The sequence below is a fragment of the Mobula hypostoma genome, chromosome 2 (genome assembly GCF_963921235.1).
Source record: "Mobula hypostoma chromosome 2, sMobHyp1.1, whole genome shotgun sequence".
In the NCBI taxonomy this organism is placed as follows: domain Eukaryota; kingdom Metazoa; phylum Chordata; class Chondrichthyes; order Myliobatiformes; family Myliobatidae; genus Mobula; species Mobula hypostoma.
This window is the reverse complement of record NC_086098.1, coordinates 228,657,944-228,802,122: the sequence shown is the minus strand read 5'-3', so window position 1 is coordinate 228,802,122 and position 144,179 is coordinate 228,657,944. Positions and strand designations below refer to the sequence as shown.

Here is a 144,179-nt window from a genome sequence, read left to right as displayed (position 1 = left end):
AAGATCAACAAGAGAAAAAAATTAGTCTGGTAGAGCATAAGAATGGCTGGTACGGTTGGCAAGTTACAAAACTAATAACCCAAAGACAAAATCAAATATTACCATGGTAGATGTGAAATTTAAACTTTGTTAATAATCTGGAGTTTAAAATAAAAGTCTTCATTAAGATGATCGTGAAACTATTATGATTCAAAAATTCCATCTGATTAACCAATATCCTTTGGGAAGAGGAAATCTCCCATTGTTACATCTAACTTACAGGTGATTCCAGAGCTACAGAATCATTTGACTTATCTGCAGCTCTGAAATGGTCTGTCAAAACCATAACCACAGTGTTAAAAACCGAAAAATGATAAAACCAGAAAACATGCCCAGCATCAAATGGGGTACAGTTGCTTCCAGCTTGCTCAACCATCTGAAGTTATCTCTGTGAACTTCTGAAGACCACTGACTAACCTGGGAGAGCCATCTCATGGATGAAACGAACAACAGCCTGATCGTAGTCAACAACATCCCAGGTTGTTCCATCATATTCCTGTCTCACAGACAGGACAAACTCCTCAGAGGTGACGTTACATTGGTACACCATTGGAAGGGAGTAGTCCTGGAAGTCCTCAATAAATTCCAAACCCCACAAAACTTTATGAACCAAATCTAATAATTACAAGGAAACACCCTGATTAGTATCAACCATCCTTTCTCAGCTGAAGAATTAGTGTTCCTGCAAGTTGAACATCATCTCAAAGAAGAAGCACAGAACATGTTCTGGATAAAGGACCCCAATAGCCATCACAAGTGGGTCAGCAGCACCAACATGGACACTGCAGGCTGAATCCCAAATAACAGCTTTCCAATGAGGTCTGCAGCAGCTAAAATGTGAATCACTTCTAAACATTTACTTCAAACTGTAAACAACAGGAATTCTGCAGATGCTGGAAATTCAAGCAACACACATCACAGTTGCTGGTGAACGCAGCAGGCCAAGCAGCATCTATAGGAAGAGGCACAGTCGACGTTTCAGGCCGAGACCCTTCGTCAGGGTCACGGGCACGATGTGTGGCACCATCATTGTGCTAAAAGCAGACACAAAGCAGATGTACACCTCAGAACTGGGCATCTGAGTCACCATGGACCAGCAGCAATATCACAACCAGTTAGCTCAAGTCCAAATATATGCTTGCAGTCTAGCATTATAATTAACCCGGGGGATCAAATGCGGTTTAAGGAGACCCGAGGGCAAGCTGGGAGTGACACCAGGGATGCCTAAAAACAAAATGGCAACCAAGTGAACCCACATTAAAGGAATACATTCTTATTAAACAATAAGTAATTGACTGATTAGGTGAGCTCACAATAAACAGAGCAGATAAAAGCTCTATTGTTCTGCTAAGTCTTTTCATGAGTACTGGACAATTAATTAAAGGAATGAAGTAACTTCAAAAACATCCCAATTCTAGGCCCCAGTGCATAACCTCCACATAAATCTATTCTACTGTGTTGGAAATCTATCAGTGCTACTGCACTGCCACCATGTTGAAACACTCCTCAGCATTGACATGTTACCGTCACCAGAAATACTGCAGTGGTCTGACCACCCTTTCTCTAGGACAATTACAGGTGGAGAATAAATGCTGCATTTGTGATATCTACATTCTGAAAATGAAAATTAAAACTACCACCTGCAAATTAAAAGTTAGGAAACTGCATGTTCATTTGTTCGCAGGGGCATCTAAAGAGCTTAAAAAGTTATATTGAAATTCATTGCTATCAATCACCAAAAGCAGCAAGGTCCCATGAACAGAAAATAATTAAATAACAGATAATTTCACTTTGATAAAAGAGAAAGAAATTTAGCTGGAAACTTGGGAACACCACACCATATATTTTTTTTAATGTCTTTTATACCCATTTAAAAACAGACCTTAGTTTAATAAAAAAAAACAAGACTTAGTGCAAAGTCTTTCCTCATTGTGGGACTTGAATCCAAATCACAATAGAGGCAACAATGAACTTCTCTTACCTGAAGATACTTGAATGCTCTTTTGGCAGAAGGTTTGGAATAATCAAAAAGTTTCAGTGTGTAATCCTTTGACCCTGATGCTAGTATCTGTTCTGTGGGGTGGAAAGCAAGGCACGTAACCTCATCCACGTGATCATAAAGCGTGCGAATTACAGGATGATTCTCCATGTTTTGCTGTGCTGTCTCATTCATCATTACCTAATTAAAACAATTAAAATATATTACAAAATTTTCTTATGTAATTAAATAACATGTTTTGCTGTTGTCCATTTCTATATAGTCTGCATGCAGTAATGCATCATGTGAAATTGTGTAATCCAGTATCTATGCACCAAACTATAGGCAATAACTTCTCACGGCTAAATTAAAAAGAAGGCTTCAAAAACTCATTCAGAGTATCAGACCAAATTAGCACTACTTATTTAATTATGAGGGGGACAGAGTGCACATATATATACAAAATATTCTGGTTATACAGGTATATGCACCAACAACAGATGGAACAAATGAGGATATAGATAAATTCTATGAAGAGCTTAAACAAGCAAAGAATGGGTGCAAATCTCAAGATATTGTTATTGTCATGGGAGATCTAAATGCTAAAATAGGACAAGGTGTTGATGGAAATACCATAGGAAAATTTGGACTAGAGGCAAGAAATGGGTAGAATGGTGCAAGATGAATAATCAGGTCATTATCAATACCTACTTTAAAAACCATTCAAGATGCTTGTGGACCTGGCTTGTGGTCCAGGTGATAACACCAGAAATCAAATGAACTTTATTACTATAAACCAAAGATTTAGAAACTCAGTGACTCAATGCAAAACATATCCAGGTGCAGACTGTAATAGTGACCATAACCCAGTAGTATGTCATGTAAAAGTAAAACTTAAAAAACTAAAGCAGCAAAAATCTAAACAATCACCTGACTATTCGCAATTAATGAAAGAAGAAAACTTAAGACAAAAATTTACAATTGAAGTGAGGAATAGATTTCAAAGTCTAGAAATAGAATCTGTTGAAGATGATAGCAATCATGTAGAAATGAAGTTTAACTCTCTAAAGGTTGCCTTGGTAGAATCAGCAAAGTCAGTGATTCCTAAAAAAGAAAAAAGCACAAAGAATAAATGGATGACAGATGAAATCAAAAATCTAATGGAAGAAAGCAAATCCTATAGAATACAAGCCCTTAGATAAAAAGTTAAAAGCTTACGTCAAAAAGCCAAAGAAGAATGGTTAAACTAGGAATGTGAGCAATTAGAAAAAGCTCTGTTCTTCAGGTGGATGTTTGAAAGCAAAGGACGGTACCATTATCATGGAAAAAGATGAGATTACGAACAGATGGACTGAGTATATTCAGGAATCGTTAGAAGACGATCAAGGCAAAAAACCAGAAATTAAGAAGAAAATTGAAGGTCCAAGTAATTTTGAATCTGAAGTTCGTAATGCAATAAATAAATGAAGAAAGGAAAAGCAGCAGGTCCTGATGAATTAGTAATAGAACAAATTATCGCCCTTGAAGATTATGGAATTGAAAAACTTACTGATTTAATCAATGACATTTATGAGACCGGAATAACACCAGAAGAGATGAAAAAAAAAATCAGTATTTATCACTCTTCCTAAGAAACCTGGAGCAATAGAATGTGAATTACATAGGACAAGTTTAATGAGTCATATCACTAAGCTACTTCTAAGAATTTTGTTGACAAGAGCTAAAAGTAAGATACAAGCTGAAATAGGTAAAGAACAAAGTGGTTTTGCGAAAGACAAAGGTACAAGAAACACGATATTGATGTTAAGGATATTATCAGAATGAGCCATTCAAGTGCAAAAAGATTTGTTTGTTTTATCAACTACACAAAAGCATTTGATAAAGTGAAGCACAATAAGCTATTCTAAATATTACAGTAAACTCTAGATCTAAATTCGAAAGTCCTCCACCTAATCAGAAATCCATACTGGGAACAAACTGCCGCTGTAAGAATAGATGGAGAAGTGAGGCAGTTTACGAAAATCAAGAGAGGCATTAGTCAAGGGTGTGTTTTCTCCCCTGATTTAATGTGTACAGTGAAACAATATTACAAAAAATAAGAGACATCTTGGGAATCAAAGTTGGTGGTGAAAACATCAATAATTTCAGATACACAGATGACACTGTGTTAATTGCAAGTACAGAGGAAGAACTACAAAACTTAATTGATATAGTTGTTGAAGAAAGTGCAAAAATGGGTCTATCTATCAATTGCAAAAAGACAGAACGTATGGTGATATCCAAAAAGAAGGAGAATCCTATCTGTAGGCTGAGAATAAACAGGGAAGACATAAAACAAGTACAGAACCTTTGCTACTTATGAAGCTGGGTGACATCAGATGGCAGGTGCGACATGAACATCAAAAGAAGAATAGGGATGGCAAAAGACACTTTTACGAGAATGAAGAGCATACTGACCAACACTAAACTAGTTATGACAACCCGCCTCAAAGTACTGAAATGTTACGTTTATCCAGTTATGTTATATGGCTCAGAATGTTGGACAATATCTAGTAACATGAGGAAACGAATTGAAGCAGCAGCGACGTGGTTTTTGAGGAGGATGCAAAGAATATCATGGACGAAACGAATATCAAATGAGGATGTCATGAACAGAGCAAGCACAAAAAGAGAGATAATGTATGAGATCATGAAAAGGACATGTGATTAGGAAAGAGGAGTTAGAATGCACGGTAATTATGGGAAAGGTTGAAGGGAAGAAAGCAAGAGGAAGGCAAAGACAAATGATAATGGAGAGAGCAGCCAGAGAACTGGAAATGAATACCGATGAATTGATCCATTTGACCCTAAGCAGGAGTGTGTGGACCATGGCAGTCAAAGCTTAAACTAGGCATTGCACCTGATGATGATGATGATGATATTCCGGTTAATTGGAACATATTGGGACCAGTACATTTTGGCCCAATTAAGCAGCTGTCCTAATTAGCCAAAGTTACTTGGAAATAGTTTAAAAAGTGTAAAAAAAAGACAAACTGAGTAACAAATTATGTACCTAAATAAAATACAGAACTAATTAGAACACTACCGATACTACTACAGCACTGTAAAACTGTGTATTAGTTTCTAATAGTTATTAATGGAGGAATTCATCCAGTATACTTTTGATTGACCGTAAATGAACAAAATCAGTACGGACACCTACTGCAGATAATGGACTGGCTTGTTAAAGTGCTTTTAATGATTACATCCTCCAAATCTTGATTTTCATTGTAACATTCAAGATGATTGTTGATACTTTCAAATTCTTCGTAGGTCCTAATCTGTTGAAATAGTGAAATCGTTTCATTTTCACTCCCAGCCATTTCTGGAATCGCCAAGCCTGAATGCTTGAAACCACAGAGAGCAAACCAGTTCTGAATTGTCTGACTGCTTATTTCTCACCAACTGTCAGTGAAAAAAAATCATCGCGATTTGAACACAACTGATGCTATTTAAAACCTGGTCGCTCTAAGCATGGTGTAGCGTCAAAACAACATAAAGTTGCCTGTGACTAAAGCTAGTTACAATCTCTCAATAATTCCTCCTTTAACCCCTCCCACTTCCTTCAAACAAATGATGGGCACTCACACATGGTTCCCAGTTATACCTGTCTTTTTGTCAGCTACATGGAACAGTCTATGTTCCAAGCCTATACTGCTATCACTCCCCAACTTTCTCCATGCGACTTCAACAACTGAATTGGTGTTGCTTCCTGCATCTATGCCAAGCTTGACGACTTCATCAACTATTTCTCTAACTTCCGCCCCGCTCTCAAATTTACCTGATCTATTTCTGACACCTCCCTCCCCTTTCTCAATCTCTCTATCTCTGGAGACAGTTTATCTGCTGATACCTTTTACAAACCCACTGATTCTCACAGCTACCTGCACTATACCTCTTCCCACCCCATCACCTGTAAAAATGCCACCCCCTTCTCTCAATTCCTCCATCTCTGCCGCATCTGCTCTCAGAATAAGGCTTTTCATTCCAGAACTAATCAGATATCCTCCTCCTTCAAACAAAGGAGCTTTCCTTCCTCCAGTATCAACATTGCCCTCACACACATCTCTTCCATTTCACGCATGTCTGCCGTCACCCCATCTAACCTGCTACCCCAATAGGGATAGGGTTCCTCTTGTCCTCACCTACCACCCTGCTAGCCTCCACATGCAGCACATAATTCTCCATAATTTCAGCCATCTCCAATGGAAACCCACCACCTAGCACATCTTTTCCTCCCCTACTTTCCACAGGGATCACTTCCTACATGAATCCCTTGTCTGTTCATCGCTCCCTATTGATCTCCTTCCTGGTGCTTACCCTTGCAAGTGGAACAAGCGCCACACCAGCTCCTACACCTCCTTCCTCACTACCGTTCAGGGCCGCAAACAGATCTTCCAGGTGAGGCAACACTTCACCTGTGAGTCTGTTGGGGGTCATCTACTATACCCAGTGCTCCCAAAGTGGCCTCCTGTAGATCGATGAGAACCAACATAGATTGGGAGGGAACTTTCACCAGCACCTAGGCTCCGTCCACCAGAAAGAGCAGGATCTCCTGGTGGCCACCCAAGTGAATTCTACTTCCCATTCAAACATGTCAGCCCATGGCCTCCTCTACTGCCGCAATGAAGTCACACTCAGGTTGGAGAAAGGACAAGGAAAGGAAATTGCCTTTTAAACTCACAAGAGAGCATAGGCCATCAACTTTTTGCTGTTGGTGTTTCTGTAGCAGGCAATTTCTTTTTTACGAGGTCAAGTTGCTAGCTCGACGCTCAACCCAGCACGGATGGAAAGTGTGCCAGGGGAGCCAACTGGGTTCGAACTCAGGAGCCTTCGCTCCGAAGCCCGGCACTGATGCCACTACGCCACCAGCCGGCTAGGTTGGAGGAGCAACACCTTATATTCCACCTGGGTAACTTCCAACCTGATGGCATGAACATCAACTTCTCAAACTTCCAGTAATTGCGTTCCTGCTCCTTCTCCATTCCCATTTCCCCCTCTCACTGTATCTCCTTACCTGTCCAATATCTCCTTCTAGTGCTCCTCCCCTTCCTTTTCTTCCATAGCTTTCTGTCCTCTCCTATCAGATTCCCCTTCTCCAGCTCTTTATCCCTTTCACCAATTGGTTTCCCAGCTCTTTACTTCAACCCCCCACTTCCCAGTTTCACCTATCACCTACTATCTTGTACTTCTTCCTCTCCTATTCCCACCTTCTTAAATCTTTTCCAGTGCCGATAAAGGCTCTCCGCCTGAAACATTAACTGCTTGCTCTTTTCCAGTACCGATGCTGCCTGGCCTACTGAGTTCCTCCATCATTTTGCATGTGCTATCTTGACTTCTGCAGATTTTTGCTTGCTAGTTAGAATCTGTTGGCAACAGTCTTCTAACCCAATTAAGTGGCATAGTGTCCCGAATAAACAAAGGGAATCCTGACAACTTTTTTGATTGTTAGTTACTGAATATATTTCTTATTGTAATTTTACAGTGTTTTTATGTATTTCACTGTACTGCTACCCCAAAACGAATTTAATGACATATGCCAGTGATAACAGAATTGATTCTGAAGAAAAAAATAATATTGAATTGAAGACTATGAAATAATATTGATTAACAAGAAATTTTTGGGACAATCTTGAATAATGAATGAATCTATCACACTTAATGGAAATTAATTACTTCAGGACAAAATTGTTCTGCACACACTATCCTTGAGTCAGAGTGCCCCCTTCCTGCTTATAAAGTGCAGTACACAAAGTTTCACAATAAAATAACTTTAAATGCTTCTGATACCAAAGATTTTATTGCTTTAAGAGGACATGAGTTCTCGTGAGTTTAAACACAGTATCACCTTCAACATTTCTAATTTTAACTAAAACTACAGAATGCATCAAGACCAATGCTAGAATGCATATATTCTTTAAACAAAAAATCTGAGTGTCAGAAAATTATTCCCATTGTGAAATCATTCAACACATCTAATTTTCAAGTTCAATTAGGATTTGAAACAACTGTTAAAAGAACAAAACCATTCTGTTTTTCTCCTGGCTTGGGAGTCAGTACACCTTCTTTCTTTTCCAATATTTTTATTAATTTACATAAAAGAATACAGAGCACAGGAAAAAAAAATCAATACATTATACTAAATCGCATATAAAGACTCCATACCCTATATTCATACAGGTTAATTAATTCGTAGCATTGAAATATAGTAATTTTATTATAAAAAAAATCTAACCCACTACCAAGACCAAAGCTGATTAGTAAAGAAAAAAAGGGGGGAAAAATCATTAGTCATCTTCTGTGCTTTAACAACAAATCAAAGGTTTTGAAAATAATTCAGAAAAGGTCCCCACTATGTTTGAAAGTCTTGACTAGATTCAGAGATTCAGCATCGAATCTTCTCTAAATTTAAACATGACATCACATCACGTAACCACTGGGCATGAACAGGAGAGGCCGCGTCTTTCCATTTAAGCAAGAGCGTCCTTCTGGCCATAAGAGAAATAAAAGCCAAAATGTGCAAATCAGATGACTCCAAAATAATATCCTTTCCTCCAGCAATACCAAATACAGAGTAGTGGGCACATGGCCAAGCGGTTAAGGCATTCGACTAGCGATCTGAAGGTTGTGAGTTCAAGCCCCAGCCGAGGCAGCGTGTTGTGTCTTTGAGCAAGGCACTGAATCACACAGTGCTCTGCGACGACACTAGTGTCAAGCTGTATGGGTCCTAATGCCCTTCCCTTGGACAACATCAGTGTCGTGGAGAGGGGAGACTTGCAGTATGGGCAACTGCTGATCTTCCATACAACCTTGCCCAGGCCTGCGCCCTGGAGAGTGAAGACTATCCAGGCACAGATCCATGGTCTCGCAAGACTAACAGATGCCATTAACTTTATCCAAATACAGGTTTCCCCCGCCATCCGAAGGTAGAGCGTTCGTATGAAATGGTTCGTAAGCTGGAATATCGTAAAGCAAAGAAGCAGTTACCATTAATTTATATGGGAAAATTTGTGAGTGTTCGCAGACCCAAAAATAACCTACCAAATCATGCCAAATAACACATTAAACCTAAAATAACAGTAACATATAGTAAAAGCAGGAATGATATGATGAATACACAGCCTATATAAAGTAGAAATACTTTTCTACAATCATTGCCTGCACTGTTCTCCATAGTGAAAATCTCACACAAGCGCCGTCGGCAAAAACATGGCGTAAGTGCTCTCGGCAGAAACACTCTCTCCAGTAACCTTTAAGCTATGAAGCTGCCAAATCATACCAAAAAACACCTAAAAATACACAGCCTATATAAAGTAGAAATAATGTATGTACTGTGTAGTATCACTTACGGGAATCGGGAAGACATTGAACACACTGATGATGGTGTGTTAGGCTGAGTCATCGGAGGTTGGGGTGGTGCAGTGGCCCCCACCCGTTGGGCAGCGAACCGATGCCGATCCGTGAAGCATGCAGGGGTACAGCGGTGGCAGGGACACACCCAGCACATTTTTAAGAAAAAAGCCTAAATAAACAAGCTAATTAATTAGGTGCCACCCGGCACGTAAATGTCTGCCCAGATCAGAGGCGACGCAATTGGCAATCGCCTCTGATCTGGGCTGACATTTACGTGCTGGGTGGCACCTAATTAATTAGCTTGTTTATTTCGGCTTTTTTTCTTAAAGATGTGCTGGGTAACTCCCGGCTACCACTGCATTCTTCGCGAATCGGTATCTGTCTACAGCCCGGGGGTTGGGGTGGTGGGACACTGGGATGTCATCTCGTCATCTGTTTCCATCAGGGCAGGCTGGTCATCTTCTTCTATGTCTGCCTGCCTCAATGTCGAAGGTCGAAGTTCGTCGTCTGCTGTGGCTGATGTGGAAGGCTTGCTTGACTGCTTTGCTTTGCGCATTTTTAGATCATACAGTTCTTTGTAAGCACTCAAACCATCCTGCAAGTATGCCCTAAACCGACGTACCCTTTCAAAATTAAAGTCGTACTTTATCATTGCAGCAAAAATCTCACGCAGTTGCTTCACATTCAGTTCCTAGACAACTTCACTTTCGGTCCGTTTGCTACTGCATTCACTTTCGATTGTTATCCTTTCCTCTTCCAATTGCATCAGCTCTTCATCTATCAGTTCTTGGTCATGGGATGCCAAAACCTTTTCAACATCATCTTCGTCAACTTCCACAAGCCAAACTCACTTTGTCCTTGCTTCGTTCACCACGATCGAAACGCTTAATTATGTCTAGTTTTACGTTAAGTGTAACACCCTTATGAGCTCTTTCGGGCTTCTCCGACACCTTAGAACTCATCTTGCTAATGGCTGCTCAATGCAACGTGTTTCAGCAATGCCGTTCCGAATCCGGGGCAGAGCGGCTGCTCGGGGCGCACGCTGCCTTTTATCGTGCGCTGATTTTTTATCGTGCGCTGCCTTTCTTCGTAACAGTGAAAACACCTTCTGAAAGTAAAAACAGGGTACTAATGTAGGTCTTTCGTAACAGTGAGGTTTCGTAAAGCGAACATTCAAAAAGCGGGGGACACCTGTGGTATCCTTTTTATGTGATTCAATAGGGTAAGAAAATTTTCCTTAAATAGACCCTTATAGCTTTTAGTGATTGTTACACCTAAGTAGGTAAATTGGTTTCTTACAATTTTAAAAGGAAGGTTAGAATTTGTTGGTATCAAATTGTTCAAAGGGAAAAGTTCACTTTTATGTAGGTTTAATTTATAACCTGATAACTGGCTAAAAGAGGAGATTAAAGAAAGCACATGGGGTAATGAAGTCTTAACATTAGAAATAAATAGCAGCAGATCATCAGCGTACAGAGAGACTTTATGAATAGTGTCGCTCCTTAAAATACCAGTGATATCATTAGATTCTCGAAAGGCAATAACTAAGGGTTCTAAGGCCAGATTGAAAAGCAAAGGGCTCAACGGACAGCCTTGTCTAGTGCCACGTTGACGCTTAAATGGTTTGGAATTATAAGAGTTAGTGATAACCCTAGCGGAAGGAGCTAAATAAAGTAATTTAATCCATTGAATGAAAACGGGCCCAAAATTGAATTTTTCTAAAGTTTTAAATAAATAATTCCATTCAACTCTGTCGAAAGCTTTCTCAGTATCTAGGGATACCACACATTCCGATATCATGTTAGAAGGAGAATAAATAACATTTAATAACTGGCGAATATTAAAGTGAGAAAATTGATTTTTAATAAATCCAATTTGGTTATCAAAAATGACAGATGGTAAAATATTTTCAATCCTATGGGCCAAAACTTTAGGTAGGATCTTAGTATCAACATTAAGTAAAGAAATTGGTCTATAAGAAGAGCATTCAGTTGGATTCTTATTCTTTTTAAGAATAAGTGAAATAGAAGCCACATAAAAAGACAGAGGGAGTCTGCCCGACTTAAATGAATCTGAAAAAACTGAACATAAATGAGGTATAAGAAGTGAGGAAAAGGTCTTGTAAAATTCTCCAGAAAATCCATCTGGACCCAGAGCTTTCCTCAAAGGTAATGAGCACACAGACTCAACAATTTCCTCAAAAGAAACAGGTTGTTCCAACAACTTTCTGTTATATAATATACGCCTTAAAGGCATCCCATCTGATAAGACTAGAAGTCTCCTCTAACGTATTCTCTTCAAAAAAAAAGTAATTTGTCTCTTCATAAACTTTAAAAAATCTTTATCAGATAACAAAGTTAGATTAAATCACCAAAATCTATTTGTTTGAAGACGACCAGGAAGATTTAAAGATAGAAACAAAGGAGCGTGATCTGAAACAGCAACCTCTTTACAGTCACAGGATCGAACTAATGGAATCATTTGGCTATCAATAAAAAAATAATCAATCCTGGAATATGTATGATGGACATGAGAGAAAAACGAATATTCCTTGTCTACTGGATGAAAAAAAAACTGCAAACATCAATAATACCACATTTCATTAAAAAAGATTTAATAAATACAGCTGATTTATTTGGTATCATTGGTTTAGAAGATGAACGATCTAAAACTGGATCTACGCAACAATTAAAGTCTCCATCCATCACCAATGAGTACAGACTTAGATCTGGCAAAAATGAAAAAAAAAACGCTTAAAGAAATCTGGGTCATCTATATTCGGAGCATACACATCGGCAAATACCATTAATTTGTTGTTCAGTTTCCCTGATACTATAACAAAACGCCCATTAGTATCAGAAATTTCTTTATGTTGAACAAAGGAAACTTTATTATCTATAAGGATCAAAACCCCTCTAGCTTTGGCCTGAAACGAGGAATGGAAATGAGACTCCCTCTATGAATTAAAAAGGCGTGAATTGTCACACTTATATACATGGGTTTCTTGAAGAGAAGCAATTGGTACCTTAAGTTTTTTAAATATAGGCAAATATCTTATTTCTTTTCACGGGGTGATTTAGCCCTTTCAAGTTAAAACTAAGCAAATTAATACTTTGATCCATTTTAAAACTATTTATAAGAAAGGTTAAAGTAGCAATCAGAAAAATGTATATTAAACCCAAATAATAAACCTTGAAATATATTAGCTAAGCAACAGAATTGACTAGATTCCCAAATCAGCTTCAAGAAAAAAACTCCCCATCCCCCTCCCTCCTCCCAAAGACAGAAAATCGGTCAAAGAACCACTATCTATCTCCCCTAAACACATTCCCTTAGAAAGTCTGTTGGAACCGCTTCAAAGAATTCAAGGTTATTTACTGTTCCAACCAAGACTAAATAATATACAGTGAAAAACAAGCTTAGACAGGTTTATCGAACAGAAATAGCAATTATTCATACTGAAAAATATTAAACAGTCATTTTTTAAAATGTGTAGTATTTCTGTGTTGGCAAGGTTTTTAATCTATTATGTATGTACACAGTCATTTTCTTGAGTCTAAAAATTCTTGTGCCTGCTCCTTCATATCAAACTATTTAAATGATCCATCTTCCATCGTAATTCTCAGTCGAGCCGGAGAACAAAGAGAGGGTTTAAAATTTTGGTTGTATAGCTCCGCCATAACTTTTTTTAAACTTAACACGTTCTGCCATAACTTCTGATAAAAAATCTTCAAAAATACAAATCTTTTGATCTTGGTAGTCAACCATACCTTTTCCACGGGCAGCAGGAATCAGACGATCCTTTATTTGAAATTCATGGAAACATATAAAGACTGATCTTGGTTTTGATTTTGAAGTCGATCCGTAGATAGGTGACCTGTGGGCACGATCAATCAAAGGCAGAGACTTTATAATATCAGGGAATAATTCTATCAAAAGGTTTGCAAAGAATTCTTTAGGATTATCTCCTTCCGTTTGCTCTTAAGTCCCAAGATTCGTCAGTTGTTCCTCCTACTTCTGTTTTCCAAATCAATAATCTTCTGTCTCATTATTTTATTGGACTTGGATTCTTTTTCATACAGCTTTTGCAAATCATCCATTCTCTCATCCAGTAAAGTAATAATATCTTCATGTTCCTTTATCTTCTTATCGTGCTTGGTTAGAATTTCTTGAATATCTTCTAGTTTCATACCGATTTGTTTAATTTCAGCGCTGATTTCTTTTCTGAACTGTTGAAACTCCTCAGTAAGCTTTTGAACTGAGCCCATAATAGCTTCCAAAGCTGCTTTAGTAGTCACAGAAATATAATAACCTGTCTAACTGTAGTATTTCAAAAGGTTGGAGAGAAAAGTAAGAAAATTACGAGCACCAGCAGAGAGCTGTTATTTCATCAGCGGCCAGCAGGCAAATTCCAGTACACCTTGAGAAATATTCTAGCCTACTGATTTTCACTCTCGTTAAGTTTCCCTCTTATAGGAAAGGGGCTAGTTCTTGCTGGTATATAGTCATAACTATTTGGTTATAAGAATTTACACAGCTGAATCCGATCTTGCTTTCATTCAAATTTGATGTATGTACTGCCACCTATGTTTAGGGTTACTGAATATTAAGTAGAAATGAAATGCCAACACTTTTCACTCTGATACTGAGATCAAATGTGGATTTTTTTTTTCCACCATTTGCTCAAACTTCAATTAACTAAAGTCAACCCTAGATCTTGTAGCTCTTGAATCAAAATGATACAGCTTACTTAATATTTTCCAGTTAAGTTATTGTAAATGCATAAGGAACATCCTTAAGAATAATCAGTAAGAGCAAGCCATCCTTCTTTACAGTTTGAGATTGGTCTGCATTTTGCTGGAGTAACAAATAGCATTGTTCACCTTTTATTACACTTTGACTGACACAAGCTTATGAATATGTACTTAAATGAGTACAGGTTTCCCCCGCCATCCGAAGGTAGAGTGTTCCTATGAAATGGTTCGTAAACTGGAAGGTCGTAAAGCAAAGAAGCAATTACCATTTATTTATATGGAAAAAATGTGAGCATTCGCAGACCCAAAAATAACCTACCAAATCATGCCAAATAACACATAAAACCTAAAATAACAGTAACATATACTAAAAGCAGGAATGATATGATAAATACCCAGCCTGTATAAAGTAGAATTACTTCTCTACAATTATTGCCTGCACTGTTCTCCATAGCGAAAATCTCACGCAAGCGTTCTCGGCAGAAATACGGCGCAAGCGCTCTCGGCAAAAACACGGCGCAAGTGCTGTCGGCAGAAGCACTCGGCGCAAGCACTCTCGGCAGTAGCACTCTCTCCAGTAACCTTTAAGCTATGATGCTGCCAAATCATACCAAATTACACATAAAAATGCACAGCCTATATTAAGTAGAAATAATGTATGTACAGTGTAGTATCACTTACGGGAATCGGGAAGACATCCAGCACAAGGATGATGGTGTGTTAGGCCAAGTCGGAGGCATTCGCCCCAACCCTCCAGGACACGGACCGATACATTGCCGCGAAGCATGCAGTGGTCCAGTGGTAGCCGGGACACACCCAGCACATCTTTAAGAAAAAAGCCTAAATAAACAAGCTAACTAATTAGGTGCCACCCGGCACGTAAATGTCGGTCCAGATCAGAGGCAACACAATCGGCAATCGCCTCTGATCTGCGCCGACATTTACGTGCCAGGCGGCACCTAATTAATTAGCTTGTTTATTTCGGCTTTTTTTCTTAAAGATGTGCTGGGTGCCACCCGGCTACCGCTGCATTCTCCGCGAATCGGTATCTGTCCGCGGCCCGGGGTTGGGGTGATGGGACACTGAGGTGTCATCTCGTCGTCTGTTTCCATCAGGACAGGCAGGTCATCTTCTTCTATGTCTGCCTGCCTCGATGTCGAAGGTCGAGGTTCGTCGTCTGCTGTGGCTGATTGGAAGGCTTGCTTGACTGCTTAGCCTCGCGCATTTTTCTATCATACAGTTCTTTGTAAGCACTCAAACCATCCTGCAAATATGCCCTAAACCGACGTACCCTTTCAAAATTAAAGTCGAACTTTATCATTGCAGCGAAAATCTCACGCAGTTGCTTCATGTTCAGTTCCTGGACGACTTCACTTTTGGTCCGTTTGCTACTGCATTCGGTTTTGATTGTTATCCTTTCCTCTTCCAATTGCATCAGCTCTTCTCTATCACTTCTTGGTCATGGGATGCCAAAACCTCTTCAACATCATCTTCGTCAACTTCCACAAGCGAAACTCACTTTGTCCTTACTTCGTTCACCACGATCGAAACGCTTAATTGTGTCTAGTTTACGCTAAGTGTAACACCCTTACGAGCTCTTTTAGGCTTTTCCGATACCTTAGAGCTCATCTTGCTAACGGCTGCTCACAGGCACGTGTTTAAGCAATGCCGGCTAGAATGCAGTTCCGGGGGAGGAGCTTGGCTGCTTGGGGCGCGCACTGCCTTTCTCGTAACAGTGAAAACACCTTCTGTTAGCAAAAACAGGGAACTAATGTAGGTCTTTCGTAACAGTGAGGTTTCGAAAAGCGAACGTTTGAAAAGCGGGGGACACCTGTAAACTTCAAAGTTGCTATCAGTAGTTTAGCAAAGATGTTGCAGATTGTAACATTGTAATTAAGGAATAACATGCATCAATTGACACCACCTGAGAACTTCACTTGGCAATAGATATTATGCCAGTTTTGACAAAGTACATTGAGAAAGGATCTAGTTCTTTCCCAGTGTATACAACGAATAAATTTCTCTCGGGCTTCCAGCCGGGTGTAGGTATAGATTATAACCGACGTTTTGATGACAATGCTGCCATCTTCATCTAGCAGAGTTTGTCATTAAAACGGTGATTATAACTAATACCTATACCCAGCTAGAAGCCCGAGAAGTGTTTATTTGTTAAAATACATTCAGCCTGTATGACTAAAGCAGAAGATTTTACTGGAAGAATCTGACCCAAAAAAAACTGTTTGTGAGACATCTAATAGCTGATACAGTGCCTTATAAAAGTATTCATCCTCCAACCTTTGGTTCACATAAATGAGTACTACAACCAGGGATTTTGATCAATTTAACTGAATATTTATTTGTGAACTGCATACTCCCTCCCCCCCCACAAAGTAGAACCCAAAAAAAACAGGGAAAATTGTAAAGCATGAAAAACTAAAAATTCAAAAACTGAATTGTCAGCTGTTCAAAAGTATTCATCCCCCTTTGCTCAGTACTTAGTAGAACCACCTCTCACAGCTATTACAACCAGTTGTTTTATTTTTGATAAGTCTCATGGCTTTGCACAACTTAATGGAGCAAGATTTGCCCATCCCTCCTTGCAAAATTGCTCAAGCTGTGCCAGCTTAGTTGGGGAAAGGCAGTACACAGCAATCTTGAGATTATGCCAGAGATGTTTGATTGCGTTAAGGTCAGGATTCTGACTGGGCCACTCAAGGACACAAGTTTTCTTCATTTGAAGCCACTCCATGGTTGCTCTGGCAGTGCAGTTTGGGCTGTTGTCCTGCTAAAAGACAAACTTCCTCACCGGTTTAAGCTTTCTGGCAAGAGTAGCAAGTTTTTATCCAGGATCTCTCAGTATTGAGCAGACTTCATCTTCCCATCAATCCTGATCAGATTTCCAGTCCCTGCTGCTGAAAAAAAAAACCCCATAGCACGATGCTACCTCCACCATACTTTACAGAAGGGATGATGTTACCTGGTTGATACACGGTATTAAGATTTACACCACACATACTACATAATGTTGAGGTCCAAAAAAATTTCACTTTAGTCTCATCTGACCACAAGACCTTCTTCCACATCTTCACAGCATCTTTTAGGTGATGCTTTGCAAAACCTTTACAGGCAAAGATGTGCTTTTTTTTAAGCCAGGAATTCTTTCCTGCCATTCTTCCATAATAATCCTTTTGTGCAAGGCCTTAGATAGTCGAGCCATGAACTTCATCTCCTGCTGCAGCCACTGACTTCTGCAGCTCACTCAGTGACTGTTGGCATCACAGTAGCCTCTCTTACAAGTGCTATTCATCTGTGGCGACTAAACTGAGGCCTAGGCAGTCTGGCTTTCATTTCGTATTTTTTCTACTTTTTCATGATAGACAGCACTGAGCTCAAAAGCATGCTGCCTGCCTTTGAGATGGTCTTGTATCCTTCCCCAGATTTGTGCTTCTCTATTATTATTTCCCTAACTTGTCTTGAATGCTCTTTTGGCCTCATTTTGGTTTGGTCTGTTGAAAATCACCATACTGTTGGACTTTACAGAGAGAGAGTGTATTTATTCAAGTGATCACCCAATTTTCTACATCAACAAATTGGATGATTTGGTAAGGTAATATACAGTATTGCACCCGAGGAAAGTTTGTGCAGTAATTACAAGGGAATGAATACTTATTCAGCCTCAATTTTTTTTTTAAATTTTAGTAAATTGTAGATATTTTGGAATTTTTCTTTTGATTTGACATGATGCATAATGTTTTATAGATTAGCTCAAAAAAATCCTACTTCAATACATTTTATATTTAGAAAATGAGACAGTAAAATGTGAAAATAGATGTGGGGCGGAATACTTTTTCAAGACACTGTAATAAATGGTTCATTGATTTTGAGATTTCTTAAATTATCAAGTCATTACAATGTGGAAAGACTTATAAAATACCTTTTGATGCATTTTCAATATCTTGTGAACTCAATGACTTCTTGCAATTTTTCAACATTATACAGCTTTGTCTTTGCATATTTAAATTACCCCTTAATTCAAAAATCTATTTTTCCTTAAACTTGTTAAGATCTCAAAAGATTTTATAAATTTCTCAGGACAAATAAACACATGGCTGCTAACTGAGGAACAGCTAAAATATATAATGAAGAGAACCCAGCTCATTAGGTGAAGTTCTAAATCAGTCATCAAATAATAAAGACTTAATCAATAGATTGATGCCGTGAAGGTGCAGGTTAGTATTTGAAACAATTTGCGATAAGTTAGCAGATATCAACTCGCATAATAATTGACATTTTACAAAAGGAACAAAGGGAGTTCCCACTTCTGTTCTCTCTTTAATACACCCTCATGGAAAGTAAAAGTACCTTTTTACATTTTTTTTTGAACGTGGGTGATACTATGCAGCAGCATTAATTTCCCAAAGTATTAATGTCCTCTGTAAACCAAGATCAGCTCAAGTGATGCCCTTAATTATTCAGGAACCTTTCCAGAATCAATATACATTGTTTGCAGTCTGTGCATAAATGCTTTGGAGACAAATGTAAGTGGTTTGATTAGTTAGCTTGCAGACAATACAGAACTTAGTGGATTTCTGGATGGCAAGAAAAGTTGTTTAAACGATACAGGGGAATATAGATCAGCTAGAAATTTGGATGGCAAAGTGCATTTAATCTGAACAAGCACGAGATGGCACACTTTAAGAGATCAATGCATGAGAGAAGTATTTATTAAATGACACAACCACCATGAACATTGATGTACAGAAGAATCTTCAGGTGCAAGTCCACAGCTACCTGAAAGTGACAAAATAAGTGAATAATGGGACTGAAGGGTATATCATGCTTGCCTTCATTGGTCAGAACATCGAATATGAAAGTTTGCAAAACACGTTGCAGCTCTGTAAAACTCTGGCTAGGTCACATTCGGAATATATTGTCCAGTTCTAGTTGTTGCATCATAGGAAGCATCATAGCTTTGAAGAGTGCACAGAAAGTTTTCACCAGGATGTTGCCTAGATTGGACTGTATTTATTACAAGGGTTGGATAAGCTTGAGTTGTTTTCAATGGAGTGTCAAGAGGTTGAGAACAAGACCTAATGGAAATATATAAAATTATGACTCATAGACAGGGTAGATAGTCAAAGTCTTCTTCACCGAGGAGGAGATGGGACTGAGAGGGAAAATACATCAGCCATAATCAAATGGTGGAGCATACTCAATGGGCCGAATTTATGGTCTTACGTCAAATACTAGAGGGCAAGATTTAAGGTGAGAGGGAAAAAGTTTAAATGAGATGTTCAAGACAAGTTTTGATATAACACAGAAAGTGGTAAATGTTTGGAATGTGGTGCCGGGGTTAGGTGGTAGGAACAAATGCAATAGCAACATTTAAGAGACAATTATAGACAGACAAATAAACAGGCAGTAACTAGAGGGATACAGACCAAATGCAGGGAGATAGGACCATGTGGGCACAGACATGATGGGATGGGCTAAAGAGCCTGTTCCATTCCATGTTCTATGATGGTCAGTATGAATAAGGTGAGGAGGAACTCTGGGATCCTGGATGGAGTCCATACAGTTACTTAAAGGTAGCAAGATAAGTAGAAGAGGCGGTTTAAACGCCATGTAGGATGCTCCTTTATTAACTGGGGCAGAGAAAATAAGAGGAAGAATATGTTGGAACTAAATTCAGTGTTTGTCTGGTCACAGATTTCTTATTGTGTACTATTCCTATCACAGAAATGATAAAATTACGCTGAGGATACATAAAAGGTTTACAAGGATGGTACCACCAGGACTGGAAATTTTATCTGTGAGGAAAGATTGAATAGACATTCGCTATTTTCCCTCTTGAACAGAGGAGGCTAATTGGTGACTCAACAAGGGTAAATAAAATTATAACAGAGATACGTGAAATATGAAGTACCAATTTCCCCAAGCTGAAACAACAGGAATTCTGCAGATGCTGGAAATTCAAGCAACACACATCAAAATTGCTGGTGAACGCAGCAGGCCAGGCAGCATCTCTAGGAAGAGGTACAGTTGACGTTTCAGGCCGAGACCCTTCGTCAGGACTAACTGAAGGAAGAGTTAGTAAGAGATTTGAAAGTGGGAGGGGGAGATCCAAAATGATAGGAGAAGACAGGAGGGGGAGGGATAGAGCCAAGAGCTGGACAGGTGATTGGCAAAGGGGATATGAGAGGATCATGGGACAGGAGGTCCGGGGAGAAAGACAAAGGTGGGAGGGGGAACCCAGAGGATGGGCAAGGGGTATAGTCAGAGGGACAGAGGGAGAAAAAGGAGAGTGAGAGAAACAATGTGTGTATAAAAATAAATAACGGATGGGGTACGAGGGGGAGGTGGGGCATTAGCGGAAGTTAGAGAAGTCAATGTTCATGCCATCGGGTTGGAGGCTACCCAGACGGAATATAAGGTGTTGTTCCTTCAACCTGAGTGTGGCTTCATCTTTACAGTAGAGGAGGCCATGGATAGACATGTCAGAATGGGAATGGGATGTGGAATTAAAATGTGTGGCCACTGGGAGATCCTGCTTTCTCTGGCGGACAGAGCGTAGGTGTTCAGCAAAGCGGTCTCCCAGTCTGCGTCGGGTCTCGCCAATATATAGAAGGCCACATCGGGAGCACCGGACGCAGTATATCACCCCAGCCGACTCACAGGTGAAGTGTTGCCTCACCTGGAAGGACTGTCTGGGGCACTGAATGGTGGTAAGGGAGGAAGTGTAAGGGCACGTGTAGCACTTGTTCCGCTTACAAGGATAAGTGCCAGGAAGGATATCAGTGGGGAGGGATGGGGGGGACGAATGGACAAGGGAGTCGCGTAGGGAGTGATCCCTGCGGAAAGCGGGGGGGGGGGGGAGATGTGCTTAGTGGTGGGATCCCGTTGGAGGTGGCAGAAGTTACGGAGAATAATATGTTGGACCCGGAGGCTGGTGGGGTGGTAGGTGAGGACCAGGGGAACCCTATTCCTAGTGGGGTGGCAGGAGGATGGAGTGAGAGCAGATGTACGTGAAATGGGGGAGATGCCTTTGAGAGCAGAGTTGATAGTGGAGGAAGGGAAGCCCCTTTCTTTAAAAAAGGAGGACATCTCCCTCATCCTGGAATGAAAAGCCTCATCCTAAGAGCAGATGCGGCGGAAACGGAGGAATTGCGAGAAGGGGATGCCAAGCTGAAGTGGTTTAAAGAACAGATTTGAACGAACTGATAGAAGGATCAGGACTAGGTAAAATAGGAGTTTGAAATTCACTGCCTGAAAGGGTAATACTAGCAGAAACTATCATCATCGAAGTGCTGGAAGGTACTTTTTTGCCCAATGAGTGCAGATCAATAGTTTATGTGGTTAATATTCTTTGACTGTATAAGATCCATATCCTATACTGATTTCATTATACATTCATAATTAAAGAATGTTACACAGGCTACTCTTTGTCCAAGAATAAAGACCTCTTGGATGAGGAATGTCTGTAAAACAAACATATATACTTTAACAACATTTGAACTTGTGCAAAACAGATATCTACTCTAACCGTGTACCTCAATAGGCATGGCACTCTTTGCTAGCATCCTCTCTGTATCCAGAATCTTGATGGATGCATCAGCAGAACCTGTAGCAATCAGCTGTCCATCTCGGCTGTAGGTGGCAACTCGACATGGCCCTTTGTGTGATGTCACATAGCATGTCTCATACTCAGCAGCCTCCGGGGACATGGTCTGAACATCAGCATCAAATTCCATATCAATACCTGTACCAGGAGCCACTGTATCTGAGCGTCCAATAGCATACTGAACAGTATTGTCATCATTCTCCATTCCTGCGAACAAAAACCGGATTAAAATACAAAAAAATCAATACAAAATCAAACCAAACCAGCCTTCTTCCAGGAGTACAGCAAGATCCACAGCCTGACATCACAATAGCAACAGCAATTTTCATTAATATTACTTGAAAATTTCCAAATCCTTAGAAGACCTAGTCTTTCATTCTCACTCCCACTCAACTCTTTTAAAAAAAACTAGCTATATATAATTTATTGAAAACTATATTTATTGTACAGGATGTATATTGAAGCATTGCAATGCTCCAAGAATGGCTTGAGACACCAATTTGTAAATAGAACTATGATGATATTGCAATGTCAAGCAAGATTAAAATTGTCAAGGATGAGAGCACAAAACAGGTGTTCAGCACCAACTGCCTGCATTTGAGTGGTCTCCCTCTCTTTTCGTTGCAGCCATTGGGTTAAGAGGTGCACGAGTCTTGGGCCACATGCCATCATGTTCAGGAGCAGTTGCTGCCCTGCAGCCATCGGGCTCCTGCATTGGGTTCACTTGACTCAGCGCTGAACTTATTTTCCGCAGCTGTGGACTCACTTTCAGGGAAAACGCAGTACACGCTCCCTGTGTTTTTGTTCACTTTTTTCCCCCCAATTCACACAATTTGATCAAGGCGCTTCAGTGCTGAAATGATTCTGCAGCTGTGGCCTGCAACCATCAGTACAGCGCTGAACTGCTTCTGTGGCTATGACCTGTAGCCATCGGGCTCCTGCAACTGCTTCACTCGCCTCATCACTGACCTAGCTCAGAGGCCATGGACACGCTTGGTTAATGTTCTATGTGTTATTTGTTTACTTTTTTATTGTTTGCACAACTTGTTCTTTTCTTGCACATTGGGTGTTTGATAGTCTCTGTTGTGTAGGTTTTTTTAAAATGGGTTATATTGTGTTTCTTTTTTTGTGACAGCCTCCAAGGTTGTATATAGTATACATACTATGATAATAAATATACTTTGATAATAAATGTACCTTGAACTTTGAAGCATTGAAGTGATCTTAAACTTTAACTGATTCCATAGATGCGATCTAATCTGCTGAGTGTTTCCAGCATTTAATTTTATCTTAAGATTTCCAGCATCAATTGTTATTTTGATTTTTTTTAACCAGATGGCTTGTTAACTCAAAAATCTTGATAGTCTCTCCAAAGTGTTGTTGATTTAAAAAAAATTAAGGTCATAAGCTTCTGCAATGTGAGAAGTTAAGGAAGTGTGACTGAGATGAATATTATAATTAGGCAATAACTTGCATTTGTGCAAAGCCTTTAACACAGGAAAAAAGCCCAGAAGCATTATCAAACAAAATCAAGCCACATAAACAGACATTTTAACAGAAGACCAACAAATTGGTTTGAAGGCTTACGAAGTGAATGACAGAATTACGGCTCAGGTTGTTGAGAATTCTAGAGTTGCAGGAGATTACAGAGGTAGGATGGCATACATCTACAGAAAAAAATACAAGAGGCTAGGCACCTTTATGCCTTTGAAATGTGTTCTACTTACGTTTGCTATTATTTCACTAACTTAACAAGTAGTTGAATCAAATATAGAAAAGGTGTTTCAGACTGACTTCCCCACTCTCATCATAATTTGACAAGCTGCAACATTTAGGTCCAGTAGCCCAGGTTACAAAACCTGATTTGGGATGAGGAGATGGGAAATCGACCACATTGCTTATCAGCTTCCAGAAGTGCATGAGGCTTGGTATTAGCTGTGACAGTATGAGGCTGGATGCCATCTGAAGTACTGTATTAATTCATTTTGGAAGGATTCACATACAGTATAAGCAAAATCATATGGGATGATTGGAGGAAATTGACTAAAAGCACCGTATAAAAATATTGACGAGTCTTTTAAAAATTGAGAAACCCAAGAGGTCAACTAGGAGTTGATGATAAATGCTATTGTTTGTAAGTATCTTTTTCAGTACTGCAACCTTGACTCTCAGGATTCATTAATATTAACCTTATTTATTAAAAGCACTGAAAAACTGCAAAGCTACAGAAAAAAAATGGTTGTCACAGATGTGTATCCTATTAGAAATGAAGCATTCAATATCTTAAGCATCAAACCAAAATGTCGATAATTCCCTTCCTTCCACAAATGCTGTACAAGCAGCTGAGTTCCTTCAGCTGTTTGTTTTCTTTAAACCAAGGTATGTTAGGAAAGAATACTCACAACATAAGTACTTCAAGATGGAAAATGGACTAGTTCAACTGGGAACCAGAGTCCTAAAACTAAAGAATGGATAAAAGTTGGCTATGGAGATCAGTTGGCTATAATAGACTTTGGAGCTTGATAGTGGAAAAACAATAGCTAGCATGTAGGAATGAATGCAGCAACTGCAACAGTCATTGATTCCATCTTTACCATGGGCATACAATCCTCCTACATCTCCATCCTACACCATGATAGACTAAGGATTCAGGGGAGAAGATTTAGGACGGAGATGAGGAGAAACTGTTTTGCCCCAGAGAGTGGTGAATCCATGGAATTCTCTGCCCAGGGAAGCAGTTGAGGCTTCTTAATTAAATATATTTAAGATACAGTTAGATAGATATTTACATAGTAGTGAAATTAAGGGTTATGGGGAAAAGGCAGGTAAATGGAGCTGAGTTTACAGACAGATCAGCCATGATCTTATTGAATGGCGGGGTAAGCTCAATGGGCCGGATGGCCTACTCCTGCTCCTACTTCTTATGTTCTTATGTATGTAAGGACCTTCATTCCTTCTGCAAAAGAGGCCCAAGTAGTTCCACTTCATTAAAATATACTTCCATGTGGCTCAACTTATCTTCACAGTGAATAACTTTGCCTTCAACATCATTAGCTTTTGCCAAATCAAAGGTGTAGTTATGGGAACCACATGGGTCCAAGCTAGAACTTACTTTTTGTGGGATAGTTGGCACAGTCCTTGCTTTAGTTTTTCTCTCTCCCCCACAATACACTGACAATTGTATTACTTTGTTTCCTGCACTCATACAGAACTCAAAAATATCCATTATTTCAATCATTTCAAGGAACAGTAAAGAGTTTAAGGCAGCAAATGGTATGTTAGCCTTCACAGCAGGGGAATCTGAATACAGCTACAATTATACAGGGCCTTAATGAGATAATACTTGGGAGTATTATGTGCAATTTGCTGTCCTTTCCTCAGAAAATATACATTTGTCTTACAGGGAGTACAGCAAAGATTCACCAAGTAGATTTTTGGGAGAGCAGAACTGTTCTACAAGAACACAGAACGTAGAACATTTTAGCACAGTATGGGTCCTTCTAGTCCTGGGCAAGACATAAAACTGCATCCAGGCGCAGGGGTCCACAAGGGCTACGAGGATGATGGAGTGCCTCTTAACCGTCGCTGGTACTCCCAGGTGTCCCTTGGGCAAGGACTAGCACCTGTAAGCTTCCCTTACCGGGGTTACAGTGAAGTCAATCCTCCAGCCTTTGGACAACATTTGGCGAGACTGAATCATTCTGCAATGGGAAAGGAGTCCGCCAAGACTACATCCTTTCTCCACACCTTTTTAACATCTACACTGAGATGATCAAGAGACTGGCAATTCCAGACAACCCTGGCTTTAAAATAGGAGCAAGAACCATCAGTAACTTGAGACAGGCGGATGACACAGCCCTGCTAGCCACAACAGAAGACGACCTACAAACACTACACAATAGTGTTGCAAAAGTCTGCTGAATTTGGATTGCTGATAAATGGACAAAAGACCAAAGTTATGGTGTTAAGCAAAACTGCAATTCAAGCTGACATCTACATCGGAAACGACAAGATCGAACAAGTGTCCTCCTTTATATACCTTGGTGCAGAACTAAATGATACAAACGAATGCAGCAAGGAAATAGGACGAAGGCTAGCAACAGCACGCACAAGCACTAACGAACTCTGGAACATCTGGAAAGACAGATCTATGAGCACAGACACCAAGATACACCTCCTCAAGAGTCTCGTCTGGCCAGTAACCCTATATGGCTGTGAAACATGGACCCTAAAAGCAGCTGATGAAAAGAAGTTGACAGCATTTGAGATGTGGACATACGGACGGATCCTCAGGGTGTCATACATTGAAAGGAGATCCAACGATTTCATCCTAGAAAAGAGTGGCACGAAACCAATACTTCCGGAAACCGTTGTCCAAAGGAAATGCTATTTTGAACACATCTCAAGAACTGATGACACACTGGAATGAACTATGCTTGAAGACAGAGTAGAAGAAAGCCACTCCCGGGGCAGACAGAGGACAACCTGGATCGACAACATCAAGAAGTGGAGCAGCATCACCGCCAGAGATGCAAGAGGTTTGACTGCCGACAGATCAAAGTGGAAGAAAATGGTTGCCGAGGCTCTGGCAGAGCACGGCACATGATGATGATGATGATGATGATGATGATGATGATGATGATGATGATGATGATGGGTCCTTCGGCCCATGATGTTGTACCGACCTATTAACCTACTCAAGATCAACCTAACTCTTCCCTCCTACACAGCCCTCCATTTTTCTATTATCCATATGCCTAAGAGATTCTTAAATGCCCCTAACTACCTTCACTCCAAAAAGAAAACTAATGCTCATATTACATGCTTTCTAATTCAAGCAGTATTGTGATAAATCTCCTCATAGGTATTTAAATATCAGTAATCTAGATTTGCATTCTTTGGAACTCTGAATATAAAATTCAATTAGAAAATGATAAGAAGTTCTAACAGGACTAGACATACTGGATGCGATAACGTTTCGCCACTTTCCCTTCACAAAGTCAAAGTCTCTGGTAATAAGAGACAAGACTTGGGACAGAAATAAGGGGAAATTTCTTCATTCAGAATGCTGAATGTGTGGAATTTGTTACCATAGGACCACAAAGACGAAATCACTGAACATTTTTAATGATAGATAAATATCTAGATACAAAAGCCATCAAAGGTTGTGGGGAGTGCTTAGGGATATAGAATTGAAGCCTAAATTCAACCACTGAATGGTGAAGCAGGCTCAAAGGACCAAATAGCCTTTTCCTGCTCCCATTTTATGTTTCCAAGACTAATTCCTAGAGCGAGTCATCTATCAGCTCTGACGATATTGGTAAGCAGCAAAAAGAAAAAAGTATACACAAGGTACCCACCAAGCTTGGCAAGATGTAGTAGTTGCTCAGAGGGTGAGCAAACTGATGGTGGCTTGATCTCATTGATAAGGTTTGATGCAATGTTCATGTACCCATCATAAAGCAGTTGGCCAATAATAAGTCGGTAAAGGTGTTGTCGATCCTTAAGAGTAACTTTGGGTCGATACATTTCTTGTGTCTCCCTTGCCTGCAATTATCCTAAAAGAACAAAAATAATGAAAAATTATGAAGTTATCAAGAGAGTACATCTGTTTCAAACAGCATATTAGTTTCAGCTTATCTTATACATTCATTTGCATACCAAATCTTCTCTCCAAGGATTCCCTTTTGCTAATACTGTAACTATGGAAGTATGGAACACTGTTTCCTTTAACTCAAAGTAAGTGATTTTTGCAAACCATGGAAAAGAATGAAATTGACCCTGTAAATTAATGGAAAGACTGGAATTCAGCAAATCGTTATTAACATAAAATGCTTTAATGTCAACTCACTCTTTGTTAATACAAATTTTTTTACTGGTGAGCATATGACATATACACAATATTCTAAACATTTAAAGATCATTACGTGTCCTGCCAAAGAACTTCAGCCCAAAATGTCAACTGTACTTTTTTCTATAGATGTTGCCCGACCTGCTAAGTTCCTCCAGCATTTTGTGTGTGTTGCTTGGATTTTCAGCATCTGCAGATTTTCTCTTCTTTGTGAAAGCTCATTACATACTATCTTAAGTATTGAGGGAGAAATGAAATATCAATGAAAAATGATCAGCAGCTTGGATTAACAGACAAGAAGCTAGCTGGAGGAACTTAGCAAGTCAGACAGTAACTATGGAGGGAAATGGATGGTTGCCACTTCAGGTTGAGACCCTTTGCCTGGACCAAGCAACTTGGGAGTTTGCAATTAAATTATAGGATTAATATAACTAAGTTATGAGTCCTGCCAATGGAAAATCTCAGCTGGTTTGGTACCCAATCATCTCAAATAATTACAGGGAGTGCAGCTCCTTTACATGGAATAATTCATCTCATTCAATAAAGTTCCAGATGATAACCCTGCATATATATTTCACCAAATGGAATCTATAATCCATTGTTCTTCTCTTACAACTTAGCTTGAAGAAATTTCCTAGAGTTACATTTTCCATATGGTTCAGATAACCTTTTACATTTATCAACCAGCCATAAAGACCAGCTTTTACATGTATCATTTAATCTTTTTGTGTTTAGTCCTCTCCTGCTTGTGATCAATTTTAAATAGACAAAGCATCCTACTTTTAAAAAGTATTTTCAAAGCAGCAAATCTACAGGGAGGGTGGAGAAGGGGATGTTTCTGACAGGGCAAAACCAGGGTGACTGTGACACTATATAAGCCTTCTCCCTGCAACTACCTTACAGAAAACAAAACTACACAGATGGGACTCAGCCATTAAAACTTGGTCAATCCAGCCAATTACTTGTGCATTGCTCTTACAGCCAATTATTTGTGCATTACTCTTATCTTCAGTGATGGGGGGAATTTGCTAACAATTCCACACTGAACATCTGCTTAGTGGCACTCAGCTGAAACAAAGAAGAAAACGAAACTTCATGGTAACGTTTGACCATATTTAACATCAAGGAACTTCAGCAAAATAAAACAGAAATTGGGAGTAAATGACGGGTAACACCCCTACCAGGACAATTGGGTTAACAGATGCCAGTCACCTCTACCTCACAGCAGTTCTTCAAGGCAACATCCAGGTTAAATCACTTTCAGCTGTTCCACAAATATCCTCCTTAATGAGTTAAGCAATAGTAAATGGGACCTGGTACAAATTCAGATATGTTCAATGTTTTAGTATATCCTGAGTTCAAGGATAATACCAAGATTTTGTCAGAAAATCATTAGAATACGCAAGTCTAGACATAATAAATATATGGTTGAGATTCTTCGTAGTTGATGAGAGATTACAGGGGAGACGCAATTGATGCAATGAAGTTGGCTGACCTCTATTCATGCACATCCTTTAAAATGTGCTATCTAGTCTCAATTGTGCTTCCTTGTTCTTTCTGACAAAATGTTTTAATTTCACATTTCTGTCTCACATCTAATTTGCCACTTGTCTACATATTCTACTAGTGTTTGGAGCATTTTACTATCCTGTTCATCACAATGTTGACATCATCTGCAAAATGGAATTCCACTCTACACACCTACATCCACTTTATTAATGCATTTGCGGAAGTGAAACTAGAGGATTTATACTATGAATGGTAAGAAATTCGGAAGTGTAATGGAACAGAGGGACCTAGAAGAAAGAGTGCATAGTTTGTTGGAAGTGTCATCACAGATAGACTGGAGTGGTGAAAAAGCTTTAACATACTGGCCTTCATCAATCCAGGCATACAGTGTAAGAGTTGGGAGCTTTTACAGTTATACAAATCATCGGTGAGGCCACGCTTGGGAATACTGTGCATAATTTTGGTCACACAGTTAGAAGAAAGACTTGATTAAATTGGAAAGAGTGCAGAAAAGATTTGAGGATGTGGCTAGGACTAAAGGGTCTGCTTTATAGGGAGAGGTTGGCTGAGAGACACAAGGTGAAAAGTAACAGTCTCTTCCTCGGGTTAGGGAGGTCCAAAACTTGGCTAAAGATTTAAAGGGTACTTGACGGGGAACTTTTTCACGCAGATGGTGAGGAGCTTACGGAATGAAATGCCAGAAGAAGTAGTTGAAGCAGGTACAATGTTATCATTTAAGAAGCACTTGGATAGGTAGATGAAAGTGAGAAGCATGGAGAAATATGTGCTGATGCAGAAAACTAAGACTAGCTAGGTAGGCATGTGGTCTCTCGTTGGACCAAAGGGCCTATATCATGCTGTATTGCTCTATGAATCAATTAGAAAAGTTAATAACTGCAGGAAATACAATTTTCTACCATCCCTGTATCAAAATCAATCATCAATCTTTTATCCATGCTGCCATTGACCCAATTATTGCTTAACTTTGATTTTTACTGGCCATTTTTTATATATCAAATAGTCAAATACATTCTGAAAATCTACACAGATGATATGTACTACATTCATCAAGATGTATGCCATCTTGGACAATGTCCCCCATCCACTACATAATGTACTGGTTGGGCACAGGAGTACATTCCGCCAGAGACTCATTCCACTGAGATGCAACACAGAGCGTCATAGGAAGTCATTCCTACCTGTGGCCATCAAACTTTACAACTCCTTCCTTGGAGGGTCAGACACCCTGAGCCAGTAAGCTGGTCCTGGACTTATTTCCTGGCATAATTTACATATTACTATTTAACTATTTATGGTTTTATTATTATTTAATTTATGGTGCAACTGTAACGAAAACCAATTTCCCCCAGGATCAATAAAGTATGACTATGACTTCCTTCCATCAGGTTTCTGCCATTAATAAAGGATTTTGTCATTTGTTCTATTAGAATCTATATTTGTTCTATTAGAATCTATATTTCCTGATATCCAATAGGTCTTCAGCAGCAACAATATAAGCTTAACGGCACAGGAAGATCTCAGGGGGTCAGCCCAAATGCCTGTTTAGCTCAAATTCAGCAACAGCACTGAATGAAACTGTAAAAAACAAACAAGTCCATGGATTTCTTGGTTCAGTTCCTTGTTATATTTGCTGCAAGAACTCTGCCCAAGTTGCACCAATCTGAAGGCAATCTTTGACCAGTGTCACATACTCAGCCAAACCTCAAACTCGGTTAGAGAAGATCAATTGAAGAAATGAGGGCAAAGGCCTCATCCCAACTCCATTGACTGGAATAATCATACACCTCAGATAAACAGCACTTGTCTAAGAAGATTTCATCGTTCAGCTCTCCATGACTATTCGCTTCCACATAGGACCCAAACATAACCAGGTCTAACAACAGCTGGGGTTCAGCTTTGATGACCACTCCAACAACCCTCAACCCATTTTCCCTACCCCCCCCCCATCTCATCTTGCTTCAGGACTAACTTGTAGCACATTGGATTTTTTTTTAGAAATCAATCTCTGCACAGGAGACTGGTCAGCATAGCGAATACACATGAAATCAAGGTTAGTATACCTGCACTTATTTATCAGGCAAAAAAACTATGAGCAGGAGTAAAGAGATCTGCTCAGGTTGTGCCTAATGGAACACCACAATGCTTTGAGAACCTAAGTATTCACATACTATATCAACAATTTGCTCTGGGGACTGAATGTCTTATTAAGTATCTTATGATAATAGTAAATTGGGTGGAATTGTGGGGACTGAAGCTTCAAGGGGTAGTGGACAATGGAGTGAATAGGTGAGAACATGGCAGAAATAATATATTGAAATGTACAGCCTCAGTCATTGCGTTTCTTCAATACAGAGATCAAAAGGAAATAAGGGATTTGACTGATACAATGCTGGACAATTCAGCTGAGGCAAAAGATCAGCCATGATTTAATGAATATAATAGGTTCAAAGAGCTGGATAGCCTACTCAAGTTGCCATTTCTTTCTACCCGCCCTTCTAACCTCAATTAACCTTCCCCTCTCCATTTCCCATCTCACTTCGCCAACCAACCCACCCACCCTTCCCTACATTCATTCACCCACTCCTCTGCTGCTACACTTACCCATCCCATCCACCCTTAACCCTTCGCCCTCCCCCTCCACTCACCCACACAACCCCACCTACCTCCACCCCATACCACCCAACCTCACCCGTCCCGTTCTTCCCCCTCACGCACCCCACCCGATCCCTACCTACTCTACTCGTCAGCCCCAGCCTCTCCATTCCCTGAACCGCCTCCTAACATTCACCAGACCCCCACCTCACCTCATCAACCCCAACCCCATCCCTCACGTCACCTCACCTTTCCCTGTCGGGCCGGGCCTAGGCCTGCCCCTGTTCCACACTGCTCCCTCTGCCCTGTTTTGACTGACTCTATAACCACGAACCTCTTTGGTTATAAATTCCTCTCGTACCAAAGCAAACAAAGCCACGACGTTGAGGACCCGGCGAGGCTGAAAGACTATACGAGAGAGCGGCGGTTTACTCACCGCGAGGGACGGCAACGGCAGCGTGCGGCGTGATGACGTCACGCGCACAGCGCTCTCTACGGCCGAAGTCCGCCGCTGTCAATCATTCTAACCTGAGCTCGAGATTCTGCAGATGTTGGAACACATAGAAAACCTACAAAACTCAGCAGGTCAGACAGGAGAGGAATAAAAAACACAAAATAATCTGCAAATGCTGGGGTAACTCAGCAGGTCGGGCAGCATCCGTGGAGAGGAATAACAGGTCGACATCTCGGGACTGGTGCAGAAACCAGAATAAGATGGAGGAAGGAGCAGGACAAGCTGACAAGTGATAGGTGAAACTAGGCAGACATCCCACCCTGCAAAAACTCATTTCAGGGAGGTAGCACCCCCGCCCCCCGGTCGACCTCCAAGGGTGTATGTAATACTTTGTTTAGTGATTTTGTCTAATCTGTAAACCAAGTTGGGTATATGCAGAAAATGTGGCATTAAAATATGTACTTATATTATGTTTATTCTATTACAACTTTAAGCAAGTCTACAGGGAGTTTGCCTCATCAAGTAGGACATCAACAGCGCAACTCCTTAGCAGCCAGCCAGCTAGTTTAAATAACGTTAGCTATGCTAATGAACGAATGACACCTGTTAAACTCACCTCAACATGTCTTTTACATTTTAACCCACCATGGGCAATAGAAAAGTCACTGTTGCAAACAGTGCAGCGAGCAACACTGTCATTATTTTTGCGGTCGACTGTAAGGCCCGCCCACAGAGAAAGCTGATCTACGGTCTACTTAGCAGGGGTCCGCAATCGTTTTTGCACCGCAGACCGGTTTAATATTGACAATATTATTGCGGACCGGCCGACTGGGGGCGGGGGTGTTAATCACAACCGGAACGTAGGTGATAAGTCAATCGCATCATAACATTTTGAGTAACGTTTGGATATTGAACACACAGCGCATATTTTCCCCGTATGAACATATAAAATCATTGCAACACACCAATATCGCTGAATCAGTGGGAGCCCTGGGCTTGTTTCCCTGTAACGACACGGTCCCATCAAGGGGTGATGGGAGACAGTGATACTCGAAGGGGGTTCCTTATGTCCAGTCTATTCCGCAGTTTAGTTTTCGTTGCATTCATTGCAGAGGATATGTTGGAAATGGAAGCAGCGTTTTCAGTGCTTCCGTGCCGATCTCAGGATATTTAGCCTTGTCTTTGATCCAGAATGCCGGCAGAGATGTTATGTCAAACATACTTTTCAGCCCACCGTCATTCGCAAGCTAGAGGAGATGTTTTTCCCGTGCTGACATGGATGATTCACCGGGGACATTCACAAATGGGTCACGGACCCATTCCTTTGCACGTCTCGGGTCACTGATGACCTCGCGTGTCTTAAAATTCAACAGTGCGTGACAGGGAATGAGGAAAGGAGTAGCTGACTCATATCGTTTCATATCGCCAGATCATATCGTTTCCTCGTGGCCCGATGGTTGGGAACCACTCTTAGCACTCTCCCTCTCAAAAAAATCTATTTCCGGATATTGTATATAATTTCCGGGCGTCAGGGAGCCACTACCGATAATGCGGGAGACTCCTGGAACTTCCGGGAGAGGTGGGATGTCTGAACTAGGTGAGGAGAATTGTTTAGTGACAGGATGTACAAAACGTACCGTGCAAAAATAAAATGGTGTAAATACCCAGTAGGTCAGACATCATTCTTGGCACTGGAGGCAAGGTCAACAGTTAGTCATGTCAAGCGCATTGTTAGATCTCTTCTGCTTTCTCCCCAAAACCTTCACAGCCTTCCTATATTGTTGGACCCAGAACATGACGCATTCCGTCCGGGTAGCCTCCAACCTGACAGCATGAACTTTGACTTCTCTAACTTCCGTTGATGCCCCACCTCCCCTTTGTATCCCATCCCTTATTTATTTATTTATTTATTAATTATTCTCTTTTTTTCTCCCTCTGTCCCTCTCACTATAACTCCTTGCCCATCTTCTGGGCTCCCCCCACTTTCTTTCTTCCTAGGCCTCCCGTCCCATGATCCTCTCCCTTCTCCAGCCTGGTATCCCTTTTGCCAATCAACTTCCCAGCTCTTAGATCCATCCCTCCCCCTCCTGTCTTCTCCTATCATTTCAGATCTCCCCCTCCTCCTCCCACTTTCAAATCTCTTACTAGCTCTTCTTTCAGTTAGTCCTGACGAAGGGTCTTGGCCCAAAACGTCGACTGTACCTCTTCCTAGAGATGCTGCCTGGCCTGCTGTGTTCACCAGCACTTTTTATGTGTGTTGCTTGAATTTCCAGCATCTGCAGATTTCCTCGTGTTTGCATTTTAGAATTGTGCCCTTCTGGTTTATATTGTTACCTCACATTCTTCAGATCAAGATAAAATACTTCACATTTCCTAGTATTAAATTTAATCTGCCATTCGTGTATATCGCATTTGAGTCTTTTATCGACCTTGTTATATTCATGACAGTCAGCATCTCTAGGAAGAAGTACAGTCGACGTTTCAGGCCGAGACCCTTCATCAGGACGAAGGGTCTCGGCCTGAAACGTCGACTGTACCTCTTCCTAGAGATGCTGCCTGGCCTGCTGCGTTCACCAGCAACTTTGATGTGTGTTGCTTGAATTTCCAGCATCTGCAGAATTCCTGTTGTTATATTCATGGCACCTAGCTTTATGTCATCTGAGAATATGGGGTAGCACAGCTAATAAAGCTACTCACAGTTCCAGCGATCCAGTTCGATCCTGTCCTCAGATGCTGTCTTTGTGGAGTTTGCACCCTCTCCCTGTGAGTATCTTAAGGCTCTGGTTTTCCTCCCACATCCCAGAGATGTGCAAGTTGGTTGGCTAATTGGCTGTTGTAAATTGCCTCTAGCGTGCAGATGAGTGAGCAAATCAGGGGGAAATTGATGGGAATATGCAGAGAGATTTCTATAGGATTAATGTAAATGAGTGCCTGATGGTCAAGATGAACTTTGTGGATTGAAGGCCCTGTTTCCAAGCTTCGAGACTCTCTCACTGCATTTGTACCCTGCATTCCAAAGTCCAAGTCATTACTATCTGCACTGTTCTGCCTTCAGGCAATTCGTTCATGCTTTTCAATGTGATTAAACACATTCAACTTTTATTTTAACAAGCATTTTCTGATCTGTAGGTCATTTCCTGGGCAGCCAAGAAGTGGTAAGTGGAAAAAATGCATTGGCTCACAGCAGGCCAAAGGTGTAAAAGAATGTGTTAGGAGTAAAAGCAGTTTCTACCTAAAGCCATCCTGTTGTTTCCCCAGCAGAAACATTGCTTGTAAATTGATGTTATATTATTTCAAAGTTAATTTAGCCGTATCAACAGAACTTTGCTGAAATAGAAGGTTATTTTTATGTTTATTAGACACTAATCTAGGTGTTAATAGTTTACACATACACCATTTATCTGTAGTATTTACTTGTTGGAATTTTATAATATTTACCTGCAGGGAACTTAACTAAGTTCTTACTTCTCTGGGTATTTTTCCTTGTGTGAATGGAACAACGTAATAATTGCCCTGTATTTTGTTTTTCAATTTCACTCCTTACCCACTATGTCATAGAAACATAGAAACATAGAAAATAGGTGCAGGAGTAGGCCATTCAGCCCTTCGAGCCTGCACCGCCATTCAGTATGATCATGGCTGATCATCCAACTCAGAACCCTGTACCTGCCTTCTCTCCATACCCCAATCCCTTTAGCCACAAGGGCCATATCTAACTCCCTCTTAAATACAGCCAATGAACCAGCCTCAATTGTTTCCTGTGGCAGAGAATTCCACAGATTCACCACTCTCTGTGTGAAGAAGTTTTTCCTCATCTCGGTCCTAAAAGGCTTCCCCTTTATCCTTAAACTGTGACCCCTTGTTCTGGACTTCCCCATCATCGGGAACAATCTTCCTGCATCTAGCCTGTCCAATCCCTTTAGAATTTTATATGTTTCAATAAGATCCTCCCTCAATCTTCTAAATTCCAGCGAGTATAAGCCTAGCCGATCCAGTCTTTCTTCACATGAAAGTCCTGCCATCCCAGGAATCAATCTGGTGAACCTTCTTTGTACTCACTCTATGGCAAGAATGTCTTTTCTCAGATTAGGGGCCCAAAACTGCACACAATACTCCAGGTGTGGTCTCACCAAGGCCTTGTACAACTGCAGTAGTACCTCCCTGCTCCTGTACTCGAATCCTCTTGCTATGAATGCCAGCATACCATTCGCCTTTTTCACCACCTGCTGTACCTGCATGCCCACTTTCAATGACTGATGTACAATGACACCCAGGTCTCGTTGCACCTCCCCTTTTCCTAATTGGCCACTATTCAGATAATAATCTGTTTTCCTGTTCTTGCCACCAAAGTGGATAACCTCACATTTATCCACATTAAATTGCATCTGCCATAAATTTGCCCATTCACCTAACCTATCCAAGTCACCCTGCATCCTCTTAGCATTCTCCTCACAGCTAACACTGCCGCCCAGCTTCATGTCATCCGCACACTTGGAGATGCTGCATTTCATTCCCTCGTCTAAGTCATTAATATATATTGTAAACAACTGGGGTCCCAGCACTGAGCCTTGCGGTATAGCCTTGGGCAAATGAGCGAAAGCACAACTTGAACCTTGCACATGTCATAGAGTCTGCAATAAAACCAAGGATTTAGGAGCTATTTCCTGACTCTCAAGTCATTTTGAATGGAATTCGGCTGACTGTCTAATTGATGTTACAACTGGTGAGTGAGGTCAGTACAGTGAAAAAGCAGACATCAGTTGGTGCTTCAACAACTGCAGCTAAAAGTGAAACCTCCTTACATCTAAGAACCTCATCATGGACCAGAAACAAGGTGATAATGTTTCGATATCCCACTCTAAGAGTTCCCAAACATTAACTTCGTGCAGCAGCAAGAGCCCGCACTAAAGCAAAAGTGGTAAAAACACGCGCTTCATTTGCTGAGAAGGAGGACCATTGCATAGGCCGGGGTCTTAGAGGCAGCTGAGAACTGGCAGGAGCAATGAAGTAGGAAAGGGCCAGCAAAGCTGTGTCAGATAAGGACATTGTGGAGCAAATGGGCAAATGAGCGAAAGCACAACTTGAACCTCGCACATCCCAGAACCAAACAGCAGAAGAGACACTTGGATAAGCCATATTCAACCAGACAAAGTCTGACAACAAACCTGCCCCATCCGTCAAAAACACAATCTTCCTGAAGACAATAGATGAGGAGGTCTACAAGGATGAGCGAAGTCGTTACATTGCTCCTCTCCCCTTTAGAGTTTCACGGCAGCTCTTCCCCAGTACATGTACAGTGAACTCTGAAAAGAAAGCCAGAGATGAGAGAGTAGGTTGTTGCCCCTGTGGGCAAGATTTTTGCGGACAATCTCATGTGCATCAGAGGCTGCCTGAAACATGCACACTTGAACAGAGGCGAAAGTAATCGCTTTATCCTCCCCAAGCTCAGCCACATCTCTGGTAGGGTACCATCATGACCGGGTGGAACATCAAGGCTGTCACTTTATGAAAGAAGTCGTTAGAGCAACAGATTTGTGAATCATAGGAGGTAAGAGGCTCATCAACTCAGTTCTATATGAATGTGTCATCTGCTAGACACTCTGTGGCAAAATGGAGGAACAGTGCACGGTAGACCTACCTTCCGAGCGCCTGCATACCTGCCCTCCCTTCACATATGCTGGGTTGGATGTCTTCGGGCCCAGGTCAGTCAATGCCAGACGTACAAGGGGAGGCCACGCACAAAGCAAACGATGGGCAGTGCTGTTCAGCTGCATGAGCTCAAGAGCAGTCCATGTCGAAATAATTGAATCCACGGACACCTCAAGTTGCATCAATGCACTCAGGCGCTTTTCCGCAATCCGTAGGCCAGCGAAGCAGTTAAAATCGTACTGTGGCATGAATTTTTGTATCAGCCAGTAAGGAACTGCGACTAGAGAAAAAGCAACAGGACTCCAGCGTGCAGAAGTACTTGAATCAACAAGGATACACATAGGAGTTCAGCCCTCCCCCCCACCCCCCCATGCCTCCCACAAGAGCGGCTCGTGGGAGTGTATGATATACTGCAATGATACTCACTCAAAAGTTCAGAGTACACCCTCTATTTGGAGACTTTAGGGATAACAATCTTCTCATTCGAGAATGGAAATGGATACAAATTCCCGCCAAAAAGTTCTGGAGCCACGAGTATCTCCCAACACTGCAGACCCACCGGACATAGATGAAAGTTCACAGGGATCTACAAGAGGGAGATTCATGCTCATGTCTACCTGCAATGATTGGCCCATGGCTAAAGTTACTGCTACCTTCCCTGGAAGGGATGGAAGAGTCCAGAAGGAAGAGGTCAACACGACAGACCAAGGTTTTGCCTGAGACCTGCCTCAGAAATTGTTTAGCTGCTTCCCAAAGAAGAATAGTAGAAACCTCACGAAGGTGGCAGGGAGGGTTTTGGGCAATTCATTTATCTTTTTCTATGTGATTAAACATGTTCAGCTTATATTTTAATGAGCAGTTTCTAACTATATTAGGTCACTTCCTGTGCAGTCAGGAAGAAGTAAGTAGGAAAGTGCATTGGCTGGCAGGAGGCCAGAGGTTTATGTTAGGAGTGAAAGAAGTTTCTATCTAAAGCCATCCTGTTATTTCCCCAGCAGAAGCATTGCTTGTAAATTGATATTATATTGTTTACAAGGTTAATCTAAAGGTATCAACAAGATTTTGCTGAAATATAATGTTATTTCTATGTCTATTAGACACTAACCTAGATGCTAATGGTTTACACATACTATTTACCTGTAGTATTCACTTGTTGAAATCTTATGATATTTACCCGTAGGGAACTAATAAGTGTATATTTAATTGTGTGAATGAAACTACGAAAATCTGGCATATTCAGGACTTTGGTGGTGTCAGTAGAGCTACTAGGACTTGATGTTTCAATCCCTATGGTAAGTTGGCACTCTCGATGTTGGCAGTGGGCTTAGAGTGGTGACAAGGAGGGAGAGTAGGTACGTCATCGGGGTCATCAGGTGGGCACCCTCCTTCTTTGACGTTTCATTGATAAGCCCACGACGTCTCCAGAGGGCTCAACGGTGCTACCTGGCGTCCCAGATACACCCCCCTCAGATCCATACCCTCCTGTCTTCATCTTACAGCCCAGTTGTTGTCTTTCCTTTTAATCCAAATCCAATTGCTGCTTTCTTCTGCTGCACTTGACAAGGACTTGATTGCTTGTTGGAGGGAGTGACCCCTCACCCCCATCTTCTTCAATAGACAGGTCGTAGATGTAGCAACGAATCTCCTGCATCCCACTTCTGCAGGGAAAATCTTGGTCTTCCAGCCATTCTGGGCAGCTTCAGTTGCCAGTTCAGAGTACTTGGTCTTTTTCCTCTCATAAGCTTCTTCGACACCATCTTCCCATGGTACTGTCAATTCCACAACATATGCCAGCTTGGCATGTCTGACCGGAGTGTTGTAGCCGCAATGTCTGGGGGAAACACAAGCTTTTTTTTCCAAGTCCACGTCCATTTTCCAATCCCGAGCAACCTGCAGAATGCTTACATCTTTTGATGTTAGATGGGAGTGTAAATTTTGCAGATGATTTCCATTAATAGTCTAACACTCTTTAAATTAACATTTTTATTAAATATTACATGGTCCACTGAAAAATGTATGATCACACTGTTCGATTTGAAAGGGGCTGCAGGAACCAGTACCCTGGTAAATTGAAAGGGGATAGGAACTTGGACCAAGGTGAGTGGAAAAAGAAGTGAGTGGGCATCACGGTCCGGGTATGTGGGAAGGGAGTGTAAGGTTTGGGTTCTCCCATGTGAGGTTGAGGGAGAACCAGGGTCCTGGGGTGTAAGGTGGACCAAATGAAACAGGGTCCTGGGGTGTTAAAGAGACAAGAGCCCCAGTAATTGAAAGTGGGCACAAGAACTGAGGTGCAGGTGAGTGGGAAGGGTCTGGTGTTTTAGAGGAACATAGAAACTGGAACCTGGTGTTTTAAAGCAGGGGTTCCCAACCCTTTTTATGCCATGCACGAATATCATCGAAGGGTCCGTATTTTCCAAGTGGGGAACCTCTCTGTTAAAGGAAGCACAGGAACCAGAGCCTCAATGAGTGGGAAGAGCCCGTGGCAAATATTACCCGGTGAGCCAAGTGCCGGAAGATTAGAAAGTTTCAAACAAGCAAACAGAGTTTTACTGTATGAAGAAAAGCAGTGATCTGCCCAAAGTTTGTCACTGGATACTGATAAGAAGAGCTTGAACCTCTGTCACAGACCTACTTTACAAGTTATCCTGACTGCCGGGAAATATGTTGGGAAACTGGCTTATCCGCTTCTTTTGCGCTTGAGCCTGTGACGATGTTAAAGGACCATAAATAGAATATAGAAAGCAGTATATTCTCATAAGGCAGTGGCATTTTTAGGTCGATGAGAGAGTAAAACTGGACAAAGGCTATTTAACCCTTCAAGTCTCCTATGCCATGAAAGAAATATGACTTAACTCCATAAAACAAATCTACTGCAAGAACAAACAGCGAGAAACTATGAAATGAAAAAAGGAGGAAGAAAATTGATTACGAAAGAAAACTGGGACCTGATAGCAAATGAAATAGTAGGGTTTCTATGGATATGTAAAAAGATAAAGGGTAGTTAGAGAGCAAGACTAATGGATTAATAATGGGAAACAAGGAAATGCAGATAAGTATAAACCAATACTTTGCCTAAGTCTTCACTTTGAAAATGTGTATAAATATCCAAGAGGTATTTGATGGCACAAACACGAGGAATTCTGCAGATGCTGGAAATTCAAGCAACACACATCAAAGTTGCTGGTGAACGCAGCAGGCCAGGCAGCATCTCTAGGAAGAGGTACAGTCAAGACCCTTCGTCAGGTATTTGATGGGCTGGTTTCAAACTATGTGTAATAATTCATAAGATCACTATCACAAGGAATAGAACAAAGAACATGGAGCTTTTGAATGCTTTAGTGAAACAAGGCAAATACACCATACGCCATATTCTAGCTTCTGCTCCCTTCCTTTCCGTCCTGATGAAGGGTCTCAGTCTGAAATGTCGACTGTTCATTTCCCTCCATAGATGCTGCCCGACCTGCTGTGTTCCTCCAGCATTTTATATGCGTTGCTCAAGATTTCCAGCATCTGCAGAATCTTTTGCGTCCGTGTACCATACACCATCTTTGCTTATTGATTTCTGCAGTCATTTTCAGGACCACTTAATCTACTCTTCCCTCCTACATAGCCCCCCATTTTTCTTATCGTTCATGTATCTATCTAAAAGTTTCATAAAAATGTCCCTAATGCATATCCCTCTACCATGACCCCTGGCAACGCATTCCAGGCACCCACCACTCTTTGTGTAAAGAACTTACTTCTGACATCCTCCCTCTATTTTCCTCAAATCACCTTAAAATGATGCCCCCTTGTATTAGCCATTTCTGCCCTGGGTAAAATGTCTCTGGCTGTCCACTCTATCAATGCCTTCTATCATTTTGTATACCTCTATCAAGTCACCTCTCATCCTCCTTCACACCAAAGTGAAAGGCCCCAGCTTGCTCAGCCTATCCTCATGAAACATGCTCTTTAATCCAGGCTGCATCCTGGTGAATCTTCTCTGTACTCTCTCTAAATCTTCCACATCCTTCCTATAATGAGGCAACCAGAACTGAACACAATATTCCAAGTGTGGTCTAACCAGAGTTTTATAGAGCTGCAACATTATCTCCTAGCCCTTGAACTCAATCCCCTGATTAATGAAGGGCAGCAGACCATAGGCCTTCTTAACCACCCTATCAACTTGCACTGCAACTTTGAGATGTCTATGGATGTGGACCCCACAATCACTCTGGTCCTCCACACTGCTAAGACTACTGTGACTAGCCCTGTTCTCTTGTCTTCAATTATGACCTTCCAAGTGTATCATTTCACATCTTTCTGGATTGGACTCCATGTGCCACTTCTCAGCCCAGCTCTGCCCATTGTCTCTAAGAATCCTCTCCAATAATTTGCCCACCACTGACAAGCTAATTTTGGGTATTTAAAAAGGAAGTTGATAATTTTTTGAAATATTAGGGGATTGAGGACCTAGGAAATTGACACATAAGAGATGAGGCCTCAAGTAGATCAAGCATAATCACTTTGAAGGATGGGGCAGGTCCGGAAATGTGCCCCCCCCCCGGTGCACAAGCAGCAACAAAGCATCAACCTTCCCCCCTCCCCCACATGATCCAGCAGAAAGCATCAGCCCCACCCCCATCAGCAGAAAGCTCATACCTTCACCAATCACCCTTGTCAACTTGCCAAAAAACTCAATCAAGTTGGTAAGACATGACTTGCCCCGCACAAAGCCATGCTGACTCTCCCTAATTAGGCAACGGTTTTCCAAATGCTCATAAATCCTATCCCTAAGAATTCTCTCCAGTAACTTCCCTATCACTGATGTGAGACTCACTAGTCTGTAGTTTTCAGGATTATCCCTTATTCCTTTCTTGAATAATGGAACAACATTAGCTACTCACCAGTGCTCTGGGACCTCATCCGTGGCTAGAGTGGACACAGAGATATTGGTCAAAAATCTCTTGCCTCTCTCAATAACCTGGGGTATATTCCATCAAGCCCTGGGGATGTATCCACCTCAATATTCTTTGAGACCCAACACTACCTCCTCCTTTACCTCAAAACACTCTAACATATCAGTACGCTCAGCACTGATTGCTCTATCCTCTATGTCCTTCATCTTGGTAAATACTGATGTAAAGTATTCATTAAGGACTTCACCCACGTCCACTGCATCTAAGCAAATGTTCTCCCCTTTTATCCTTGTGAGGTCCTACCCTCTCCCTAGTTAACTTCTTGCTCTTTGTGTACATATAGAATTCGTTGGGTGGGATCCTCCTTAATCCTACTTGCCAAAGACCTCTTGGCCCCTCTTGGCCTTGCTAATTCCTTTCTTGAGTTCTTTTTTGGCTTCTTTGTAATCCTCAAAGACTCTGTTTGATTCTGCCTTCCTGAGCTTTCCATACTTTTTCTTTCTCTTCTTGACTAAATTCATCTCCTCCCTCAACGTTCAAGTTCTCTTACCTTGTGCTACACCTGCCCATTCACTTTCTCCCTCACCTCCATTCAGGGCCCCAGTCCTTCCAGGAGAGGTAATACTTCACCTACGAATCTGCTGGTGTTGTCTATTGTATCCAGTTCTCCTGATGTGGCCTCCTCTGCATTGTGAGACCTGTTGAAAATTGGAGGACCACTTCGTCAAGTGCCTCTGCTCCATTCCCCCAAAGCAGAACATCCCAGTGGTCAAATAATTTAATTCTGATCCCCATTCCCGTTCCAACACGTCAGTCCATGGCCTCCTCTCATGCCATGATTAGGCCACCCTCAAAGTGGGGGAGCAACACTTTGTATTCTGTCTGGGCAGCTTCCAACCTGATAGAATGAATATCGATTTCTCTTTCCGGTAAAAAATCTTTTACCTTTCCCCTCCCCTACCTGCTTCTCCTATTCCCCATTCTGTCCTCTCACCTCTTCTCTTCACCTGCCTGCTGCCTCCCACTGATGACCCTCCTTCTCTTTCCTCTATGGTCCACTCTCCTCTCCTATCAGATTCCTTCCTCTCCAGCCCTACCTTTCCTGCCCACCCGGCTTCATCTATCACATTCTAGCCATCCTTCCCCTCCCCACACCTTTTTATTCTGGTGTCTTCTCCCTTCCTCTCCAGTCTCGAAGAAGGCTCTCGACCTGAAATGTCAAATGTTTGTTCATTTCGGTGAGTGCTGCCTGACCTGTTGAGTTGCTCAGCATTTTGTGTGTGTTCTCTTACCTTGCCATCCTTGTCCTTTCTTCTCACAGGAACATACCTGCCCTGTACTTCAAGCAGTTGGTCTTTAAACACCCTCCATATATCAGATATGGAGTTGCCCAAAAACGGCAGTTTCCAATTAAGTCTTAAACACAAAATAATCTGCCGATGCTGTTGTCAAAGGAACACTCACGATGCGCTGGAGGAACTCAGCAGGTCAGTCAGCATCAGTTGAAATGATTAGTCGACGTTTTGGGCCGAAACCCTTCGTCAGGACTGAAGGAAGAACTTTGGGGAGGGCTTGAAGAATGCTGGTAGTTGAAAAAAACAGTAATTTTTAAGACAAAGGGGTGGGGGAGGGGAAGCAGGGGGGTGATTGGCAGGAGAACAATAGTAGAAGGAGGCGGAACTATGAGGGAGGTGATGCGAAATAGGGATAGAGGAAGGGAGGGGGAGGGAATTACCGGAAGTTGGAGAATTCTATGTTCCTACCAAGGGGCTGGAGACTACCTAGAAGGGTTTCGGCCCGAAACGTCGACTAATCAGTTCAACTGATGCTGACTGACTTGCTGAGTTCCTCCAGCACATTGTGAGTGTTCCTCCAATTAAGTCTTACTAGTTCTTGCCTAATGCTCTTGTAACTTGCCCTGCTCCAATTTAATACTCTCCCTAATGGTCCAGACTTATCCTTATCTATAACTATCTTAAACTTAAGGAGTTGTGGTCACTCTTCCCTAACCTTTCAAGGTAGGTCATGAGAGGTCAGTCACCTGGCCAGTCTCATTACCTAACACCGTCCAGTACAGCCCCTCGTCTTGTTGGACTATTGATCTAAAAACCCCTCCCGGACACACCAAACAAATTCTGCCCCATCTAAACCACTTGCACTAAGAATGTCTGATTTTATATTAGGGAAGTTGACGTCCCCCATCAACCCTATCGTTTTCACACCTTGTCTGCATATCTGTTCCTCTTTGTCCCAGTGGCTATTGGCGGGGGGGGGGGTCTGCGGTACAAATCACCCATTAGATTGATTGCATCTTTCTTATCTTTGAGTTCTACCCATATAACCCTCCATTATGTCCCCTCTGAGTGCAACTGTGATATTGTCCCTGATTAGTATACCCCCACCTCTTTTACCTCTCTCCCTATCTTTTGTAAAACATGAAAACCTTGGGATATTAAGCACCCATTCCTGTCCCTCTCTCAACCAAGACTCTGTAATGGCCATCATATTCCCACGTACCGATCATCGGGGTCATCCAGAACATAAACCAGAAGTGCTGCATTCAGCATTGTCAAAGACACCTACTCTTCACCCCCAGCCCACAAACCATCCCACAATCACTTTGGCCTCCTACCATCAGGAGGAATGTACCACAGTACAAGAACCAAGTGTATTAGGCTGGGTAACAGCTTCTTTCCCCAGGCTGTGAGACATCTGAACACCCTGCTGCCACATAGTACACATTATGTATGACTGCACCAGTATCATTATACTACTGTATGTTTAACTATATGTCATATATGCACTCTGTCAAATTGTACATCTGCAGAATCGTGTTTTGCACCTTGATCCAAAGAAATGTTGTTTTGTTTAGCTGTATACATGTGTACGGTTGAATGTCAGTAAACTTGAACTTAAACTTGAGAGGTGATCGGTGGAAATAACAAAGGGCAGAAGAAAATGGAAATCTGATAAGACAGGACCGTGAACCACGGAATAAAGGGCAGGAGTTGAGGAGGAATACCAGTGGGAAGAATGCATGGGTGATGGGCAGATTGAGTGGGTGGGAGAGGGGAAAGAGATGGGGCAATGGGAGCAGTGGGATAAATAAAAAAGAGGGAACAGAGGGGGGAGTTTTCCAGAGCTGGAGATATAATGCATCAGGTTGGAGACTACCAAGGTGGAATATGTGGTGCTAGCATCAGCTTGGCAGTAAAAGAAGCTGTAGACTGACATAAGACCGTGATATATAGAAGTAGAATTAGGTCCATTGAATCTGCTCCGCCACTTCATTATGGCTGATCCAATTTTCCTCTCAGCCTCAATCTCCTGCCTTCTCCCCATATCCATTCATGCCCTAATCAATCAAGAATCTATCAACCTCTGTCTCAAATATACTTAAAGACATGGTCTCCACACCTATCTGTGGTAATGCATTCCACAGATCCACCACTCACTGGCTAAAGAAATTCCTCCTCACCTCCATTCTATTCTGAGGCTGTGTCCTCTAATCTTAGCCTCTCCCACCATAGGAAACATCCTTTCCACATTCACTCTATCAAGGCCTTTCACTATTCAATAGATTTTACTGAGGTCATTCCTCATTCTTCTGAATTCCAGTGAATACAGGCCCAGACCCATCAAACATTCTTCGTGTGGCAATCCATTCAATCCTGGAATTATTTTCATGAACCTCCTTTGAACTCTCTTCAGTCTCAGCACATCCTTTCTAAGATAAGGGGCCTAAAACTGCTCACAACACTCCAAGTGAGGCCTCACTTGTGCTTTATAAATTCTCAACATTACATCCCTGCTTTTGTATTCTTGTCCTCTTGAAATGAATGCTAACACTTCATTTGCCTTCCTCACCACAGACTCAACTTACAAAATAACCTTTAGGGAATCTTGCACAAGGACTCCCAAGTCCCTTTGCAACTCAGTTTTTTTTTTGTATTTTCTCTCCATTTAGAAAATAGTCAACCCTTTCATTTCTTCTACCAAAGTGCATAACCATATACTTGCCAACACTGTATTCCATCTGCCATTTCTTTGCCCATTCTCCTAATCTGTCTAAGTCCTTCTGTAGCCTCTCTACTTCCTCAAAACTACCTGCCCCTCCTCCTATCTTTATATTGTCTGCAAACTTTGCAACAAAGCCAGCAATTCCATCATCCAAATCATTGACATATAGCGTAAAAAGAATTGGTCTCAACATACACCTCTGTAGAACACCACTAGTCACAGGCAGCTAACCAGAAAAAAACTCCCTTTATTCCCACTCTTTGCCTCATACCAGTCAGCCACTGCTTTATCTATGCTAGAACCATGGGCTCATAGCTTGTTAAGCAGCCTCATGTGTGACACCTTGTCAATGGCCTTCTGAAAATCCAAATACACAACATCAACGAATTCTCCTTTGTCTATCCTGCTTGTTATTTCTTCAAAGAATTCCAACAGATTTGTCAGGCAAGATTTTCTCTCGAAGAAACCATGCTGACTATGGACTATTTTATTATGAGCATCCAATTACCCTGAGACCTCATCCTTAATAATCAACTCCAACATCTTTCCAACCACTGAAGTCAGATTAACTGGCCTATAGTTTCCTTTCTTCTGCCTGTCTCCCTTCTTGAAGAGGTGGGTGACATTTGCAATTTTCCAGTCTTCCGGAATCATTCCAGAATCTAGTGATTCTTGAAAGATCATTACTAATGCCTCCACAATCTCTTCAGCTACCTCTTTCAGAACCCTGGGGTGTACACCATCTGGTCCAGCTGACCTATCTACCTACAGTCCTCTCAGTTTCCCAAGAACCTTTTCCCTAGTAATGTTAACTTCACACATTTCATGACCCCTTACATCTGGAACTTCCACCATATTGCTAGTGTCTTCCACAGTGAAGACTGATGCAAAATACTTATACTTCATCTGAAATTTCATTGTCCCCCATTACTACCACTCCAACATCTTTTTCCAGTGGTCTGAAATTCACTCTCACCTCTCTTTTACATTCTTTGTATCTGAAGAAACTTTTGGTATCCTCTTTAATATTATTGGCTAGCTTACTTCGTTATTCCATCTTTCCCTTCTTAATTACTTTTCTCATTGCTGTCTGTTGGTATTTGAAAGCTTCCCAATCCTTTAACTTCCCACTAATTTTTGCTCGATTTTATGCCCTCTCTTTGGCTTTTATGTTTGCTTTGACTTCTGTTGTTAGCTACGGTTGTGCCATCTTGCCTTTAAAATACTTATATATCCTGTGCCTTCCGAAATACTTTAAGAAATTCCAGCCATTGCTGCTCTGCTGTCATCCCTGTCAGAGACTGATTATTTCTTCCAATTAGTTCTGCCTGACCAGCTAAGTTCCTCCACCATTTTGTATGTGTTACTCTGGATGTCCCGCATTTGCAGAATATCTTGTATTCAAAATACATTCTTTAGCCAGAGGGTGGTGAATCTGAGGAATTCATTGTCTTAGACATCTGTGGAGGCCAAGTCATTGGGTATATTTTAAGCAGGGGTTCAGAGGTTCTGGATTTTTAAGTATATCAAATGTTATGGGAAGAAGGCAGGAGAATGGGGTTGAGATGGATAATAAATCAGCCATGACCAAATGGTCTATATATATATATCAAAAAAACTTTTGCTTTCCTCTTTTATATTATCAGCTAGCCTTTATGTCTCATCTTTTCTTCCCTTATTGTTTTAGTTGTCTTTTGTTAGTTTTTAAAAGCTTCCCACTAGTTTTTACTGTATTATATGCACTCTCTATTGCGTTTACTGTATACTGTTTATCACTTCCCTTGTCGGCCATAGTTACCTCATCCTACCTTTAGAATGCTTCTTCTTATTTGAGATGAACTGATTTTGTGTTCTCCAAATTACTCCCTGGAAGTCAAGTTATTGCTGCTTTACCATCATCACCACTAGCGTCCCCTTCTAATCAAATTTGGTCAGCTCCTTTATCATGAACTGGCTGGTGGCATGGTGGCATAGTGGCATCAGTGCTGGACTTTGGTGCAGAAGGTCCCAAGTTCAAATCCAGCCAGCTCCCTTGCATGCTTTCCATCCGTGCTGGATTGAGCGTCGGGCTAGCAATTTGACCTCCTAAAAAAACATCAGAAACATCAATAGCAAAAAGTTGATGACCTATGCTCTTTATTCTGCTGTAGTACTGATATATCCAATTTTAGCTTCTCTCTCTCAAACAATGGGGTGAATTCCATCATATAATCACTGCATTCTCTTGCCCTTCATGAACACGAAGCCAGAAACATTGTCTGGATGGGTGACGAGCTCCTTTACTGTTGTTGGGAGCTGCACTCATCCAATAGCCAAACAATCTAAAATTGCTGGGATCTGCAAGACTACAGCCCAGATGGTATCTTGTTGTTAGATCCCTGCTTAAGAACCTCTGACATTAAATTCATCTTTGGAGGTGATATTTCAGTTTCCTTTGAAACCATTTCTAAATTCCAGCATCATAGCTGGGCTGAATCTTATCCTCTCTCCTACATCCAATGGCTGATTTTGTACACACAAGCTCAGTGCAGCTGAAAACTCTGTGGACGTTGATCAACCTCCTTTATTTGTCATAGGATTGCGGAATCTGCCTCCTCAACTCTCCCAGAGCACAGATAATGCAAATATTATTATTTTATCTTCTATTACAATTGTCAGTGCCTGCAGATACATATGAGCATTTTGAACAGAAAAAAAAATTCTGGAAATAACAAATAAGGCAGGCAACATCTATGGAGAGATAAAGAGTTAATGTTTATAGCTGATGACTTTTCATCAGAACTGACGAAACCTAGAAAGGGAATGTCTGTAAGAGGATGGAGACCAGAAGATACCAAATGACACAATGGATGGTGGTGCCTGCTGAATAGTAAATTTTGGATATTTGCAAACAAACAGACCACCAAGGTAGGAGATCACCAACAAGAGAACAAACAAGACAAACTAGTCCTGCTTAAGAGTTTTGGCCTGAAACATCAACTGTACTTTTTTCCATAGATGCTGCCTGGCCTGCTGAATTCCTCCAGCATTTTGTGTGTGGTGCTCAGGTTTCCATCATCTGCAGATTTGCTCTTAGGGTAGATCAGCAGATCTGTTTTCGAATTTTGAGCCATTCAATTATTCCCATCAATTGTTTAACTAATCTTATAGATTTTTTTGAGGTTACCCGTAAAGTTGATAAGCAAAATGCACTGGATATTGTCTACATGGACTTTAACGAAGTCCTGAAAGGGAGGCTGGTCACGAAGTTTCAGTTGCTTGACATTCATAATGAGGTAGTAAATTGGATTCCACATTGGCTTTGTTAGAGAAGCCAAAGAGTGGCAGTAGATGGTTTCTCTCTGACTGGAGGCCTGTGACTACTGGCGTACCACAGCGATCCGTGCTGGGTCTGTTACTGTTTGTCATCTATATTAATGATCTGAATGATAATGTGGTAAACTGGATCAGCAAATTTGCAGATGACACCAAAATTGGGGGGACAGTGAACAGCGAGGAAGGCTATTTGAGTTTGCAGCAGGATTTGGACCAGCTGGAAAAGTGGGCTGAAAAATGGCAGACGGAATTTAATGCAGACCACTGTGAGGTGTTGGAGTTTGGAAGGACAAACCAGGGTAAGACTTACACAGTGTACATTAGGGCACTGAGGTGTGCAGTAGAACTGAGGGATCTGGGAGTACAGATGCATAATCCCTGAAAGTGGCACCAAGGGTAGATAGGGTCATAAAATAAATCTTTTGGCACATTCTCCTTCATAAATCAAAGTATGGAGTATGGAGTTAGAATGTTATATTAAAGTTCTCTAAGATGTTGGTGAGGTCTAATTGGAGTATTGTATGCAGTTCTGTTCACCTTTCCTCAGGAAAGATATCCATAAGATTATAGGAGTACAGAAAAAAATACAAGAATGTTCCCAGGATTTGAGTTATAGGAAAAGTTGAATAGGTTAGGACTGCATTCACTGGAGTGTACCAGAACAAGGAGAGATTTGACAGAAGTATGGAAAATTATGAAGGTTATAGATAGGGTAAATGCAAGCAGGCATTTTCTACCAAGGTTGAGTGAGACTAGAACTAGAGGTCATAGGTTAAGAGTGAAAGGTAAAATGGTTAAGGGGAATTTTTTCACTGAGAGAATGGTAAGTGTGTGGTATAAGCTGCCATCAGAGATGGTGGATGAGAGTTCAATTTCAATGTTTAAGAGAAGTTTGGATATGTACATGGATATGTTGGGTGACTTTAACCTTATTAAGTGTATTTTTATTGATATTGCTATTGTTAATAATTATGATGAGAGAAATATTCAAAATTAAACAGATTGTTTTGAAGAGACATAGATATTTTATTTTGGGCTCATTCATTTAGCTTGCCAGTCAGATAGTTCAGAGACTATTGTGGTGATTGTTTATTGTTAATGGGTGCACATGTTTATATCGGGGTTCAATATTCACATACAGAGTACAGTTATACGGGTTTCGGTATTCTGCCCGGTGCAGTCTGGTAACCTCTAGCCGTATTTCTTCCAGAGATTTGGAGGAAGTGAGGTTTATTTCTGTTTCCCCTGTGAAATCTGGATTTTCAGGATGAAGTTCATCCCCAGGATACAAGGCGGCAAAACCATCAGATGCCATTAGTCGGACTGAAAGCCATCGTTCACAACCTTCCACAGAACGATCTTGGCTAAACCTCTGCAAATCTTGAAGGCAGTGAAATCGGCAAAGTCTTCCTATCTCATACCATTGTGGGGGAGGAACGTAGAGTTTCTCAGATTGGTGATGCTCTATCACCTCAGTAGGGGTCATCCAACTGTGAGAAATTATTTCACGACCATCATGTACAGTGAAAGGAATTTCTTCCAAACAACAAATAAAGAATGCAGTATCAAATCTCCTTTTCTGAAAAGTGGGAGTCAACCAATTACTCCATTCCTTCAATGCCCAAATATTTGGTAAACAGTCCAACTCTTTGCATAGTTTTATAAAATTTGCTGCATTTTCCTGCACAAGAGGCCTCCAACTTGCAAGTTTATTTTGGCTATATTGTGGAAGCTGTATGATCCCACAGTTGTTCAAGTCTTTATCAGGGTGATTTGGCTTCACAAGGAGTACCCCCGTCTCTTCAAAAGTTTCCCTAATGGCACAAATACGGAAAGCTACCTCTCCAGGTATTTGAGATCCTAGCTTTTTCCTGTCTGTGGCAAAGATTGGAGACCTCCTAGCAGTTTGTTTGACTGTGTCCAGCTTAAAGCTGGGTGACTGGCAAAAAGGATGGAACAACTGGATCCATTCATTGGAAAAATCACTTGAGCTTATCCTACCTCCTGGAAACACATAAGCACTGGGGAAAAAATTGCTCCTCGTATTCCGTTGTAACATAAGCAAGGTATAATTATATCCCGTCTTCTCCAAGCATTTGTGAGGTAGATTCCTTCCTTGTGATTGTTGATAGGTTTGCATATTTGTAGCACTTTTACTCAAATTGTGCATTCGGATACCTGCAGCCAGGATCACAGTCGCTGATTCCTTCCAGTATTTTAAGTTTATGTTCATCTTTGCTGCAAGAAACAATAAATTATTTATCTTTAACTGATGGAAATCTTACTTTGATACAGTACATCAGTAATCAAATATCAATTACAACATTCAAATAATTATGTATTTGAAAGGAAAGAACTTGCAAGGATATGTGCCGAGGGTAAACTGAGAAGCTAATGAGACCATAAGTCTGTAAGTCCCAGTGACCTGAATGGCACATCCCAAAGGCTTGAAAGAGTTGATGCTCGGGTTATCACCTTTAAAAAAATTCTACTTATTGTCAAAATCAAGTTTCAAAGTTGAGTTTGTTGTCATATGAGTAAGTACATGCATGTCAAGTGGAGTATTTCCTGTGAATTTGAGGGTATCAAATGTAATGGCTCGAAGGGCCAAATGGCCTATTCCTGCACCTATTGTCTATTGCAATCCATCCACTTAAGAAAGGAGGTGGGAATAAAACAGGGATCTACCTATTAGCCTAATCTCAATACAAGGGAAACTGCTGGACCCTACCCAGGGATGTAATACCAGAAAATCTTGAAATGAATAATAAGAATAAGCAGAGTCAGCATAGATCAATGAAAGAAAACTAAGGTTTCACTATTCTACTGCAGTTCTTTGGATATTTGACTAGTAGAATAGATAAGGGGAATCTTGTGGTTGTGGTGTATTGGGATTTTCAAAAGGCTTTTCAGACGATCCCATACAGGAAGTGCTCTTTGGCAACTATTTTAACCATTGTTTCGTTCCTTCACTGACAGGTTTGATCACCCAAAGGTGCTAGGAAGCTGTTTCAGAGAATATATGGCATGCACCAAGTATTGGTTGGAGCAAAAGCAGAAGTGAAATAGAAGCTGGCAAAGTGGATGCAAGAATAAGTGCAAAATGATGCACTGAAGTGGATCTTCGATTTCCTCACTTGCAGACCACAGTCAGTTCGAATCACCTCACAATCTCCATCAGCACAGGTACATCACAAGGCTACGTACTTAGCCCCTGCTCTACTCACTTTACACATATGACTCTGAGGCTAAGTACAGCTCCAATGCCCTATTTAAGTTTGCTGATGATACCACTTTCATAGGCCAAATCAAAGGCGGTGACGAATCTGCATAGAGGAGGGAGATTGAAAATCTGGCTGAGTGGTGCCATAACAACAACCTCTCACTCAATGTCAGCAAGACCTATGTCAGGATGTTGTTCACCAACTATAGCTCAGCATTTAATACCATCATTCCCACAATCCTGATTGAGAAGTTGCAGAACCTGGGCCTCTGTACCTCCCTCCGCAATTGGACTCTCGACCTCCTAAATCCTCGACCGCAATCTGTGCGGATTGGTGATAACATATCCTCCTTGCTGACGATCAACACTGGCACAGCTCTGGGGTGTGTGCTTAGCCCACTCCTCTACTCTCTATATACACATGACTGTCTGGCTAGGCACAGCTCAAATACCATCTATAAATTTGCTGACAATACAACCACTGTTGGTAGAATCTCAGGTGGTGACGAGAGGGCGTACAAGAGTGAGATGTGCCAACTAGTGGAATGGTGCCACAGCAACAACCTGGCACTCAACATCAGTAAGACGAAAGAGCTGATTGTGGACTTCAGGAAGGGTAAGATGAAGGAACACATGCCAATCCTCATAGAGGGATCAGAAGTGGAGAGAGTGAGCAGCTTCAAGTTCCTGGGTGTCAAGATCTCTGAGAATCTAACCTGGTCCTAACATATCGATGTAGTTATAAAGAAGGCAAGACAGTGGCTATAATTTATAAGGAGTTAGAAGAGATTTGGCATGTCATCAAATACACTCAAAAACTTCTATAGTTGTAAAGTGGAGAGCACTCTGCCAGGCTGCATCACTGTCTGGTATGGAGGGGCTACTGCACAGGATCAAAAGAAGCTGCAGAAGGTTATAAATCTACTCAGCTCCATCTTGGGTACTAGCCTACAAAGCACCCAGGACAGCTTTAGGGAGCGGTGTCTCAGAAAGGCAGCATCCATTATTAAGGGCCTCCAGCATCCAGGGCATGTCCTTTTCTCATTGTTACCATCAGGTAGGAGGTACAGAAGCCTGAAGGCACACACTCAGCGATTCAGGAACAGCTTCTTCCCCTCTGCCACCCAATTCCTAAATGGACATTGAATCTTTAGACACTACCTTATTTTTTAATATACAGTATTTCTGTTTTTGCATGTTTTTAAAAATCTATTCAATATACGCAATTGATTTACTTTTATTTTATTAATTATTTTTTTCTCTCTGCTAGATTATGTATTGCATTGAACTGCTGCTGCTCAGTTAACAAATTTCGGGTCACATGCCAGTGATAATAAACCCAATTCTGATTCTGATTATTGACTTCAGGAGGAGGAAACCCAAGGTCAATGAGCCAGTCCTCATCAGACGATCAGAGGTAGAGAGGGTCAGCAACTTAAAATTCCTCTGTGTTATCATCTTAGAGGGTGTGTCCAGGGCCCTGCACACGAGTACAATTACAGCAGCGCCTCTAGTCCCTGAGATTTTGTGAAGATTCGGCATGACATCTAAAACTTTGACAGTCTTCTATAAATGTTTGGTGAAGAGTTTATTAACTGCTCGGTGTGGAAATACCAATGTCCTTGAACAAAGGCAGTGGATACAACCCAGTCCATCACAAATAAAGCCCTCCCCACCATTGTGCAATTCTACGCGGAGCGCTGTTGCAGGAAAGCAGCATTCATCAAATCAGGGATCCCCACCATCAGGTCATGCAATCTTCTCTCCTCTGCCATCAGAAAAAAGGTATAGGAGCCCAAGGACTCACACCACCAGGTTCAAGAACGGTTATTGCCGTTCAATCATCAGGCTCTTGAACCAAAGGGGATAACTTCACTCAGCTTCACTCGCCCTGTCACTGAACTGTTCCCACAACCTACAGACTCACATTCAAGGACTTTTCATCTCATGTTCTTGATAGTTATTGCTTATTTATTTATTATTATTATTTCCCTTTCTCTTTCTTTTTTTATTTGCAGTTTGTTGTTCTTTTGCACACTGGTTGTCCGCACTGTTTATGGGCTGTACCATTGATTCTATTAATGTTATTGGATTCATTGAGTATGCCTGCAAGAAAATAAATCTCAGGGTTGTATATAGCAACATAAATGTACTTTGAACTTTGAAGCATAATGCTTCTGCAAAAGGTTCTGTTGGGGTGCACAGAATGAGATCCCGCCATCACAGGCCACTGAGGAGTTAGACTGTGTGTAAAAACCTCTCAAACACTTAATTGGTGGAATGATAACATATTGCAAGTGTATGTACTGAAATGCTTAGTACAATAAAATAAAGTAATGATTAAGTCCCAATTGTATTACTTTATACTTTCAGAATAAAGTATTTTTGGGGAAATAATGCAGTGCCAGGCTGCAAAATTAAGCAGAGACTTGAGCCTGGATAGAGAGCAGTGACATCTTTGCTATAAAGAACTGAACTGAAGAAGCCCAGATTGGTGTTGATTTAAATCTGATTTAAAGCAGGGACCTAAACAGTCCTTCCAGGTGTGGCAAAAATCCACACACATCTCCTCCAAGCTTGCCTGTTGTGTTCAGTGCTCCTGATATGGCCTCATCTACACCGGTGAGATCAAGTGCAGACCCAGCAACAGGTTCATAGAACACCTAAGCTCAGTCCACAATGGCCGTCCTGAGCTCTTAGTTGCAGACAAGTTCAACTCCCCTTCCCATCCCCACAGACCTACTCATCCATGGCCTTCTATACTGCCAGGATGAAGGCCAAAGCAAACTGAAGGAGGAACATCTTGTATCCCATCTGCGCAGTCCACAACACAAGGGCTTGAATATTGAATTTTCTAATTTTAAGTACCTCCACCTCCCCTCTTCTTCTCATCCTCCGGTCCTTTCGTTTTTATCCCCTTTCCCACCCTCTCCCAGACCACTTGTCCCATCTTCATCATACCCTCCTGGTTCATTCCACCCACTTCACGCATGGATTCCCTGACACCATCCACCATCCCCCCCCATCTAGTTCCAATTGCCCTTCACCTTTCCTCTAATTGTCACCTTCATGATCTTGTCTATCTTCCTCCAGCAGCTGTCTCCCATCTTTATACTCCCCTCCCTTCGCCTTGCTCAGAGTTTCTTTCTTTTTTTCCCTCTCTCTGTACCCGCCTCTAACTACCTCTCAGCTGTTGCAGTCTTCCAACTCCACCTCCCTTACCCGGCACTACATGCCTGTGATCCCACACCCCTTCCCACCAACAACCTCGGGGAGGCGTATAAGAGGGAGGCAGATCGGCTGGTTGAGTGGCGTCGCAAAAACAGGCTTGCACTCAGCACCTGTACGACCAAGGAAGGGAAAGTTGGGAGGACACAGGCCAGAACTCATCAAGGGGTCAGCAGTGAAAGGGTGAGCAGATTCAAAGTACAGTCATTATCAAAAAATGTATGAAATTATACAACCTTGAGATTTGTTTGCTTACAGGCATTTGCGGGAGCTTCAAGTCCTGGATGGCAACATCTCAGAGTATCTACCTTGGGCCCGACAGACTGATGCAATTACAAAGAAGGCATGCCAGTGGCCATACCTCATTAGGAGTTTGAAAAGATTTGGCATGTCACCACCCTAGCAAATTTCTACATACGCACCAAGGAGAGGTATGGGGTCTACAATGCACAGGACTTCAAAAGGCTGCAAAGGGTTTTAGACTTAGCTAGCTCCATTGTGGGCAGTAGCCTCACACCATCGGGGCTATCTTCAAAAGGCAGTGTCACAAGAAGGCAGCATCCATCAATAATGACCCTCACCATCCATGACATGGTATCCTCATTACTAAAATTAACTTATGCTAATTATCTTTATGTATTATACAGTACCGCTGCTGGAAAATAACAAATTTCATGACATAGAGTATGTCAGTGATAATACACCTGAGTCTGACTCCCTTCTTGCCACTCCTCTTGATACCAGCAAGCTTGCCTTCCCGCTTTCAGTCTTTACACCGGGTTTTGATCCGAGATGTCCGCGGTTTCTCCTCTCGGATGCCACTCCACCTGCTGAGTTCCCCCAGCATCAACACATGCAGAATTCAGGAAGCACTCAGCAAGTCGGGGCGCATCTACAGAGGAAAATGAACAGTCGATGTTTTGGACCGAGTCCATTCATTGGCCTGAATCGTCACCTGTCCATTCCCCTCCATCTGCAGATGCTGGAAATTTGAGCAACACACACAAAATGCTGGAGGAACTCAGCAGGCCAGGCAGCATCTATGGAGAAAAAGCACAGTCGACGTTTCGGGCCGAAACCCTTCAGCAGGACTGGAGAAAAAAATCTGAGGAACAGATTTAAAAGATGGGGGAAGGGGAGAGAGAACCACGAGGTGATAGATGAAACCTGGAGGAGGAAGGATGAAGTAAAGAGCTGGGAAGTTGATTGGAAGTTGAAAGGGAAAAGGGGATGGGAAATGGAGAAGGGGGAGAGTGGTTGGGGGGGCATACCTTAAGTTTGAGAAATCAATGTCCATGCCATCAGGTTGGAAGCTACCCAAATGGAATACAAGGTGTTGTTCCTCCAACCCAAGTGTGGTTCTAAGTTAACACTTCACCTGTGAGTCTCTTGGGATTATTTACCGTGTCCGGTGCTCCCAGTGTGGCCTCCAGTACATCGGTGAGACCCAATGTAGATTGGGAGACTGCTTCACTGAGCACCTATGCTCTGTCCGCCAGAACAAGTGGGATCTCCCGGTGGCCACCCATCTTAATTCCACTTCCCATTCTGATATGTCTATCCATGGCCTCCTCTACTGCCGCAATGAGGCCACAGTCTGGCTGGAGGAACATCACCTTGTATTCCATTTGGGTAGCCTCCAACCTGACGGCATGAACATCGACTTACCAAACTGCCAGTAGTGCATCCCCCGCTTCACCATTTCCCATCCCCTTTTCCCTCTCTCACCTCATCTCCAATCAACTTTCCAGCTCATAACTTCATCACCACCCCCTCCAGGTTTCACTCTCCCTGGTGGTTCTCTCTTCCCTCCCCCCACCTTTTAAAATTACTGCCCAGCTTTTTTTTCTCCAGTCCTGCCGAAGGGTTTCGGCTCGAAATGTCGACTGCACAATTTCTCATAGATGCGGCCTGGCCTGCTGAGTTCTAACAGCATTTTGTGTCCATTGATCCAAATTTACAATGTCTGCAGTCACTCTTTGTGAGTTCCCCAGCTCATCATTTGTTGCCCTAGATCCAATATCTCCAGTTTTTTTTTTCTGTGTCTCCCTTGATTTACAGCTAGGGTTTTCGGTGAAATCGGGAGGCAGTCACCTCCATTTCCCTGTTGAACCGCCCGCCGGAACTCGTTCCCGGACGGTTCCAGCCGCCTGCCCACCTCCCGTCCCCCAAGATCTCCCCAAACCCTGTAAAAGGCCATGCAACAATTAATACTGTGCCTGCAACGGAGTTTACGACAGGTCATGGAACTAGCTGTCAGCTTCAAGGTTCCTCGGTTCCACGCCGGCCCTTGTGTATCTAGATGCTTATCAAAAAAAAAGTATAAGGCTTTGAGTTAATAAAATCAAAGGTCTCACTAGAACTGACAAAAAAATACTAGAGAGACGCCCGGCGTATATTTTTGGCGGAGCAGCTAATGCGTCTTGGAAAACAAACTTTTCAAAGGATATGAAGGGCGATTTTCATTGCGGAGCCCGTACACTTGCCACCCAGTACTCCATCTGCGGGTCAACGTGTGTCGGTACAGAGCATGCAAGGCAGTGATAGTTTAACGTCGCACTTGCGTCGCTCACAGAGCACCACCATGATCGGGCAAGGATGGCGCAGTAGTGCAGGGTAACGTAACGGGTGACAGATGACACGTATTGTTCTTAATAAAAACTGTTCTACATAATTCACAAATATCGTCATTGAGTCGTTGTGATTATTTTAAGAGACGGCGGCTGACGTAATGACGTCCATGTAGGGCGACTCCCCCCTCCCGGCTTCATCTATCACCTTGTGTTTCTCCCTCCCGGCTTTTAAATCTACTCGTCCTTTTCCTTGGCCGGTCCTGCTGGAGACTCTTAGCCCGAGATGGTCGACCGTACCCTTTTCCATAGATGCTGTCTGGCCTGCCGAGTTCCTCCAGCACTTTGTGCGCGTTGCTTGGATTTCCAGCACCTGCAGCTTTTCCCTTGTTCGTATTGGAAGTAAACGGCTGCGGCTTTTGTTCAGCACGTAAAGTGCATGTTTTATTCACAAGATCAGTAGTGTGAAGACTACTGCATTTTAATTGCCCTGGTTTATGATTACGGGATTACTTTGGAAGTGCCCAAAGGCAAAATCAGAGAGAGGTAGAACATGGCAACAGAGCCTTCCTTCTAAACCGACTATCAACCACCCATTTAAATTACTCCGACAGCTGAATGAAGGCAAGTCTGAAGTTGTCTTATTTGGCCCCCCTGACTCCAAAGTGATTACCAACAGTCTCGGTAACCTGTCCACCCTTGTCAAACCCCATGTCAAAAAACTTAGTGTGATATTTGATTCCGCCTTTAAGTTTGACAAGCAAGTTAATGCAGTAGTAAAAGCCTGTTCTCCCCCCCCCCCCGCCCCCACTTCGTACGACTGCCAAAATCAAGTCGTTTCTCTCCTTCAAAGATCTCGAGAAAGTCATCCACGCCCTTAGATCCTCCGGCTTGGACTAGTCCAACTCCTTGTATACTGGGATTAGTCAGTCGTCCCTATCCCGCCCGCAACTGGTCCAGAACGCCGCAGCCAGACTCCTGACTGTAACCCGGAAGAGGGACCATATTACTTCTATCCTGGCCTCTCTCCACGGGCTACCAGTACGGTTTAGAATTGATCTTAAGGTTCTCCTGTTTGTTTTTAAAGCCCTAAATGGGCTGGCCCCCTCCTATATCGCAGACCTTCTCACCCTTTATTCTACTTCCAGGTTCCTCAGGTCGGCTGACTTGGGGCTCCCGGCTGTCCCACGATCTAAATTTATGTTCAGGGGTGACTGCGCCTTTGCTGTTGTAACCCCTAGACTGTGGAACAGCATTCCCCTCCCTATCAGATCTGCCCCCTCCATCGACTCTTTTAAGTCCAGGCCCAAAACTTACCTTTATCCACTAGCGTTTGAATCTTCCTGATGTGGCTGATTTTTGGCTTGTGCCTAGTCTCACGTGTTGTTTATTTTGTGCCTATAAGCTGTGTGCCTTGTTGTTTATATCTGTGTTTCTTGTATTTGTGATTTTAGCTACCTGTTATGGTTTGTACAGCACTTTGGTCAACATGTGTTGTTTTTAAATGTGCTTTATAAATAAATTTGACTCGACTGGACTTAATCTTTACTTTTTATTTTCCCCATATACTCATCAAAACCTGAAGACTCCACCACACTAGAGACAATTTGTAATGGCCAATTCTTCTACACAATCTTAGGGATGAGGGAGGAGACCAGAACGTAAAATCTACACTATGACAGGAAGAACGTACAAACTCCACCTGCAATCAGATAGAATTTAGGTGTCTGGTGATGTGGGGCAGTGGCTCTATCAGCTGCACCACTGTGCTGCCCTCAAAAGGATGAAAATTTTCAACCTTCAGATTTCATTCTTGTCAGTCGATGCCATATATAAATTAAATTTATAAACTTACATCAATAATGGATAAAAACTTAGTAAAATGTTTCACTTTTGTAACACCCTGGGAAAGGTTTCACTGCTAATGTAATTGTCTTTCTGTAGAAGCACTGCTAATGTAATGGTTTTTCTGTAGCTGCAGTGTTTGGGTTATGGTTGGAGATAACGGGGGGCTTTGGAATGTGCGCCATCCAGTGAAGGGAGTGTTTGTTCTTGAGTGCCTGAGACCGAGGTGATCTGGGTCTTTTGTTCAGCGAGAGATGAAGAGAGAAGACCCAGAAAGGAGAGGTCGTAGACAGCAGGATGGAGTGGACTTGGAGTGGGGCCAGGAGTCAACGAAGCACGGGAAAATCGATGGAGGACCAACGGAAGGGCAACCGTGAACTCCAACATGCACATTAGACTTTTTCATTAAAATGGGCCCTTTTCTTTTTGTTTTCTTTACTAATCCTATAGTAAAATTAAGAATTATAAAGATAAATTGTTTAACTGCATATGGTATGCTGTCTGCTATTTTGTGGTATTGATTTGTAACGGGGCAACTGATCACACAGCATCCACACAAACAAGAGGTTTTGCACCTCAGATTTCACACGTTTGGCTGGGCCAGAGACGGTCTTCCCTAGACTAACACCATCGGCACAACCTGAGGGTTACACTTTGATTTGGAAAATCATATTCCAAGAAGCACAGAATAGCCTATCGATTGGTTAAATTGATGGATTTGGAAGGAGAGTCTCAAGTTAGGTGAGGAAGGTGGAACAGTAGATGATTTTTGGGGATGAATGCCAAATCATTAGGGATTGCATCGGCAAATGACGGTATCAACTTTTGACAGTATAAACTTACACAGTTTGCTTCAGCATTCACAGTGGAAGAGGTCAATCCTGATCATAATCCAATAATTCCTGCTAGTAATTTGAGAAATGGGGCATCACAACAGGGACCTATTGCTGTTTATCCTCGTCCTTGTAAAAAAAAAGGCTATTTAGATTTGGAGGGAACGCAGAAAATTAGTGAAATAGCAGACAAAAAGTGAGTCTGCGTTTACTTAATGCAAAGAGTAAAGTGAAAAGGACAGCTGAGCAGAAGGTAGAGATATAAACATGCAAATATATTTTTGATACACTGATATTACTGAATATGCGTTGAAAGGAAGGACTGGAAGATTTAGCTTCCTTGCCTCAGAGTTTTCAGGTAACTAAGGGAGGGAATATGATGAACTCTTGACCCTGCAACCTACCTCTTCGTGGTCTTGCACCTTTCTTGTCTCCCTTTCTCTTCATCATTTACACCTCGGACTTCAACCACTGCACAGAGTCTTGTCATCTTCAGAAGTTTCTGGATGACTCTGCCATAGTTGGATGCATCAGCAAGGGAGATGAGGTCGAGTACAGGGCTACTGGTGTGAGCAGAATTATCTGCAGCTTAAAGTGAAAAAGACTAAGGAGCTGGTGGTAGACCTGAGGAGAGCTAAGGTACCGGTGACCCCTGTTTCCATCAAGGGGGTCAGTGTGGACATGGTGGAGGATTACAAATACCTGGGGATACGAATTGACAATAAACTGGACTGGTCAAAGAACACTGAGGCTGTCTACAAGAAGGGTCAGAGCCGTCTCTATTTCCTGAGGAGACTGAGGTCCTTTAACATCTGCCGGACGATGCTGAGGATGTTCTACGAGTCTGTGGTGGCCAGTGCTATCATGTTTGCTGTTGTGTGCTGGGGCAGCAGGCTGAGGGTGGCAGACACCAACAGAATCGACAAACTTATTCGAAAGGCCAGTGATGTTGTGGGGATGGAACTGGACTCTCTGACGGTGGTGTCTGAAAAGAGGATGCTGTCTAAGTTGCATGCCATCTTGGTCAATGTCTCCCATCCACTACATAATGTACTGGGTGGGCACAGGAGTACATTCAGCCAGAGACTCATTCCTCCAAGATGCAACACAGAGCATCATAGGAAGTCATTCCTGCCTGTGGCCATCAAACTTTACAACTCCTCCCTTGGAGGGTCAGACACCCCGTGCCGATAGGCTGGTCCTGGACTTATCTCATAATTTACTGGCATAATTTACATATTACTATTTAACTATTTATGGTTCTATTACTATTTATTATCTCTGGTGCAACTGTAACGAAAACCAATTTCCCCCTGGGATCAATAAAGTATGACCATGACTATGACTATGATATCTGCCTGCACTGCACTTCCTCTAACTGTAATACTATATACTGTAAACAAGAGAAAATCTGCAGATGGTGGAAATCCAAGCAACACACACAAGATGCTGGAGGAACTCAGCAGGCCAGGCAGCATCTGTGGAAAAAAGTACAGTCACCATTTCGGGCTGAAACCCTTCGGCAGGACTGGAGAAAAAATGTTGAGGAGTAGGTTTGAAAGGTGGGGGGAGGGGAGGGGAGCGAGAGACACCAGGTGACAGGTGAAACCTGGAGGGGGAGGGATGAAGTAAAGAGTTGGGAAGCTGATTGATGAGATGAGATGAGATGAAAGAAGGAAAAGGGGATGGGAAATGGAGAAGTGGGGTGGTGAAAGGTTGGTGGGGGGGGGGGGGGAATTACCGAAGTTTGAGAAATCGATGTTCGTGCCAAACAGAATATAAGGTGTTGTTCCTCCAGCCTAAGTGTGGCCTCATCACGACAGTGGAGGAGGCCATGGATGGACATATCGGAATGAGAATGGGAAGTGGAATTAAAATGGGTGGCCACAAGGAGATCCCACTTGTTCTGGCGGGCAGAGCATAGGTGCTCGGCGAAGCGGTCTCCCAATCTACGTCGGGTCTCACATATATAGAGGAGGCCACACCGGGAGCACTGAACACAGCAAATGACCCCAAGAGACTCACAGGTGAAGTGTCGCCTCACCTGGAAGGGCTGTTTGGGGCACTGAATGGTAGTGAGGGAGGAGGTGTAGTGGCAGGTGTAGCACTTGTTCCGCTTGCAAGGATAAATACCAGGAGGGAGATCAGTGGGGAGGGACAAATGGTCAAGGGAGTTGTGTTGGGAGTGATCCCTGTGGAATGCAGAAAGTGGGGGAGGGGGAGGGAAAGATGTGCTTGGTGGTGAGATCCTGTTAGAGGTGGTGGAAATTTCAGAGAATTTTATGCTGGACACGGAGCCTGGTAGGGTGGTAGGTGAGAACAAGAGGAACCCTATCCCAGGCAGGACTATATACTGCATTCTGTTATTGTTGTTCCCTTGTACTATCTTGATGTACTAATGCAATGAAATGATACATTTGGATGGCATGCAAAGCAAAGTTTTTACTGCAGCTCAGTACATGTTACAATAATAAACCAGTTTACCAATTGGTGAATAAGTACAAAATGGAACAGGACAATGCAATACAGGCCCAGGAGATCCGAAATGATAGGAGAAAGCAGGAGGGGGAGGAATGAAGCTCCCCCCGCTTCCCCTCTCACTTTCAAATCTCTTATTATCTCTTCTTTCAGTTAGTCCTGACGAACGGTCTCGGCCTGAAACGTTGACTGTACTTCTTCCTATTAACGCTGCCTGGCCTGCTGCGTTCCACCAGCATTTTGTGTGTGTCACGTGTAATATCACTGGCATATGTCATGAAATTTGTTGCTTTGCAGCAGCGGTACAGTGCAATACATAATAATAAAAAATTATATATTACTATTAGAAGTATATATTAAAAATTAAACTCAATAGATAGTGCAAAAAGAGAGAGGAAAACACTGAGGTAGTGTTCACGGGTTCATTGTACATTCAGACATCTGATGGCAGAGAGGGAGAAACTGTTCTTGAAATGTTGAGTGTGCCTTCAGAATCCTGTACCTCCTCCTTGATGACAGCAATGAGAAGAGGGCACGTCCTGGGTGATGGGAGTCCTAAAATTGGATGTCAGCTTTTTGAGGGTGTCCTTGATGCTGGGGAGACTAGTGCCCGTGATGGAGCTGGCTGAGTTTACAACTTTCTGCAGCTTTTTCTGATCCTGTACAGTGGCTGCTCCATGCCAGGGGAGCGGGGTGGTGGTGGTGGGGGGGGGGGGGCGCGAGGCAACCAATTGTAATGCTCGCCAAGGTAAATCCGTAGAAATTTTCAAGTCATTTTGGTGACATACCGAGTCTTCTCAAAGTCCTAACAAAATTTAGCTGCTGTCATGCTTTCTTTGTAATTGCATCAATATGTTGGGCTCAGGATAGATCTTCAGAGATGCTTTCACTCAGAAACTTGAAACTGCTCACCCTTTCTACTGCTAATCCCTCGATGAGAACTGGTGTGTGTTCCTTCAACTCCCCCTTCCTGAAGTCCACAATCAACTCCTTGATTTTGTGTGCAAGGTTGTTGGTGCAACACAACTCAACCAGCTGTCTCACTCCTGTACACCACCTCTACGCTATCTGAAGTTCTGCCAGCAGTTGTGTGTCATCAGTAGACTGAGCAATAGCCACTGAAGATGCTCAACATTCTCTTCTTAACCACCCTATTGACTTGCGCAAAAACTTTGAGGGATCTGTGGGCTTGGACCTCAAGATCCTTCTGTTCCACCACACTGCGAAAAATTCTACCATTATATAAGAATATAAGGTATAGGAGCAGAATTCGGCCATTTGTCCCATCGAGCCTGCTCCGCCATTTCATCATGGCTGATCCAATATTCCTCTCAGCCCCAATCTTCTGCCTTCTCCCCGTATCCCTTCATGCCCTGACCAATCAAGAATTTATCAGCTTCTGCCCTAAATATACATAGATTTGGCCTCAATGGCCACCTGTGACAAAGAATGCTCTCAGATTCACCACTCTCTGGTTAAAGAAATTCTTCCTCATCTTCATTTTAAAAGGACGCCCCTCTATCCTGAGGCTGAGTCCTCTAGTTTTAGACTCTCCCACCACAGGGAACATCCTCTCCACATCCACTCTATCAAGGCCTTTCACCATTTGATAGGAGTCAATTAGGTCATTCTTCTGAATTGCAGCGAACACAGACCCAAACCATCAAACACTCTTCATATGATAAGCCATTCAATCCTGGAGTCATTTTCATAAACGTCCCTTGAACCCTCTCCAGATTCAGTACATTCTTTCTAAGATAAGGGGCCCAAACCTGTTCACAAAACTTCAAGTCAGGCCTTACCATGCTTTATAAAGTCTCAACCTTACATTCTTGCTTTTACATTATAGTTCTCTTGAATGCTAACATTGCAGTTGTATTCCTCACCACAGACTCAACATGCAAATTAACCTTTAGGGAATTCTGCACAGGGACTCCCAAGTCCCTTTGCACCTCAGTTTTTTTTGTATTTTCTCTCCATTTAGAAAATAGTCAACCCTTTTATTTCTTCTACCAAAGTGCATGCCCATACACTTCCCATCACTATCCGTCTACCACTTCTTTGCCCGTTCACCGAATCTGTCTAAGTCCTTTTGTAGCCTCTCTACTTCCTCAAAACTACCTGCTCTCCATGTACCTTCATATTGTCTGCAAATTTTGCAACAAAACCATCGGTTCCACCATCCAAATCATTGACTTATAATTTAAAAGAGATCAATCCCAACCCAACCCCTTGTGGAACACCACTAGTCATTGGGCACCAGCCAGAAAAAGCTCCCTTTATTCCCACTCTTTGCCTTCTGCCAATCAGCCACTGCCTTATCAATGCTAGAATCTTTCCTGTAATACCATGGGTTCATAGCGTGTTAAGCAGCCGCATGTGAGGCACCTTGTCAAAGGCCTTCTGAAAGTCCAAGTACACAACATCAACCAATTTTCCGTTGTCTATCCTGCTTGTCATTTCTTCAAAGAATTCCAAAAGATTTGTCAGGCAAGATTTTCCCTTAAGGCAACCATGCCTATTTTATCATGTGCCTCCAAGAATCCTGAGACCTCATCCTTAATAATCGACTCCAACTTCTTTCCAACCACTGAGGTCAGACTAACTGACCTACAGTTTTCCTTCTTCTGTCTCTCTCCCTTCTTGAAGAGTGGAGTGACATTTTCAATTTTCCAGTCTCCTAGACCATTCCAGAATCTAGAAATTTTTCAAATTTCGTTACTAATGCCTCCCCAATCTCTTTTGCCACCTCTTTCAGAGGAGTACACCATCTGGTCCAGGTGACTTATCTACCTTCAGACCTTTCAGTTTCCCAAGAATCTTCACTTTAGTTATGGTAACTTCACATACTTCACCTGGAACTTCCACAATACTGTAGAGTCTTCCACCGTGAAGCCAAAATACTTTTTCCATTCGTCCACCATTTTGTTGTCCCCCACTAGTACCACTCCAGCATTGTTTCCCAGTAGTCCGATAACCATGCTCGCCTCTATATGACACTTTTATGCACCTGAAGAAACTTTTGGTATCCTCTTTAATATTATTGGCTAGCTTACTTTTGTATTCTATCTTTACCTTCTTAATGATTTTTTTAGTTGCCTTCTGTTGGTTTTTAAAAGGTCCCAATCCTCTAACTTGCCACTAATTTTGCTCTATTATATGCCCTCTCTTTGGCTTTTATGTTGGGTTTGACTTCCCTTCTTAGTCATGGTTGTATCATCCTTCCTTTAGAATAATTCTTCCTCTTTGCGATATACATATCCTGTGCCTTCCGAATTGCTTCCAGAAATTCCAGCCATTGCTGCTCTAATGTCATCCCTGCCAGTGATTTTTTTCCAATCAATTCTGGCCAACTCCTCTCTCATGCCTCTGTAATTCCCTCGACTCCACTGTAATACTGATACATCTGACTTTAGCTTCTCTTTCTCATATTTCAGGGTGAATCCAACCATATTATGATCACTTTCCCCTAAGGGTTTTTAAAAAAATATTTTCAGCTTTCTAATCAATTCTGGTTCATTGCACAGCACCCAATCTAGTATAGCTGATCCTTTAGTGGACTCAACCACAAGCTGCTCCAAAAAGTCATCTCATAGGCACTCCAGAAATTCCCCCTCCTGGAATCCAACAACAACCTGATTTTCCCAATCTTCCTGCATATTGAAATCCCCCATGACTAATTGTAACATTGGCCTTTTGGCATGCATTTTCTATCTCCGGTTGTAATTTGTTAGCCACATCCTTACTTCTGTTTGGGGATCTGTATACAATTCCCTTCAAGGTCTTTTTACCCTTGCTGTTCCTTAGCTCTATCCACAATGATTCAACATCTTTCACCTCTATGTCAGCTCCTTCTAATGATTTGATTTCATTTTTAACCAATGGAGCAATGCCGCCCCTCTGCCCTCCTGCCTGTCTTTTTGATTCAATGTGTATACTTGAACATTAAGCTGCCACCAGCTGTAATCTTCTTTCAGCCACGATTCAGTGATGTCTACAACATCATGCCTGCCAATCTGCAACTGTGCTGCAAGTTTATCGACCTTATTCTGTGTACAGTGCCCATTCAAATACAACACCTCCGGTCCTGTATTCACCCTTTTCAATTTTATCCACCTTTTACATTACAACTCATCCTGTTGACTGCAATTTTGCCCTGTCAACTGCCTCTCCTCACTACACATTACCTCTGTTTGTAAACCAGCTGCCTCATCTTCAGCATTATTATCTGCCTTTCCTATGATACTTCTTGCATTGAAATATAGGCAGCTCAGGACTCCAGCTGCACCATGCTTAACCTTTTGATTCCTAACTTTGTCTGAGGTCTTACCAACATCTGCCTCCACAACCTCTCCACTAACTGTTCTGGCCCTCTGGTTCCCATTCCCCTGTAGCTCTAGTTTAAACCCCACTGTGCAGCATTAACAGACCTTTCCCCTAGGATATTAGACCCCCGCCCAGTTCAGGTGAAAACCGACCTTTCTGTACAGGTCTCACCTACATAGGAAGAGTGCTCAATGATCCAAAAATCTTATGCCCTCCCTCCCACACCAACTCCTTAGCCACATATTAAACTGTATAACCTTCCTAGTTCTGGCCTCACTAGCATGTGACACAGGTAGCAGTCCTCAGATCACAACCCTGGAGATTGTGCCCTTTAACTTAGCACCTAACCATCAGGCCGTACTCTTCCTCCCGGCTTACAAACATAAACTGAAGCGGGAGGTCACGGTATCAAAAGTAGTGTCGCGTTGGACGGAGGAAACGGATGAGGTCCTCCGTGACTGCTTTGAATCGGTGGACTGGTTAGTATTCAGGGACTCGGCAGCTAACCTCGATGAGTATGCCTCAGCTGTCACGGACTTTATTTGGAAGTGCACGGAGGACTGTCTGTCTCGCAAGACGATCCGGGTATTCCCTAACCGGAAACCTTGGATGAATTATGAGGTCAAGTCCCTTTTAAAGGCTAGAGCTGCAGCTTTTAGGTCTGGGGATACCAGTCGCTGCACAGAATCCAGGTGTGAACTCCAGAAAGCCATTAAGGGCGCCAAGAGGCAATATCAAGCCAAGTTGGAAGCCCAGGCTAACCAGAGGGATGCCAGTAGACTATGGCAGGGTCTAAATGAGACCACTGGGCGCAAAGAAACGGCTGGGAGTATCAATAACTGTGGCGCTTCTCTTCCTGATGAACTTAACGTATTCTATGCAAGATTCGAACAGAAGAGGAGCATCCTGCTCCCTCTGGATGAACCGGACCTGGTGGCATCGCGATTAATTGTCACCAAGGAGGACGTCAGAAGGGCCTTCCTGAAGATAAATCCAAGGAAGGCGACGGGCCCAGATGGCGTCCCGGGATGGGTTCTCCGGGCCTGTACAAGCGAGCTAGCTGGAATGTTTGCTGACGTCTTCAACTGCTCCTTGCTTCAGTCTAAGATCCTCTCGTGTTTTAAGAAGGCAACGTTAATCCCGGTGCTGAAGAAGAGCAAGGTGGCATGCCTGAATGACTATCGACTTGTGGCTCTGACATCAATTGCTATGAAGTGCTTCGAGCAATTGGTTATGGCACACATCAACCACAGCCTACCGGTCAACCTCGACGCTTTGCAATTCACCTACCGGAGCAACAGGTCAACAGCAGATGCCATCTCTCCGGCCCTACATCCCTCCTTAGAACACCTGGAGAATAGAGACACATATGTAAGGCTCCTTTTCATTGACTACAGCTCTGCCTTTAATACCATCATTCCAAATAAACGATTCCCAAGCTCCAGAACCTGGGCCTTAGCACTCAGATCTGCAGCTGCATCTTCAACTTCCTCACAGACAGGACCCAGGCTGTGAAAATAGGGGACAAGCTCTCCTCTACAATCACTCTGAGCACCGGTGCCCCACAAGGTTGTGTACTCAGCCCCCTGCTGTACTCACTGTACACCCATGATTGTGTAGCCAAGCTTCCATCAAACCCAATATATAATTTTGCTGATGAGACAACAATCGTAGGCTGTATCTCGGGTAATGGTGAGTTTGAGTACAGAGAGGAAACTAAGAACCTAGTGGCATGGTGCGAAGACAATAACCTATCCCTCAACGTCAGCAAGACGAAGGAATTGGTTGTAGACTTCAGAAGGAGTAGCGGACCACACGACCCAATTTACATCGGTCGTGCGCAAGTGGAACAGGTCAAAAGCTTTAAACTCCTCGGGGTCAATATCGCAAATGACCTGACTTGGTCCAACCAAGCAGAGTTCACTGCCAAGAAGGCCCACCAGCACCTTTACTTCCTGAGAAAACTAAAGAAATTTGGCCTGTCTCCTAAAACTCTCACTAATTTTTATAGATGCTCCGTAGAAAGCATTCTTCTAGGGTGCATCACAACCTGGTATGGAAGTTGTCCTGTCCAAGACCGAAGGAAGCTGCAGAAGATTGTGAACATGCGCAGCACATCACACAGACCAATCTTCCGTCTGTGGACTCACTTTACACCACGCGCTGTCGGAGCAGTGCTGCCAGGATAATCAAGGACACGACCCACCCAGTCAACAGACTTTTTGTCCCTCTTCCCTCCAGGAGAAGGTTCAGGAGCTTGAAAACTCATATGGCCAGATTTGGGAACAGCTTCTTTCCAACTGTGATAAGACTGCTGAATGGATCCTGAACCGGATCTGGGCTGTAACCTCCAAATATCCGGACCGGCCTCTCGGTTTTTTTTACACTACCTTACTTTCCATTTTTCTATTTTCTATTTATGATTTATAATTTAAATTTTTAATATTTACTAATTTTAACTATTTTTAATATTTAATATTTGTAATCCAGGGAGTGTGAAGTGCAGAATCAAATATTGCTGTGATGATTATTCGTCCTAGTACCAATTGTTTGGCGACAATAAAGTATAAAGTATATAACTCCCTGAGCTCCTTCTGCAGAACCTTGTCACTTGTCCTACCCATGTCATTGGTACCTACATGAACTATGACTTCTAGCTGTTCACCCTCCTACTTAAGAATGCTGAGAACTCAATCTGAGATATTCTGGACCCTGACACCCTAGGGGCAGCATACCATCCGGGAATCTTGTTCTCGCTCACAGAGCGCTCCCCTAACTAATAAATCTCCTATCAACACAGTGTGCCTCTTCTCCCCTCTTCTCTTCTGAGTCACAAAGGCAGACTCAGTGCCAGAGACTCACCCACTATGACTTTCCTCCATTAGATCATTCCACCCCCCTCAACAGTATCCAACGTGATATACCTGTTGTTGAGGGGGATGGCCACAGGGGTACTCTGCACCGGCTTCTTAACCCCTTTCCCCTTCCTGACTGTCACCCAGTTTCCTCTGTCCTGCACCTTGGATGTAGCTACTTCTCTATATGTCCTATCTATCACCTCCTCAGCCCCCTGAATGATCTGGTGTTCATCTAGTTCCAGCTCCAAATCCTTAACGTGGTTTGTTAGAAGCTGCAGCTGGATGCACTTCTCACAGTTGCATTTGTCAGGGACACTGCAGGTCTCCCTGCCTTCCCACATCACATAAGTGGAGCATTTCACTATCTTGCCTGTGATCCCTACTGTCCTGGCTGAGCAGATGTAAAGAAGAGCAGAAAAAAATTAACTTTTCTTTCCTTTGCTTTCTCTGAGTGAAGACTCTCTTCGCTGAAGCCTTGAAGAGCTAAAGCCTTAAGATCACCACTCTGACTACATCCACTCAGACAACAGCCACTGGGTTTGCCCCGCCTTCCTTTAATTTACTCTTACACATCAATCCCAAACACCAATAGGTCACTAGTCAAAGCTCTATTACACTGCCACAACCCACTCCTGCCTTTTATCCTCGGTCAGTTTGAAGTCCCCTGCTCTTCAAGCGTCCAATGTCCAAATTCTGCTTTCAAGTTCAACCTTCCAAAGTGTATTGCTTCCCACTTTTCCAGATTGAACTCTATCTGCCACCTTTCAGCCCAGCTCTGCATCTTGTCTATGTCATGTTGTAATCTATGATAACCTTCTACACTGTCCACATCTCCACCAACCTTCGTGTCATCTGCAGTCTTACTAACCCACCCTTCCATTTTGCCTTCTAAGGCATTTATAAAAATCTCAAAGAGCACAGGTCCCAGAACAGATGTGCAGAACACTACTAGTCAAAATACAGGCAAAATACATTCCATCTGCCTTCTGTGGGCAAGCCAATTCTGAAACCACTTTGCCAAGTTTCCATGTATCCCATATTTCATGACTTTCTGGATGAGCCTTGCATGAGGAACCTTGTCAAATCCCTTACTAAATGTAAGGTATATTACATTCATTACTCTACCTTCATCAATTTGTTCTGTCACTTCCTTGAAAAAGTCAAACAGGTTCAAGAGATGTGACTTGCCCCTCACAAAGCCATGCTGACTATTCCTAATAAGATTTTGCTTCTCCAAATACTCATATAGTCTCTAAGAATCATCTCCATTTGTTTGCCTACCAGTCATATAAAACTTACTGGTCTGTAATTACCAGGATTATCCCTATTACCTTCCTTGAACAAAGGAACAACATTGTCCATCTTCCAGTCCTCTAGTAATATTCCTGTGGCCTAAGAGGACACAAAGATCTAGTTCAATGCTTCAGCAGTCTCTTCCCTCACTCTCATAGTAATCTGGGGTATATCTTCAAAATCTCCAATACTGCCTCTCTCTTAACCTGAACATGCTCCAGCACATTAGTCTGTTCTGTGCTACACTCTGACTTATCCAGATTCCTCTCACTGGTGAACAATAAAGCTAAGTATTCATTAAGGATGTCTCCTAATCCCTCTGATTCCAAGCACATATTTCTCTTTATCCCTGATTAGTCCTACCCTCACTCCGGTCATCCTCCTTTTCTTCATGTGCATGTAGAATGCCTTAGGTTTTCCTTAATTCTACTCGTTTCCACGGATGCTGCTCGACCTGCTGAGTTCCTCCAGCGTGTTGTGAGTGTTGCTTTGACCCCAGCATCTGCAGAGTATTTTGTGTTCTTAATTCTACTCACCAAGGCCTTCTCCTGTCCTCTTCTAGCTCTCCTAAGCCCTTCTTAACCTCCTTCCTGGCTGCCTTATAATTCTCAAGATCTCTGTCCGATCGTTGTTTCCTAAATCTTAAGTATGCATCCTCCTTCTTCTTGACTAAAAGTTCCACCTCTCTTTTGATCCATGGTTCCTTCACCCTACCACATTTTCCTGTCTCAATGGATAAATCTATCCAGAACACCATGCAAGTGGTTCGTAAACAACCTCTATATTTCCGCAGTGTATTTCCCTGAGAAGATCTGCTTACAATTTGCACTCACAAGTTCCTGCCTAATGCCCCTGAAATTAAATACTTCCTCATACTGTCTGCTCCTATCCTAGTTCATGGCAAGGCTAAATGTCAGTGAGCTATGGGCACTATCTCCTAAATGCTCACCCCACTGAGAGATCTGTCACTTCACCAGGTTAATTGCCTAGGTCTAGATCCAGTATGGCCTCTCCTCTGGTCGGCCTATCCACATATTGTTAGATAGGGGTCATATACTGGTGTGAGTTGCAGATCACTTAAGGGAAAGAAAACAAAGAGGCCTGAAACGTCGACTGCGCCTCTTCCTATAGATGCTGCCTGGCCTGCTGCTTTCACCAGCAACTTTGATGTGTGTTGCTTGAATTTCCAGCATCTGCAGAATTCCTGTTGTTTAGTTGGAGTAAATAAGTCATTTTTGGTTTAAGAGGCTGCAACAAGTGGTATGTTGCAGAATTGTTCTGAAGGCCCAACTATTTCAGTTCCAATCTTTTCCAATATATCAATGAGTTAAATGAGCTGCCCAGTGTAATGAAAATGTTTGCTGACAGTCCAAAGCTAGATAGTAATGTGACATCCGAGGAGGATGTAGAGAAACTTCTGGGGAATATATAAAGTGAATGAGAAGGATGCAGCACATGAACTATAATGTGGAAAAATGTGAGGTCATCCACCTTATACATGTGGAGAGCTGGAGCAGTTTTAAATGACTAACAGTGATGTCTAAGGAAGGCAATATCCATCATTAGGTACCCCCACAATCTGGGCTATGCCCCCTTCTCATTGCTGCCAGCAGGTAGTGGGTAGAGGAGCCTGAAGACCCACAACTGAAGGTTCAACAACAGCTCCTTCCCCACTGCCATCAGGTTCTTGAACTGACCTGAGAACCCTAATACTACCTTGAATATTTTTTTTCTCTCTCTTTCTCAACTTGCACTAATGTCATGTTTACTTTGTTAAGTATAATTTATCTTATGTTAATTCATGTTTGTCGTGTACTATGCTGCAAAAAGTGCTTATGTTCACAGCAATTATACCCTAGGTGTGTATGTCCATGACAATAAACTTGAACATACATTATTTGGAATAGAAAAGGACAAGTAAAGAATTAAACGAAAAGTATAATATTACAAGGGGACTAGATAAGGTAAATAAGAAGGACCTATTTCTCTTAGCAAAGGATTCAAAAGCTAGGGCACAGGTTTAAAGTAAGTTGGAAGGTGGAGTAGAAGGACGATGAAAAGTATGTTTAACTCAAAGCTGGAGAAGTGTCTGGAACTTGGTGCCTGGAAGTGTGACAAGAATCCTCATCACATTAAAGAGAACTTGGAAGTAACTTGAAGAACTGTGATCTGCAAAGCTATGAATACATTGGTGGAAAGTGAGATTAGGCTTAGCAGCTCTCTTTTAAACTATAGACATGATAGGTTGAATTACCTCGTCTGTGTTGCAAATTTTCTGTGAGTGTATAAAATATGAACGTTTGGATCAGAAGGCTGAGGTTAGCAGGCAGAAAATCAAAAGAAACGAGAGTACAAACCTATCTCGACTGCCTCTCATAGTTGATTAATTAACATCAGACCCAGCTGAAAAGCAGAGCAACAAAGAGGAGTCACTTAAGCAAAGAGCAGATACTTATACAATATCTAGAGGGCTGTGTCCACCAGTAAAATCATATCCCAATATGAATCAAAAGAGAGAAAAATTGTGTATTTAGAATGTTCTACCTTTCTTAAACATTTATGTAATTTCTACAAAGTCAAAGTGTAATTGAAACAATCATTCTATCCAAACAAACAATAGTTGACATCCATTCAAACAGTTCTAATCATAGTTTATCACCTTGTTCATTTATCTATTCAACTTCTTTATCTTCTTCTATCTATCCAATCTGTTCTCAAAAGTTCACCTGCCATTTTGACCGCAAAAATACAATTACACAGCCTTACTACTCAGTGGAACTTTTCAGTTATTATGGGGAAAAAAAACATTACTCTGTGTGTGTGCGCACGTTTTTTGTACTCCTGTTTCCCTGTATCAGCCAGCAACTTAAGAAATCTGCTTTAGCATTGTTCTCGGGCCACAATAGCAATTTATAGTGTGCAGCCCAATTCCATACACAGTATACATGAAATAAAATTTTGACCATTTAATGAACCAAACCCAAATTTCTCAACTCTCCCAAAGCACTGAGTCTATTTTCATTCAGAGTGTGGCTTCACTCTGAATATGATTTCATACTGACATTGTGTTCCAGAAGCCAATGCCCATATTCTAATACAAGGAACCCAGTTATTCAATTATATAGGGTTTCATAGCATATACACCTGCCCAAAATGTACAGGCGGATATATCCTCAGAGAGGCACCATGATTGGAGTTGCTTGGCAGGTCAGATGCACTGAAGGTAAAGGTAAACAGTTCCTCCCCGTGCCTTGTTTGTGCATTGGGTGGAAACCTTGCCATTTCTTTAGCACCTGTTTTAGCTCCTAGCTCAACGCTCAACCAGCACAGATGGAAAGCATGCAAGGAGAAGACCGAATTCAAACCTAGGACTTCTTGTTTCAAAGTCCGGGTGCAGATACCACTACACCAACAGCACAGACAGATGCTGTAAAACTCTAAACTGGTTGGGATCAACATTTATTAGGCAGAACCTTACCAAGCCCGGTATCTTATTGCCCTACACCTCAATGTACTGTACATTCTGGGCTTTTATCAATAGAGTGTAAAAGTAGGGAAGTTTTGCTAAATTGTTATAAAACACTGGTCCAGCGTCATCTGGAGTATTAGCTTCAGTTCTACTTGGTACATTACAAGACAGTGAAGACATCGATGAGGGTCCAGCAAGCACAGCAAGGATTCACAAAAATGGTTCCTGGAGTAGCTGTTAAAAGAATAGATCAGAGGCTGGGATTACATTCCTTGGAGAAGGCTGAAGGAAGATTTAACAGATGTACAGTATATAAGAAGATATAAGAAGGGATAGTGAGAGGCTGTTTGCTTTGGAGGAAAGATTGAAGACTAAACGACATAGGTATAAAATAAAAATAATTAAGAAAAAACATTTTATACAGTGTGCAGTTGGAATCCAGCGCACACTGCTGCAGGTGTATGAGGACAGGTTCTATAGTAGCCATCAGGAGGGAACTGGCTAACTGAAGAAAAATTGCAAGGCTACCAAGAAGGGATAGCAGGTGGAGCTAGAGCTACTTTGGTGCGTGCAGACGTTATGACCCAAAAGGCTCCTGTTGCATTGTAAGCATTCCATGATCAGCAAAATAATGCACCCTCCACTTTCTTGGCTGTCAAAGCTGTGATGGTAATTAAATGTTTCTAAGTACAATATTTGGCTTTTGAAAAACTTTAAAAAAGTAAATTAAAGTTAAAAATTTATCAAACAAAGCAATTAAAGCACATTCTTCCATCTGGTTCCCTCCATCCAAACAAAAGAGCATATAAATGAAAAATCTGACAAATTTTGGCAGACACAGTTCACAGCAAGAATTTCCAGTTCAACAAACTGGAAAACTGTTGAAAATTATCAGATCTGAACAAGGATAATTCTATATCTTTAGAAAACTAAATGGCACCCAAACATGCTGGTTTAAATTTCTTTTCTGTTTGAATTAAACTAAATTCAAATTCCAACTTAATCTAGTGTCCTTCCACATAGAGGCTAATCTTTCATAGACTGGCTCAGAATGTACACCAGTGTTCTGGGTGCAATTGTTTACATTTTTTCTTATCTGTCATTATATGCTGAGATCAGCCTTTCCAACTCTAACAGTCTTGGTTTGTCACTGCATCCTACATTTCCTTGTCATTGCCTTAAAAAAAACCTTTGAGATAATCCTTGTTTGATATTTAGAGGAAATCTGCTTCTCTCTTCCCCCTGTATCATGGACCCCATGAGCTACAAGAATTCTCTGGCAAACAGAAAGTTATGCAATTATTACACGATAGCCTTGCTTCTTAATGTTGCTATGTAACGCCCTGGTTAAGATTTTTACTGCTATGCTGTAGGTACCTCATTTTAGAGCAGTCTGTTCTGCTTTTAGCATGTTTGGGTTTGAGCTAAAGATAAAGGGCTATATTGTTCAACTTAGGAATGTTGTGTCAGCCAATCAGGATGTCAGAATTGGGAGAAGGTTCTAGAGGACGCTGGGTGGAGAGGTTTTTGTGACAGACACTGGGGTGGGTCAAGGTCCTGTTGGCGGGAGCTGGGAGAAGACAGGAGGGAAGGTGACAGAGGATGCCGTCCCTGTTGCACAAGGTGCTTAGTGCAGATGAATGGCTTCAAGGAGGAAGGACCAATACTCCCGTGGGGGAGCCTGTTTGTTCGAGATGGACTTTGAGCAACATTCGGAAGGTGGTGTGTACTACGATGCAGACCGTGGATCCAGCGCGTCAGTTAAAGACAACCCCAATTTACGTGCACATTTGGATCAGGTTAACTTTCAAGGGCCCTTTTTTATTTTTTTGCTTTTATATTTCCTACTAACTCTTCGATAAAGCTGAAATTTGTAAATATACTTACTTTATAATTGTATGCAGTGTACGACATGTTATTTCTTGCCGATGTCTAATTGCTTGGGGGCAGTACTTACGCAATATTTGCACAGATTGGGGTTCAGGTGGTCAAGGCATCCCAATTTCCCGGTTTTGGTGCGACCCAAGTCGTACGGAGTTTGAGAAAGGAGGTTTTCTCACCGCTGTCCAATGGCTGTTAGCGAGGGGCTAATTGCCATATTTCTATGGACGCCCGGTAAAAAGGGGTTTCATTGTGGGGGCTATCATCCAAGATTTGATTCACTGAATACTGTGTATTAGCTGTAAGAATTGATTAAGTTGTATGTTTAAGCCTGTGGTTAAACTAGTGTCCAGGAAAGTGATTAAGATGCTTGATTATGGATGACACAGAGATTAAGTTTTGGTGTGATGCAAAGAGATTATCCACAACTAATTCTTGTGTTTTGAGCAGGCTGGATATCTGCAGTCCAGATGAATTGTTGATTTGGGTTTTAAGTACTGTTAAAGTATTAAGCAATGTTACTCTCATTGAATGGCATTTTGATCAATTGGCTGGTAAGGATGTTGCGTTAGTCCAGACTAGCAAAGACGTGACGGGAGTACATCTGCCTGGTGCGATAAGAGAGGCGGGGCCGTCGGCTGTCCATACCTTTAGAGAAGAGAGGAGTGTAGGCGAGGGTGAAGAATTGGGAGACAAGTTTCCCCATAGCTGAGGACGGAGACTTTAAAGACAAGTTTCTCTCGCTTCTGCGAAATGAGGGAAGGAGTTCTCTGATGTGAAAGGTCTAACGAGCCCTTAAGCAGTTGACTTAAATTCTGAGCTCGTTTTGGCTATTACATCACTGGTTGATAAATGCAGGAGTATATCTGCGGAGAGCCTGGGAGTGTTCTCTGGGGTCAAGCCTACCCCCGATGGGGAAGAAGAATATGAGACTTGGGCTGAGCAGACATCTCAGTTACTTGATGAACGACAGTGCTCGGATAATATGGAAAAAACTGGGACTAGTAGAGAGCTTAAAAGGCCCAGCTGCTGATATAGTGAGGTTCCTCAAGGCAGAAAATCCATTAGCCAAGGTAGCTAATTATCTGCAAGCTGTAGCATTTTGGCATTTCTGAAAGTGCTGCCGATCTTAGGCTGAAGTTTTGGCACAGATTCCAGGAGGAAGGAGAGAAGTTGTCTGCCTACATTTTCAGGTTGGAGAAGCTGTTGCACTGTTTGTGCCACAATTCAACTGTCCGAGAACAATTGCTTGAGCATGGAGCAAGTTATGAAGGGTGCACTGTCACATGATGTGATTGTTCTAGTATTCAAATGACCCCCAAAATGTGCCCTCCTCCATCTTTTGCCGAGTTACTCTGAGAAGTTAGAGGGGAAGAAAATGCAATGGAGGAGCCAAAGGCCTCCGTCAGCAGGACAAAGTCCTCAGTAGTAGCCTCTGTTGCTAAAGCGGCCCCTGATACCACACAAGAGGGGGGTTTGCAGGATGCCGTGAAAGACCTGAGGGCCAAGGTATCTTGGATGATATCGGTTGGTTCTGCCACCAATCATGATAAGGTGAAAAGAAGCTGGACCCACTGGTGGGATGTACCAAGGCCAGGGCTGCTATTGAATGGGGACCCTTGACCAGGGAAGTGACTGGTATTTTCTGTTACAACTGTGGAGGAGATGGATATTTCAAGCGGGAGTGTGAAGTACAGGAAAATCTTCAGAAAGTAAATCAGCAGTTAATTAAACAGTGAAGAAAAGGGGTAAAACTACAGAGGGACCCAGTAAAGGAAGGGACTGATGTTTCGGAGAGGATACGTTCCTATCAGTGTATCAAGGGAAATACTACAGTGCCAAACACTACTCCTGAAGGTTTAGTGGGACCAAGCTCTGATGTATCCATATGGATTGAAGATGTTTATGCTAGAGCCACACTTGACACAGGTTCTCAAGTTGCTTTGCTTTATAGATCCTTTTACAACTGGTATTTGACACATTTACCACTAACCTCAGTACCCTTGAGATTCGGGGGCTTAGTGCTGATGAGTACTAATATGTTCGTTGCTTGTCGTTGAAGCTGGAGCTTTCGGAAGCAGATGTCAGAGTAACCGAGACTATTGACACATCAGCTTGGATCTGGCTACAAAGGATGGAGCTTCCATTATTGTGGGAACAAATACTGCCATTATGAGAAGGCTTGTAGGAGCATGCAAGGAGGGAAATGGAGAGAACTTTTTGAAAACCTTGTCCATTCACCCTGTGTTCAGAGTTGCTTTTCAGAAGGTGCAAGTTCCTTCTAAGCAGGATGAGCAGAAGTAAGGAATTGTGTGGTAAACCCAGTCAAAACCTATCATGTTACCTCCCTGAGGAGTAGTTAGAATGACAGGAACCCCCAAATTTGCCAGAATGTCCAAGTAAAGGAAAAGGAGATTAACTGAGATGTTGGAACTCAAAGATGTGTTTTCTGCTGATGAATCTTTAGTTAATTACTCCAGGAGTACTTGCCACACTGTTAGAGCGACGGAGGACACCCCTTTCCGAGAGAGGTCTCACCGGTTAGCACCAACGGAGGTTGAAGATGTTTTGGCAGCACCTGGTTAGACTGAGGAAGTTAAGTTCAGTTATGGAGCAGGGGGACCTGAGTTGCTGGAAGACACGGATGATAGATGGGGGAGGCACTCTCTAGTAGACAGGAAGGGTCACAAGGGGTGGTTGGAAGAGCCAAAGATAGGATAAGGAGAACTCAAAAGAGTCAAGAAACCCCCAGATAGGCTGGCCTATGATGCACTGAGGGAGCAGTGTTGCATCTAATCCCCTAGTGAGATATGTCACTACCATTTACAAATGGATTGGAGATCCTGACATCACAAAATTCCTTTGAAAACTATGTTGCTAATGATGGGTTGATAAATTTCAAAGTGATGAGAACATGACTCTTTTTGGTGGGGAGAGAGTGTTAACAACCCAGTTAAGAGTTTTACTCCCATGCTGTAGGTATCTCATTATAGCGGTTCTGTAAGAGCAATCTGTTCTACTTTTCGTAGGTTTGGGTTTGAACTAAAGATGAGGGGCTATGTTGTTCAACTTAGGAATATCTTGTCAGCCAATCAGGACGGTGGAATTGGGAGAAGGTTCTAGAGAACGTTGGGCGGAGAGGTTTTTGTGATGGACACATGTGGATTAAGGTCTTTTTGGTGGGAGCTGAGAGAAGACAGGAGAGAAGGTGACAGAAGATGCTATCCCTGTTGCACAAGGTGTTTAGTGCAGATGAATGGCTTCAAGGAGGAAGGACCAATACTCCTGTGGGGGGGGAGCCTGTTTGCTTGAGGTGGATTTCGAGCGACATTCAGAGATAGTGTGTGCTGTCACGCAGACCGTGGGTCCAACGCTTCAGTTAAAAACAACTTCAAGATGAGCTCCAACTTATGTGCACATGTGGACTGGGTTAACTGTAATGGGCCCTTTTTTTTTTGATTTTCTTTTCCAACTAACTTCAGTAAAGCTGAAATTTCTAAATATACTTTCTTTGTAATTGTATGCAGTGTATGATCTGTTCTTTCTTCCCAGTGGCTAATTGGATGGGGGCAGTACTAACACAGATCAGGGTTTGGGTGGTCGCGACATCCCAACTTCCCAGTTTTGGTGGGACCCAACTCATACCAACCAGAGGCTTATAGACTTTGAGAAAGGTGGTTTTCTCACCACTGAGTCCAGTGGATGTTAGCAAGGGGCAAAGGAGCCACATTTCTATAGATGCCTAGTAAAAAGGGGTTTCACTAAACATGAAAATTTATTCAAATATAAACACGTTATAACACACATTTGTATTTATTACAGACTATTTTTTGTGTCTTACTTATACAATTTACCTATGACTATTGGGATGACTGTATTGTTAATGGGTGCACATGTTTATATCGAGGTTCAATATTCACATACAGAGTGCAGTTATACGGATTTCGGCATTCTGCCCAGTGCAGTCTAGCCGTATTTCTTCCAGAGATTTGGGGGAAGTGAGGTTTATTTCTGTTTCCCCTGTGAAACCTGGATTTTCAGGATGAAGTTCATCCCCAGGATACAAGGTGGCAAAACCATAAGATGCCATTAGTCGGACTGAAAGCCATCGTTCACAACCTTCCACAGAACGATCTTGGCTAAACCTCTGCAAATCTTGAAGGCAGTGAAATCAGCAAAGTCTTCCTATCTCATACCATTGTGGGGGAGGAACGTAGAGTTTCTCAGATTGGTGATGCTCTATCGCCTCAGTAGGGGTCATCCAACTGTAAGAAATTATTTCACGACCATCATGTACAGTGAAAGGAATTTCTTCCAAACAACAAATAAAGAATGCAGTATCAAATCTCCTTCTCTGAAAAGTGGGAGTCAGCCAATTACTCCATTCCTTCAATGCCCAAATATTTGGTAAACAGTCCAACTCTTTGCACAGTTTTATAAAATTTGCTGCATTTTCCTGCACAAGAGGCCTCCAACTTGCAAGTTTATTTTGGCTATATTGTGGAAGCTGTATGATCCCACAGTTGTTCAAGTCTTTATCAGGGTGATTTGGCTTCACAGGAGTACCCCCGTCTCTTCAAAAGTTTCCCTAATGGCACAAATCCGGAAAGCTACCTCTCCGGGTATTTGAGATCTTAGCTTTTTCCTGTCTGTGGCAAAGATTGGAGACCTCCTAGCAGTTTGTTTGACTGTGTCCAGCTTAAAGTTGGGTGACTGGCAAAAAGGATGGAACAACTGGATCCATTCATTGGAAATATCACTTGAGCTTATCCTACCTCCTGGAAACACATAAGCACTGGGGAAAAAATTGCTCCTCGTATTCCGTTGTAACATAAGCAAGGTATAATTATATCCTGTCTTCTCCAAGCATTTGTGAGGTAGATTCCTTCCTTGTGGTTGTTGACAGGTTTGCATATTTGTAGCACTTTTACTCAAATTGTGCATTCGGATACCTGCAGTTAGGATCACAGTTGCTGCTTCCTTCCAATATTTTAAGTCTCTATTCATCTTTGCTGCAATAGATACAAGTTTTTTAGTTCATCGTTACCATGGTTCTATCACTAATTCCGGTTCTACTATAACCGGTTTCCTCCGTGTTCTCTAATGTGAACTAACAACTGCAGTGTTCCTTGACTGGAACCAGCAACCTTATGCTTTAAGGTATGGCTGACACTGCTTCACCAAATGTGGAAGGAACTCAATTGAGGCACAGCAGGTGTGGAAGGAAAAGAGCAGTCACTACTTTAGTCAAGGCCCTCCCTCCAGATTGGAAGATTGGGGGGGTGGGTTTGGTGTGTGGCATGACAGCCATTATGGAACCAAGGGAACAAGGTGGAACAAAGTTTGGCTAGCAATAGGTAGATCCAGCTGAGGATTGACAGTCGGCAGTTGGAGGAGGGTAGAAATAGTTACAGAGACTGAAGGGTGGAGGCAACAAAGGGCTACAGATGATGGAATCTATTATGAAAGGAAGATGGAGCATGGAATGAAATAAAGGAGATGGGCTGAGCAGATTGGGAACAGTAGAGGAAGGAAACCCAGTGGTTGGAGTGTGTGGATGATGGGTAGATGGACTGGTGGACAAGGAAAAAATAGGATGACGATAGGCTAAAGGCTTGGGATGGGTGGAGAAGAAACTGGGAAGATCCTGAATCTGGGTTAACCAGGCAGCCAAAATGAATGATAACTTGTTCATGTGCAGTGGTATTAGTAAATAACATAAGTAAAGTGGGATTGTCCTTATTCTCCTTTATATTCTATCTGTATAAAATGTGAATATTAAATATATAACAGTAAAGCAAGGTAAGACACTTAATATTACGTTAAGGTAAACTATGTAATACGTTTAGGTCATATTGGTAAGAGTGACTAAATATTTCTCAAAGGCATGGGTTTCAAAGACAGATTCAAATGAGGAACAGCTGGTAAAAGATTCTGAATACTGTACACAGTTTGGGATAGAGGCAGTTGAAATAAAGAATGTCATCAATCATTGAGTGATAGAGTGTGGGTTGTACAAACAGAGTCACAGGAACAGAAGAGGAAGGTGTTGGACAGGGTGATTCAAGTAGACAAAATACAAGGCAGCCCAGGAACTTTAAGCAACACACAATGCCAGAGGAACTCAGCAGGCCAGGCAGCATCAGTCCAGCTGAAGGGTCTCGGCACGAAATGTTGACCGTACTTGTTTCCATAGATGCTACTTGGCCTGCTGAGTTCCAGCATCTGCAGACTTTCTCTTGTTTGTGCCAGGATACAGATACAAATGTTGAATTTGATGCATTGGTACCAGAAACCAACATGGGTCAGGAAGAATAGCAAGAATATGTAACCAGGACCTGCCATCATATTGGATTTCGGCAGAATTTTGAATACTGTTCCTTTTTGGAAGGTGCAGGTACAAGTTCAAGATCAAGTTTAACTGTCGTTCAGCCAGACATGAACACCGCCAAATGAAATAGCATTACTCAGGGGCCAAGGTGCAAAACACAATACCTACAGTCATACACAGCACAAGGCACATACAAGATATCAGTAAAACACAGTCACACAAAAAAGAATACAAGGGGTGATTGATAAGTTCATGGCCTAAGGCAGAAGGAGTTGATTTTAGAAAACCTAGCACATTTGTTTTTCCTGCATTTACACACTTAGTCCAGCGGTCGTGGAGCATATGGATCCCTTCTTTGTAGAAATCGGTGTCTTGGACCTCCAGAAGTGGTCCACAGCAGGGGTGATTGATAAGTTTGTGGCCTAAGGTAGAAGGAGATGAGTTATTAACTTCAAACTCTCTGTATTTTCACTCAGAGTTGAACATTCACGCGCATGTAACAAGAGCTGTATAACTCATCTCCTTCTACCTAAAGCCACAAACATATCAATCACCCCTGCTATGGACCACCTGGAGTCCAAGACGCTCTCGTTACATGCGCGTGCGTTTCAATTCTTTGAGTGATAATGCAGAAAGTTTGAAGTGAATAACTCATCTCCTTCTACCTTAGACCACAAGCTTATCAATCACTCCTGCTGTGGACCACTTCTACAAAGAAGGGATCCGTATGCTCCACGACCGCTGGACTAAGTTTGTACATGTAGGAGGGGACTATGATGAAAAATAAATGTGCTTGGACGGTTTTCTAAAATTGACTCCTTCTACCTTAGGCCATGAACTTATCAATCACCAAAACCCTGAGTCCATGAATGCTTCGGCAATCTGCAGTCAAACACGATACCGCTTGTCTTCTGCCAAGCAAACATGGGTGGGGGTGGGGGTGGGGGGACTGTGCAGCAGCACCAACTCCAGCTTGGATGCCATGCCACACTGCCTCCAGTGGAGCACACCAACTCCAACGCCTCTTCCCTAGGCAGCTGTAAACAGGCAACACCGAGGCTTGAGAGCCTACTCCTTGCTGAAGCCATGCAGCTCCCTCACTGTCTGCCAATAAATCTGTGAATCCAATTTGCAGCATTCCACATTAACAATTTCCAACTAGGCCTTGCGATCACAAGAAAAGTGACTAAGATGATTACCTGCTGTTGGACTGCACACCGCCTTCCTGCACCAACTCCTCCACCACTTCTCTGATGCAGGCAGCAACACAATCCGCACCAAATCCAGCTCCTTCGGTTTCTCTGCCAACGAGCAACTCGCTGATGGGGAAGACCCGCAGTACTTTAAGTCTGTAATGTCCAGCAGGGTCTTGCAATCGTAAAAAATGTTTAATAAAGTCAATAACATCTTTGGTTGACCTTGTAGAAGTTGCTGCGATCGAACATGCTGCCATCTTACCTGAAACAGGACAAATCGCACCTGAACTAGAAAGGGACAAATATCCTTATAGGGAGGTTTGCTTATGTGTTGAAGAGGTTTAAATTAATTTGGCAGGGGTGTGTGTTGCAGAACAGTAAGCGTGGAGATAGAGTCAAATATAGAATATAAACCAAGAAAGTTGGAAAAGTAGGTGGGTTACAATAAGACAGCATTTATCCTGATGCCAGCAAGCAGCCTGACATGTAAGAGCTTGAGAACATGAATCAACATATGAAAATGCAATGTTACGCTGATCACAGAAACATGGATGAAAGAAGGATAGAACTAGCAACAGTGTTCCAGGGTATGGGGAAGGAGTTACATAGGAGGGGGCATCACATTATTAAAGGGCAAAAGTTTAGGGGTAACATGAGGGGGAACTTCTTTACTCAGAGAGTGGTGGCTGTGTGGAATGAGATTCCAGCAGAAGTCGTTGAGGCAGGTTCAATGTTGTCGTTTAAAGTTAAACTGGACAGCTATATGGACAGGAGGGTTATGAGCTGAGTGCAGGTCAGTGGGACTAGGTGAGAGTAAGAGTTCGGCACGGACTAGAAGGGCCAAGATGGCCTGTTTCCATGCTGTAATTGTTATATGGTTATACAGTTAGTCAAGGATGTCATCACTGCAATAGAACGGGAGAATATCATGAAAGGGTTGTTAAATGAGGACGTATGAGTAGAGTTTAAAAATAAAAATGAGCTTTGCTGGGATTATACTACAGACATTCCAACAGTACCAGATGTGTAGACAAATTTGTAACAAAATCACTGAGGAATAGGGTTGTAGTAGTGGGGGAATCCTAATCATCCTGAAGTTTATTTAAGAGGAAAGGAGTAACCAGTGAAAGAGTAGGAAAACATTTGATAAGGTACCACATGCAAGGTTTATTGAGAAAGTAAGGAGGCATGGGATCCAAAGGGACCTTGCTTTGTGGGTCCAGAACTGGCTTGCCCACAGAAGGCAAAGAGTGGTTATATCATTTGTAGATGGGTCATATTTTGCATGGAGGTTGGTGACCAGTGGTGTGCCTCAGAGATCTGTTCTGGGACCCCATTCTCTTTGTGATTTTCATAAATGAGATGAGGAAGCGGAGGGATGGGTTATAAATTTGCTGATGACACTAAGGTTGGGGGTGTTGTGAATAGTGTGGGGGGCTGTCAGAGGTTACAACGGGACATTAATAGGATGCAAAACTGGGCTGAGAAGTGGCAGATGGAGTTCAACCCAGTTAAGTGTGAGGTGGTTCATTTTGGTAGTCAAATATAATGCAGAATATAGTATTAATGGTAAGACCTTTGGCAGTGTGGAGGATCAGAGGGATCTTGGGGTCCAAGTCCATAGGACACTCAAAGCTGCTGCACAGGTTGACTGTGTGGTTAAGAAGGCATATGGTGTATTGGCCTTCATCAATCGTGGGATTGAGTTCAAGAGCCAAGAGGTAATGTTACAGCTATATAGGACCCTGGTCAAACCCCACTTGTGCTCGGTTCTGGTCACCTCACTACAGGAAGGATGTAGAAACTATAGAAAGGGTACAGAGGAGACTTACAAGGATGTTGCCTGGATTGGGGAGCATGCCTTATGAGAATAGGTTGAGTGAACTTATCCTTTTCTCCTTGGAGCGCCGGAGGATGAGAGGTGACCTGATTGACAAGAGGTGTATAAGATGTTGAGAGGCATTGATTGTGTGGATGGTCAGAAGCTTTTTCCCAAGGCTGAAATGGCTAACACGAGAGGGCACAGTTTTAAGGTGCTTGGAAGTAGATACAAGGAGATGTCAGGGCTAAGTTTTTTACGCAGAGAGTGGTGAGTGCGTGGAGTGGGCTGCCAGCGACAGTGGTGGAGGTGGATACAATAGGGTCTTTAGAGAAGCTCCTGGATAGCTACATGGAGCTTAGAAAAATAGAGGGCTATGGGTAACCCTAGGTAATTTCTAAAGTAAGTACGTGTTCGGCACAGCATTGTGGGCCGAAGGGCCTGTATTGTGCTGTAGGTTTTCTATGTTATATGTTCTTAAAACAGCATCCAACATCATGGACCCCCATCATCCAGGCCATGCTCTCTTTATGTTGCTGAGAGAAAGACAGTATAGAAGTCTCAGGAAGAAGGTATACAAGCCTCTAGACCCACTCCACCAAGTTCAGGAACAGTTATTACCCCTCCACCATCAGAGGGGATAACCTCACTCAACTTCATCTCCCCATCACTGAACTGTTCTCTCAACCTTTGGCCTAGCAGATACACTAAATTTAAGAGACTACTAGAAAGGTATATGGTCAGGGAATATCCATGGGAAGGTGTTGGGAGTGGAGGGAGTCTGGGGGGTGGATAACAGGGAAGGGTCCAGGAGCTGGATGTGTGAAGGAGGGCCTAAGGACGGAGCGTGTGGTGGGGGGGGGGGGGTTTGAGTAAGAGGGATGGGCCCAGGACAGAGTCCATTCGTGAGATGGTATCAACCTTTTCACTTTCAGCTCAGGAAATATCTATCTTCTTGCAATTCTTATCTCTGAAGCATCCTGGGATTTATTTATCTACCATGACGGGAGTGCAGTGATTAAGTTAATAGAGGCCTTGACTAAGAACCAGAGACGTTGATTCAATGAATTTGAGTTCTGATTAACCTGTAACTTTGTTTTATTGTCGTGGAAACACAAGCGACTGCAGTTCCTGGAATCTGGAACAATAAACGAACTGCCATATCAGCCATTCAGCCCATCAGGTCTCCTCCATCATTTCATCATGGCTGATCCTGGATCGTACTCTACCCCATGCACCTGCCTTCTCGCCATATCCTTTGATACCCTGACCGATCAGGAAACAATCAACTTTTGCCTTAAATATATGCACAGACTTGACCTCCACCTCAGTCTGTGGAACAACATTCCACAGATTTACTACTCTCTGGCTAAAATAAATATCTGTTTTAAAGGGTCACCCCTCAGTTTTGAAGCTGTGCCCTCTAGTTCTGGATACCTCCACCACAGGAAACATCCTCTCTAGATCCACCCTACCTACTTCTTTCAACACCCAGTAGGTTTCAATGAGATCCCCACGATTTCTTCTAAATTCCAGTGAGTACAGACCCAAAGCTGCCAAATGCTCCTCATATGTTAACCCTTTCATTCCTGGAATCATCCTCTGGACTCTCTCCAATAACAACACATCCTTTCTGAGATATAGTAACCAAAACTGTTGACAGTACTCTAAATATGGCCTGACTAGTGTCTTATAAAGGCTCAGCATAATCTCTTTGCTGTTATATTCTATTCTTGTAATAAATGCCAACATTGCATTTGCCTTCTTTACCATAGACTCAACCTGTAAATTAACCTTCTGGGAGTCTTGCATGAGGACTCCTAAGTGCCTCTGCACCTCTGATGTTTGAACCTTCTCCCCATTTAGATAATTGCCCCCACCATTGTTCCTTTTACCATTGTAAAATGCATTATCATGTATTTCCCAACACCATATTCCATCTGCTACCTTTTTATGCCCATTCTTCCAATTTGTCTAAGTCCTGCTGCAATCGCATTGCTTCCTCAGCACTACCTGGCCCTCCACCTATCCTCATATCATCTGCAAACTTTGCCACAAAGCCATCAATTCCATTATCTAAGTCGTTGACAAACAATGCGAGAAGTAGCGGTCCCAATACTGACCACTGAGAAATACCAATTGTCACTGGCAGCCAACCAGAAAAGGCACCTGTTAGTCCCACTCACTGCCTTCTGCCTGTCAGCCATGCTGCTATCCATGCCAGTATCTTTCCTGTAAGGCCATAGGGTTTTATCTTGTTAAACAGCCTCATGTCTGGCACCTTACCAAACGCCTTCTGAAAATCCAAGTCAGTGACATCCGCTGCCTCTGCTTTGTCCACCTTGCTTGTTACTTCCTTGAAGAACTTTTAACAGACCTTTACAGAAACCATGCTGACTTTGACTTATTTTATCATTAGTATCCAAGTACCTCAAAACCTCATCCTTAACAATAGACTCCAACACTTTCGCAACCAATGCTGAGGATGCTGAGGATGTTCTACGAGTCTGTGGTGGCCAGTGTGATCATGTTTGCTGTTGTGTGCTGGGGCAGCAGGCTGAGGGTAGCAGACCCCAACAGAATCAACAAACTCATTCGTAAGGCCAGTGATGTTGTGGGGATGGAACTGGACTCTCTGACGGTGGTGTCTGAAAAGAGGATGCTGTCCAAGTTGCATGCCATCTTGGACAATGTCTCCCATCCACTACATAATGTACTGGTTGGGCACAGGAGTACATTCAGCCAGAGACTCATTCCACCGAGATGCAGCACTGAGCATCACAGGAAGTCATTCCTGCCTGTGGTCATCAAACTTTACAACTCCTCCCTTGGAGGGTCAGACACCCTGAGCCGATAGACTGGTCCTGGACGTTTTTCATAATTTACTGGCATAATTTACATATTACTATTTAACTATTTATTACTATTTTTCTATTACTATTCTATTAATATTTATTATTTCCATGACTATTACTATTTACTGTTTACTAATAGTAATATTACTATTACTATTTCTATTACTATTTATTATTTATGGTGCAACTGTAACGAAAACCAATTTCCCCCGGGATCAATAACGTATGACTATGACTAAGGTTAGGCAAATTGGCCTATACAGTAATTTCCTTTCTTTTGCCTTCCTCCCTTCTTAAAGAGTGGGGTTACATTTGCAATCTTCCAGTCTTCCAGGACCATGCCAGAATCAAGTGATTCTTTTAAGGTCATGACCAATGCACCTGTTATCTCTTCAGCCACTTCTCTCAAAACTCTGGGATGTACTTTTTCCTTTATTATAGCAATGGCGCTCACTTTGGCTCCCTGACACTCACAGACCACTGGCACGCTGCTGGTGTCTTCCACAGTGAAAATGGATGCAAAGTCCCCATTCAGTTCATCTGCCATTTCTTTTTTCCCCATTACTACCTCACTAGCATCATTTTTCAGTCATCCAATATCAACTCTCACCTCCCTTTTACTCTTTATATAACTGAAAAAAACTTTTGGTATGCTGCTTTATATTATTGGCTAGTCTGCCCTCGTATTTCATCTTGACCCTTCTTATAGCTTTTTTAGTTGCCTTCTGTTGGATTTTAAAAGCTTCCCAATTGTCAATGCTCTTTTGAGTAGAGAATGAACTTTTAGCCAAACTTTCTTGAAAACAAAAACAGATAGCTAAGCTTAGCTTACCTTTCTTGAAATTTCTTTTTATTTCTCTTTCATAAATTTTAAAAACTCATAAGGCAAACATAATAAATTTCTCAATTCTGGGTCGAACTTGATATAAGCACACACAGATTTCACGTTCAACTGAAATGAGACAATTTCTATCCTTGTTCTTCATGCTTGTTAAACAAGAAAAGCTTGCTCACACATGTAAGAAGTTGAAAACTGCAAGAAAATATTCATTGCTTTCCAATGAATGGCAGGATACCCTTCTTTCTTGGAAGTCCAGAACTTGTCCAGGGGCAGGTCAGTAAATCTCATCTTTGAGTGCCTGATCAGAGTGCAGCTCACGATGTTCTTCCTCTTCTCTCAAAGTCAAGTTTTCAGGCTGAGCTGAAGATTCAGAGAAGGGGTCTCTCACCCAATCATACGCTTTGAGTTGAAAGGGAGGAAAAATACTGTTCAATTTTGTTCTGCAGTTCTTCCAGGTGGTTTTCAATAAGACTCAAGACTTTGTGATATCCTTCCCCACTCTCAAGCCCAAGCAGCAGTGGAAACATTTCAAGATTTCCATTTGCAGCATGGTTTTTCCAAAGGTTCCATTTCCTTTTAAATCCAAGAATCTTGTCACTTGCAGTAAAAATATTTTCTTCAGGGCCTTGCAGAGACTTGTTCAACTGGTTCATATGATGGAAAGTGTCTATTAAACTGGGTAGTTTCTACAGCCATTCTTCATCTTCAAAGCACTTAGCAAACTTTTACCTACTATTTTCTTGAAAATACTCCTGCAATTCATCTTTCAGCTCTAACACCCTGCTGAGAACTCTTCCTCTGCTAAGTCACCAGATTTCTGTATGTAGCAGGAGATTTGTATGCCCTTTGTCCCAGTTTTCACAGTTGTTTAAACATTCTCGAATGAACTGGTCTTTAATAACTTGCTTCCCGAGTCCTTTTACTGACTGTGACTTTATTTTCAAAACCTTTAATCTGTTTCTTTTGAGTTTCCAATAGTTGTTTAAAATAATCAGCACTTCTACGCATCATATGGCATGCCCTTTTCTCACCGTTACCATCAGGTAGGAGATACAGAAGCCTGAAGGCACACATTCATCGATTCAGAAACAGCTTCTCCCCCTCTGCCATCCCATTCCTAAATGGACATTGAATCTTTGGGCACTGCCTCACTTTTTTTAATATACAGTATTTCTGTTCTTGCATGGTTTTTAAATCTATTCAATATACGTATACTGTAATTGATTTACTTGTTTTTTTTTAATTGTTCATTATTATTTTTTCTCTCTCTGCTAGATTACGTATTGCATTGAACTGCTGCTGCTCAGTTAACAAATTTCATGTCACATGCTGGTGATAATAAACCTGATTCTGATTTGTAGTTAAGTGTCTTTTCAATTTTATTGGAGCCATTGCTACATTTGTAAGTTGTTTGCCACAGACTTGGCATAACGGAATAGGACAACTTGGATCACCAGTCCATGTAAAACCTAATTGATAAGTAGCCTTCATTGTAAAGATAGGGTACCAGCTGCTTACTTTAGTCCTGCCTGCTGCTTTTGTCTCCAGGACCCAGAAGAGACTGGTGGACTTCTTCTGGGACAACAGGAGGTATTGGGTTTCTGCTGTGGCCCTGAGTCTTCCGATCACGGAAGGCGGTCAGTCATTGGTGTGTGTGCGCATCCAGCTGTGGCTCTCCGCCTCAGGACCCTGCAGAGATAGCTGTACAGTGACCACCCTCCGAGATGCCATGGGCTAGCGACACGCTTCCTCTGCTGGGGACACTACTTGTAGGAGGGAGCGCGGTTTCCAGCGGACAGCATCAGCCGCCCCGCGTTGAAGGAACTACGTCGCTTTTACCAAGAGCTGTTGAGGGTATGGGGTCTAGTCTTATCTAGACAGGGTGCTCCCGCACTAGTGGGGGACAGTGTTCTAGTTGCGAGGGGTCTGGTCCCCATTCTATCATTGTGGGTGTCGAGGGGGTTTGGGGAAGTGGAAGGAGTCCTACTGCACCACCACCTGATGGGCTGGAAGTGCTCGTTGGACCCAGGCCTCAGGGTATCACGTGGGAGTCTTCTGGCAGGGATGCCCACCATCCCATTCTGTGATGCTGCAAAGCGTTTCCTGTACAGGCTGCTCCTGCACACCTTTCACTTCCTTGCATTTGTCTGCCGACCAGACTCGTCCTGACGATCTGTCTTACCATCTGGCAGCAGAGGAGGTCCCCAGTGGAACTTGGAGTCTTTCCCCTGTACATAGGGGACCTGGGGTGGAAGGTGTTACAGAAGGCAGTATCAGGCAACTGGTCTTTAGGCAGTTTGCTGACACCCTATTCACCTGTCCATTCTGTGGCCGGGAAGAGTCGGTGTACTACGTTTGTACGGAATGTGAGATAATGCAGCCCCTGTTTGAGTATCTGAAGAGAACCTGAGTACTCCTCAGGTTCTGGTGCACTTCAGCCCTGTGCTCCTTATAAACGGGCACTCAGTACAGAAGAGGATGGGTCGTGAGGAGGATCTACTGGTGGTCTTGCTCCTGGGCCCGGCCAGGATGGCCATTCACTGGTGTAGGTGGCCGAAAGTCGAGGGTTCTGCCAGGGCCGACTGTCTGCCCTTCTTCTGGCTGTCCTTGGAGAGGGAGCATGCGGTCACGATGGGTATAGTGGGGGTTTTCCGGGAGTGGTGTGGCCCCCAGGGAAATGACTGTTTTGTGGACAGTAATAATATTTTAATTTTAATTTATACTTTCTTGTAAATACTTAACGTTTGTAATTTGTGTATTTGTTGTTAAATAAACATAGTTTTGTAAAAAAAGAGATGGACTTTTTGTGTCCATTTTTGCACTAGTGCAATGAAATGACTCAGAAGATTGTAATTCTTCATCATTAACCTTATCAGAATTGCCCGTAGCCCTAGAATCCTCCTCTTCCACCTCACACCTCCTCTTCAAAAATGGCCGCATTGGACCGTCTTTATATTGAAAATTTCCTACCACCCCGGTAGTTTGTTTGCTTTTGTAAGTCAGGTGGTGCGTCAAAGGAATTTGGGAGGGAGAGGCTAACATCTCTGGCTGAGTTCGTAAAAAACTCGGAGCACTTCGCATTACTCATCAGCCTACCATCCTCCCCTCCGTGCAATACAGCGCTCGCCAATTATCAATGGCCTCCCCTTTCTCTGGTTAAAAACTGAGAATGGACTTAAGCAAATAAACACGGTCCCACAGCTCTCACCGTGCCGTTCTGAGAGACCTCTAATGAGATTGCTTATGGGGCTGCTCGGTCATTGCCCACCACAGCGAGCGCTAGCATCGCGCGTTGCGCGAAGGTCAACAAACGATGTTTATTTTTAAACTTGGAATCTCTTACAGAACCCTGGTTAAGAAACCCTGCTGTCATTTAGGCCGTGTCTCACGCCACACTGGCCGTGCTGCCACCATGATTTGGAATGGAATTGGTTGATTATTATCACAGGTACGGAAGATACAGTGGAAAAACTTGTCTTGCATAATGTTCATGCAGATCAAACCATTACACAGTGTATTGTACAATAGTAACAGAATGCAGAATTAAGTGTAACGGCCACCAAGGGAGTGCAGTTCAGATAAACAATAAGCTGCAATATAATAATGAGGTATATTGGCAAGTCAATCTTATCATAGGTAATGTTGAGCCATTCAACCATTATTTAACAGTGGGATGGAAGCTGTTCTTGAGCCTGGCTCTCAGGCTTTTATTTCTTCTACCTATTGGAAGAGAGGAGAAAAGAGAATGTCCAAGGTAGGTGGGAGTTTTGATTATGCTGGCTGTTTTACAGAGGCAGCAAGAAGTATAGATAGTCCATGAAGGGAGTTTGGTTTCTGTGATGTGCTGAGTTGTGCAACTTTTTAGTTTCTTAGGCCATATGCTGCGCAGTTGCAATACCAGCCCATAATCTAGATAGGATGCTTCCATGGTGCATTGCTAAAAATTGTTAAGGGTTGACGGAGACATGCCAAATTGCTTTAGCCTCCTGCTTCCATGGTTGGTGGGGTTTCTCTGTGTGAAGGCAGCTGTCTGATCTGTTGTCCAGAACTAAAGGTCAAGGCCCAGCCCAACGGAGCAAAATTTCTATCACTGCCATTCCAATAATAGCCTTACAATTTCCATCAACAAGTTGGGCCTTCTTGGTGCCAGCTGACCTGGATGCTCCCTTCTCCAAAAGAGCAGTTCAACTGTAGGTGCACAGAGAGCAATACTGTACTGTACATCGAAATCTTATTAACTGTGCTTTGGGATCACTTGCTTTCACTCCATTTCTACAGATGGAAGATGTGTATGCTTGATTTGACATGGGGTAGCTATTGCACACCAAAAACTACACGGTGTTGTGTTGGTCCAGTGACAAGGAGGTCCAAGACAGGGTTGAAATGGTAAGCTAGGTAAAGGTGTATGCAAAACAGGCAAACAAGGTGGATATTTAACAATGCGAGGTGAAGTCAATTAACTAAGGTGATCCTACTGAAGGTTTTTTAACTAAGAGTTGAATTTCAAGGTTGTTGATTGTTAAGTTCTATGCTCTTTCCTTCATAATGTACTGGAGGGGGCTCTGAGATGTTGCTAACAAGGGAAGCAACATCAAAACAGAACCAACAGAAGGAGTTCTGTTTACTTTCAATCACTGTTGTGATCTTCACGGTTGCCGGAAAGTTGGTGTATACGTATGGTGGTTCATCCATTCCATTCCCAACAAGCAGTGTATAGTCTGAGCTTCTTGTCAGGTTGAAAATACTCTTCCCAATTTAAGAAGCTGCATGACTCAGTGTTCAAGCAGAGAGCTGGGAGCATCTTGTATGAATCAGTTCATTGATACTACAAGGAAGTTCCATTTAAGTTTCTGTCAATGAGCTATTGTCAATGAGTCATTGTGATTGGTAAGAGTTTCATTGTCACTAAACCTCAACAGAACTTCATGTGGTTCCCATAATGAAGTTCACTCTTTATGCACTTCGTTTATTTAGCCCGTATTCCAAATCTGTGGTGTGACAAAGTCGGGAGCATTAGGTGGAATGGTGGTTTGGGTACAGAGACAGTAGACTGGGATGAACCACATGGCAGTAAGACTTATCTTTAAAGCCTGTTTAGAGAGGGTTTCTCTTATGTAACTCTCACTTTGGCTAGTGGCTTAATATAGGAGATGAGAGCCCCCTGGCCCAGCCAAACTTAAGAAATCTCGTTTGGGTGGATGCTACGCGATGTGTCCCATTACAAATCAGTACTACGAAATAACAAATAGTACACAATATGCGATTAAATGATTGAGGTTTATAATTTTTAATTTGACTATATGGTTAGTAAAGAAAACAAAAAAAGAAAAGAGCCCATTCTCATGAAACAGTCTAATGCTAGTGAAACAGTTGGAGCTCACTGATAAGGTTGTTCATCGACCTCCTCCAATCGTCGCTGACCCTCGGACCCTCGCTCCAAGTCCACTCCGTCCAGCGGTCAACCAACTCTCTCCATTTGCATCTTCTCTCCTCATCTCTACCCAGCAAAAGACTGTGAATTCCCGGCTCCCAGTCACATAAGAAAGAACAACATCCCATTCATTTGCTAGCATGCCCCATTATCTCCAGTCATAACCCAAACATTGCTGCTACAGAGAAACCATTACCTCAGCAGTGGAACATTACAGAGAAGCCATTACATTAGCAGTGAAACCTTACAGTGTCTTACACTTAATTGGCACCAACTGATGTCCACTTCTGTATCTCCATCAACTATGGGTCAGGCAACAAGTGTGCCCTGGTATTGGAACATAGGAATGAAGAACATGAAATCCAATTCAGTCAATTGGCTTTGAGATGCCAGAAACGGCCGGGCCAGGCTGAGGGTAGCAGACACCAACGGAATCAACAAACTCATTCGTAAGGCCAGTGATGTTGTGGGGATGGAACTGGACTCTCTGACGGTGGTGTCTGAAAAGAGGATGCTGTCCAAGTTGCATGCCATCTTGGACAATGTGTCCCATCCACTACATAATGGACTGGTTGGGCAGAGGAGTACATTCAGCCAGAGACTCATTCCACTGAGATGCAACACTGAGTGTCATAGGAAGTCATTCCTGCCTGTGGCCATCAAACTTTACAACTCCTCCCTTGGAGGGTCAGACCCCCTGAGCCAATAGGCTGGTCCTGGACTTATTTCCTGGCATAATTTACATATTACTATTTAATTATGTATGGTTTTATTACTATTTAATTATTTATGGTGCAACTGTAACGAAAATCCAATTTCCCTTGGGATGAATAAAGTATGACTATGACTGTGACTATGAGTGAAAATGAAACTATTGAACAACCAGGAAGTTAGATACTACAAAGAGTTTGAAGGTATCAGCAGTCATGTTGAATGTTATAATAAAAAAATGCAGTACACTACTTGGTATAGATTTCCAGTCAAAGAAACATACATCCACCACCATCCTCTGCTTCCTATCACCCAGCCAATTTTAGATCTATTTCGCCAACAAGGCTCAGATCCCACGGGTCTTAAACTTCTGTACCAGCCTACCATACTGGACCTTGTCAAATGTCTTGCTACAAAAAACTTCTCCTGTATAACAACAGTGACTTCATAACTACCTCAGCAGCTGTAAAATGTTTTGGGATATATAAGATAACAGAGTCTACCAATAAAATCTTAGGTATTGTTTTTCAGAGTGAAAGGTCTGGAAAGATCTTGGATAAGATCGTTCACATGCTTACAGCAGATAATTTAAGATTACATCATATGAGTTTGTAGAGCTGTTTTTTTTTAGTTTAGTAAACATTTATTGAGGGGGGGGGAAAGCTGTATAATGTGGCCCTGCTCTATCTGTCATTGATGCCATGTTTGCCATTCTAGGTAGATGCTGTATTCAAGCCATTACAACTGGCAAAGAGAGTCTGAATAGTTCTCTTGACAGTGACATAAATTAGGAGTAACTGATGAGTACCCGAACACACACCTGCTCAACTCAGCCTGCTTCTTAAGCCCTATTCCTACAGGAGCAATATTTCATGCAGCTGAACTGACATCATTAGCCATAGTTCCAACTAAAAGTACCATGTAAATTGTTGTGACGAGTGTTGTGAACTAGAGTAAAAATGTTGTAATCTGCCCTGGCACTGTCACATCATAAGCAGCCATAACAGGATGATAGGGAACAGATAGCTAGCCAAAACCATCTGCCTAATTACCATGTAAATTACAGTGGTTTGTGCAAATTAGCTAAAACTAGCATGTGGTGCTTTTTCCTTCACTGTCACCGTAGATTGGGGAAAGAGGGATTTTAAAAAAGAGGCAGTTTGGCCCCCCAAGTTCTAGGAACTTTTTATGGGGGCATGACTGAGAGCATCCTGACTGGCTGCATCACTGCCTGGTATGTGAACCGTACTTCCTTCAATCGCAGGACTCTGCAGAGAGTGGTGCAGGCAGCCCGGCACATCTGTAGATGTAAACTTCCCACTATTCAGGACATGTACAAAGATAGGTGTGTAAAAAGGGCCTGAAAGATCATTGGAGACCCGAATCACCCCAACCACAAACTGTTCCAGCTGCTACCATCCGGGAAACGGTACCGCAGCATAAAAGCCAGGACCAACAGGCTCCAGGACAGCTTCTTCCACCAGGCCATCAGACTGCATGCTGACACAACTATTTCTTGGCTAATATTGACTATCCTGTTGTACATAATATTTATGATAAATTACTATAATTGTACATTGCACATTTAGACAGAGACATAACATAAAGATTTTTACTCCTCATGCATATGAAGGATGTAAGTAATAAAGTCAATTCAATTCGGTTCCATTATAGTTTGAAAAAACATCGCAACTTTGCGAAAGGATGATCATAAAAATGAGGCCAAGTCATTGAACTAAATAATATAAATTAGGTAATGTGCTATCACCCACTGGCTCTGACATCTACCATCATAAAGTGCTTCAAGTCCACTCTCTCAGGCAACCCTAGCCAAGTGCAATTCACCTACCACTGAAATAGGTTCACAGTGGGTGCTTTCTTACTGCTTTAGAAAAGCAGCCAACATCATCAAAGACCCCTCTTTCCTCAGATAACCTCTCTTCTGCATTCTGCCAAAAGTCTGAAAGCATGTACCACCAAGCTCAAAGGCAGCTTTCTATCCCATTGTTACAAAACTATTGAAGAGACCTCTTTTATGATAAAATGGACCGTTGATTTCACAGTCTATCTTGTACTGGCCTTGCACTTTATTGTGTCTGCACTGCACTTTGTTTGCAACTGTAACAGTATATTCTGCATTCTGTTATTGCTTTTCTTTTTACTGCCTTCATGTACTGATGTTGTGAAGTAATCCGTATGAATGGCATCAAAACAAAGTTTTCACTATCTCAATACATGTGACAGCAATAAACAAGTTACCAAACAGATAATCTTCCTGCTAAAAGTATACTGCAGATCTCCAGTTAGAGAGGCATGAAAGAGCAAGCGTTTGACATGAGTAAATCACGAGGATTGTATGGTGGTGCATTTCAAATAACCTAATATGAACTCGAAAATGAGTCAGTGGAAAAATACAAGGAGCGCTAACGTTTGAAACTTGATTAGGAAAACCTTTGCAGACAACATGTATAAAGACTGAGGGAATGTAGCTAGTAGATGGCAGTGATATCAGGAGAGCATTTTATGGAAATGTTCATTATACGAGGGGTGATTGATAAGTTTGTGGCCAAAGGTAGAAGGAGTCAATTTTAGAAAGCCTAGCACATTTATCTTTCAACATAGTCTCCTCCTACATTTACACACTTAGTCCAGCCGTCGTGGAGCATATGGATCCCTTCGTTGTAGAAGTCGGCGTCTTGGACCTCCAGAAAGTGGTCCACAGCAGGGGTGATTGATAAGTTTGTGGCCTAAGGTAGAAGGAGATGAGTTATACAGCTCTCCTTACATGCACGTGCAGTTCAACTCAGTGATTATGCAGAAAGTTTGAAGTTAATGGCTCATCTCCTTCTACCTTAGGCCACGAACTTATCAATCACCCTTGCTGTGGACCACTTCCTGGAGGTTCAAGATGCTGACTTGTACAAAGAAAGGATTTGTATGCTCCATGACCGCTAGACTAAGTGTGTAAATGTAGGCGGGGACTGTGTTGAAAAATAAATGTGCTAGGCTTTTTAAAATTGACTTCTTCTACCTTAGGCCACAAACTTATCAATCACCCCTCTTAGCTTTGCAATGGAAAAGAGTAAAGATAAAATAGAAATAACGATTCTACATTGGGTAAGGGAAATTTTACTGAACTGTAAAGTAATTCAGCAAAATCAGACTAGTAGCAGCTGCCTGAAGGAAAATCAGTCTCACAACAATTGGAGGCATTTAATGAGATTCAAGAGGGGAGAGCATGAACGTGTCCCCACAACAAGGTAGAGCTGCTTCCAGATGACAAAGGCCATAGAAAGTAAGAAAAAACAAAACAAAAAAAAGCCTTATATCAGAGCTTAGGGGCAAAATACTGCAGGAAACCTGGAAAGAAAATTGAAAATGCTGGAATCAGGGTGTACTGGGAAAGCACCTTCAAGCTGAAACACTACCTCTCCTTTTCCTTCCATAGATTTTGACTTCCCTACTGGGTGTTCCAGCATTTTCTGTTTTTGTTTTGGATTCCCAACATTTGCAATGTTTGTATTTTCACTTACTTGAAAAACTTGATTGAATACTGTGTGTGATGAATCAGTTTTTTCTTCTGTTGATTCAGACTGGGTGTGAGAAGGATGTAGAGACAGCAAAGGAATATAGACAGGTTATGTGAATAGGCAAAGACCTGGCAAATGGAATATAATGTGAAAAATATGAGGTCATCCATTTTGATGGAAAAAATAGGTGGGAATTTTTCGTATGGTTGAAAAGCTGTTTGTGTTCACAGGGAACTGTGTACCCTTGTACATAACTCAAAGTCTAAAGATGCAGGTATAGCAAAAAATTAGGTAACAAACAGTATGTTGGCCCTTTCCAAGAGGTTTAAGTACGAGATGTCTTGCTGTAATTACTTAGAGCCCTAGTCAGACCACACCCGGATTACTGTGTACAAATCCAGTCTTCCTACCTAAGGATATACCAGTAACAGAAAAATATGCAACAAAGATTCATATATTAAGAGGTTTGACAAGAATGGTACAAAGTTGATGTTTAGAATCCGGGGGAGGAAGGAGGAAGCAGTTACACATCAAAATTAAAAGATTTAGCCTTTTAAATACTTACTTTGAATGGCCAAATCCTTCAATATGGGTTATGGATTGAATGCTGGAAGTTATATTAAATTGAGCAGATCTTTTTCTAACTGTACAGACACTGCAGTCAATTGACTTCCTTCTGTGTTGAATATATTCTGTTTCTACTCTATGAACAAGAAAAGCAAGCAATATTGTACAATAATGTACCAAGCCACTCAACAAGAATCCTTTTGTCAGGACTAACTGAAAGAAGAGCTAGTAAGAGATTTGAAAGTGGGAGGGGGAGAGGGAGATCCAAAATGATAGGAGAAGACAGGAGGGGGAGGGATGGAGCCAAGAGCTGGACAGGTGATTGGCAAAAGGGATATGAGAGGATCATGGGACAGGAGGCCCAGGGAGAAGGAAAAAGGGGAGGGGGGGAAAACCCAGAGGATGGGCAAGGGGTATAGTCAGAGGGACAGAGGGAGAAAAAGGAGAGAGAGAGAAAGAATGTGTGTCGTACCCCATCCGTTATTTATTTATATACACACATTCTCTCTCTCTCTCTCTCCTTTTTCTCCCTCTGTCCCTCTGACTACACCCCTTGCCCATCCTCTGGGTTTTCCCCCCCTCCCCCTTTTCCTTCTCCCTGGGCCTCCTGTCCCATGATCCTCTCATATCCCTTTTGCCAATCACCTGTCCAGCTCTTGGCTCCATCCCTCCCCCTCCTGTCTTCTCCTATCATCTCCTATCATTTTGGATCTCCCTCTCCCCCTCCCACTTTCAAGTCTCTTACTAGCTCTTCTTTCAGTTAGACCTGATGAAGGGTCTCAGCCCAAAACGTCGACTGTACCTCTTCCTAGAGATACTGCCTGGCCTGCTGTGTTCACCAGCAACTTTGATGTGTGTTACTTGAATTTCCAGCATCTGCAGAATTCCTCGTGTTTACAACAAGAATCCTTTACAGTTTTTAAAGTAAATGAGTTTAGCTTCAAAAAGCGTTGCACCTAATTTTTCAATGAACTAATTCAAAATTCAAAGTAAATTTATTATCAAAGTGTGTATATCATATACAACCTTGAGATTCATCTTCGTTACCTTTGGATAAGGATCGGGAAAATGGTAGGAGGACTTCTGTTATAAAAGCATATTAATATACAATGGCATGTGAACATCTGAGAGAGAAATTCAGTTGTAATACTTAGAGACCTTTATGCATATATCCACTCATGTTTAGAATACAATAGTGTTCTACAGCATAGAAACATCTTACCTAGCTATATTAATTCAATTTTCCCCACAGTAATTCCATATCCCTTTATGATTTGATCATTCACTTATCTGTCCAGATGCCTCTCAAATGTCTCTGTCTTCAACATCTCTTCTGCTTATTACATTTACTGAAGACACAGCAAACTGGAGACTTGTAGCAGATTATTTCTACTGCTTTCTTTAGCATGTCATTTTTTAAATATATCCACATAAAAATTGAAGTGCCAAAGCACGAGGGAAGTACAGTCCAACTAATCTCACTTCTCACTGCAATATCTACATTTACCATTAGAAGTCATCTTGCAAATAGAGAGCAGGGTGGCCTGGTACCACAATAACAACCTTTCCCTTTATGTTAGAAAAATAAGAAAACTTAGTCATTAACTTCAGGAAGATGTTGGGCGGAGGATGTGGTTCAGTGCCCAAGCTCCTGTTTACATCAATGGCACTGAGGTCAAGAGAATTAAGAGCTTCAGGTTCCTAGTCAAGTGCCTGTCGTAGTCTAATCATGTAGATGCCATGGCCAGGAAAGCTCACCAATGCCTCTACTTCTGCAGCAGGCTAAAGAAATTTTTACTGATGCACCATAGAAAGCAATCTATCAGATGCATCAAAGCTTAGTATGGCAACTGCTCTGTTCAAGATTGCAAGAAGCTGCAGAAAGTTGTAAACACAGCTCAGCACATCCTCCATGGACTCTGTCTATACTTCTCACTGGTCCTGTAAAGCAGCTAACATAATCAAAAACTCGACCTGACATTCTCTCTTCTCCCCCCCCCCCCAACCCCCGTTATTGGCCAGAAGATATAAGACTGAAAGCATGCATGTACTATCAGGCTCAAGGACAGTTTCTCTCCTGCCGTTATAATACTATTGAATGGTCCCTTTGTTTGATAAGATGGGCTCTTACCCTCACAATCTACCTTTATTATGACCTTGTACCTTGTCTGCCTACACAGTGCTTAACTTTCTATGTAACTACATTGTTATTGTTCTTCCCTTTACTACCTCATGTATTTATGGAATGAAATGATCTGTAAACAGATGAAATGCAAGAACATTTTCACTGTACCTCTGCACGATAATAATAAACCAAATTACCTACTGTGACTCCAACATCACCCTTAGATCAGGTAACAACACAGTCGTGGGACTGAAGGTCATTCCACTAGTCCAACTAGGTTATATGCTCATCCACTCAAAAGAACAAGTTCCTTTGGAGTAAAGGAACAAGTTTGTATGTTTTTTTTTGCAAAAAGCCTGAGCTTTAATTGGCTTTTCCTCCAACTTCATTATCAATGTTTGACATTGATAAAGTTCAACTTATTTTATTTATTGAAGTCTAATTCTGTGATTTCAGTGAAATAACAACCATCCCACTTCCTCGATTGTGTTTTGAGGGAGTGCCTTATTACTGGATGTGCCATTATTCATTCTAAATAGTAAAGAAAGCAAGGCAAAGCCCATTTACCAGTTCTGTTGTATATGGAGATGTTTACTAATATTTGACACAGAACAAGACCATGCAACACTCCTGAGCTTATGTAGTTATGCAGAAACAACGTAAAGTCAGTATAATCACAAGCGCACGGAGGCAGGACAGATTCAGGAACAGAAGTACCTAGGTGCATCAGCACAAATCTTTGAATAAGACAAGGCACATTAAGAAAGCGTGTCAAATAATTACACTGTAATAGGGGCATTTAACTTAGCTTTTGTGGATCTGTCAACTGCCCATTCAAATGTGTCCTGAATGTCAAAGCCTTACATAGCAGCACACATTAATACTGTCACTGGGGTGAAGGGAGGTGCAATTAATAAACAGAATAAACCCTGCCTCTGAAATTACTGAAAAAAAATGACTACCAGCTAAGCCACATTCCCTGGTTTAATCAGCTGTTAAATATGCCAATGTTTAAAACCTACTGAAAAGTAAAATGATTAATGTATAAAAGTTAAAACACTTAATGATTAATGTATAAAAATTAAAACGCATAAAAGCAATTAAAAATGAAACATAATTCATCAAAAGACAAAAATTATATCTGACTTTTGCCCCTCAATTTTCATGTTGTTGTTGTGCCTGGTGCATTTGCACTCTGTTTAGAAGGCTATGATGAGTCCAGTTTTGGAGTGTAGTTAGTACAAGGCTGGTGAAGATTAGCAAAGAAACTTAGTTCTTCTGTGTTTGTTTGCATGTAGGGAGGAATCGTGAACAATTTGTTTTTATTTGCTGGGATGTATGATACAGGGATTTGTAATTCCTGATTCTCATTTGCTGCAAAACATAACAAATGCAATCCCATCTCTTGCCACTTCTCCACTCTTCCTCCATTTAGCCTTAGACTTGGCAAGAGTAATGTGTGGTTGCAGTATTCAGCTGTAATCAGTTACTGGATGAAATAAAAACAGGAAAAAAGCATTTTACTGATTTATTAGCATGGCAGAAAGACAAAGTTAGATTTGCATGCAATACAGAGAATGACCAAATTCAAAAAGAGCCATGTTTGCCTGCTGAGGCCGAGTAATTCACAGAAGTGAAAATCACCTTTCATGGGCCCATTTCTGCATTTCAGTCAACGCAACACTACCAGACCGCGATACTCACTAATAAACAGTTCATGGTACTACACCTCTAGGAAAAATTATGTCTATTAAATAGTTTCATTATAAACAAACTCTGACTACTCTAAAGCCTGAGTGCCCCAGTTTAGTATTCTCACATTATCTCAGTAAAAAAAGTGAATGATATTTTTAAAGACTCTGCAGGAGTTTTTTTTTTAATGCCCCTGTCTTTCTTTATAACAAGTATTGAGCAAAGCTCACCCTGACCTTTTTCCAGTTGACAACATCGATCCCACTTTTGGGAAGTTGTTTTACTGTAAAATCTGGAAGAGTGCATAAGGCCATAATGTCAGCACCAAAGCTGAGAAAGGTTAAATTTATATTTAAAATCATTCATGTAATACTCTAAAATCTATTAGACATTAAAAAAAAAGTTAAGATAGCTTCAGAAGTGTTTCAGGCTAGTTCATGAAGGAGGCAATGCTTTTTGGAAAGTCTTGGTTTAATAATTTAGCATAATGGGGCAATGCTGATTTTAAACTACAGAACATGTTAAATCACACGCGTACACACAAACACACGTACAATCTTCAAAAGAGATCCAATTTTCACAGTACTGTCAATATCACAGTATCTGGATTAAAAGATTGGCAAATTATGCAGAATTCAACACCGATTCAGAAAAATGACTTGCTTGGCAACCTGCTGTTGCAGCTTCTTAAAGATTCCTTTGAATTTATGCTTCATCATTTTCACCTTCTTCTTCTTCAAACTCTTCCTGCTCGTCTGCAGTGGCATCCTGGTACTGTTGGTACTCAGATACCAGGTCATTCATATTGCTCTCAGCCTCGGTGAACTCCATCTCATCCATTCCCTCGCCTGTGTACCAGTGCAAGAAGGCCTTCCTACGGAACATGGCAGTGAATTGATCCGAAATGCGCTTGAACAACTCCTGGATAGCGGTGCTATTGCCAATGAAGGTGGAGGACATCTTGAGGTTCCTCGGTGGGATGTCACAGACAGCTGTTTTAACGTTGTTGGGAATCCACTCCACGAAGTAGCTGCTGTTCTTGTTCTGGACATTGAGCATCTGCTCATCCACTTCCTTCATGGACATTCGGCCTCGGAAGATGGCAGCAACAGTCAAGTACCGTCCGTGCCTTGGGTCACATGCTGCCATCATGTTTTTAGCATCAAACATTTGCTGAGTAAGCTCCGGCACTGTCAGTGCTCTATAATTCTGGCTACCACGGCTGGTAAGTGGGGCGAAGCCTGGCATAAAGAAATGTAACCGAGGGAAGGGCACCATATTAACTGCAAGCTTGCGAAGGTCAGCATTGAGTTGTCCGGGGAAGCGAAGGCAGGTGGTGACTCCACTCATGGTGGCAGAAACCAAGTGATTGAGATCTCCATAAGTGGGAGTGGTCAACTTCATGGTACGAAAGCAGATATCATAAAGGGCTTCATTGTCAATGCAGTAGGTCTCGTCGGTATTCTCTACCAGTTGGTGCACAGAGAGAGTTGCATTGTATGGTTCCACTACTGTGTCTGAAACTTTAGGTGAGGGCATGACACTGAAGGTATTCATGATACGGTCAGGATATTCCTCACGGATCTTGCTGATGAGGAGGGTGCCCATTCCAGAGCCAGTACCACCACCCAGAGAGTGAGTGAGTTGGAATCCTTGTAAACAGTCACAGCTCTCAGACTCCTTCCTTACAGCATCAAGTACTGCATCTACCAGTTCAGCTCCTTCTGTGTAGTGACCCTTGGCCCAGTTATTTCCAGCTCCACTTTGACCTGGAAGAAACAAAACCTCAGACCTTAGAAAACATTTGACTTGCACTATGTGCTCCAAAGCAAACCTGTGCAAAGCCACAGTATTATTTCTCTAATTGATAGAAATCAACTGTATTTTATAATAAAGAATTACACCCCTAAAGGATACTATACTGCACATGTTGATTAGACGAAGATTCAGTTTGAATATAATAAATTCCCTATAGGAAACCGTTCACATATAATAATTTGTACTTTACTCCCCGTTACAATGCAGCATTATTGCCTACTAAAAAAAATACATCCCTGCAGTTTACCTCTGCTGAGAGTCAAATCATTTCATAAGACTAGGACTGTTAAGAACAGTGCCAAGTAAGTATTTCCACTCATTTATTTTCTTCATTATGGTTTTCCTAAAGGAACAAACCCAAGCTGTGGTGTAGCTTCATAGGTACCAGCTGTCACTTCTAAACAGGGAATTGAAAAGAAGTACATCCCTTCCAAAAAAAAAGACCTCAGGTGAATTATGCCCCTACTTAACTCTACAACCTCACTGTCCACATCTGGGAAAAAAGAGAGTATACCAGGGATTTCTGATGCTGCAGTTGTGACCATCTTCAAGAAAGGAAGTAGGTCCATCTGTGGTCAGAGGAGGCTCTGGGAAATTCACACCAGGGTTCTGAAATATCTCTTGCTGAGTGGCTCAAGAGCTGCTCCCTGAATTGGCCACTGGTCATGATTTCCATGGCCACTACAAAAGATGTATGGGGCCACACCAAACATGATATATGGCCATTTTCATCCTCACTAAAGCACATTCTCCTCAAATTTATTTGCACAAAAATCTACTTTCATTTTACATTTGCTCCATGACTGCCTGCAAGCCATGATGCTAATTAACAGGTCTATAACACAGCACTCTCAGTGAAGACTGATATAAAACAAGGCCCTCGTAGAACCATAGAACATAACAGCAAGAAACAGGCCTTTCGGCTCATCTAGTCCATGCCAAACTATTAATCTGCTTAGTTCCATTTGACCCAAAACTTTAGAGTTTTTCACCACAATGTTGCATCACAACTCCAACCAACTTCCTGCGGGACTGGAGCTAATCTTCACACTTTACTTGAATACACTTTACACAAACTAATCTCCAGGATCTCAGTAACTGAGCTGCAACATGCAAGTGATGCCTAGTTTTGCAACAATCCAGACAAGCCCAAGCTCCAAACTATCTCAATTCATTCACTGAAGTTTATTGGCTTTACAGTTAATATTGTCAAAACACAAGATCCTCTACCGACCCGCCCCACTGTATAATACTGCCCTCTGGCATTAAAGGCTCCTGGAAAAGATGGACCACATCTGATGTCTTGGCAAAATTTGACTTTGATGATGAAATTCACTGGTTGCTTTTGATTAAATGACAAAGAGCAGTAAGAGATCAAGGCCTCAGACCAAGTACAACATTTATGTTCTACAACACAGCAGTGATCCCTACTCTACATTTCTGGGAACTGGATGACCTATGACAGGTGCCCCAGGGCACTTGAAATGTGCCACTGATACCATTCCTGAAAAATCCATCAAATTCATTGGAAAGATGTGAAACAAATGAGCATTCTATCCCAGATCAAATCCCCAAGCAGTGAGAATATAATTATAATTAAGTCTTACTAACTTGATTTGAGTTTTTTGACGAGGGTGATTGATGATGGTCGAGCTGTAGATGTTGTCTACATGGTTTTTGGTAAAGCATTTGACAAGGTCCCTAATGGGAGGCTCATCCAGAACATGAAGGTGCATGGGATCCATGGCAAATTGGCTGTTTGGGTTCAGAACCAGCTTGCCCATAGAAGACAGAAAGTTGGGATCAAAGGGACTTATCCTCGCTGGAGGTCTGTCATTAGAGGTGTTCTGCATGGATCTGTACTGGGACCTCTGCTGTTTGTGATGTATATAAATGACCCGGATGAAAATGACATGCAGATGATACAATGATTGGTGGTGTTATGGATAGCATAGGAAATTGGCAAAGAATACAATGGGATATAGATCAATTGCAGATATGGGTGGAGAAATGGCAGATGGAGTTTAACCCGGCCAAATGTGAAGTGTTGCCCCTTGGTAGGTCAATTGGAAAGATACAGTACACTGTTAAAAGCAAGATCATTAACTGTGTTGATGAGCAGAGGGATCTTGTGGTCCAAGTTCACAGCTCCCTGAAAGTGCCTACACAGATAGATAGGGCAACTTCTCATTTTTTTTCTCCAGTCCTGATGAAGGGCCTCGGCCTGAAACATTGACTTCTATAGATGCTGCCTGGCTTGTTGAGTTCCTCCAGCATTTTGTGGGCGTTGCTTGGATTTCCAGCATCTGCAGATTTCCTCTTGTATATGGTATCCTTGCCTTTATTAGTCAAGACGTTGAATTCAAAAGTCATTCAGACTGCATTTGGAGTATTGCATACAATTCTGGTTGTCCCATTATAGGAAGGGTAGTTCTACTATTTTTTAATGTTTCTTAATTGTACATATGTTTTTTTTTTGTGTTCTGTCGCTGAGCAGCACTGAACCATCTGATTGGCCTATCAGAGTTCTCTTTGGGAACTAGTTGACTTGATCAGCATTTCTGATCTGGCTATTGTTCATGATTGCACTTAATTTTAAAAAAAGGGCATCAAGGCTTTGAAGAGGATGCAGAAGATGTTTACCAGGATGTTGCCTGGATTAGAGAGCATGTGCTATAATGAGTGGTTGGACAACCTTGGGATGTTTTCTCTGAAGCGTCAGAGGCTGAGGGGAGATCTGATAGAGGTTTATGAGATTATGAGAGACATAGATAGAGTAGACAGACAATACATTTTACCAAGTGTTGAAATGTCTAATTCCAGAGAGCATGCATTTAAGGTGAGGGGGGTAATTTCAAAGGAGTTGTGAGGGGCAAGTTTTTTTTACTACACAGAGTAGTGGGTGCCTGGAATATGCTGCCTAGGGTGGTGGTCGGGTCAAAAACATTAGAGACTTTTAAGAGATGTTTAGATAGGCACATAAATGTGAGGAAAATGGAAGGATTGTGTAGCAGAAGAGATCATCTGGGTAGCCATTTGAATTCTAATTTAATTGGTTCAGCACAAAGTTATGGACCAAAGGGTCTGTTGCTGTCCTATACTGTTAAATGTCCTATGTTAGAACCCTGTTGATTATATTGGAAATGGCACATTATCTGCATGCCCAACAGCAGATCCCACAAACAAACACACTATTCTCAAAGGAAGAGATTATCAAGCAGAAAAAAAGATTCAAGGATGTGCTCAATGCCTCCTTGAAGAATGCAGCATCCTCACTGACTCCTAGAAACCTCCGGTTCATGACTGCCCAATAGAGGAGGTACATTTAGACTGGTACTGAGAACCTCAGATCCACAGAATCTGGCACAGGGAAGCCCAGTGCAAACACTGCCTCACAAACTACCCACTGGCCTGCTGCATCAGGCACCAACTGTATCATCTGTGCAACGGTTTAGTTTCCTCATTAGTTTTTTCAGCTATTTCAGAACCCACTAATCCAGAATAGTAGCAAGCCATCTTCAATGTTGAGAGGACTGCTTAAGAAAAAGAATGTTCCTTATTGACTCCTCACATGTATGGCCATTCTTCCAGTCCAGGATTAGGATACATTGGCAGACACCACAAAGCTTTACCAAATATCCTCCAAATGTACACTTGCCAGAGCAACTCAGTTGTGAATTGGAAGAGATGTTAGCCTGCCTTCTTTTTCCCCTTCTTTACCTCAGAAGTGCTTCCAAGGTTAACAGACCAAAGATCTAAACCAATTCAACATGAATCAGTGCTGATATCTGATATAATCTGCTCATCTCAACAGAATAATCCTTCTGATTTTGCAACTAGAAAAACATTGTACCCCTACCAAATACAAAGTTATCTGGTCTAAATATTTGTCCATATGGACCAGATCTGACGGAATCCATGGTACCAGGTTCCAAGTCCACCAGAATTGCACGGGGAACATATTTGTCACCTGGAAAAGGACCAAACAACAGTAATATTAGAGCAAATGCACAGCTTGGAAGTTAAATACAAAATGAAGAAAGCTTCCATGGAAAGGGGAAAGATGCATTTGAATAGACATTTTTGAATTATTCCAAAAAAATTTTCAGTATAGATTCCTAGGTTGTACAATGGAAAATAGGCTATCCAGAGGCACAGACATCAGGAAATTTTAAAAAAACATAATAACTCCTTACCAGCTGCTTCATTGTAGTATACATTGATCCTTTCTAGGTGTATGTCACTCCCTCCGCAAGCGCTTCCAGAAGGATCAATTCCGTGTTCATCACTGATCACTTCCCAAAACTACGATACAGATCACAAATCCATTCAAAAACTAGATCTTTCAATATTGGTGGAATGCAGACCTTAAACCATCAAATCCTGATGCTGATCAACAAAGAACCCTCAAACCCAGTCTGCTCAAATACACTCACCAAACATAAGTGCATAAATCTGATTAGAAAGGTTCAGTTGATCCAGGATTCAGATGTCAACTAGATGTTGTGTTGAAAAAAAAAACTCAATTCCTGACTTTGCAGCTGTATTCTCCTGAGATTCTGTATTACCCAATCAGAGAAAATAGTTTGAAAAAAATTTGAAAGTTGAATGCTATGGTGTGACACATAGTTATTTCCCCACTGTACCAAAAGATGTTTTCCAAATTTAAATTTGCAAGAGTAAGTTTTATATAAAATGGATTCCAGTTAATTGGGACGCATTGGGGCCAGTACATTTTGGCCCAATTAAGTGGTTGTCCCAATTAGTTGAAGTTTCATGAAAATAGTTTAAAAGGTTCAAAAAAGACAAACTACTGTTTAACTGAGTAAATTATGTATTTAAATGAAAAACAGAACAAAGTAGAACACTATCAATACTACAAAACTGGGTGTTAGTTCCTAATAGTTATCAATGGAGGAATTAATCCAGTGTATGCTACCATGTTCTTTTGATTGACTGTAAATGAACAAAATCTCTGCAGACATCTAGTGTAGATACTGGACTGCCCTTCATACAATCCTTTCAATGATTTCATCCTCCAATCTTCATTTTCATTGTAACATTCAAGATGATTGTCGATGTCTTCAAATTCTTTGCAGTTCCTAACTTGTTGAAGTAGTGAAATCATTTCATTTTCACTTCTGGCCATTCTGGCATCTTCAAGCCTGAATGCTTGGCAATGAGCAAACCACTGAATTGTCTTACTGCTTATTTCCCCACTAACTATCAGTGACAAAAGTCACTGCTTTTTAAACACAAATACATGCGAGTGGTGCTATTTAAAAACTGTTCGCTCTAATCATGATGTTCTGTCTAATGGCTGCAACTGACGCAGGTTAGAAACTGGCCTCCTGTCCCAATTAAGTGGTAAAGTGTCCCAAATAAACAAAGGGAATCCCATTTATTTTCTCAATTAATTTTTGTTCTTTAAGGGAGGGGAGGGAGGGAACGTCGACTCAGACCATGAGAGGCCTGCATCGGGCATTTTCATGCCTTACAAGGCGCAGATTGGAAGTCTGTGTGGGGCACCACTCCTCACACAGACAGTAGAACAATGTGTGGTTAAGTGCCTTGCTCAAGGATACAAACACGTTGCTACAGCTGAGGCAAGAACTAGCGACCTTCAGATCACTAGATCTAACGCCTTAACCACTTGACCACGTGCCCAACACATGTCCTTTAAGAGTTGGCCCAATAAATGGCTGCCCTGATTAACTAATGGCCCAATTAACCAGAATCCACTGTATTTTTCTTCATTGAGCACTACTTCCTCATGATAAACACATATCAGATACAATTGATAGATGGAAACTCTCAAGGGGTGTGAAGCTTTACAGTTTGGTAGGGAAAGCTTCTGAACCAAAGTTTACTATATCACCAGACCACAGTTTTTTTTTTAAATATTGCTTCCTCAGAATTTTTTTTGTTTATGATAGACCACTTTAAGCCAAACACAAATATAATTTCAGACTACTTGTATCACCTACGAATTTGGAAAAACAAGAAATTAAATTTTATTGAATATAATGCACTTAATTGCATTAACTGTGCTGTTGCTTTGCAATAGGTCAACTAAACTAAAAATGTTTTGATGATTTTCATTTGTACTCAAGTGTCTCAGGCTTCTCACTAAGTGCCCAACAATAATCAGTCAGCCAGCACTGATGGATTCCAGTTGCCCTGATACCGTTTCTCCATGACCACAATGTCCTGGTGAAACCTTTCACCATGCTCATCATTGACAGTACCTAGATTTGCAGGGAAGAAGTCTAAAAGGGAATGCAGAAAATGAATCTTTTGTCACATGTTGCACTTCATGGTTTTGTATGCTTGAAGCATGTTATCAATCAGCTGCAGCTAGTTTGGTACTCTGTAGTTCCAAGAAAAATTTTAACATCTTTGAATGCCTTCCATGCAATTTTCTCCGGTCCCATTAGAAGTTCTTCAAATTACCTGTCATTGATGGCCTGGTTGATTTGTGGACTAATAAAAATGACTTCCTTAATCTTGGCATCATTATTCTGACTTGGATTATGAATTGAAGTAACAAATATAGGTGATTTCAAAAACTGGTGTGTGAATGGGAGATTTCATGATCAGCCCAAAATACATAATATACACCCAGAAGTATTCAGAAAGCAAATTTTTTGTTGTCCAGCCTATTTGTTTTTCAATTGGAAAAGGATTATAGAAAAAAAAATCAAAGACTGAGACTGAAATATGATGCCTAAGCTAAGGCATGCAGTTTAGACCTTTTAGAAATTGAGTCACTTCTACTTTTTTTTAAAAAAGCAAAGAATCCAGATAGGAAAAGTTAGCTTCCAAATGGTGTCAATGGTGCAAAATAAAAACCCTAATTTACACGGGAAACCTATCCGTCTGGATGTTCAACATGGACAGCATGCATAGATCTTGTGGCCTCTTAACTCCAGTTTCTGTAAATGAATCCCACTGGCATCATCATGCCAATGATCTGTGTGAGTTTTGTTGACTTCCAGACTGACACCCTTGTATGTCTTACTTCAGACAATCCCAAACTAATTTCAGATAGATGCTTTATTAAGGTCCAGCTGCTACCAAATGCAAAGAGTATGGTGGTGAATTCTCTAAATGATCTAATATAAAACGGATTGGAGTTTGGTGGGTCCAACTTTTGTAGAATATTGCATGGCTTTGCCTCTGGAACGTCAATACAGAGTGAATATCAGTTAAAGTGCAGCTATGATGCTGTGAAGCAGAGGTATACCCTAGTGCTGCTTCTGAGATTGTGTGCAGAAATAATGTAATTCATTTTGATGTTTAAATAAAAAATGTGCTGCGTGATGCAAAATCTTGAACTGAAAGGTTAACCATCCATTTGCCTCCACAGATGTTGCTTGACCCCCCCCCCCCGGGGCTCTTCCGGCAGTTTATTTTTTGCTTGATACAGTATACAGAACAATTGGTTAATTCATGTGCCACACACATTCTATTAGTGCTAGCCTATACTGTATTAACTTGGCTACGAAATGATCTTTCAGTGGAGAGTGGGTTTTGTCATTAAACAATTTGTGTCATGAAGAATTTTATCTTAGACACTCAATTAGAAGGAAGGTAGAAATGTCTTCAAGAGATTGTAAAATTTTTATTTTAATATGGTTCGCTGTATCGTTACAGCGGCCTCCCAATTATTAGTTTCAGTAAGTCACATCACCTTCTTCATGAGGATTTAAGCTAAATTTATTAAACATTGCTCAATTGGAAAATGTTGGCCTAGTCTAAATAACTATCTTTAAAAATGTAACAACATAATTAAACCAGCAGATACAGAATTGTTGAAGGACTGGCTGCAGATTTCCGAAGAAATGGCAGATACAGTTTCCAATAGAAGTTGCATCCGTGGCGTTGTTTCAGCATGTTAAGGAAGCAGCGTTTCAGACTGACTGCACAGGGCTCCGAACAATACAACAGTTGCTCGCATGCAAGTTTCCGAGATGTCTTAGACGTGTGGGTACGGACTCTAAGCGGCAAGCATCAAGACCGCAGGACATTATAGGCGGGGCGAGGAGTTTGTGAACCCCACGATGGTGGAAGTGTTTTAACCACACCCTCCCGCAGGGCTCGATCCTTTTGCACAATGGGGAAAGCGGCATCTGGGTCACAGAGCTGCATAAAAACCCCGATCAGAATGGATTTCTCACAGAATCGCCGAGTTTTCCCCACACGGACTTCATGAAACACCAGGACTCAATTCAAATTAAGCACTTGTAGGTGACAGACTGCTCCGACCCCAGTGACTCCGTTAGTGAGAGTGTCCACAGCTGCTTTACAACACGGGGACAGATTGGGAGAGGACAAGCAAGCGGAGAATGCAAAGGGAGAATTATTGAATGGCTCATGAGAGGTTAAAAATCACATCCTGGGGGCACAATTCGAAACGAGAGGCAGCAGGGGCGGTGAGCCTGGACTAACCCAATTAAAACAGAAGAATCACGAGCAACCGAGCTCGGAAAAGGTCCCTGAATCCGCAATCCTGGAAAACACAATGGATTCGGAAATAATGTTGCACAGGGAGAAAATAAACAGACATTGTTCGTGATTCGAGCTGCACAAAGCTTTCCTCGGAGTCCCGCTCCTTAATTCAGGGACATAACGCTTCAAATAACCCGAGGAATCTGGAACCATCAGAAACCATTGCTAACGGATTTTATTTTTAATCGAGTCCCCTTGAGTTTACTTCAAATTGGGTTTGCGTTGGATTCTGATCGAAATTACACCGGATCTTCTTCTGGCATCCAGACAAAGGAACGAAGAGGGAGGGGTTCAAAGCTGTCATCTGCATGGGCGCATGTCCAGCTGCCCACATTCAGTCCCATTTAACAATACCCAACATTTCCCCCACTTTGTAATTAATTTCCTTTAAAGAAAACCTCAGACAATAGCTGCGATTAAAATGTGCCGAGTAGTATGTTGCTTGCTGGACTGCATCTTAACAGAATTAAATTCCTCCATTTGAAAAGAATCGGGGAAGGGTGTGGTTTAATTTTCTTTGAGAGAGAAATCCGGTATTTATAACATTTTGTAAATTGTAACCTCACAGTAACTACGACTGATAGAAATGATCGGCATCGTGTACTGATATAAAAATAAATGATATTAGTGTAGTTTCTGCTAAGTTGCCTACCTTGGCTCCGATCTGGTTCCCGCATTGTCCAGCCTGGATGTGCAGAATTTCCCTCATTGTTGTCGTTTTGCCTCTTTGTGGGAGATGCTGCAGGTTAATTTAAGGAAAAAAATGAAGATTATTGTCTCTTTGACTAATACTGCTGGCGAATATTCTACGTTTGCGGACCGCAGCAAGGCACGGTTTGTTTTAAGCGTAAATTACAGTAGGACTTGCCCAGAGAACAACCGCTCCGCAGCTACCGTCTCACACTACCACCGAGCCTTTTCCGCTCACCACTTTTATGAAGCTTCCAGGCCCAGTGCACTGTGGGAGATACAGTCGCCTCCCATATCCATGAATTGAATGAAGGGCGTGAAAATCTTTCTACCGTGAATTTATATCAGATTAGGAACAAGTCTGAGGTGGAAATTTGTAGATTACTCCAAATTATCGAGTGTTGTTACTAAAAGAGGATAGTGATAATCCTGGGATGCAAGAATAAATCTGAAGAATGGGGGTTTTAATGACAAAAAAAAATTAAATGTGCCATTTAATACCTTTTGGTAAGAATAAAGAAACTTAACGTTAAATCAGAGATGGGATGGAGGTGGACGTACCTGGGAGTGTAGATCAATGTTTAAAGTAAATTTATTATAAAAGTATGTACATACAGTATCACCATATACAGCACTGAGATTCATTGTCTTGCAGCATACTCAATAAATCCATAATAAAATAATAACCATAACAGAATCAATGAAATACTGCTCTATAGTCAGTCATAGTCATACTTTATTGATCCCGAGGGAAATTGGGTTTCATTTCAGTTGCACCAACCAAGAATAGAGTATAGATATAGCAATATAAAAACCATAAATCATTAAATAATAATATGTAAATTATGCCAGGAAATAAGTCCAGGACCAGCCTATTGGCTCAGGGGGTCTGACCCTCCAAGGGAGGAGTTGTAAAGTTTGATAGCCACAGGCAGGAATGACTTCCTATGACGCTCAGTGCTGCATCTCGGTGGAATGAGTCTGTAGCTGAATGTACTCCTGTACTCCTAACAATGTGCAAAAACAACAAACCATCTAAATACAAAAATAAAAAACAGTAAATAGATAAACAATAAATATTGAGAACATGAGATGAAGAGTCCTTGAAAGTAAATCCATAGGTTGTAAAAACATTTCAATGATGGGGCAAGTGAAGTTTGAAGTTATCCCCTTTGGTTCCTGAGCCTGATAGTTAAGGGGTAATAACTCTTCCTGAACTTGGTGGTGAGAGTCCCTGACTATGGAAACTACTTTTCTTTTTAAATCTTTTTATTAATTTTTCAAAAATATAAACTTCATAACAAAGTTGGTACAAAGAGATTGGAAAAATGTTCATCAGCATATATAAAATGAATTTTAAGTAACATAGATATAAAAGACTTCCAAATTCATAATGAGATTACACATTAAAAAAAGAAATAAAAAGAAAAAAATATATAAACAAAAAAAAATCCAAAAGAAAAAGAGAAAAAAACCCAAAAAAAAAGCAAAACAGGGCTAGACCAACAGCTTGTATCAGACACATTCAATAATGTCGTTAACTCTGCTCCTCTCATCATATAATTTTAGAAAAAAGTCAGGTTACATCATATGAAAATGTTGCATAAAAGGTTTCCAAATATCTTCAAATTTAACCGAAGGGTCAAAAATATCACTTCTAATTTTTTCTAAATTTAAACTTAATATGGTTTGAGAAAACCATTGGAATGTAGTTGGAGGATTAGTTTCTTTCCAGTTCAACAAAATAGATCTTCTCACCATTAAAGTAACAAAAGCTATCATTCGAGAGGCTGAAAAAGACAAAGATCTATGTTCTACCATTGGCAATCCAAAGATTGCCATAATAGGATGGGGTTTTAAATTGAAACATAGAACTGTTGAAATAATATCAAAAATGTCTTTCCAATATTTTTCCAAAAGAGAACAGGACCAAAACATATGAGTTAAAGAAGCCACTTCAGAGTGACATCTATCACAAGTAGGGTTTATATGGGAATAAAAATGAGCTAGTTTATCTTTGGACATATGATCTCTGTGTACTACTTTAGATTGTATTAATATATGTTTGGCACATATAGAAGTACTAACTAATTGAAAATTTTTTCCCACTTCTCTATAGGTAGGGAAAGTTAAAGTTCCCTTTCCCATTCATTTTTGATTTTATCAGATATATCTGGCTGTAATTTCATAATTATATCATAAATTATTGCTATTAATCCCTTCAGCAAAGGATTAAAACCTAAAATTTTATAAGAATGCCAGAAGGATTTGAAGTCGGAAAGGTAGGCAACGTAGTATTTAAAAAATTTTTTATTTGTAGGTATCTAAAAAAAATGAGACCTAGGCAAATCAAATTTCTCAGATAACTGCTCAAAGACATAAAGCAGTTATCCAGAAATAGATCACGAAAACATATTATACCTTTCATTTTCCATATCAAAAAGGCTTGGTCCATTACCGAAGGTTGAAAAAAGAAATTAGATATAATAGGGCTTGATAACATAAATTCATTCAGGCCAAAAAATTTACAAAATTGAAACCATATTCGCAATGTATGTTTAACTATAGGGTTGAAAATTTGTTTATTCAATTTAGATAGTGCAAAAGGCAGTGAGGTTCCTAAAATGGAAGCTAAAGAAAACCCTTGTACAGAATGGCCTTCAAGGTTTACCCAATATGGGCTTGGAGTTATATTCCAATCTTGTGTCCAAAATATTAAGTATCAGATATTAATTGCCCAGTAGTAAAATCTTAGGATAGGTAATGCCAAACCACTGATTATGGAAATTAATGATGTGCAAATTAATAAAGTAGGTGTTCATTAAAAGTGGTCCGGTACCTTAAGACCACAAAATGGGAATAGAATTGAAAAGCAGGGAAGCTCAGATGAACCTTATTGAATTCTGACTAGGATGCAAAGTGTACTTTGTGGACCTAGCACAGGTAAATTAGATTAGTATAGATGTGTGAAGTGGTGGGCCAAAGAGTTATCTTCTGTGTTGTGCAGTTCTATGACTCTATGACAACAATGTGGCTTGATACTTTATAAAAGTTTTGAACTAAAGGTGTGCTTTGTTAGTTTGAGCTGGTAGTTACAGATCAATGTTTTCTAGTGGGGGAAAGTTATTCTTAAAGACAGTAAAGTGAAGGGCATACTGAAATAAGGTACAATATCCTGGACACAAGAGATTCTGCAGATGTTGGAAATCTTGATCAACACACACAAATTACTGAAAGAACTCAGCAAGACAGGGAACATCTATGTAGGGGATTAAACAGTAGACACTTTGGGCTGAGACCCCTCTCCAGCAGTTCAGATAGGATTTGTGGAGTGAGAGAAACTGGGGAAGGTTAGAGATGCAAGCAAGCTTCAAGTTGCTGAGAATGCAGGAGATGAAGAAAGAACAGTAGCGGTTCTGGATCACAATGAAAAATAGAACAGATTGGAAAGTGATTTGATGGGTCTCTAGGATATTAAAAGAGTTTGATCGGGTCAATTTGCAAGGGAGGCTGTAACAGGGTGATAAATATGATATTAATTAATTACACACTCAGACAAATAGTGGTTGAGATGTAGAATAAGGATATACTTGTCATTGATCACATACAATGAAAATTTGTAACCCAACATTTCACTTTTTAATTTCACTGGATAGGTTCCAAGGATGCCAGATTTGCTATGAAGAGAGATTAAGTCAACTAGACTTACAGTCTCTTTGAGACTTACAAAATTCAAACTAAATCTATTATCAAATTATGTACAGTATATGTCACCAAATACTACCCTGAGATTCATGTTCTTGCAGGCATTCACAGTAGAACAAAGAAATAAAATAGAATCAATTAAAGACTACACACAAAGACATTGTGTAAAAGAAGACAAGCTGTGGAAATACAAAAATAATAATAATAATAATAGATCTGTAAGTAAATAAATACTGAGAACGTGAGCTGCAGAATTCTTGAGAGTGAGTCCATGGTTGTATTCAGTGATCAGTTCAGTGTTCTGGCAAGAGAAGTTGTCCACACTGGTTCAGGAGACTGAGGGTTAAAGGGTAATAACTGTTCCTGAACCAAGTCGCATGGGACCGAAGGCTCCTGTATGGTAACAGTGAGAAGAGAGCTTGGCCTGCATAGTGGGGGCCTTTGATGATGGATGCTGCTTTCTTGTGGCAGCACTCTTTGTAAATGTACTCAATGATGGGAAGGGCTTTTCCTGTTATGGACTGGGCTATATCCACCACTTTTTGTAGGCTTTTGCATTCCTGGGCCCTGGTGGTATGGTATGTGCTACTGTGCATCTACAGAAGTTTGTCAAAGTTTTAGGTGACATGCCGAATTTGCTCAAACTTCTCAAAAAGTAGAGGTACTCCCATGCCTTCTTTGTAATGGCACTTACATTTTGGTCCGATCTTCTCCACTTCCAATCCCCCAATCAGACTCCTACTTTCTTCCTCCTGTAGTCAATAGTCAACTCTTAAGTTTCGCTGATGTGAAGCGAGAGGTTGTTGTGGCACCGCTCAACCAGATTTTCAGTCTGCCTGCTGTATCGATTCTATAGAGGCTTGCCATGGAAGATGTTTCCCCTAGCTGGAATCTAGAACCAGGGATTAAAGCTCAAGGGAAGATCACTTAACACTGAAATGAGGAGAATTTTATTCATATAGGGTTGGTAATCCTTTGGAATTCTATTTCCTGGAGCACTATAGGGGGATTGTCACAGAAGCAACTATCACAGAATCATAGAACAATATAGCATGGATACAGGCTCTTTGACCCAACGAGTCCAAGCTAACCATGGTGCCCACCAAGCCAGTCCCAGTTTCCTGTGCTCAGCCTATTGGTGGCATCCGTTAGTCTCGCGAGACCATGGATTTGCGCCTGGAAAGTCTTCCATGTTGTGCCGTCACGGTGAGGCGACGCTGGAGTGTCCTCTCCAGGGCGCAGGCCTGGGCAAGGTTGTATGGAAGACCAGCAGTTGCCCATGCAGCAAGTCTCCCCTCTCCACGACACCGACGTTGTCCAAGGGAAGGGCAAGGGCCAATACAGCTTGGCACCAGTGTCGTCGCAGGAGTTGCCAGAATGAGGTTGAAAGCAACGTCGGACTGCCTTAGGGACTCCAGCTCCGGATTTGTCCTCAGGGTTTACTCCCGAAGCCTTTCCCATGAGTGGGTATGGCCGCAAGGCAGCGGAGATTTGAAATCAGAGTTTTCCCTCTCTTTGATGGACTGCCTTCCTAGGCTGACGAGCTCCATCTATCCGAAGCACTGGTTTTGAGGCACCAGGACCTGCCTTCGCCCCTTCTCCTGTCAGTAGAAACAGTTCCGCCGGGCTCAGAGGCTAAGCCACACAAGAAGGCCAGGAGTTGGACTTGGTTGTCAGAGGCTATTTGAGGCGCATGCCGTGAGGAGCACTTTCAGGTAGTGGGAGCTTGTCCCCACTACCACTCCTCGGCTTGACAACCTTGGAACAGCCCATATTTCTGTAATTTCTCTGTGAATGGTAGGGCACTAGGGAGTGTGATGGAACAGAGGGACCTTGGAGTACAAGTGGAAAGTTCATTGAAAGCAGCGTCACAGGTTGTCTGAATGGTAAAGAAAGGTGTTTAGCGTGCTCCCCTTCATCAATCAGGGCACTGAGTATAGGAGCTGGAACAATATGTTGTAGCTATATAAGTCATTGGTGCGGCCACTCTTGGAGTACTGTGTACAGTTTCAAAGTTCAAAGTAAATTTATTATCAAAGTACTGTACACGTATGTCACCATATACTACCCTGAGATTCATTTTCCTGTGGCATTCACAGTAAATACAAAGAAACACAATAGAGTCAATGAAAAACCACACACAAGGCAAACAACCAGTGTGCAAAAGATAACAAACTGCAAACATAAAAAGAAAAAAAACAAACAAATAATAATAATAATAAATAAACAATAAATATCAAGAACCTGAGATGAAGAGACCTTGAAGGTGAGTCCATAGGTTGTGGGAACGGTTCCGTGATGAGTGTTGGGGTGGTCACTTTGCTATGGGAAAGATGAGGTGAAACTGGAAAGAGTGCAGAAGAGATTTACAAGGGTGTTACCAGGACTTGAGGGCCTGAGTTATAGGGAGAAGATGGCCAGGCTAGGTTTTTATTTCTTGTGACAAAGGAGTATGAAGAGCGACTTTACAGATGTGTTTTAAATTATGTGAGGCATAGATAAGGTGGATGGAAACAATCTTTTCCCTAGGATAGGAAAATCCAAAGAGGTGTACAAGATAATGAGAGGCATTGATCGTGTGGATAGTCGGAGGCTTTTTCCCAGGGCTGAAATGGCTAGCAGTAGAGGGCATAGTTTTAAGGTGCTTGGAAGTAGGTACAGAGGAGATGTCAGGGTAAGTTTTTTACGCAGAGAGTGGTGAGTGCGTGGAATGGGCTGCCGGCGACAGTGGTGGAGGTGGATACATTAGACAATAGACAATGGGTGCAGGAGTAGGCCATTCGGCCCTTCAAGCCAGCACTGCCATTCACTGTGATCATGGCTGATCATCCACAATCAGTATCCAGTTCCTGCCTTATCCCCATAACCTTTGATTCCGCTATCTTTAAGAGCTCTGTCCATCTCTTTCTTGAAAGCATCCAGAGACTTGGCCTCCACAGCCTTCTGGGGCAGAGCATTCCATATATACACCAGTCTGGGTGAAAAAGTTTTTCCTCAACTCGGTTCTAAATGGCCTTCCCCTTATTGCTAAACTGTGGCCTCTGGTTCTGGACTCACCCATCAGCGGGAACATGCTTCCTGCCTCCAGCGTGTCCAATCCCTTAATAATCTTATATGTTTCAATAAGATCCCCTCTCAGCCTTCTAAATTCCAGAGTATACAAGCCCAGTCGCTCCAATCTTTCAACATATGACAGTCCCGCCATCCTGGGAATTAACCTTGTGAACCTACGCTGCACTCCCTCAATAACAAGAATGTCCTTCCTCAAGTTTGGAGACCAATACTGCACACAGTACTCCAGGTGTGGTCTCACCAGGGCCCTGTACAGCTGCAGAAGGACCTCTTTGCTCTTATACTCAATTCCCCTTGTTATGAAGGCCAGCATGCCATTAGCTTTCTTCACTGCCTGCTGTACTTGCATGCTTGCTTTCAGTGACTGATGTACAAGAACACCTAGATCTTGTTGTGCTTCCCCTTTTCCTAATTTGACTCCATTTAAATAATAATCTGCCTTCCCATTCTTACCACCAAAGTGGATAACCTCACATTTATCCACATTAAACTGCATCTGCCATGCATCTGCCCACTCACCCAGCCTGTCCAAGTCACCCTGTATTCTCGTAACATCCTCCTCACATTTCACACTGCCACCCAGCTTTGTGTCATCGGCAAATTTGCTAATGGGTACTTTTAATTCCCTCATCTAAATCATTAATATATATTGTAAACAGCTGCGGTCCCAGCACTGAACCCTGCGGTACCCCACTGGTCACCGCCTGCCATTCCAAAAGGGACCCGTTAATCGCTACTCTTTATTTTCTGTCAGCCAGCCAATTTTCAATCCATGTCAGTACTGTGCCCCCAATACCATGTGCCCTAATTTTGCCCACTAACCTCCTATGTGGGACTTTATCAAAGGCTTTCTGAAAGTCCTGGTACACTACATCCACTGGCTCTCCCTTGTCCATTTTCATAGTTACATCCTCAAAAAATTCCAGAAGATTAGTCAAACACGATTTCCCCTTTGTAAATCCATGCTGACTCGGACCAATCCTGTTACTGCTATCCAGATGTGTCATAATTTCATCTTTTATAATTGACTCCAGCATCTTTCCCACCACCGATGTCAGGCTAACCGGTCTATAATTCCCTGTTTTCTCTCTTCCTCCCTTCTTGAAGAGAGGGACAACATTAGCCACCCTCTAATCCACAGGAACTGATCCTGAATCCATAGAACATTGGAAAATGATTACCAATGCGTCCACGATTTCTAAAGCCACCTCCTTAAGTACCCTGGGATGCAGACCATCAGGTCCTGGGGACTTATCAGCCTTCAGACCCAACAGCCTATCCAACACCATTTCCTGCCTAATATATATTTTCTTCAATTCATCCATTACCCTAGGTCCTTTGGCCACTATTACATCTGGGAGATTGTTTGTGTCTTCCCTAGTGAAGACAGATCCAAAGTACCTGTTCAACTCGTCTGCCATCTCCTTGTTCCCCATAGTAAATTCACCCGCTTCTGTCTTCAAGGGCCCAATTTTGGTCTTAACTATTTTTTTCCTTTTCACATACCTAAAGAAGCTTTTACTATCCTCCTTTATATTCTTGGCTAGTTTACCTTCATACCTCATTTTTTCTCCACGTATTGCCTTTTTAGTTACCTTCTGTTGCTCTTTAAAGTTTCCCAATCCTCTGGCTTCCCACTTGTCTTTGCTATGTTATACTTCTTCTCTTTTATTTTTATACTGTTCATTACTTCCCTTGTCAGCCACGGCCTCCCCTTACTCCCCTTAGGATCTTTCTTCCTCTTTGGAGCGAACTGATCCTGCACCTTCTGCATTATTCCCAGAAACACTTGCCATTGCTGTTCCACTGTCATCCCTGCTAGGGTATTGTTCCATTGAACTTTGGCCAGCTCCTCCCTCATAGCACCATAGTTCTCTTTGTTCAACTGTAATTCTGACACTTCCGAGTTTCCCTTCTCCCTCTCAAATTGTAGATTAAAACTTATCATATTATGGTCACTACCTCCTAATGGCTCCTTTACCTTGAGGTCCCTGATCAAATCCGGTCCATCGCACAACACTAAATCTAGAATTGCGTTCTCTCTGGTAGGCTCCAGTACAAGCTGTTCTAAGAATCCATCTCGGAGGGACTCCACAAACTCCCTTTCTTGGGGACCAGTACCAACCTGATTCCTCCAGTCTACCTGCATGTTGAAGTCCCCCATAACAACTGTAGCATTACCTTTGCGACATGCCAATTTTAACTCTTGATTCAACTTACACCCTACATCCAGACTACTGTTTGGGGGCCTGTAGATAACTCCCATTAGGGTCTTTCTACCCTTAGAATTTCTCAGTTCTCTCCATACTGACTCTACGTCTCCTGATTCTATGTCCCCCCTCGCAAGGGACTGAATATCATTCCTCACCAACAGAGCCACCCCACCCCCTCTGCCCATCAGTCTGTCCTTTCGATAGGACGTATACCCTTGAATATTCATTTCCCAGGCCCTGTCCACTTGAAGCCATGTCTCTGTTATTCCCACAACATCATCCTTACCAATTTCCAACTGTGTCTCAAGCTCATCCACTTTATTTCTTATACTCCATGCATTCATATACAATACTTTTAATTCATTACTCCCTTCACCTCCCATATCAATTCCTATTTCACTTGGCCATACTGTACGATCCCTTCTTGAGCTTTCTGTTCTGTTGATTCTGCTGTCTTTCTTAACTTTTCTTCTTCTCACTTTCCCTTTATCTCCATCCTTACGTTTCCAGTTCGTCCCCTCCCCCCACTACTTAGTTTAAACACACCCGTGTTGCAGAGTTAGGGTCTTTTAAGAGACTCCTGGATGGGTACATGGAGCTTAGAAAAATAGAGGGCTATGGGTAACCCCAGGTAATTTCTAAGGTAAGGACCTGTTCAGCACAGCTTTGTGGGCTGAAGGGCCTGTATTGTGCTGTAGGTTTTCTATGTTTCTATGTAAAGCTAGGAGCCATAGATTAAGGATGAGAGGAGTATAATTTAAAGGAGACCTGAGAGGCAACTATTTCATGCAAAGGATGGTGAGTATATGTAACGAGCTGCCAGAGGAAGTAGTTGAGGCAGCACTAGACTTCTGGATGTTATGAGGGTCAAAGAATATATGGATAGCGCTGGAAAGCTCTGTGTGGATAATCAGCCATAGTTCTGATGAATACAGGTGCATAGTTAATTCTTCTTAAATTCTTCTCACCCCAACTGGGGCATAGGCTACTGACAGCAGCTTGCCAGAGTCCTTAGTCCTGGGCCAGTTTTTTAAGTCCAGGTGTAGCCCACCTATATCCTAGGTGAAGATCCTTCCTCTCCCACCGATGAGGATTTTATAGTTTCTGTCTGGTTCTTCTGTAGCACTGGGGTTTTATACGATAGGGTTGGTTAGCACCATGCCCAACCCTCCTCCTTTCATAGCTGGGCTCCAGACCGTCCATGGTGAAATTACTGTTATTTGGCCTCTGTAAATTGCCCCTGAGTTTGTGAGTGAGTGATAGAAATCTGGAGGAAAAAATGGGATTAGTGTAGGGTTGTAGGTCAGCATGGACTGGGTAGGACAATGGATTTGGTTTTGCTGTGTAACCAGGTGACCAACGCGAACATAAGGAGTACCCGAAACTGCATGGAAGCTACCTAAATATGAAAGGGAGAAAGGAGTGCATGGCAATTGGATGCAGAAGTGTGTGGGTAGAAAGGTGTAAGAGGGTGGTGACTGTAGTAGAAAGAATATACTGAGGATTCCTGATGAAGGGTATCAGCCTGTTTATTTTTCTCTACAGGTGCCAACTGGCTTGCTGAATTCCTTCAGCATTTTGTGTGTGTATGGGGGGCGGGGGAGGAAGAGAGCAAGGATTTGCTCTTCTGGCAACAATGGACTACAATTCCCAGAATTCAGGTTCAGCTCCGTAACCAACCACACGGGGATCCTCCGGCCAATGAAATGGAGAGTAGTTGCTGAGTGACCCCGTGCTGTCGATGGTAAGAAATGGCTCGGGAGCCGGAGTCGGAGTCGGAGATGGTGATGGATTACCTGACGGAGGTGGAGCTGCTGGCGGAGAACGTGATAGCGGATAAACAGCAGGTACAGTACCGGGGCCGCTGGTGTGCAGTGCGCCTGCGTTGTTTCTAGTGCCTGGCAGCCGCAGGACCCAGGCTCGGCCTGTCACTGTTAGCGTCCGGGACCTTGAGTTGCGATCTGGCCGTAAAGATTCCTGCCTTGCTCAGGTCACTCTCCCAAGAGCAGTTCATCTTGCTGCTTTCTTGCTGTGGTGGCCTGTGTTTGAACTTCTCGAAACCTGTCGTATTCGGTCGCTGGAGTATGGGCCGAGAACAAAAAGAGTTATTTATTCCGCTTTGTAGACCAAGTCTTTTAATATTTGGCATAAATCTTATCGGTATGTACTGACGCTCTTTGTATTCATAAATAAATCGAGGAAGCTTGTAGACAGTGTGAGTGGGAGGATAGGCAGGTGATAGAGAAGGGATACACTCAGACTGATGGTTTGAGATGTGTATTTTAATGCAAGGAGTATCATGAACAAAGGGGATGAGCTTAGAGCTTGGATCAGTACTTGGAGCTATGATGCTGTGGCCATTACAGAGACTTGGATGGCTCAGGGACACGAACGGCTACTTCTAGTGCCAGGCTTCCGATGTTTCAGAAAGGACAGGGAGGGAGGCAATAGAGGTGGGGGCGTGGCACTGCTGATCAGGGATAGAGTCAGGGCTGCAGAAAAGGAGGAAGTCATGGAGCGGTTGGCTACTGAGTCTCTGTTGGTGGAAGTTAGGAATAGGATGGGGGTCAATAACTCTAATGGGTGTTTTTTATAGACCATCTAATAGTAACAGGGACATCGAGAAGCAGATAGGTTGACAGATTGTGGAAAGGTGCAATAATAACAGGAATTTTAATTTCCCCAATTGCATCTCCCTAGAGCAAGGGGTTTAGATGGGGTGGAGTTAGTTAGGTGTGTTCAGGAAGGTTTCCTGACACAATTAATTGTTAAGTCTACAAGAGGAGAGGCTGTACTTGATCTAATATTGGGAAATGAATCTGGTCAGGTGTCAGGTCTCTCAGTGGGAGAGCATTTTGGAGATAGTGATCACAATTCTGTCTCCTTTACCATAGCATTGGAGAGGGATAGGAACAGACAAGTTAGGAATGTGATTAATTGGGGTAAAGGGGAAATATGAAGCTATCAGGCAAGAACTTGGAAGCATAAATTGGGAACAGATGTTCTCAGAAATGTACAGCAGAAATATGGCAAACGTTCAAGGAGTGTTTGTGTGGCGTTCTGCATAGGTACGTTCCAATGAAATGGAAAGGATGGTAGGGTACAGGAACGGTGGTGTACAAAGGCTGTTGTAAATCTAGTCAAGAAGAAAAGAAAAGCTTACAAATGGTTCAAAAAACTAGGTAATGATAGAGATCTAGAAAATTATAAGGCTAGCAGGAAAGAGTTTAAGAATGAAATTAGGGGAGCTAGAAGGGACCATGAGAAGGCCTTGGCAAGCAGGATTAAGGAAAACCACCATGAGAAGGCCTTGGCAAGCAGGATTAAGGAAAACCCCAAGGCATTCTACAAGTATGTGAAGAGCAAGAGGATAAGATGTGAGACAATAGCACCAATCAAGTGTGACAGTGGAAAAGTGTGTATGGAACTGGAAGAGATAGCGGAGGTACTTAATGAATACTTTGCTTCAGTATTCACAACAGAAAAGGACCTTGGTGATTGTAGGGATGACTGACAGTGGACTGAAAAGCTTGAGCATATAGACATTAAGAAAGAGGATGTGCTGGAGGTTTTGGAAAACATCAAGTTGGATAAGTCACCGGGGATGGGAGAGGTTCCGGAGGATTGGAGAGTTGCAGATGTTGTTCCCTTATTCAAGAAAGGGAGTAGAGATAGCCCAGGAAATTATAGACCAGTTGAGTCTTACTTCAGTGGTTGGTAAGTTGATGGAGAAGATCCTGAGCGGCAGGATTTATGAACATTTGGAGAGGCATAATATGATTACGAATCGTCAGCATGGCTTTGTGAAAGGCAGGCCGTGCTTTACGAGCCTGACTGAGTTTTTTGAGGATGTGACGAAACACATTGATGAAGGTAGAGCAGTAGATGTAGTGTATATGGATTTCAGCAAGGCATTTGATAAGGTACCCCATGCAAGGCTTATTGAGAAAGTAAGGAGGCATGGGAACCAAGTGGAATTTGCTTTGTGGATCCAGAACTGGCTTGCCCACAGAAGGCAAAGAGTGGTTGTAGACAGGTCATATTCTGCATGGAGGTTGGTGGCCAGTGGTGTATCTCAGGGATTTGTTCTGGGACCCCTTCTCTCTGTGATTTTTATAAATGACCTGGATGAGGAAGTGGAGGGATGGGTTAGTAAATTTGCTGATGACGCAAAGGTTGGGGGTGTTGTGGATATTGTGGAGGGCTGTCAGAGGTTACGGGGGGCATTAATAGGATGCAAAACTGGGCTGAGAAGTGGCAGATGGAGTTCAACCCAGATAAGTGTGAGGTGGTTCATTTTGGTAGGTCAAATATAATGCAGAGTATAGTATTAATGGTAAGACTCTTGGCAGTGTGCAGGATCAGAGGGATCTTGAGGTCCGAGTCCATTGGACATTTAAAGCTGCTGCGCAGGTTGACTGTGTGGTTAAGAAGGCATATGGTTTATTGGCCTTCATCAACCGTGGGATTGAGTTCAAGAGCCGAGAGCTAATGTTACAGCTATATTGGACCCTGGTCAGACCCCACTTGGAGTACTGTGCTCAGTTCTGGTCACCTCACTACAGGAAGGACGTGGAAACCATAGAAAAGGTGCAGAGGAGATTTACAAGGAGGTTGCCTGGATTCTGTAGGTGCTAGAAATCCAGAGTAACACATACAAAATGCTGGCGGAATCCGACAGCAAAAATGGAAATTCAGTGTTTCAGGCCAAAGAGTCTTGAATGTATGAGGGAACTAGCATTTTTTTTTTGTCTGTGTTGAAGCCCCGGTTCTTTGGCTCGACTACCACAAGTAAGGGTTGGTGCTCCAGTGAATTACACAGAGGTTCTACACAGTGGAAAGTTCTGACACTCAGAAAAACTGTAGAATAAACACTGTGCCCCACATTCTTGCATGAATACAAAAAGATCTTGTGAAGTTATTTCAAAGAACTGGAGCGTATGGTAGAAATCCCTGGTGTCCTGCCCAAAATTAAATTTGCCAAAACCAATTACTAGTCTATTATTACAATGACTTTGAATGCTTGCCTGTAGGAAATGCAGCAAGCAAAATAAATGTCAGTGTTAATTAAGCTTCAGAAGTACTTCATTGGCTGTAGAGGACTGTAGGGCAACAAAAAGGGGATGTGAAATCAAAATCAGATTTAATATCACTGCAGGCATGTGTTGTGAAATTTGTTAACCGTATGACAGCAGTGCAATAAAATTCATGATAAATATAGAAAAAAAACAAAAAAACTCAGTTAAAACATTAAGTATATATATGTCCATTAAATAGTAAAGTTAAAATTAGAAGTGCAAAATAACACAAATAAAAAAAAGTAGTGAGGTAGAGTTCATGTGTTCAATGTCCATTTAAAAATCAGATGGCAGAGGGGAAGAAGCTGTCCCTAGGTCACTGAGCTAAGGCACCACTCCTTGAAGATGTCTTGGATATTACAGAGGCTGGTACCCATGATAGAGCTGACTAATTTTACAAGTTTCTGCAAATTTCTTAGATCTTTTACAGTAACCCTCCCCCCCCCATACCAGTTAGTGATGCAACCAGTCAGAATGCTGTCTGTGGTACATTTGTAGAAGCCTTTTGAGTGTATTAGTTGACAAACCAAATCTCCTAAAACTCCTAATGAAATATAGCTGCTGTCTTGCCTTCTTTGTAGCGCATCAATAAGTTGCACTCAGGTTAGGTCCTCAGAGATATTGACACCCAGGAACTTGAAATTGCTCACTCTCTCCACTACTGATCCCTCTTTTGAGGATTGATTTGTGTTCCCTCATCTTACCCTTGCTGAAGTCCACAATTAGCTCTTCAGTCTTGCTGACATTGAATGCAAGGTTGTTGCTGTAATACCCGTCAATTAACTTCACCAACTGCTGCAAGAAGTACTGTACATCCTCTGCTGAGTCTCTTTGTTGATGAAGAAGCAGCAGCAGCAGCTCAGGGGTGATGGTATTGAAGGTTGAACTGAAATCAGCAGAGATCCTGCCATACTGTATGTACCAAGGTGCTATAGTACGAGTTGCTCCTGTCTTTGATAGATTTATTGATGACAATTGATCACTCAACAACATTGTTTATCATTGCATTCTGCAATAACTGGCTGGTAGAAAGTGGATCTTTTATCTCAGTTTTGTAATTCTCACGTTCTATGGTAATTCAATTGATTGCTTCTTGTCTATTTGTGATCTTTGCAAATCCACGAGTTAATGTTTAATGCAGAGGTGGGAAATTCTAAGTTTTTAAAATCTTTTTAATAATTCATTTCTGAAATTATCTATATTAAAATCCTGTGGTATTAGAGTTGTCTTGAACATTTTCTTATCTACTAAATTTCAGATAATTAGTCTGGATGGAAAGAGAAATCGGAACCGTGAAGCGCTGAGGGCGTTACAAAATAGCAGCGAATCGGGTATGAATACCTTTGGCAACTATTAAATAAATAATAGCTATTAAATAGATAGCTAGGGCTGTGAGGCAATAAAATGCCAAATGCACTTTAACACAGAGAATCATCAGGTAATGTATTTGGGGAGGTGTAACAAGGCAAAGAAAGAGTCTGTGAACAAGAGGATAATGAAAGGAGTGGAAGAACAAAGTGCCCTTGGAGTGTATGTCTACAGATCATTTAAAGATCACATGGTAGGTCAACAGGATAGATAAAAAGACACACAGGTTATTATTCCTACAAAACACAAGATATGAGGTTATGATAAAATTGTATAACATAACTAGAGGTTATGTTAGGAAGATAGTGCTATAGTTAATAGAGCTCCTGCCTCATAAACACTAGAGATCCAGTCAAGATGGCATCTGTGTACAGGCTGCTTCAGTCGACATCTGGATAGATCATGAAACCACATATTTTACTACTTTTATGTCTTTGTTTTTCATCTTAATGTGTTTTTGGAACTGTTGGAGCCTGAGATTTTGGAGATTTCTTGGGTGTTACAGCGCTCTACAGTCTCCGAGAGGATTCGGGAGGCAGAGGGAGCTTGCACGAATTTTGTGGCGAGAAGGCTGCGTGTCAATGTTTGACCCCATTACACTGACTAAAGCTTCCGTTGTTCATGGATTCAATCTCCCTCATTGCTTTAATCGGTGGCTGCCTGCTTTTATCGCTGGTGAGATTTCTGTGCTACGGAGAGGGAGCGTGTTGCTCAGGTTTTCTGCGTTTTGGATGTGGACTTGGACTGTGGACTTTTTTTTTTAGTCTTGTGTTTTCTTTTTGTATTCTCTGCTTTTCACCTGATCTTTCTCGTATTTTGTGTGTGGGGGAGGGGGATTTGGGGTCGATGTACCTGTTCCTTTTTTGTTCGTTTTTTTTGGGAGGGTAAGGGGAATTTGGGGTTGACCATGCTGCCTTTCTTTTTTTTTCTTAGTTTTGTGGCTATCTGGAGAAGAAAAATTTCATAGTTGTATACTATGATAATAAATGAACCTTTGAGAGATCTTTGTACAAACCTGATTTACAGTGATGTCTGTGCAGAATTTGAACATTCTGCCTGGGTTTCTTCCTACATTCCAAAACTGTGTAGATTAATTCTCTACCCTAGTGAGTGGTAGAGTCTGGGGGGAGTTTACGAAAATGTGGGGAGAATTTAAAAAATGGGATTACTTAGTATTAGTGTTTAAAAAAATAGTGGTCAATGTTTGATGCAGGCTTGAAGGGCTGAAGGGCCATTTCTGTGATTTATATTTCTGCCTCTATGAATGCAATACCAATTAGGCTGCATAGAACTATGCCGATGCTATTATCATTGATGGTTCTCCATTAGATGGAGATGTAGAGCAATACTTAAAGTTTAATATTTCAAGTCCAGTGATTGTGGTTTTATACAAGTAATTGTCAGCATATTGAAGATCAACATCTGATAGAATAGGCCTTGATATGATACTACCTGTTCCCTTCCTGGGTGATGTCAGAGTCATTATGCCAATGGCATCTCAGACTATGCCTTCTCTATGTGCTTTGTGTATTTCCTGGTTTTGATGCTACAAAAATGCCTCTGCTTTTAACTCTGAGAGTGAATAAATCTGGAAGCTGCTGTCTTGTCAGTTCCTGAATCATCAACAGATGTTTATCATCCCTTTTGTTTGATGGTTACTCAGTTAGAACTGCAGCTTCTCACTGCATTAGAATATGATCAAGGCTAATCTTGTGCACATTCACTGTTTGGGGCAAACAAACACTTTACATGAAAGCAGTTGGCATCTGTAGTGTTATTTCTGCTTCAATGTCGAATGCTAACAGATCCTAACTGGGACAGTGCCTGATTGCATACTCGGTCTCTTATAGGAACATGTATTCCTTAGGTTTAATTTTTTTGTTTGCAATAAAATGTTGATTTTGGTATTCCTTCTCTCTCCAGCTGCTGCCTGACTTGCTGAGTTATTTCAGTGATATTTGTTTTCCTGTTCTGCTTCTAGTTCTTTTTCCAAGACACCTAAAATCCCACTCTTCTCATGAATGATCCTTTTGACCTTCAAAACCACTGATTGATATTCTGAACACTCCCTTCAAATCACTTAACTTCTTCGGGTCCAGGGAGAAGAGCCACCATTTCTCTTTATAGCAAGATTGTTCAGAAAGTCAGTCGTAATGTTCGAAACATTTTTGTAATTGAAAGCAAGAGAAAATCTGCAGATGCTGGAAATCCAAGCAACACACGCAAAATGCTGGAGGAACTCAGCAGGCCAGACAACATCTACAGTACAGTTGACGTTTTAGGCCGAGACCTTTCAACGGGACTGGAGGGAAAAAAAGATGAGTAGATTTAAAAGGTGGGGAGAAAGAGAGAGAGAGAAACCTGAAGGGGGAGGGATGAGGTGAAAAGCTGGGAAGTTGATTGGTGAAAGACACGGGGCTGGAGAAGGGGGAGTCTGATAGAAGGCCATGGAAGAAGGAAAAGGGGGGAGGAGCACTGGATAGAGGCGATGGACAAGCAAGGAGATGAGGTGAGAGAGGGAAAAGGGGAATGGGGAATGGTGAAGGAGGGTTTGGGTTAGCGTATTACTGGAAGTTTTGGAAATCGATGTTTATGCCATCAAGTTGGAGGCTACCCAGTGGGAATATAAGGTGGTGTTCCTCCAACCTGAGTGTGGCCTCATCACAACAGCGGAGGAGGCCATGGATAGACATTGTTATTAAAAGTTGATTTAGTGTCCAATGTAATTGTGCCTATTTCATTTTTTTTCCTGAAACTCAAGACAGCATTTCCACTTGTGTGTTATACTTGTGCCCGGGGTGATCTGTATGTTAGTCTTTTCTAGGATGTCCTTCACCATGCAGTGTTCCTTTTGCTGTATTGTTGGGAACTTGGATTAAATTATCCCAGGAGTTATCAATGGCCAGTTTCCCATAGATAAGCCTCAGTCTTATTGAAAAGTGAAGAGCCAAATGACAGCAGCCTGCTTTCGAAAATACATCAATTAACAGAAATACATTTTTAATTCCAGTGTTCTCTTTTTTTAAACATGTGTCAATATGCTACTAAACTCTAAGGGTCAAGCCAGTGTTGTTTACAATGTGCAATTCCAATAAGGGGCACTGTGTAACACTCCCAATTAATAAGTCTGGCTGGATTATTTGGGGCAATAATGTTAACTGTAGCACAAGTACTGGTGTCATGGCTGAGATCTGCTAACTTATTAGTGACCAGCACCAAAGATATACATCTTGCAGTGTCATGTTCTTCACTTGGAGTCTGACCTCTGTTTCACATTTCTAGTTTTAAAAAAAAGGTTTGCACATCTGATCATCGAAACTCATTGATCACCTTAGTTGATAACAGGTTGTTGTTTTGTTCTTGTATTTCTTCAGGTAATGTGATGGTTTGTTTTGGAAACATGTTTATCAAATTCTCCAAGTCTAGGACCAAGGACATGATTCAGAAAGGTAAGTGTTGTACACAGTTTAAGTGGTATCTGCATTTAAAATATTAGATTAGATTAGATTGTGAGGACACTCAGTCCTCGTTTATTGTCATTTAGAAATGCATGCATTAAGAACATTAAGAAATGATACAGTGTTCCTCCAGAGTGATATCCCAAAAAAAAGGACAAACCAAAGACTAACACTGACAAGACCACATAACTATAACATATAGTTACAGCAGTGCAAAGCAATATCATCATTTGATAAAGAACAGACCATAGGAGCGGTAAAAAAAAAGTCTCAGAGTTCCTGTCGACTCCTGATAGTCCCTGATAGCAGGCGGCAGAAGGGAGAGACTCTCTCTGCCATAAACCTCCAGGCACCGACAACTGTCGATGCATTGGAAGCACCTGACCCCAGCCGACTCTGAGTCCATCCGAAAACTTCGAGCCTCCGACACCGAGCGCTATCTCTGCCGAGTGCTTCGACTCCGCCCTGGCCGCCGAGCAACAAGCAAAGCCGAGGATTCGGGGCCTTCCCCTCCGGAGATTCAGGATCACACAACATCTACGCTGAAGACAACAATGTAAATGATAGTGTAATACAAACCTAGGTGTTTATTATGAATTGCAGTATATTTTGAGTGAGAAGGAGAGATAAATCCCAATCTGGAGAGCCATGCAAGTAAAGGTGTGGGTTAGACTTCATGTAATGTTTTTGCTTTGCTTTGGCAATAGTATTCAAAATACAATTTTTTTTACACCTAATTATTCGGTCACCTTTTATCTGCTTTGTTATTTGAGAAGATAAAGTAATTCAGTTTATGTCTTTGCAATTGAAAACAAGGGGCAAGGGGTAAGGCTTGTGCTAGTACCATGTATCTGGGGATGGAATGGATTATAACACTAAGAATAATGTTACCAAATTGTTTCTCTAGAAGTATCAGCTCTGTTCTGTGGAATTTCCCACAATGGTTGAAATCCATAAATCTAGGGACTGATGAGAATTCTTACACACGATAATGTGGGAAAATGGGATTATCTATGCTGGTTTACAAAACAGATAAGCAGAGTATTTTGCAAATGTTAAGAGACTGGGTAATGTTGGTTTTCAAAGGGTCCTAGGTGACCTTCACATGTTACTTAAAAGTTGGTATGAAGGTGGAGGAAGGAAGCCAGTGTATTTTATAATGTGAGGTAAAGTTGCCCTCAAAGTTCAAGTTCAAAGTAAATTTCTTATCAAAGTACAGATATGTTACCATATACAACACTGAGATTTGTTTTCTTGCGGACGTACTCAGTAAATCCAAGAAACACAAATCATGAAAGACGCAACCCAACAGGATGGACAGACAACCAATGTGCAAGAGAAAAAAAAATGAGCAATAGATTTCGAGAACATGGGATGAAGAGTCCTTGAAAGTGGTTGTGGGACCAGTTCAGTGAATGAGGGAATGAAATTGAAGAAAGTGGCTCAAGATGGTTGAGGGATAATAACTGTTCCTGAACTGGTCGTGTGAGTTCTGAGCTCCTGTACCACTTTCCTGATGGTAGTAGCAAGAAGATAGCATGGCCTGGGTGTTGAGGTCCTTGATGACGATGCTATTTTCCTGCTACTGTGCTCCATGTAGATGTGCTTCGTGGTAGGGAGGGCTTTACCCGTAATGGACTGGGTCATACCCACTACATTTTGTAGAGTTTTTGATTTAAGGGCATTGGTTTTTCCATTCCAAGCTGTGATGTAGCCAGTCAATAAACTCTCTACCATATGTCTATAGAATTTTGTCAAAGTTTTAGATGTTATGCCGAATCCTTGCAAACTTCTCAGGAAGTAGGGGAAGTGCTGTCCTTTCTTTGTCCTCGGCCCGGGAGAGACCCTCTGAAATGATAACACAGAGGGGTTTAAACTTGGTGATCCTCTCCACCTCTGATTTCCTGATGAGGACTGGCTCATGGACCTCTGGTTTCCTCCTCCTGAAGTCAATAATCAGCTTCTTAGTCTTGCTGACATTGAGTAAGAGGATGTCGTTGTGGCATCAGTAGGCCAGATTTTCAATATCCCTCCTATATGCTACTTCATCACCATCTTTAATTCGGCCAACAACAGTGGTGTCATCAGCAAATGTAAATACGGCTTTGGAGATGTGCTTAGCCTCACATTCATAAGTATAAAGCCAGTAGGGCTAAGCACAGAGCCTTGTGGTGCATCTGTGCTGATGGAGGTTTTGGAGGAGATGTTGCCAGTTTGAACTGACTGGGGTCTGCAAGTGAGGAAATCGAGGATTCAATTGCACAAGGAGATATTGAGGCCAAGGTCTTGAAGCTTGATGATTAATTTTGAGGGAATGATAGTGTTGAATGCTGATCTGTAGACAATAAGGAGCATCCTGATGTATGCAATTTTAAGAACCAGATGTGTCAGGGTTGAGTGAAGAGCCAATGAAATGGCATCTGCTGTGGACGCTGTTCTGCTGGTAGGCAAATTGAAGCAGATCCAAGTTGCTTCTCAGGCAGGAGTTCATATGTTTCATCACCAACCTCTCAATGCACTTCATCACAGTGGATGTAAGCGATACTGGACGATAGTCATTAAGGCAGATTACCACGTTCTTCTTTGACACTGGTATAATTGAAGCCTGCCTGAAGCTGGTGGGTACTTTTGAAGTTGAAGCAAGTGATTAAAAATACAGTGAACATTCCAGTCAGTTTATCTGCTCAGGTCTTTAGTACTTGGCGGGCTGTGGTTATGCTGAGACCACCTAGAATACTGTAGAGTTTGGGTCTCCTCAAATAAAAAAAAGTGTTGTTGATGTAGAGAGAATGAAGAAAAAATTCATTGGATAGTTCCAAGAGATGATGGGCTTGCCAATATGAAGAGAGTGAGTAAACTAGGTGTGTATCCCTTCAGAGTTTAGAAGAACGAGTTTGATGGAAGTTTTCAAAATCCTTGCAGGACTTATCACAGTAAATGCAGAAAAGATGCATGTGTGGATGAGTCCAGAACCAGGGGCCATAGCCTTAGATAAAGTGGTAGTACAAATTACCAGTAGCACTGGGACAAGGAGAATTTGTTCAGTCAGTGATGGGAAGTGGTGGTTTAGCCATTGTGATATTTGAAAACTGTGATTAATAGATTTCTGGATACTGAGGGTATTGAGGAACATGGGCTGGTACAGTACATGGAAATAGCACTGAGGCAGAAGATGAAGCATGATTTTGATATATGGCTGAGGAGGCTCAAAGGGTCAAGTGGACTACCCTGCTGCTAGTTTTTGTATTCACAGGTCTCCTATCTTTGGATGCAAATTGTTATCATTGGTGAAAGCAACAGGTTTATCTGCTATGACAGTGGAAAGTCATCATAGAAACTACAGCACGGAAACAGGCCTTTTAGCCCTTCCTGGCTGTGCCGAACCATTTTCTGCCTAGTCCCACTGACCTGCACACGGACCATATCCCTCCATACAGCTCCCATCCATGTATCTGTCCAATTTATTCTTAAATGTTAAAAAAGAACCCGCATTTACCACCTCGTCTGGCAGCTCATTCCATACTCCTACCACTCTCTGTGTGAAGAAGCCTCCCCTAATGTTCCCTTTAAACTTTTCCCCCCTCACCCTTAACCCATGTCCTGTGGTTTTTTTCTCCCCTTGCCTCAGTGGAAAAAGCCTGCTTGCATTCACTCTATCAATACCCATCATAATTTTATATACCTCTATCAAATCTCCCCTCATTCTTCTACGCTCCAGGGAATAAAGTCCTAACCTATTCAACTTTTCTCTGTAACTGAGTTTCTCAAGTCCCGGCAACATCCTTGTAAACCTTCTTTGCACCCTTTCAACCTTATTTATATCCTTCCTGTAATTTGGTGACCAAAACTGAACGCAATACTCCAGATTCGGCCTCATCAATGCCTTATACAACCCCATGATAACAGTCCAGCTCTTATACTCAATACTTTGATTAATAAAGGCCAATGTACCAAAAGCTCTCTGTATGACCCTATCTACCTGTGACACCACTTTTAGGGAATTTTGTTTCTGTATTCCCAGATCCCTCTGTTCCACTGCACTCCTCAGTGCCTTACCATTAACCCTGTATGTTCTACCTTGGTTTGTCCTTCCAACATGCAATACCTCACACTTGTCTGTATTAAACTCCATCTGCCATTTTTCAGCCCATTTTTCCAGCTGGTCCAAGTCCCTCTGCAAGCTCTGAAAACCTTCCTCACTGTCTACTACACCTCCAATCTTTGTATCACCAGCAAATTTTCTGATCCAATTTACCACATTATCATCCAGATCATTGATATAGATGACAAATAACAATGGACCCAGCACTGATCCCTGTGGCACACCACTAGTCACAGGCCTCCACTCGGAGAAGCAATTCTCTACCACCACTCTTTGGCTTCTTCCATTGAACCAATGTCTAATCCAATTTACCACCTCTCCATGTATACCTAGTGACTGAATTTTCCTAACTAACCACCCATGCGGGACCTTATCAAAGGCCTTACTGAAATCCATGTAGACAATATCCACTTTCCTGGTAACCTCCTCGAAAAACTCCAATAGATTGGTCAAACATGACCTACCACGCACAAAGCCATGTTGACTCTCCCTAATAAGTCCCTGTCTATGCAAATGCTTGTAGATTCTGTCTCTTAGTACTCCCTCCAATAACTTACCTACTACCGATGTTAAATTTACTGGCCTATAATTTCCCAGATTACTTTTCAATCCTTTTTTAAACAACGGAACAGTTGGTTGATTTGTTATGGACACTTTTCCTTAACAAAATTCATGAGAGGGAAGGAATGCTCTTACCAGAAATGTGAAAGGAGACTTTACTTGAACATGCACACTCCAGAGCTCCAGAGTCCCATTGGACTGGGTGACTTGTGTGCAGTAGGGTGTAGTGGGTGATCTGGTGCACAAATGTAGAAATCTGGCAGCCAAGTTCTGTAAACATCAGTAACACAAATTACCATTCGCTAATTAATGTTTACTTGATTTAGCCCCAATATAACTTGTTCTTTTTTTCCCCAGATCAAGAGCAGTTGGATGAAGAAATACGTAAGCTTAATAAGCAGTTGAAAGTGAAAGTTAATCGTTTAAATGAAGCGCAAGGTGACTTTATTTATAAAAATTCAATTCCTGTATTTATAAGGCGTCTGGCCCTTATCAATCATTTCAAACTTGTAAAATGTGCTGGTTCTAAATAAGGAGTGTAGATTTATGGGTCACAAAAAAAACAAGGGATTGGTCATTTTAAATTGTCCTCTCTGAGGCCCATGATGCTTTGGAACTCTCTTCCACAAACAACAATGCAAGCAGAATCCTCCTGTACTAGAAGACAGAGGAAGATGTTTGATGAGCAAACAGATATTATCACACCTTTTCTATATGTAAATACATACAGTATTTATCTGTTAGTTCATAACTGAGCCATCCCATTAGTCCAATTGTCCCCTCCTTGTATTCACTAGGCCTGTTTATGGTCTGTCTCACATGCACATTCACTCTCCTTTTTTGTATTATTTTTTCCATTTATCCACAATAAGGATAATTAATAGAAACCTTATGGATTTGGAAAGAAACCAGGGTATTTGGAGAAATACTACACACAGCACTGGAGATCAGGTTGGAGCTTTGAGGCAATATCACTAAGTGTTCTGTCACCCATTGATCAGTAATATATTTGTTACTTTTCACTGAATAATCTACCATCTGATTATTTTGAATGAACAGTCACATTTCAATTCAATATTCAGTATGTGCCAATCCATTTTTAGTAACATCTTTATCTCCAGCTTGAACTTGATGGAACAAGCTTCACATCACCAAGCCTTTTGACAGGGAGATGTTTTGGTGGTTGTGCTTTTGTACCAGTGATCCAGTCAGATGCTGTGATTTCAACGTTCCTTTAAAATCTTTTTTAAGCCCCTCACCCCCCCCACCCCCGCATTCAGCAGTCACCTAAACCAATTCATTCAGCTTTCATTTCCATAATGTTTGAAGGTGAGAAAATACAATGATTGCTTGCGTGTTAAGTTCCTCACACTTCATTGCAGTAAATTGTACGCAAAATACTTGGTCTTTCTGAGGGATAGAACATGGAACTTACTTTCAGCCTATGACTTTTGTCAAAAAAGGCAAAGTAAACATTGTAGAAATATTGTGTAAGTTGGTGAAATTTAGTAGCTGGAGTCACATGTATTACTTTGGTATAGAATTCAACAAAGGTCGTTGCATGGAAAAGATAATCCTCACTACGGCTGCATTCCAGCTCCAACTGCAGTACTTCACACATGGCCACTTTGAAACTGGGGGTCCCTGGAGTTGTTGTGGTTGCATTTAAGTAAAGAATAGATTCTGACCAAAGTCCTCTTTTCACTTTCCTGGCCTGATTATGCACTCCATACAAGTCCTTTGACTATTTGGGGTAAGGGTCATTTAATACGCCATATTCTGTATTTCTTTAAATTCTGGAAGTTTTCTTTTTAAATAATCTGTTGAACTTCACAACTTGTTACATAAAATATTTCCAATTAATGATTAAATATTTCCAAAGTTCTGGCTTCTAAAACCTTTCCAGGCATATTATTCAAATGCAATTTAGATTGCAGTATTTTTGCAGTATCTCCTTTAATTTTACATTTTCATTGAATAATTTCCCTGGTTTAATTTGAATAAGTATCCAAAGATTACATTAATTAACTTTTCATTACTTTATACCTTTTGTAAAGTCCTTCCCTTAACCAGAATTGTAGATTTACCATCTGTGGTTGACCATGTTAAGTGTATTGCTATATATTTTTTAACTGGATCACAATGAAGTGCTGCTCACTTCATTTAGTCCATGATTTTTCTTTAGTTCTTGATTGGGAATGTCTTGCTCACCTCTGCTCTCTTACCACTGTTGTAATAAGGTGACAAAAACTGAGTATTGAATTCCAAGTGGAAGCTCATGGTGTATGGTTGGATTACATTTTAATCACTGGATATCTCTTCTTGCCAACTACATTGGCTCCTAATCGTACAAGACTTCAATTTCAAATTCTCTTCATCCTTGCTTTTTTTTTCAGTATCTTCATGGACTTGTCCTTAATCTGTAACATTTCTACTATTCTCTGAGCTTCAGTCTCTGCACTTCTGTGTTTCCTTAATTTCTCTCCCTTAGTTTGCCAGTCCAAGTATCTCTTACTTGTTACTATTTGCCAAAAGTCCCATTGAACTTTTGAGGTGCTTTCCTTCATTTAAAAAAGTGTATGTAAATCTAAATTGCTCCGTGTTTTATTTCTGGTTGGAATCAATTGAACTGGTGAAATTCTACTTGAATTTAAAGTGCATTGTTTAACAGAATCTTTGGAGAATCAAATCATGTTTTATTTGTGGTGATAATTATGTTTGTATTGAAGGGAGAGGGGAAGAATGTAGTTTTTTTCTTGTTCATACTGATACTTGTTACTTGATTCTCATCCTAGGAAAATCTGAACTCAAAGGCTTTGATCTGACTCCATTAACCCATGAAGAAATGCAGGCCGTTACAAAGGTCCTGAAAAACTGAGAGTGCAAGGTTGACTTTGAAAATGACATTATGCTGTGTGTTGGAGGAAACCATGAACAGCAGAGGCACAACTGCAAGATGGTGAAAAAATTGCTGGTGGAATCTGAGTTCAATGTTCACAGCAATTGGCCCCCTTGGGATTGTGACTTGGAAAATATTATAATTTACTGACCATCCATTTAGCTGTGCATTTATAAACTAGATCTTGTTTGGACCCTGTACAAATGTTAACTTGTCCTCATAGTTCACTGCTTGTAAAATGAATTTTTAAAAATAAAAATATTAATGTATCTTTTTCATTATTTTGTTGTGCTCTTGTTTGCATTGGCATGCCAATCATTTGCCTTCCTGTTTTGTTGGTCTGGCTGTGAATCATGCAGATCCTGTGCTGTATTGACTTTGCTGATCTCGGCTAATAAGTGTTTTTGTTTTATTAAATATTTGTCTTGATGATACACTAGTGATAGTCTCGCTTCCTCTAAATATATACCTAATGGTTATCCTGCTCTTTAGTATTTTTTTGATATGTAGAAACTATTCGGTCCATTATTTTTGAAAGCATCTTCACTTTATAGAATTTTTTTTACATGTGCCTAAGACTCACATTATTGTTTGAGTAACTTGCAGAATAAATGTTCAATCTCTGGCAGTTTACGAAATGTGAACATTGTTTTAAAAAAATCTTAAACAGCCAGTGGTGCAAAAGCTGATGCCTTACATAAGCAAATTCATTTGGTTTTAAAATGACACGTCTTACCTTTCATTTGTTTTATTTTTAAATGAAATAAATTAACTTCTGCTAATTTTGATTTATTACTTACAACCTTGGTATCTGCCCGCTATTCTCTCTCATTCCACTGTTTTTCAGCATTCCCTGATTCAGCCTACACGTGACACCATTTCTGAGTATCAAGGGCTGTGGAACAAGATTCCTTCTAGATAGGGAGGCGTACACCCTCTTGGGCATTGCTCTGTCAACAAGGTTACAACTGATCTTTTGTCTCAATTTTACTTTCTGGCCTGATTTCCCCATAACCTTTGATTCTCCTTTCATCCAAAAAATTATCTTGGCCCTCAATGTACTCTATTTAATGGATCATTAAAAATGATTCTGTTCCATTTAATGCTTTTTCCTGCTTGAGGAATTTAAAGATTTGAAACTGAGGAAAAATCCTTTCTTGCCTGTTGGAGATAGCTGACCCCTTTCAGTTTTGGACTCCATATTCCTTCCAGTGATAACATACTTGTACTTACTATGGTTGGTCTCATTTGTCTAATTAAATAATTTCCTTTACATTGGTGAGACCCATTGTAAATTAGTGGACCATTTCATTGAGCACCTCTGCATCATCTATCACAAGCAGGACTTCCTGGTGGCAAAATGTTTTAATTATGATTATCATTCCACTGTGTTGATCCAAGGCCACCTCTTCTGAGAAGATGATGCCAACCTCAGGGTGGAGGAGCAACACCTTGTATTCCATCTGGTAGCCTCCAATTTGATGATATGAATATTGATTTTTCCTTCCA

General features: G+C 41.8%; 4 protein-coding genes and 1 pseudogene across 14 annotated transcripts in view; 1 reads left to right on the top strand and 4 right to left on the bottom strand.

Annotated features, from left to right (window-relative positions):
- cstf1 (cleavage stimulation factor, 3' pre-RNA, subunit 1) overlaps positions 1 to 32,281 on the bottom strand; it is a 47,133-nt gene extending 14,852 nt beyond the window's left edge. Inside the window, exons 1-4 of one of the 5 annotated variants that reach the window (XM_063031765.1) lie at positions 32,194 to 32,281; positions 27,145 to 27,342; positions 21,714 to 21,991; positions 2,021 to 2,218 (exon numbers count right to left, since the gene is read on the bottom strand). In XM_063031765.1, coding sequence (XP_062887835.1) covers positions 2,021 to 2,218; positions 21,714 to 21,991; positions 27,145 to 27,313 — 645 coding nt within the window. In that variant the 5' untranslated portion in view covers positions 27,314 to 27,342; positions 32,194 to 32,281. Of the gene's footprint in view, positions 1 to 2,020; positions 2,219 to 21,713; positions 21,992 to 27,144; positions 27,343 to 28,816; positions 28,934 to 32,006 lie in introns of those variants that run through there. The other 4 variants (XM_063031750.1, XM_063031757.1, XM_063031773.1 and 1 more) reach the window with 4 other exon arrangements.
- Positions 32,282 to 51,094: 18,813 nt separating this feature from the next.
- Positions 51,095 to 60,447, bottom strand: nudt19 (nudix (nucleoside diphosphate linked moiety X)-type motif 19). 5 transcript variants are annotated; one of them, XM_063041610.1, is made up of 3 exons: positions 60,432 to 60,447; positions 58,764 to 58,849; positions 51,095 to 52,331 (listed from the first exon to the last, which is right to left on the bottom strand). In XM_063041610.1, the coding sequence occupies exon 3, from the start codon at positions 52,324 to 52,326 to the stop codon at positions 51,160 to 51,162; it is 1,167 nt and encodes a 388-aa protein (XP_062897680.1). In that variant the 5' UTR covers positions 52,327 to 52,331; positions 58,764 to 58,849; positions 60,432 to 60,447; the 3' UTR covers positions 51,095 to 51,159. The 5 variants fall into 5 exon arrangements, with proteins under 5 accessions (XP_062897680.1, XP_062897679.1, XP_062897681.1 ...); XM_063041609.1 differs by lacking the exon at positions 60,432 to 60,447 and adding an exon at positions 59,415 to 59,804; XM_063041611.1 differs by lacking the exon at positions 60,432 to 60,447 and adding an exon at positions 59,323 to 59,338.
- A 17,337-nt stretch (positions 60,448 to 77,784) lies between these two features.
- On the top strand, positions 77,785 to 143,464 carry pdrg1 (p53 and DNA-damage regulated 1). Of its 2 annotated transcripts, none has more exons than XM_063041606.1 (5): positions 77,785 to 78,015; positions 131,541 to 131,613; positions 135,025 to 135,099; positions 140,129 to 140,209; positions 142,567 to 143,464. In XM_063041606.1, the coding sequence occupies exons 1-5, from the start codon at positions 77,857 to 77,859 to the stop codon at positions 142,647 to 142,649; spliced, it is 471 nt and encodes a 156-aa protein (XP_062897676.1). In that variant the 5' UTR covers positions 77,785 to 77,856; the 3' UTR covers positions 142,650 to 143,464. The 2 variants fall into 2 exon arrangements, with proteins under 2 accessions (XP_062897676.1, XP_062897677.1); XM_063041607.1 differs by lacking the exon at positions 77,785 to 78,015 and adding an exon at positions 126,893 to 127,051 and having other exon boundaries at positions 142,567 to 143,461.
- Positions 78,105 to 84,704, bottom strand: LOC134336997 (acyl-coenzyme A diphosphatase NUDT19-like; annotated as a pseudogene).
- LOC134342915 (tubulin beta chain-like) lies at positions 105,018 to 116,462 on the bottom strand. Of its 2 annotated transcripts, none has more exons than XM_063041603.1 (5): positions 116,393 to 116,462; positions 116,177 to 116,263; positions 111,210 to 111,318; positions 110,873 to 110,983; positions 105,018 to 106,964 (listed from the first exon to the last, which is right to left on the bottom strand). In XM_063041603.1, the coding sequence occupies exons 2-5, from the start codon at positions 116,231 to 116,233 to the stop codon at positions 105,901 to 105,903; spliced, it is 1,341 nt and encodes a 446-aa protein (XP_062897673.1). In that variant the 5' UTR covers positions 116,234 to 116,263; positions 116,393 to 116,462; the 3' UTR covers positions 105,018 to 105,900. The 2 variants fall into 2 exon arrangements, with proteins under 2 accessions (XP_062897673.1, XP_062897674.1); XM_063041604.1 differs by having other exon boundaries at positions 116,381 to 116,399.
- Positions 143,465 to 144,179: the final 715 nt, after the last annotated feature.

Bases quoted from the DNA above. Each gene is read 5' to 3' on its own strand.
- LOC134342915 (XM_063041603.1), bottom strand. From the start codon at position 116,233: ATGAGGGAAATTCTGCACATCCAGGCTGGACAATGCGGGAACCAGATC. The intron at 111,319-116,176 runs GTAGGCAACTTA...TCTGTATCGTAG, and splicing joins GGAACCAGATCGGAGCCAAG to TTTTGGGAAGTGATCAGTGA. The intron at 106,965-110,872 runs GTAGGGGTACAA...TGTTTCTTCCAG, and splicing joins ACCAGATAACTTTGTATTTG to GTCAAAGTGGAGCTGGAAAT.
- nudt19 (XM_063041610.1), bottom strand. From the start codon at position 52,326: ATGAACATAAACTTAAAATACTGGAAGGAATCAGCGACTGTGATCCTG.
- pdrg1 (XM_063041606.1), top strand. From the start codon at position 77,857: ATGGCTTCAAGGAGGAAGGACCAATACTCCCGTGGGGGAGCCTGTTTG. The intron at 78,016-131,540 runs GTTAACTTTCAA...ACTAAATTTCAG, and splicing joins TACGTGCACATTTGGATCAG to ATAATTAGTCTGGATGGAAA. The intron at 131,614-135,024 runs GTATGAATACCT...GTATTTCTTCAG, and splicing joins ACAAAATAGCAGCGAATCGG to GTAATGTGATGGTTTGTTTT.